This window comes from Capricornis sumatraensis, chromosome 9 (assembly GCF_032405125.1).
Source record: "Capricornis sumatraensis isolate serow.1 chromosome 9, serow.2, whole genome shotgun sequence".
Classification (NCBI taxonomy): Eukaryota; Metazoa; Chordata; class Mammalia; order Artiodactyla; family Bovidae; genus Capricornis; species Capricornis sumatraensis.
The window spans coordinates 97,273,598-97,417,776 of record NC_091077.1 but is presented as its reverse complement, the minus strand read 5'-3'; the positions used below and the strand labels follow the sequence as shown (position 1 = coordinate 97,417,776).

At 38.0% G+C, this 144,179-nt stretch overlaps 1 protein-coding gene across 1 annotated transcript; it reads left to right on the top strand.

Annotated features, from left to right (window-relative positions):
• The first annotated feature begins 54,012 nt into the window (after positions 1 to 54,012).
• On the top strand, positions 54,013 to 124,451 carry CHD1 (chromodomain helicase DNA binding protein 1). The gene is made up of 36 exons (XM_068981129.1): positions 54,013 to 54,065; positions 76,637 to 76,838; positions 77,824 to 77,931; positions 78,923 to 78,987; positions 80,878 to 81,027; positions 81,165 to 81,439; positions 82,348 to 82,573; positions 82,741 to 82,841; positions 83,047 to 83,225; positions 84,095 to 84,222; positions 85,101 to 85,317; positions 85,990 to 86,079; positions 86,956 to 87,146; positions 87,821 to 88,009; positions 89,275 to 89,437; positions 90,296 to 90,448; positions 92,367 to 92,438; positions 93,232 to 93,381; positions 96,084 to 96,232; positions 96,610 to 96,706; positions 96,821 to 96,916; positions 98,388 to 98,564; positions 101,546 to 101,706; positions 102,977 to 103,018; positions 103,691 to 103,821; positions 104,941 to 105,079; positions 105,292 to 105,442; positions 106,722 to 106,844; positions 107,631 to 107,759; positions 108,203 to 108,466; positions 108,820 to 108,960; positions 110,798 to 110,976; positions 118,145 to 118,241; positions 119,407 to 119,458; positions 120,214 to 120,424; positions 121,844 to 124,451. The coding sequence occupies exons 1-36, from the start codon at positions 54,013 to 54,015 to the stop codon at positions 122,187 to 122,189; spliced, it is 5,397 nt and encodes a 1,798-aa protein (XP_068837230.1). The 3' UTR covers positions 122,190 to 124,451.
• The last annotated feature ends 19,728 nt before the right edge of the window (positions 124,452 to 144,179 follow it).

Sequence of the window (144,179 nt, the reverse complement as noted above, 5' to 3'; positions counted from 1 at the left end):
AACTGATCATTGGAAAAGACCCTGATGCTGGGAAAGATTAAAGGAGAGAGGAGAAGGGGACAACAGAGGATGAGATGGTTGGATGGGATCACTGACTCGATGGACAAGAGTTTGAGTGAACTCCGGGAGTTGGTGATGGACAGGGAGGCCTGGCGTGCTGTGGTTCATGGTGTCACAGAGAGTCGGACACAACTGAGCGACTGAACTGACTGAAAATGTGACACAAATGAACCTATCTACAAAACAAACACAGACTCACAGACACAGAGAACAGACTTACGGCTGCCCAGGGGGAGGAGAATAAGAAGGGTAACGGACTGGGAGTGTGGGCTTCAGTTCAGTTCTGTTCAGTCGCTCAGTCGTGTCCGACTCTTTGTGACCCCATGAGTCGCAGCACGCCAGGCCTCCCTGTCCATCACCAACTCCCGGAGCTCACTCAGACTCGTGTCCATTGAGTCAGTGATGCCATCCAGCCATCTCATCCTCTGTCATCCCCTTCTCCTCCTGCCCACAATCCCTCCCAGCATCAGAGTCTTTTCCAATGAGTTAACTCATCGCATGAGGTGGCTAAACTACTGGAGTTTCAGCTTTAGCATCATTCCTTCCAAAGAAATCCCAGGGCTGATCTCCTTCGGAATGGACTGGTTGGATCTCCTTGCAGTCCAAGGGACTCTCAAGAGTCGTCTCCAACACCACAGTTGAAAAGCATCAATTCTTCGGCGCTCAGCTTTCTTCACAGTCCAACTCTCACATCCATACATGACCACAGGAAAAACCATAGCCTTGACTAGATGGACCTTTGTTGGCAAAGGAATGTCTCTGCTTTTCAACATGCTGTCTAGGTTGGTCATAACTTTCCTTCCAAGGAGTAAGCATCTTTTAATTTCATGGCTGCAGTCACCATCTGCAGTGATTTTGGAGCCCCCAAAAATAAAGTCTGACACTGTTTCCACTGTTTTCCCATCTATTTCCCATGAAGTGATGGGACCAGATGCCATGATGCTCGTTTTCTGAGTATGGGGTTACTAGATGCAAATCAGTAACATTTAGAACAGATAAACAAGGTCCTACTGCATAGCACAGGGAACTATAGCCAATCTCCCCTGATAAATGGTAATGGAAAAGAACATTAAAAAATGCATATATGTGTATAACTGAAGTCATTTTGCTGTACAGCAGGAATTAACACATTATAAATCAACTATACTTTAAATTAAGAAAAAAAAGGAAATTTGGTAAAAAGAAGTGGCATGGTTTGACTTAGTCTTTAAAGCATCTCTAGCTACTGTGTTGAGCATAGACTGGGGAGGAAAAGGGATTTGGAGAATGTAGAGGATGAGTTCAGAGGCTCTTGTAGTTATCCACATAAAAGATTTAAAAGTTTTTAAAATAGTGAAAAAGTTTTGGTAATTGGGATATCTTTTGAAGATGAATTCTGAAAGAATTCGTAATGGATTGAATTAATGATTATTCCTAATTATAAATATCTTTTTATAAAACAGTACTCCAAAAAATTAAATTCAGCAGTTAAATAAAAGCATCTTTTAAAATAACAATAACAACAATAATAGTAGCTATTTTAGGAGGATCTAGGCTATGCTACTATAAAAAAAAACTCAGATAAAAGTCAGGTTCCTCTTTTATGCAGTTTGTTGCAGGTTTAGGGACTGTTTCAGCATAGCTGTGTTCCATAGACTTTCCACTGATGTAGATTGCTTCAATGGGTTTTCTCTTTCATCTCAGCTTAAGGCCTCCACCATGACCAGCAGAAAAAGAAAAAAAGAAAAAAAAGGATTTCCCTGGCTCTTCAATGGTTAAGATTCCATGCTTCATATCCATGGGCACAGGTTCAATCACTGGTTAGGAAACTAAGATCTCACATGCCAGGTGGCCAAATTAAAAAAAAGAAAAAGTTTCAACAGGCGTTTCCCTACTTCTGCCTAAAAGTGATATGCATCACTTCTGCTCACATTTCACTCACATATCTAGTGCCACAGCTCTATTCAGCAGCAATGGAGCTGAAGAATGGTCTCCCCTTTCCATGCTAAGGAAGGGGAAAAGAATATATATTACTAAAAGCTATTAATAGCTTTGTCAACTACATTCAGTTCAGTTCAGTTCAGTTCAGTTGCTCAGTCGTGTCCGACTCTTTGCAACCCCATGGACTGCAGCCTTCAGGCCTCCCTGTCTATCACCAATTCCCGGAGTTTACTCAAAAGAATGCATATATGTGTCCATGAGTCACTAATGTCCATGAGTTGGTGATGCCATCCAACCATCTCATCCTCTGTCATCCCCTTCTCCTCCTGCCCTCAATCCTTCTGAGCGTCAGAGGCTTTTCCAATGAGTTAGTACTGCATCAGGTGGCCAAAGTATTGGAGTTTCAGCTTCAGCATCAGTTCTTACAATATATATTCAAGACTGATTTCCTTTAGGATGGACTGGTTGTATCTCCTTGCTGTCCAAGGGACTCTCAAGAGTCTTCTCCAGCATCACAGTTCAAAGGCATCAATTCTTTGATGCTTAGCTTTCTTTATAGTCCAACTGTCATGTATACATGACTACTGGAAAAACCACAGCCTTGACTAGATGGACCTTTGTCGGCAAAGTAATGTCTCTACTTTCCAATATGCTGTCTAGGTTGGTCATAGCTTTTCTTTCAAGGAGCAAGCATCTTTTAATTTCATGGCTGCAGTCACCATCTACCGTGATTTTGGACCCCAAGAAAATAGCGTCTGACACTGTTTCCACTGTCTCCCCATCTATTTGCCATGAGGTGATGGGACCAGATGCCAGGATTTTAGTTTTCTGAATGTTGATTTTTAAGCCAACTTTTTCACTCTCCTAATCTAAGCCCTAAGTGTGGTCCAGTTCAGACATGCTGCTTGATGAATCTGAATTCTACATCCATCCTATCCGAAAGAGATGTGCTAACTTGCTCTATTATGGTAGATGGGCTACTTCAAACAAAGTCTAGGAGATGGCCAGAAACCCCCATATAAATTACCCAATGGGGAACTGCCAGGTTATCTAAATTACGTTAAACATTTGTCTATGCCTAATTAGCAAGAGAATAAAAATGCTGCTTCTGTAGATTCCATATTTATTTCTTAAAAAGTATTTATTGAGCCCTTACTATGTGTCAGGAAAGTTTTTAGTAGCTAGGAATGTTTCTGCAAATGTAGCAGATAAAAATCACTGCCCTCAGAGAAATAGCACAAGTTGGTGAAGGAGGTAGACGTGGAGTACATCTCTCTCCATGGATACATCAGGAATTCACCTTGAGACACAGACATGCTTGCAGAAAACCAGTTGAGAGTGGACAGGAGTATCTAACCTCCAGAAAAGAATATATAGAACTGTCAAAACTCGGTAGGACAAAGGAACTATGGGGGGAAAACAGACGTGTTAGTTGGACTTGACTTGCCCTCGGCAGGTAGGGAAACTGAAGTAAGGGTCCAGTCCCCACATTGGGGCAACTGTCTGGGTCAGAGGAGAAACATTTAAGGCTGAGAGTGAAGCAGCTGATCTGTGACAGCCTAAATGGAATGAGAATCAGACAGCCCTTGCCGCAGCCATATGTACCCTGGACAGGCATGCAGGTTCCAGAGAAGGCACAGCACTGGGAGTTAGAGCGTAAGGATTATGAAGCAATCTCAGGGAGAGGGCTGCTGTTGACTGCAGAGGGACAGACTGAGGGGACCTGAAGGAGGAGATTGTGGTGGGAAATACCTGTGAAGGAAATCCAGGCAGCCATGGAAGCAAGGCAATACTGCTGAGTCTTGTGGAGTGGGTGGAGCCATCACTGTAGCCTCTCTCTCCCTACACACCAGCATCAGCAGCTGAACAATAGAGAGGCTGGGCTACTAAGTGCCTGATGCCCAGAACAACAGAGTAGGACGCCACCCAGGGTGCCCCCTTAGTGCCTGACGTGCTGATACAGAGAAGGACCCCAGCCGGGATGGGGATGGTGGGGAGGGAAGGCCCTCTATGTGCTTGATGTGCCAACAACAGAGAAAGACCCCAGGCAAGGGAGCCCCCTAAGGGCCTAAGCTACGGAGAAAAACTAGTCAAAGAGGCCTACTGATCACCAGCTACCAGACTCTGAGAGGACCGTAACTCCTGCAGCTCAGGCAATCCAGGTCCCTGCACTCTTGGAGCCATCAGGGTCCCCATGACCCAAGCAAAGGTGCCACCTTCACGCTTAACCCTCACTGGGGCAAAGTTGCCATAGGCAAAAAAAAAAGTCTGGCATCTATACACATGGGGGTCACTTCAGTCGTGTCCAGCTCTTTGCGACCTTGTGGTTTGTGGTCTACCAGGCTTCTCTGTCAGTGGGGTTCTCCAGGCAAGAATACTGGAGTGTATTCGCCAATACTGGTTGCCATACCTTTCCAGAGAACTATATTTCCTGCTGCCCTAGCCACCAACTTCCCTGAGTACCTGGTGCAACCAGAGCCTCTGTGACCCAAGCAGCTATTTCACCTCCACACACGGCCTTCACTTAGGCAGACCCAAGTCCTCTGGGGCAGCGTCAGGAGCAAACCCCAGTGGATGACCCACATGCAAAGATGGAAATAAAACCACAATTGAAACCCAGGGGCAGTGTGGCTAAGGAAGAAGACCCTAAACCTTCCCACCAGCTATACAAACTGCAGATTAAATCCACATGATCAAGTAGGCAGACTCTGTGTCTACGGAATATATAAAAGGACATTGAGAGCTCCCACAACAGAAAACACTAGTTCTGATAGTATGGACATTGGAGGCAAGAACACAGAGGAGTAGGACCAGATTAGAATCTGAGCTGCCCCCACAGCAAATCAACAGAACTAGAAATGAAAAAGGAGAGATTACAAGAGATGATGCAGAAATACAAATGATTATGAGACTATTATGAACAACTATATGGCAATAAAATGAATAACCTGGAAGAAATGGACAGATTCTTAGAAAAGTTCAATCCAAAACTGAACCAGGAAAAAATAGAAATTATGAACAACACAATTACAAGCACTGAAATTGAAACTGTGATCAAAAATCTCCCCCCAAACAAAAGACTAGGACCAGATGGCTTCATAGGTGAATTCTATCAAACATTTAGAGAAGAGCTAATGCCTATCCTTCTAAAACTCTTTCAAAAAATTGCAGAGGAAGGAACACTTTCAAACTCATTCTGTGAGGGCACCATCACTCTGATACCAAAACCAGACAAAGACAACACAAAAAAAGGAAAACTACAGGCCAATATCACTGATGAACATAGATGCAAAAATCCTCAACAAAATTCTAGCAAACAGAATGCAACAACACATTAAAAAGCTCATACACCATGATCAAATTGGGTTTATCCCAGGGAAGCAAGAATTCTTCAATATACACAAATCAATCAATGTGATACACCATATTAACAAATTGAAAGATAAAAACCATATGGCAATCTCTATAGATGCAGAAAATTTGACAAAATTCAGCACCCATTTATGATGGAAACTCTTCAAAAATGGGCATAGAAGGAACCTACCTCAACCTAGTAAAGGCCATATATGATAAGCCCACAGCAAACATTATTCTCAGTGGAAAAACTGAAAGCATTCCCCCTAAGATCAGGAACAAGAGAAAGGTGTTCACTCTCACCACTATTATTCAACATAGCTTTGGAAGTCCTAGCTACAGCAACCAGAGAAGAGAAAGAAATAAACGAATCCAAATCAGAAAAGAAGAAAAACTCTCACTGTTTGCAGATAACATGATACTATACGTAGAAAACCCTAAAGATACTATCAGAAAATTACTAGAGCTAATCAGTGAATTTAGCAAAATCGCAGGATACAAAATCAATACACAAAAGTCACTTGCATTTCTATATACCAACAATGAAAAATCAGAAAGAGAAATTAAGAAATCAATCCAATTCTTCATTGAAACAAAAAGAATAAAATATCTAGGAATAAACCAACCTAAGGAGACAAAAGAACTGTATACAGAAGGTTAAAAGACACTGATGAAAGAAATCAAAGTTGACATAAACAGATGGAAAGATATTCCATGTTCCTGGGTAGAACAAACCAATATTGTGAAAATGATTATATTACCAAATGCAGTCTACAGATTCAGTGCAATCCCTATAAGATTACCAATGGCATTTTTCAGAGAACTAGAACAAAAAATTTCACAATTCATATAGAAACACAAAAGACCCTGAATAGCCAAAGCAGTCTTGAGAAAGAAGAGTGGAGCTGGAGGAATCAAGCTTCCTGACTTCAGATTATACTACAAAGCTACACTCATCAATACAGTATGGTAACTGGCACAAAAACAGAAATATAGACCAATGGAACAAGATAGAAAGCCCAGAAACAAACCCATGCAACTATGAGTACCTTATTTTTGACAAAGGAGGCAAGAATATACAATGGGGCAAAGACAGCCTCTTCAAAAAGTGGTGCTGGGAAAACTGGACAGCTACATGTAAAAGAATGAAATTAGAACACTTTCTAACACCATACACAAAGATAAACTCAAAATGGATTAAAGACCTAAATGTAAGACCAGAAACTGTAAAATTCTTAGAGGAAAACAAAGGCAAAACACTTGATGACATAAATCAAAGCAAGATCCTCTATGACCCACCTCCTGGGAAAATGGAAATAAAAACAAAAGTAAACAAGTGGGACCTGATTAAACTTAAAAGCTTTTGCACAGCAAAGTGAAAAGACAACCCTCAGAAGGAGAGAAAATAATAGCAAATGAAACAACTGATAAAGGATTACTTTGCAAAATATACAAGCAGCCCATACAACTTAATACCAGAAAAACAAACAACCCAATCAAAAAGTGGGGAAAAGAGACCTAAACAGACATTTCTCCAAAGAAAACATACAGATGGCTAACAAACACATGAAAAGATACTCAACATCGCTCATTATTAGAGAAAGGCAAGTCAAAGCTACAATGAGATACTGCCTCACACCAGTCAGAATGGCCATCATCAAAAAGTCTACAAACAGTAAATGCTGGAGAGGGTGTGGAGAAAAGGGAACTCTCCTGCCCCATCGGTGGGAAAGTAAATTGATAAAGCTACTATGGAAGACAGTATGGAGATTCCTTAAAAAACTGGAAATAAAACCACCATATGACCTAGCAACCCCACTCCTAGGCATATACCCTGAGGAAGCCGTAAATGAAAAATACACATGCACCCCAAGGTTCAGTGTAGCACTATTTACATTTAATAGCTAGAACATGAAAGCAATCTAGATGTCCATCGACAGATGAATGGATAAAGAAGTTGTGGTACATACACACAATGGAATATTACTCAGCCATAGAAAGGAACCCATTTGAGTCAGTTCTAATGAGGTGGATGAACCTAGAGCCGTGAGGTAAGTCAGAAAGAGAAAGATAAATATCATATACTAACGCATGTATATGGAATCTAGAAAGATGGTATCAAAGAATTTATTTGCAGGGCAGCAATGGAGAAAAAACCATAGAGAACAGATTTACAGACATGGGGGGAGGGGAGGAGAGGGTGAGATGTATGGAGAGAGTAACATGGAAACTTATATTATCATAAGTAAAATAGATAGCGAGTGGGAATTTGTTGTATGTCTCAGGGAACTCAAACAAGGGCTCTGCATCAACCTAGATGGGTGGGATGGGAGGGAGAGGGGAGGGAGGTCCAAGAGGGAGGGGATACATGTATACCTATGGCTGATTCATGTTGAGGTTTGACAGAAAACAACAAAATTCTGTAAAGCAATCATCCTTCAAATAAAAAATAAATAAAATCACTGCCCTCATCTAGTTCACATTCTAGTAAGATAAAACAGACAGTAAACAAAATAAGCAAAACACAGGAAGGAAATGCCAAAATATTTGCGATTTGCTTCAAAATTCAGTAGGAAAAAAAAAGTAGTTGGGTTATTTTTGTTGTTGCTCAGTTATGTTGGACTCTTTGCAACCCCATGGACTGTAGCCCTCCAGGCTCCTCTGTCCATGGGATTCTCCAGGCAAGAATACTGAAGTGGGTTGCCATATCCTCCTCCAGGGGATCTTCCCAACTCAGAGATCAAATCTGTGTCTTCCACATTGGAAGGCGGATCCTTTACTACTGAGCCACCTGGGAAGCCCAGTTGGGGTATAGCTTAAAAAATCTGGTAAAATATTAATACCTATGAAGCTTGGTATTGGGAACATGGGGATTCATTATGTCATGAACACATGTGTGCAGGCACACACACAACTGTTCATTTGTGATAAATGCAATATAAGAAAGTAAAGCAGAATAGGAGAATGAGTAGTCAGAATAGTTATAGAGTGGTCAGGGAAGGCCTGCTGAATGATATTTGAACAAAAGTCATTTGAAACAGGTTATCCATTTGCTCACTATATTCAGATGTATGATAATGAGGTCTTTGCCTCTTCTGTCTGATCCTACTTGTGAAACTCTACTATTTTAGGAAGCAAAGAAGAAGAAAATCTAAATTTAATCCTATCGAGGAAAATCTCAGGCTAATCTTGTTGCCGCAAATGCATTAGATAGGGCACACTCATGAGGCAAAAGAGAGACAAAACTTCTACCGCTATAGTGAATATAACCTTGTCACTTAATTATAATAGGTCTAAGGCACCCAGGTATATTCTAAGTATTCAAGTCTATACATTTTTATGTTTAACCTAGTTTTATAATTTTTGCATTCTCATCTTTCTTACACAGTTTCCTTCCCCCTCAGTCCAAAAATGCTTCCTAGTTTTTCTCTAAGGAGACACTGGCTAGACCACAGTTTTAACAATTAATTTTCTTATTAAAATATCAGCGTCAAGAAGAGGAGGTTGATGGCCCAGACCATCAGGAGTGGGATCTATTCAGCGTAACATCAGTTTCAATTTGCCCTTCTTTGGTCAAACTACAGTTGCGGTTGTAGCTCATCCTGTGCTTATCATCAAGAGAATGTAAACATTTTGCAGTTGCATCATCCTTATCTCTTTCTCACAGTGTCTTGATGACCTTACAATTCTCTCTGAATTCAGGGGCTTCATACATTCTTCCTACAACCTACATCACTTTAATTCCATCCTCCAACATAAGATGTTGTCCCTCTGATCAGTTCTACTCAACACCGGGAATTTAAATGCTCCAGATCCCTAAAGATCCTCTCCTTCAGCCCTGGCCTCCAACCTCTCATCCCCTCCAGAAGCTGACTCTCTCCTTTTCTGTCTTTTTGAATCCTCCCTTTTGAAAAACCCTGGGCAAGTTTTTTATGTATTGTGAATAGTGGATTAAAAGGAAAGGAAATTGATAAATTATATCAAAATACATTGCAAGTAATAAAAGTAAGTTATTTATGTGAGACCTTTTTTTTTCCCTGTGGAAGATATATACACTGAATATTATACACACATGTGAACTGGGTCATGTAAACACAATGTATCCTATTATGGCTAGTGGTGCTTTGAAAGACTGATAGCTATTAGGCCTAGCTTTCGATATACTGCTGCTGCTGCTGCTAAGTCTCTTCAGTTGTGTCCGACTCTGTGCAACCCCATGGACTGCAGCCCACCAGGATCCTCCGTCCATGGGATTTTCCAGGCAAGAGTACTGGAGTGGGGTCCCAATGCTAAATGGCAAGTAAAAGGAGTCTGGGGAAACCTTTTCACCCTTCAGGTTTGCAAGACAATTGTCTTCCTAGAGAGGTCAGGAAAGCCAGCTTTTGAGTTTATGGTGGGCTGCTGTCTGTGGGGTCACACAGAGTTGGACATGACTGAAGCGACTTAGCAGCAGCAGCAACATGTCTTTTTCAGTATAGCTTTCCTTGTGTAATGGCCTTGGACTCCTTTTGTGTAATGACTCAAACCCAGGCTGGAGGAAGGCTGCAATGAGCACTGCATTGTATTAGTATAGTATTATAAAATATCAATATCACCCTATTAAACATGCCAATTATAAGTCTTGGGTTTCCAAATAGATTTGCAATTGCTTAAGTAAGAATCCCATGGACAGAGGAACCCTGCAGGTCCCTGCAGGTCGCAGAGTTGGATACGACTGAAGTGACTTAGAATGCATACACAAGTAAGAAAGACAGTTTTGGGAATTCCCCTGTGGCCCATTGACTAGGACTTCAAGCTGTTGGGGGAACTAAGATCCTGCCAGCTGTGCACTGCAGCCAAAAAAAAAAAAAAAGGAAGGCAGTTTTCCTTAGCGACTCCAAGACATATTTGAATAAATAAAGCAGTGATGGCTTGCAGACCCCTTAGACAACTGTGGGAGGAGATGCTGACACCTGCAGGACAAGCAGTTTCTCTTTTTAAGCCAGGGGGGTTTGTATAACTATGTGGTCAGCATCCCCCTCCCTCATATCTGAACTTCCACAGATGCACTTATCCCACTAGAATGTAAGGATTTTTGCTGACTGCTGTATCATTAGTAACCAGAATAGCAGCTAGCATACAGTGTGTACTCAAAAATACTTGCAGAAAAAGTTGCTGGTTTAAAGTGTATTTTTGCACCTATCTTAATGGCAACCCACTCCAGTACTCTTGCCTGGAAAATCCCATGGACAGAGGAGCCTGGTAGGCTGCAGTCCATGGGGTTGCCAAGAGCCAGACAAGACTGAGCAACTTCACTTTGACTTTTTCACTTTCATGCATTGGAGAAGGAAATGGCAACCCACTCCAGTGTTCTTGCTTAGAGAATCCCAGGGATGGGGGAGCCTGGTGGGCTGCCGTCTATGGGGTTGAACAGAGTCGGACACAACTGAAGCAACTTAGCAGCAGTAGCAGTAAACACACATACACACAAAACTATGTTTCTAGAATCAACACCAGCAAAATATCCAGTGTCTCCACACAGGGACTGGGAGTTAGGCTTGCCTGGGGTGCAGACCACTGGGCATGAGCATGACTATGGTCACTAGATTACCTGTAAAGGTCCAGAATAGAGGAAGCCAACTCGGAGTCCCAGATTCAAACCTTAAGGACCGGGACTTTCACATAAATGCCAAGGTTAGGAAGCAGAAGAGATGGAATGAGGAATTACAGTACATATGAGAAATGGACCAGAACCAGGGAGTAGGGGCCAGAATGGCTTCTGCAAATACCAGTGGATAGTTTCTTTATAAGAGATGCAAGTTTGAATGAGAAAATAGAGGATGATTAAAGAAATAAGATTGGATATGTAGGTGTTGTTTGGGCCATGAAAGAAAAAAAGTGAGGACCTGAATAAACAGGAAAAGTTAGATTTTAGATATTCTTCTGATTAGAATTTTCAAGACTTGGTGCCCTGTACAACACAAGGAATACAGCCAATATATTATAATAACTATACGGAGTATAATCTTTAAAAATTGTGAATCACTGTATTATATACCTGTAACTTACACATTGTATAGCAACTATACTTTAATTAAAAAAAGACTATGACTAATTGTTAGTATGATATGAGGGAAGAATAATAATGATTAAGGTAATTTACTTAGGGAACTGGAAAGATAGTGACTGTATACAAGGAGACAGAGACTGTATGAGGGAGTTTGTTCTGCCATAAATTCAGTACTTTATGAGCTTCATTTTGAACAAAATGAATTTGAAGTGTCTGTAGAAAATTCAAAATTTGAGACGTCAAAAAAATCCTTTCAAAATTTTCATATAGATCTCAGAGAAAAGGTTAGAGTTGACCAAAACAATCTTGAGAAGGAAGAACAGAGCTGGGGGTATCAGGTTCCCTGACTTCAGACTACACTACAAGGCTACAATAGTCAAAACAGTGTTGGCACAAAAATAGACACATAAATCAATGGAGCAGATTAAAGAGACCAGAAGTAAACCCACATACTTATGGTCAATTAATCTATAATAAAGGAGGCAAGAACATACAATGGGGGAAAAGACAGTCTCTTCAATAGAGATGCTGAGAAAACTGGATAGCTACATGTAAAAGAGTGAAATTAGAACATTTTCTCACATCATATATAAAAATAAACTGAAAATGGATTAAAGACCTAAATGTGAGACCAGAAACTATAAAACTCCTAGAAGAGAATATATGTAGAATATACTTTGACATAAATCATAGTAATATTTTTTGGTGTCTGTCTTCTAAGGGAAAGGAAACAAAAGTAAAAATAAACAAATGGCATCTAATTAAACTTAAAAGCTTTTATGTTGCAAAGAAAACCACTGACAAAATGAAAAGTCAACCTACTGAAGTAGATATGGGATAAAATATTTGCAAATGATCTGGCCCATAAAGGGTCAATATCCAAAATATATTAATAGCTCATCCAACTCAATATAAAAAAAATTTAAAAATGGGCAAAAGACTTGAATAGACATTTTTCTGAAGAAGATACACAGATGCCTAATAGGTATATGAAAAAGTGCTCAACACTGCTAACGATCAGAGAAATGCAAATCAAAACCACACCTCCCAGCAGTCAGAATAACCATCATCAAAAAGTCTACAAACAATAAATGCTGAAGAGGATGTGGAGAAAAGGGAACCCTCCTATGGTGTTGGTAAAAATGTAAATTGGTGCAGCCACTATGAAGAATAGTAGGAAGGTTCCTTAGAAAACTAAAAATAGAACTATCATATGACCCAGCAATCCTATTCCTAGGCATATATCTAGAAAAGACAAAATCTCTAATTTGAAAAGATACGTGCATCTCAATGTTCATAGCAGAACTATTTACAATAGGAAGACATGAAAGCAATCTAAGTGCCCATCAGCAGATGAGCAGATGAATGGATAAAGAAGGCATGATATGTATGTACACATATGTAATAGAATACTACAGCCATAAAAAAATGAAATTTTGCCATTAGCAGCAACATGGACAGACCTAGAGACTATCAACCGAGTAAAGTAAGTCAGACAAAGACAAATTTTATATGATATCACTTATATGTATAATCTAAAAAATAATGCAAATTGATTTATTTACCAAACAAACTCACAGACATAGAAAGCAAACTTGTGGTTACCAAAGGCGGAAGTGGTGGAGGGTAGGTGGTGAAGGGAGGGATAAGTTAGGAGTATAAGGTAAACAGATACACACCGCTATATAATATAAACTAGATAACCAACAAGAATCTCCTGTATAGCACAGAGAACTATAGTCAGTTTCTTGTAATAGCCTATGATGGAAAAGAATCTGAAAGTGTGTGTGTGTGTGTGTGTGTGTGTGTGTAATTGAATCGCTTTGCTGTATACCTGAAACTCACATTACTGTAGACCAACTATACTTCAATCTTAAAACAATGAGAATTGGAAAATTACTAAACACCCTTCATGTCGGACACAACTGAGTGGCTGAACTGAACTGAACTTCATGTCTAAGAAATACATTCAAGGTATAAATGGTTGGCAGCAATGAGTTTAGATAGCAAGTAGGACCTGAAGGTCCTTCCTAGCTGAAGGAAGTGTTTTTAAAGCAGAATTACAGGATTTTTCCTCTGAAATATATGTAAGCTGTGGAATTCTTGAAAGCAGTCTATGACTGCCCTCTTCTGTTAATTACATGGTGAAGATAAGAGATAAACCAAACACACAGTGTTTTACTTTAGAACTAACTTAAAAGATTCCTACCACCCCTTATGACAAATACTCATTTACTCAGAAAACAAATATATTAAAATACGACATTCAGGTGAGCTTGATTGTAAAATTTTATAGTTAATGAGAAACTCCATGGCTATTATTATACTAAATTTACCCAAGAAAACAATATGCAACATGTTAGGCATCAGAAATTCATGCCAGTAAATGTAAGTGTAATACTTACAAGGCATAAAAATATTTTTATGCCAGAAAAGGAGCAGAGTTGATCTAGTCACAATTTTGCCTCTGAAAAAGCAGCAAAGAAATTTCTATTATATATATGCTTGCCAAAATCTCAAAATTCAAGGATATATACCAAGTATCTTTACTGTCTCCTGACAACTAATTGTGCTATTTAGAAATCAGACTTAAATTTTCTTTGCTTTAACTTTGTTTTATTTGTGTTTGTTTTGGTCATTGCTGTTGTTTTATTTCAAGAATCAGAAAACAGCATTTTAAAACTGCAATGAATTCTCTTACATATAAATTCAAAATACAACTATTTTATTCATTCAATTACTTTTAAAAAAATGAGGTATAACTCACATACCATAAAATTCACTCTTTAAAAGTGTATACAATTCAGTGGTTTTTAGCCCCAAGGGACAGTAGTTATGTATCAAGCTGAAAGCCTACTATGTATCAAGTTCCTGTTTAATTTGATATTCATGTACTGCTGCTGCTGCTGCTAAGTTGCTTCAGTCCTGTCCGACTCTGTGCGACCCCATAGATAGCAGCCCACCAGGCTCCCCCGTCCCTGGGATTCTCCAGGCAAGAACACTGGAGTGGGTTGCTATTGCCTTCTCCGATTCGTGTACTAGAAGTCAGAATTTTCAAATTATTTCATTTCAAGGCCAAGCCAGATAAACCAAGCAATGGTTTAATAATCATTGGTTCCTGACCAGAATGGAATATGCTTCCAAAATTAAAAACAATACAATGTACAGAGTCAAAAATTGTTTCGCATTTGTATAGCTTCACCAGCTTATAAACATTGATTGAACCTCTGGTATTGGCTGGACAGATAAGAAATGATTTGTTACTAGGGAGAACAGATCATAGAATTTTAGAATAGGGTGATGCCTTAGAGATTATTTATATCTTAAATCTCTGTTGTACAAATCAGGAAAACAAAGACCATAAGAGAGTTAGTGTTCAGCTTAAAGTCACAAACTCAGAGCAAAGCTTTCAGATTCTTAGTTACTGCTTCTTCCTCTACAATAATTTGCAAACTGTATTTCTCCAGGATTTTTGGAGAAACCTACAAGGCTTCTAGGATGATGGAGGGGTAGTTGAGAAGAGCCTCTGTATCTCTCCCTGCTGCTGCTAAGTCGCTTCAGTCATGTCCGACTCTGTGCGACCCCATAGACGGCAGCCCACCAGGGTCCCCTGTCCCTGGGATTCTCCAGGCAAGAACACTGGAGTGGGTTGCCATTCCCTTCTCTGATGCATGAAAGTGAAAAGTGAAAGTGAAGTCGCTCAGTCATGTCTGACTCTTAGCAACCCCATGGACTACAGCCTACCAGGCTCCCCTGTCCATGGGATTTTCCAGGCAAGAGTACTGGAGTGGGGTGCCATTGCTTTCTCCGGTATCTCTCCCTAACTTACTCTAATGTCTTTGACTTTTAAAGATTTTAACCAAGTTTTTGTTTTAAAGCAGTTTCACTGCTAAAAAAAAATGAGTAAATTTATTAATAAAATTTTTGGAATTTGCTAAACTACTCCAGTGTCCAGAGAAGGTGTGTACTTAACACTTCAAATACAGTTTAAACATCCTGCCTTGAAAACTGCTCATCAACACCTAAACAGTTCACTGGTTTCTTAGTTTTAGTCTCTCAGTCATGTCTGACTCTTTGTGACTCCATGAACTGTAGCCCACCAAACTCCTAAGTCCACGGGATTTCCCAGGTAAAAATACTGGAGTGGGTTGCCATTCCCTTCTCCAGGGGATCTTCCTGACTCATGGATCGTACTTGGGTCTCCTGCATTGCAGGCAGATTCTTTACCACCTGAGCCAGCAGGAAAGGCTTAACACATGGTATTACGTTTTAGGAACTGCTCCTTTTTCATGCAAGTAGAATTTTTAAAATATATAGAACATGCTTGAAGTCCCCCAAAAGAAAGTACTTTCTATTTACTGACCTCAAGTTCAGGTACTGAACTGACAGGAAAAAGAAAAACCCCCGTGTATGGGTAGATGACTATTTATTAACTGAATGCAAATCTGTCTACATTCAGAAATGTATTTCTGACTATAGTTTCTGTAATATTGATCTGAATTGAAAATAGAATAGCACTTTCCCTTGAGTACTTCATTCTTAAAAATAAAGTACTTATAAAACATTTGATGTCAAATTATACCTAAAGAAGTAATAAAGATGCTTTGCTAAAGAGGCTATTCAAATACGTATTCTAGCACTATATACTATACTACTACTAGTATAGCAAATATTTTGTCTTATTCCCTAAGGTAACTGACCTTCAAGGAGTATGAAAGTCTGCCTTGGCACTAGAGTACCAACATATTTAAGTGTCACCAAAATGTGTTGGGAGTAAGAAGAGTAGGGTGTAGAGACTCACTAGATCAAAGCTCTTTGAAAGTCATTTCAATAAATTTACTTCTGTAGGTACTTTGATGCTTTCTTGGGTCACTTACCATATTTTAGGGCTGAGTTGACATCAACACTTGGAGATCCAGAGTATCATCTTACTCTCGCAAGAAAGAGTAGACACATTTAGAGGCCAGGTAATAAATGTGCCACAGACTGGGTGGCTTAGACAAAAGAAATTTATTTTCTGAATCCTCTGATGCTAGGAGCTCGAGATCTAGGTGTCAGCAGGTTTGATTTCTTCTGAAGCCTCTCTCCTAGGTGTCTTCGCACTGTCTTGTCTCTGTACCTGTCTGTTTCCAAGTGTCTTCTTATAAGCATACCAGTTATTTCGGAGTAGGGCCTACACTAATGATCTCACTTTAACTGAATTATGTCTTTAAAGATCTTATCTCCAAGTGTAGCCACATTCTGAGGTCCTGGATATGAATTTTGAGAGGACATAATCAAGTCCACAGTACTCACCATGCAGCAATAAATGCTGCTGGTAAATGTTTAACAAGCAGCTCACGCACAAAAAAAGAAAACGCCCTGAATTGTAGCATATATTTATTTCTTTGGTTTAAAAGTCTCCTCTCTCAGCCAAGGTCAAGCTGCCAGTGTGATCCCTATGAGTGAAGAGTTGGAAAGAGATAGGCAGCAACACAGCATTTTATAGTATTTCTACCACAGGAATACACAGATGTAAATAAACTTAAGAATAGAGGTCAGGAGTCAGCAAACTTCTGTGTGTGGCCATGTGGTATATATTTTCAATTTGTTCAACTCTGCCATAGCAAGAAAACAGCCATAAACAATGTGCACACAGATGGGCACGGCTATGTTCCAAGGAAACTTCAGTCTGCTGCTGGCCTTTGCCAGCTGATAAGGAGAGGAGGAGATCTAGCCTTAGTTCATTGCTTCCTTAGCAGCTTTTAAGCAGCCTTCCTGAAGGCCCATTCCCCCGCTCAAGTTCTCCTGCTACAGTTACTGGTACCCCCGAGCCTTCTCAGGCTAGGGCAGCCACGGGCATGCACTACCCAGATCTCCCTTCAAGACGTAACTTCACCATTCTGCTGCAATGAGTGCTAATAAGCTAACTGCCTCCACCTGCAGCACTTTTAACATCTGCCAGAGCCTTCCAGCTGAGGTGATCTCTTGCCTAGCAGGCTCTCAGCCAATGACTGAGCATGGCAGTGGTCCTGGGGCTGAGCCATTTCTGCCCAGTGTAGGATTTCCATGACAGGGAATATTTGCTCCAGAGCCCAATATCCTGTTGACTGAGCTTTTGTCATTTATGTTTCACAATCTGAAGCTTTTCCCCATTCCTGCTCTCTCCCTCTTTTTCTTTTTTTCTCAAGAGAATTCTTGTACTCCTAACTTCATGTCATCTTCTGTTTCTTGGAACACCCAAAGTGACTCTGTGGGTAAAAGGAGTAGTCCAAGAAAATCAAGGAGTAAGATAGGGGTTGGGCTGGACCAGAACCACCCCGCTATCAATGAACCTCATCCCACATGGTATTTGGGGCAGAGATAGTCCCTGGCAGAATGTGGAGGCCTGATTACTAAAACTCTCACCATTTATGACACGGGAGACCACTCTGATACAGAGGAATGCCTTGGGTGGGGAAAAATGCAGGCAATTCAAAAGTTTGTGTATGTGTATGGAACAATGGATAGATGCTATTATTGGCTGGCCATTACTAACTTGCACTGAAGCCTACAGAAAGTTAATGAAAACCCTGAAAGCGCTTAATAAACAAGTGAAAATTCATTGTCAAATGGCTTCTTTAGTAGCTTCCAAAGAAGCTCGTTTCCTTATCTCTGGGAAAACAGAAACAGCTTGAACACCAAACTTAGAATTTAATCATCAAGATGCTTTAAAGGTCATTAAAGCCAAGGACAGATAACTTGTCTGAAAACTTGAGATCCTGACACACGCAACGGGGACAGCTGTGCAGACGTCCTCAAAGATTCTGCTCCTGAGACTCCTCGGAACACTGGAGTCTGCAAAGGTCACCCACAGTCCTTATTAAAAGCTAGCACTCCCCCTAAGCCGTTGCAGTGCTTCTGAGCAAGACAACACAAGACTCCTCAGAAACCTATCTCACCTCCTCTCAGGGGTGCTGACAACTAGTGGCAAGTCACAGCATAAGATACATAGCAATGTGCTAGGTCTGATCTACACTCTGAAGCAGCAGCAAGAATTTGTCAGCTTGTACTAGCAGGAAACAGGGGAGCAATGGGAACTGGATTTTTAGGGTCCTTGATCAAGAGAGCTAGGTAAGACTGGATAAGGGTGAATATATTGACTTGGAGGCATTTTGGGGATACAGGATTTAATACCCTGGCACCAAAAGATAGTGTCAACTTCCTATTAAGATGGTTTCTAGAAGTCTGGAGAAAGTAACTGGGCCGAGATGCTGAAATACCTGAATTGCAGACAACAGAAGGTAGTATTAAAGAGCTTAGGGAAGTGGGCAGGTTGGAGTGCATATATCATGGGAGGCCAGGAGTCCACAGGAAAGGGGCCAGAGGGTACACCATTCACCAAGGTCATCAGGAGTGCCCTCCTAAGAGCGTTACTCCCTCACTAGGAAGCTCAGCGACAGCTCACCTCTGAGGGCCAAGGCTCATAGTAGGAGATGCTATCACAGGCCTGGTGTATTCAGTTGCAATGGGAATAAGGGAGCCTAGAAGCATAGTAGACCAGGAGGCAGAACATAATGCCAAGAATCAGTATAGTCACAATCATCATGTGTTCATGCACGCTAAGTAGCTTCAGTAGTGTCCAACTCTTTGTGACCCCATGGACCATCGCCCGCCCTGTCCATGAGATTCTCCCTGCAAGAAAAAAGATTCTTGACCATTAGCGCCACCTGGGAAGCCCTCCTAGTGACCAGCAAAACTGGAGTGACAGCTAAGGGAGCTTGACCTGGAACTGGTTGAGGTGTTTTATAGAACCCAGTGTTATTAAGAGAAAAACAGATGGGCAGGCAGCAAGATTATGTCTGCCATACATAATCAAAGACAGCAAGAGTGGATGAGGAGAGCGAGGGAGGTCACGACAATAAAAAACGTCACAATCTCTTGCCCAGCTCCCAGATCTGAGCCAACTTTTAGACCCAGAACCTGTTGATTGTGGAGGTGGCAGGTACCGGAGGAAAGCACCCCACACATGATGGCAAGTGTGTGTTATAATGATTCTTCTGGTCCTTCCCTAAAGGCATCCAGGCCCCCCCCCCCCTTTTTTTTTTTTTTTTGGTGATTGTATCCCGAGGAAAAGGGCATATCCAGACAGTTTAGGGAAAATCAGACACAGGGTCTGAGTTGACACGTATACTTAGAGATCCAGAGTATCTTTGGCCTTGGCCTCCTCGTTAAGAAACACTTAGAGGCCAGGTAGCAAATGTAGTCCTGGTCAAATCCTGGCTCACAGTGCATATCTGGGTCCATAGAAACAGCTAATGGTCATTTCCTCAGTCCCTGAAGGTTACAATTGTGATTGACACCCTTGGCAGTTGGCAGAATCCCCACATTGGGTTTTAGCTCCTGAAGTAAGAGCTATTATAGTGGGAGAAGGCCAAGCAGAAGTCTGGGAATCTGATACCCAGCCCACTTAAGACAAAATAAACTGAAAACAACATATCATATTTTAGGTGGGGATGGCTGAGATGAGTCCTACTCTTAAAAATCACAAGGGTTGTCTGTGATGCTTCATTTTATGTGTCAACTTGACTGGGTCACAGGATGCCCAAATATTCAGTTAAATGTTCTGGGTGTGTCTATGAGAGTGTTTCTGAATGAGATTAACACTTGAATTGGTCGACTGAGCAAAATGCCTTCCCAATGTGTGTGTGTGTGTGTGTGTGTGTGTGCGCATGTTGCTTAGTTGTGTCCAACTCTATGTGACGCCATGGACTGTAGCCTGTGAAACTTCTCTGCCCATGGAATTCTCCAGGCAAGAATATTAGAGTGGGTTGCCATTCCCTTCTCCAGGTGGCATTCCTGATCCAGGGGATGAACCCGAATCTCCTGCATCGCAGGCGACCTGTTTACCATCTGAGCCTCCAGGGAAGCCCGCATAATGTGGGTGAGCCTCATCCAATCTGTTGAAGTTTGATGAGCACAAAGCCTGTAGCATGTAGAGCATGTAGGCTGAGTAAGGGAGAATTTGCTCTCTTGGCCAGACTGTCTTTGAGCTGGGACATCAGTCTTCTCCTGCCTTCAGACTCAGACTCGAATTGGAACTTACACCATCAGCATTCCTGGTTCTCAGGTCTTGGGTCATGAACTGGAGCTATACCAAGGGCCACCCTGGGTCTCCAGCTTGCCCACTGCAGGTCTTGGCACACCTCAGTCTTCACAACTGTGCAACCCAATTCCTTATAATAAATCTCTGTGTAGATACGCTACTGGTTGTGTTTCTCTGGAGAATCCTGACTAATATACATGGTCTCTATCAGGCGTGCGTGCTCAGTCATGTCCAACTCTTTTGCAACCTTACACACTGTAACCCACCACGCTCCCCTGTCCATGGGATTCTCTAGACAAGAATACTGGAGTGGGTTGCCCATTTCCTTCTCCACAGGATCTTCTCAACCCAGGGATGGAACCCGTGTCTCCTGCATTGGCAGGCAGAGTCTTGACTCAGATCCACCTGGGAAGTGGTTCCTGTCATAACTCTACTTAATTCACCTGTCTGTCTCCTGCAAAAACTGGATGAATCCTGGAGAATGACCAGCAAGCCCAGCCAAGTAGCCAGCCCTAACTACAGGTACCAGCCTCAAACTGTCTCTTTACTAGAGTATACTAACATGGCTTCAGGTACACAGTATGTGAAAAGGCTAACTGAGCACAGAACCTTCTGAATGCTTATGCTATTTCCATCGTGTTTTTTTTTTTAAAAAAAAAAACAGTTGTTTCATCTATGCCTCACTTATCTGAATATTTTTAGTCAGCAGCCTTCAGTTTTCAAAAAGCATTCCACAAAAATTTCATGGAAAGAATAGTTTGCCTTCTTAGTTCATCAGTTTACACAATTTTTTTCAATTACATAATTGTGATAACTAGTACAAGTGGCATCAACAAGCTCAAGAACAAACACGTAATCTCTAAAACACACAGTTCCACTTATAGGAGCAGAAATGTATGTTGTATTAGAGTAGCTTTACCACCTGTGAGCATTTAGTGATTCAACATGCCAGTGAGAGCAGCATTCTTACAGATGGAAAGGAGAGGGTCTGTTATTCATTCCAAGGAGTTAGAGTGGCTTTAAAGATTAAGTGGAGCTCAGTTATGAGTGTGTTTACATTCAGAAAGGACATGATTCTCATCTCCTTCTCTCTCACCCTGCATGTGGGGGCGGAACATGGAGAATAGTTGGTCGGGAAATGTACTTTTGCTCTTTCAACAACAAACAGATCTGATTTATCATTTGTCTGCTTCCAAACCGCCACAGTCAAAGCTATGGTTTTTCCAGTAGTCAAGTATGGTTGTGAAAGTTGGACTATAAAGAAAGCTGAACACAGAAGAATGGATGCTTTTGAACTGTGGTGTTGGAGAAGACTCTTGAGAGTCCCTCGGACTGCAAGGAGATCCAACCAGTGCATCCTAAAGGTGATTAATCCTCAGTGTTCACTGGAAGGACTGATGTTGAAGCTGAAACTCCAGTACTTTGGCTACCTGATGTGAAGAACTGACTCACTGGAAAAGACCCTGATGCTGGGAAAGATTGAAGGCGGGAGGAGAAGTGGACGGCAGAGGATGAGATGGTTGGATAGCATCAGTGACTCGATGGACATGAGTTTGAGTAAGCTCCGGGAGTTGGTGATGGACAGGGAGGCCTGGTGTGCTTGGGATTGCAAAGAGTTGGACACGACTGAGCAACTGAACTGACTGAAGGCACCATGAGTCCCCACTGCCTTTTAGACACATAAACTCCTTAAAAGTAGTGAATCAGGCCCATCACTGGCTCAGACTCCCTATCGTTTCAGTCATATTTCTACCTCATGCCATTTACGCCCCACCAACTTCCCTGTCATGCCAAACCAGAGAAGATCACACTTTCTCACTTACTCATGACTTTGCCGCTTAGTCTAGAATTCCTTTTTTCCTTCTTTTTAGGTGACTACATAATTTACTGTCCAAATTATTATACACTTGGGAGTGAAAGCAGACACTAATTAGATGGGACAATGAGAAAACAGATATGAACTGCGGCAGCCCTGTGCACACAGGTCTGTAGTTCTACTCATTACGGGCGCACCGATTACTTCATTCCTGTGATCTCAGTGCCTGACCCTCAGTGTGTGCTCCAAAAAGCTTATTTGAAATTGATTAAATATTAATACTCTATAACCTTCTTCTACTGCTGTTTTTATTTCCCTCTCCAACCTTGTCCACCATGAATACATATGGAAAACTTGTGTGAATGACAAAATGTGCCCTTTCTTCTTGGAAGCAAAATCCAGACTACACAGAGAGTGGACACAGGCTGGATTTCAGCCACCATTTTCCCCTCATGTGGACACTTCTCTGTAGTGAAAAAATTAGTCAATATGTATCTAGAATATAAAAAATTAAGTGGTTGTGGAAGGTACTGAAACACTCCCCCAATATATATGTCAGATGACATTTGAAATCTGGATGAGAAAAGACACAGTGAATTTGTAGTAAGAGGAGGAAAGTATCAAACATTATCTGAAATTTTATGTAGAGCAAACACGAAAGCACTGTAAACATCTACTGGGGAGTAAAAAATTGGCTTCAAATAGAAAAAGAAAAGTATTTTACAAGGGGAACGTGGGCCGTTATATTATTTAGAGAAAGTGTACTATCAACATACTCCATCCATAGTTCTTTTGGAACCCTGTCTACCAGATCTAGCACCTTGAATCTATTCATCACCTCCACCATATATTCGTAAGGGATTTGATTAAGGTCATGACTTAGTGGATGACTAAAACCACTGAATGACTTAGTGGTTTTCCCTAATTTCTTCATTTCGAGCCTGAATTTTGCAAGGATCTGAGTCAGCTCCCACTCTTATTTTTGCTGACTATATATAACCTCTCCCTTGTATAGAGAGTCCCTTGGGCTGCAAGGAGATCAAACCAGTCAATCCTGAAGGAAATCAGTCCTGAATATTCATTGGTGGGACTGATGCTGAAGCTGAAGCTCCAATTCTTTGACCACCTGATGCAAAGAATTGACTCATTGGGAAAGACCCTGATGTTGGGAAAGATTGAAGGCAGGAGGAGAAGGGGATGACAGATAATGAGATGGTTGGATGGCAACACCAAATCGATGGATATCAGTTTCAGCAAGCACCAGGAGCTGGTGATGGGCAGGGAAGCCTGGCATGCTGCAACCATGGGGTCAACAAGAGTTGGACACAGCTGAGTGACTGAACTGAACTGATAGAGTCTCTCCATCTTTGGCTGCAAAGAATATAATCAATCTGATTTCAGTACTGACCACCTGATGATGTCCTTGGGTAGAGTCATCTCTTGTGTTTTTGGAAGAGGGTGTTTGCTATGACTGGTGCATTCTCTTGGCAAAACTCTGTTAGCCTTTGCCCTGCTTCATTTTGTACTCCAAGGCCAAACATGCCTGTTGTACTAGGTATCTCTTGACTTCCTACTTTTGCACTGCAGTCCCCTATGATGAAAAGGACATCTTTTTTTGGTGTTAGTTCTGCAGGTCTTAGGGCTTCCCTGGTGGCTCAGAGGTTAAAGCATCTGCCTGCAATGCGGGAGACCTGGGTTTGATCCCTGGGTTGAGAAGATCCCCTGGAGAAGGAAATGGCAACCCACTCCAGTATTCTTGCCTGGAGAATCCCATGGACAGAGGAGCCTAGTGGGCTACACTCCACCGTGTCGCAAAAAGCTGGACACGACTGAGTGACTTCACTTTCTGGAGGTCTTGTAGGTCTTCATAGACTCATTCAGCTTTGACTTCTTCAGCAATAGTTGTTGGGGCATAGATTTGGATTACTCTGTTGTTGCATGGTTTTCCTTGGAAATGAACAGAGATCTTTCTCTCATTTTTGAGATTGCATCCTAGTACTGCATTTTGAACTCTTCTGCTGACTAAGAGTGCTACTCCATTCCTTCTAAATGATCCTTGCCCACAGTTATAGATAAAATGATCATCCGAATTAAATTCTCCTATTCCCATCTATTTTAGTTCACTGATTCCTAAAATGTCTGCGTTCACTCTTGCCATCTCCTGTTTGACCACACCCAGTTTACCTTGATTAATTGACCTAACATTTCAGGTTCCTATGCAGTATTGTTCTTTACATCAGCGGAATTTACTTTCACTACCAAATACAACCACAACTGGGGATCATTTCTGCTTTGAGTCAGCCTCCTCATTCTTTCTGTAGTTATTTCTCTGCTCCACCCCAGTAGAATACTGGGCACCTACTGACCTGAGGGGTTCATCTTCAGTGTCATATCTTTTTGCCTTTTCATACTGTTCATGGGATTCTCAGGGGAAGACTCCTGAAGCTTTTTGCCATTCCCTTCTCCAGCGGACCATGTTTTGTCAGGCTCTAACTAGCAGGGACATGGTCTTCAGCCACTCAGTGTAGGTGGATGACATGCCTGGTGCCCTAGCTATCCCATTGCTGGTCCTCGTTGAGTGTTTACATCTTCACTGACCGTCGGGTTTCGGTCAATGTGTGGCCAGGGGTCAAGGCAAAGACCCTGCTGGAGTGGCTGGGAAGGGGGTCTGGGGAAGGCTGAAGCTGATGATGCCCAGGAATGGAGAGCACCCCAGTCTCATGGCTGCTGTTGGCCACCCTGGAGCCGATCTACTCCCCAGGAGTCTCTATCCACCGTAGAGTGGATCCACCATCGGGGAGCTGCTGTCCACCAGACATCCTGGAATGTCAAGTCAAGTGGGCCTTAGGAAGTATGACTACCAACAAACCTAGTGGAGGTGATGGAATTCCAGCTCAGCTATTTCAAATTTTAAAAGATGATGCTGTTAAGGTGCTGCACTTATTGTGCTAGCAAATTTGGAAAACAGCAGTGGCCACGGGACTAGAAAAGGTCAATTTTCATTCCAAGCCCAAAGAATGTTCAAATTACCATACAACTGCACTCATTTCACATGCCAGCAAGATTATGCTTAAAATCCTTCAAGCTAGTACATGTTTCAGCAGTACATGAACTAAGAACTTCCAGTTGTATAAGCTGGATTTATAAAAGGCAGAGGAACCAGAGATCAAATTGCCAACATACACTGGATCATAGAAAAAGCAAAGGAACTCTAGAAAAACATCTAGTTCTGCTTCATTGACTATGCTAAAGCCTTCGACTGTGTGGATCACAACAAACTGTGGAATATTCTTAAAGAGATGGGAATACCAGATCACCTTACCTGCTTTCTGTCCGGTAAACAGGACAAGAAGCAACAGTTAGAACCAGACATGGAACAACTGACTGGTTCAAATTGGCACAGGAGTCATCAAGGCTGTATTTTGCCACCCAGCTTACTTAACTTATACACAGAGTACATCATGTGAAATGCTGGGCTGGATGAATCACATGCTGGAATCAAGATTGTCAGGAGAAATATCAGCAACCTCAGATATGCAGATGATACCACTTTGATGGCAGAAAGTGAAGAGGAACTAAAGAGCCTCTTGATGAAGGTGAAAGAGGAGAGTGAAAAAGCTGGCTTAAAACTCAACATTCAGAAAACTAAAATCATGGCATCTGGTCCTATCACTTCATGGCAAATAGATTGGGGAAAAGCAGAAACAGTATCAGATTTCATTTTCCTGGGCTCCAAAATCAATGTAGACAGTGACTGCAGCCATGAAATGAAAAGACACTTGCTCCCTAGAAGAATAGTTACGACAAACCTAGACAGTGTATTAAAAAGCATAGACATCACTTTCCCAACAAATGTCTGTATAGTCAAAACTATGGTTTGTCCAGTAGTCATGGATGGATGTGAGAGTTGGACCATAAAGAAGACTGAGTGCCAAAGAATTGACACTTTTGAACTTTGGTGTTGGAGAAGACTCTTGAGTCCCTTGGACAGCAAGGAGACCAAACCAGTCAATCCTAAAGGAAATCAACCCTGAATATTCATTGGAACGACTGATGCTGAAGCTGAAACTCCAATATGCTGGGCACCTGATGTGAAGAGCTGACTGATTGGAAAAGACCATGATGCTGGGAAAGATTGAAGGTGGGAAGAGAAGGGGATGACAGAGCATGAGGTGGTTGGATGGTATCACTGACTCAATGGACCTGACTTTGAGCAAATACAGAGAGAGAGTGACAGACAAGAGAAGCCTGGTGTGCTGCAGTTCATGGGGTTGCAAAGAATCGGACAGGACTTAGCGACTGAACAACAACAAAGAAAAGGAAAAGCTGATATTCTTACTGATTAGAAATAGACTAGGATAACCATATATATAAAATATTCATTTCATTCTAAGAAATCTATCATAACAAACAACCATTCAGTCCTTGTTTGGTTATTCAACACTTTTGCAGCACTGTATATATATTTAAAGTTATTAGTCATTAGTCACTTAAAGATATCTTCAAACTTTTATCCTTCTTACATTTAGAATGTCAAATATTTTAATCTTTAAATTGCCTATATTAAAATAACAATTAAAGGGAATTCTCTGGCAGTCCAATGGTTAGGACGCTGTGCTTTCAAGGCCAAGGGCCCAGGTTCAATCACTGGCCAGGGAACTAAAATCCCAAAAGATACGTGGCATGTCCCCCAAAAAAAGTAATTTAAAGAAATAATTTTATAAATGAATTCAATTAAAAATTCTAAACTTCATTAGGTTCTTTCTAAAAAAAAAAAAAATCTAAATAATCAAAATACATGTTTAAGAAATCAAATCGTTTTGAAAGGCTAACAATGGAAAAGAATAGCCTGGGCCTCATCTCCCTTCTCTCCATCTCTCACCCCTGTTTCCAAGAAGCAAACACTTCAACTATGTAAAGCTATTTCTTCCATTGGCAATGTCCACTTTTCTAAATAATACATATTAATGTGTAGATATATCATTTACATGTTTTAAATATCTCTTGACTGTTGTTAAGAGAGGGTACGATTTTGTCAGTTAGGATGCCTCAACTTCTAGTAATGCCAATCCCACTTGGTTTAAGAATTAAGAAGTACACAGATTTCTGCCGGACGCCAGCGTAAGGAATTCCACCCGTGACAAGGTCATGAGGAAGGAAGCCTGACAAAATGCAAGGACATGATCAGGCTTTAGGGGTTCTCCCTGGAATTTCCTGAGCATGTACCCCAAAAAACCAAAAATCTGCTGGCTTTTGTATTCTGCTCTTTTGATATTTTCTGGGAAAAGTCAAATCAGGGCTTTAGTCTTCTGCATTTGAAAGGGATGTTTCAGTTAAACCCCTCTGATAGCTCTCTAGTTTGCCTAACAGGTTCCCTGGACCTCTTACAGCTTGTGAATTGCTTACAGCCCCCCAACCGCGAGAGGCACAAAGCTTAAAAGCATCTTAAAGATACAGAGCCTTTTCTAGAGAGTTAAAAGTCATATTGGTGACAGGTTTTCACTGTTGATTCAATGATTGCTGCCAGACCTCCATATTCTTTATCTTTTAGGCACCTGGGAGGATGTTGATCAATATAAACGGGATATGAAAAAGGATGTATAGTAGTTTTGATGTTAGCAATGCTAGATTTTTGAGTTAACTTTTTTTTATGTGAATCACTGTACTCCTTTCACTTGTTATAAATTGCTGTATCTTTGCTGTGTAAAAATGTAACTTTATTTAGTGTTTTTCTGAGAGTAGCACCAGACTTTTGGAAGATCAACACAAATAAGCCTTTTGGTTGACAAACCTTATCAGAAAAGGACTGTAAAATGTTAATTGGCCCTGTTGGCCGGAAGATGATGTAAATTACCTAAGATTTGTGTATACAACTAGGTATATAGAGAGAAAAGCCTGGTTTTGATAAAAATCTGGGCTGCTAACGCTGCATAACTTTGTGCCACCCATTGATCTCCATGTATTATCAAAAGTATAAAAAGCCTTCTAAACAATAATGGACCAGTTTCTCAGACTAGTCTCTCGGCCTAGTTTCTTGGGAATCTGGCCCCCTCCTCCCCCGTGTCTCTCTCTCTCTCTTTTTCTCCCTCTCTTTCCTTCTCCTCTTTACGCTAATTTCAGGCTGAATTCCCATCTGGAGCGGAGTGGCTCACCACGTCTACTTACTTGCCCTGGCTTTTAAAAACTGGAGCCGATTATACAGAGTGAAGTAAGCCAGAAAGAAAAACACCAATACAGTATACTAACACATATATATGGAATTTAGAAAGATGGCAATGACGACCCTGTATGCAAGACAGGAAAAAAGACACAGCTGTATATAACAGACTTTTGGACTCAGAGGGAGAGGGAGAGAGTGGGATGATTTGGGATAATGGCATTCTATCATGTATACTATCATGTAAGAATTGAATCGCCAGTCTATGTCTGACGCAGGATACAGCATGCTTGGGGCTGGTGCATGGGGATGACCCACAGAGATGTTATGGGGAGGGAGGTGGGAGGGGGGTTCATGTTTGGGAACGCATGTAAGAATTAAATATTTTAAAATTAAAAAAAATAATAAAGTATATATTCAGTGAAAATAAAAAATAAAAAAAAATAAAACCTATGAGAAAGGGAGCCTAAGGCGGGGCACCCTTCGATATTCAAGTGGGCGCCAGTGGCCTAACGTAGATGGTGCAAGCTTCTTGTCTGGAACTTTATTGGCCTTCCCCGTAAGCCAAGTTATTCAGCCTTCTTTTTCCACTTAATTTTCCTACTACAATATTTCTCCCTAATCTAATCTTATAATCTTATGTTAATAAATAAATTTTTCCCTCGCCAACGCCGTCCCCGCTTCAAATTCCCTGGATCCACCGGGGCTAGACCCCGGCAGATTCCCACAGTTAGAAGTCCAGAGTTTGTAGTCAACCTGAGTCAGCTTTCATTCAGTGGCTCCAGCTCCAGTGCTGCGTGATTCCCTCAGTTCCATTCTCCTCTCGGTGATGTCTCCATCCTTAGACTGCTTCTCTGGTGGTGGCAAAACCCCTGTTAATAGTTTCTGGTTTCACACTGACACACCCAAAATCCAGAGAAAGAGGTTCATTCTCTGATCTTTCACATTGGAACAAGGAAATCTCTCTTTTTTTTTTTTTTTTTTTTTCTGAATTCCTAGACAGTTCTGGGCTTCCCTGGTGGCTCAGATGGTAAAGAATCCACCCACAATGTGGGAGATCTGGGTTGGATCCCTGGGTTGGGAAGATCCCCTGAAGAAGGGCATGGCAACCCACTCCAGTATTCTTGTCTGGAGAATCACATGGACAGAGGAGCATGGCAGGCTACAGTCCATGAAGTCGCAAAGACTGGGACATGACTGAGGGACTAAGTGCCGACAAGACAGTTTCACATTAGTACTGCAAACTGGGTCACAGCTCATTCCCGAATCATCCCCTATGGCCTAGGGAATGTCATGAATGTATTGGCTAACACCTGCCCATCTATAAATTTATTAGAGTGGCAAGGGGAATTAGGTTACATGAGTCAATTAGGATTAACTGGATCCACTTTTAAAGTTGAATTACATGACGACTAGGCAATGGGGGAAAGGTGGAATGGACGTTGAAGGACAACGCTGACTTTCGCTGTAGGCATTTAGTTTTCACATGCCACTCCTACCCCAAAGACACTGAATTACAGCATCATATTTATTTAAAACAGTGTTAACTTTATGATGATTCTGGAAAAGATGGCAATAAGAGTCCTAGGATTTTACATCCTTTCTGTAGAACTTTTAGACTTTAACTGTAACATTTTAGGTGCTTTAAAAAATTGTACAAAACTTACTGTCCACATATCCTCCTACTTTTCCAAATGTTTCACTGTAGCAGAGCAATAGGGAAATTTACCTTCTAGTAGGGGAGAAAGGAAAAGGCAAGTAAGACAAGTAAAATGAAGAAATTGTAAATCATGATCATTGCTATGAAGAAAACAAACAAGATAACTAGAAAAGTCACTGAGGAAGTCTCCTTTAGAGTATGTTGTTTAGAAAACCGCTCTTAAGGAAGTGAGAGACCTGAAGGATAATGCATAGCTTGCATAAGGATAGCTGAAAGAAGGAGAACAGGCCTAGAAACAACCAGACCAAAAGCCTGCGAGTGGAAAAGAATTTGGCAGGCGTTGAGGACAGAAAGGAGGCCAAGTGACTGGAATGTAATGAGTACGGGGGAGAAAAATGGGGGGTCTGGAGACTCTGGAGAGCTAGACTGAAGTGAGATCATGCAAGCTCTTGGAAGACCACGGAAAGGAGGCTGGCCTTTTCTGAAAGGGTGTTAAACAGTAGAGTGATATGGTTTGTTTTGTGTTCTTTTTTTAAATTTTTTTTAATTTTTTTTTAAATTTTATTTTTTTACTTTACAATACTGTATTGGTTTTGCCATACATTGACATGTATCCACCACAGGTGTACATGAGTTCCCAACCCTGAACCCCCCTCCCACCACCCTCCCCATATCAACTCTCTGGGTCATCCCAGTGCAGCAGCCCCAAGCATCCTGTATCCTGTAACAAACCTAGACTAGCGATTCGTTTCTTATATGATAGTATACATGTTTCAATGCCATTCTCCCAAGTCATCCCACCCTCTCCCTCTCCCTCAGAGTCCAAAAGACTGTTCTTTACATCTGTGTCTCTTTTTCTGTCTCACATATAGGGTTATCATTACCATCTTTCTAAATTCCATATATATGTGTTAGTATACTGTATTGGTGTTTTTCTTTCTGGCTTACTTCACTCTGTATAATTGGCTCCAGTTTTATCCACCTCATTAGAATGGATTCAAATGTATTCTTTTTAATGGCTGAGTAATACTCCATTGTGTATATGTACCATAGCTTTCTTATCCATTCGTCTGCTGATGGACCATCTAGGTTGCTTCCATGTCCTGGCTATTATAAACAGTGCTGCGATGAACATTGGGGTACACGTGTCTCTTTCAATTTTGGTTTCCTTGGTGTGTATGCCCAGCAGTGGGATTGCTGGGTCATAAGGTAGTTCTATTTGTAGTTTTTTAAGGAATCTCCACACTGTTCTCCATAGTGGCTGTACTAGTTTGCATTCCCACCAACAGTGTAGGAGGGTTCCCTTTTCTCCACACCCTCTCCAGCATTTATTGCTTGTAGACTTTTGGATCACAGTATGGACACCTTATCTTTGACAAAGGAGGCAAGGATATACAATGGATTAAAGACAATCTCTTTAACAAGTGGTGCTGGGAAAACTGGTCAACCACTTGTAAAAGAATGAAACTAGATCACTTTCTAACACCGTACACAAAAATAAACTCAAAATGGATTAAAGATCTAAATGTAAGACCAGAAACTATAAAACTCCTAGAGGAGAACATAGGCAAAACACTCTCCGACACAAATCACAGCAGGATTCTCTATGATCCACCTCCAGAATACTGGAAATAAAAGCAAAAATAAACAAATGGGATCTAATTAAAACTAAAAGCTTCTGCACAACAAAGGAAACTATAAGCGAGGTGAAAAGACAGCCTTTGGAATGGGAGAAAATAATAGCAAATGAAGCAACTGACAAACAACTAATCTCAAAAATATACAAGCAACTCCTGCAGCTCAATTCCAGAAAAATAAATGACCCAGTCAAAAAATGGGCCAAAGAACTAAATAGACATTTCTCCAAAGAAGACACATGGATGGCTAACAAACACATGAAAAGATGCTCAACATCACTCATTATCAGAGAAATGCAAATTAAGACCACAATGAGGTACCATTTCACACCAGTCAGAATGTTTTATGTTCTTAAAGAACCCTCTGGTTGCTATACTGAGAGTGGATGGAAGGATCGTGGCAGGGTAAGGCAGCAGTGAAAGTAGGGAAAACAAGCAGGATACTGCGGCCACTCTCTTTCTCATAGTGATTCTACTGGAGTGTACTTTTTGTTCTATAAAGACAGTTTTTAAAAAAGAAGTTTGAACAGTTTTGAAAATTTCTATTCAGCTTTAAGTATTAATGTACTGTCATCTAAAATTAAATGTTTATTGAACTATGAAGACCTGTAGGACATCAAACTTGAAGTACTCACACTTATTTTTCCTTCCATTCAAATATATCTATTAGTCTTTGCTAATGATTTCAGACAAATCATGTAGGCTCACTTTTTCTGAAAGTTTTTCTGGTGATACATATGAATTGATAGTTTCATGCAATTTTTATCTACATTTGTTTAATTAAAGGGATATTAACTGCTCAGAGGAAAACAATAGGTGAACGACAGTAACAAGTGATACCAAGAAATCACAGAATCAAATTGATTTCTAAATCTTTTTGAAAAATACCTTTATTATAACTGTTACACCAAGTCTCCAAACACTTCAAATCTCAGGTTGAAAAATTAAAATCTACCGAGAATTTAAAATATGAAAAGAGAGAAGCTTCTAGCTAAATAAAGCACTTTCTCAAATTTATAATTACAAAAATTAGCATAAATGAAAATAAACACTTTTTAAAAGTTAGTGAATGCTCACTCGTACTCCTGAAATCACATCAGATTCCTTGCTGTTCAACAAACAGAATAAGTATACTCTAGCCTTGTGATTTTTTTCCTCATTCTTCTACAAGGTGGAATATCTCTGCCCCTGAAACCTACCTGCAAGTCTCTCTTTACTTCAGATGGTGGCTCACATCTATTACCGTATCAGAGAAGTGCTCTGTGACTCTGTTTAAAGTACCATTTCCATCACCCTCTATCCCCCTCTCTCTCTATATATATATAGTATATATATATTTTTTTCTTCATAGCTTGTACCGCTATTAGGTATACCATATGTTTATTTTCTGGCTCCCCTCACAGGAATATAAGCTCCAAACAATGTGAGGACTATTTTTGGTTGTTGTGGATTGCCATATCTCAAAACACTTAAAACAGAAGGCAAAAAACACAGATGTTCAACACACAGTTGTTGAATAATAGTGTGTCCTTTTCAAACTAAGCCCTGCATTCTTAACATTAATTGAATCTAGGTTGTCTTAAACTCATAATGATTCAGCTGTATCATTTTAAAGTGAAGACTTTCTTTGCTCCTGTATGATGAATTTCAGGGCTGGGGCACCAGGTCCCAGCCCTGTCCTCCTTGCCTCCAAAATATATGCTCCTTAGAAGCTAATGTTATCAGCTCTGCCACAGGTCAGTCCTCTCTAGCTCTTCATGTCAGTTGCTCTCTTATTTATTATCAACTTTAGTTCCTGTTTACCATCATGTTTTCCCTTTTCAAGACAACATTCGGTCATTTTCATTGACTTTAAAAAAAACATGTAGATGATCCATCCAAAAGCATACTCAATTTTGTGTCAGTGGGTTTTTTTGGTTTTGTTTTTGGTTTATCTTTTTGATTCTTTGTTATGATTTCCACTCTCTGCTTCTATTACCCATGTGTTCTTCCATGGTGTCTATTTTACTAGTCAGAGCCCTTAGTATACTAAACCCAGTTGTTTTAAATTCCCATTCTGATAATTCCAACATCTTTCCCATGTCTGGGTTTGATGCTCTTTCTCTTCAAATTATATTTTTTGCCTCTTGACATAACTGGTAATATTCCATTGATAGCTGGATATGTTGTATTAGGTAAAAGAAACTGCAGTAAGTAGATCTTCAGCAATGTGGCAGTGATGTGGGGGAGGCGAGGGGAAGCATTCTACAGTCCCATGCTTAGGTATCAGTCTTTCAGTGAGTCTATGCCTTCAGACTGTACTTCCTAGTGTTTCTCAGGTTCTTCTTTTTCTGCCTTCTTAGGTGGGACAGGACGGCTAGAGTGCACTGGAGTTGGGTCTTTTCCTCACCCTATGTCAGTTAGGCTCTGATAATATCCTAGGAGACTGGGCTCTAGTTAACTAGTTTCCCCAAGGACAGGCATTCTTTAGACCAGAGTGCTCTGAGATATTTCAGAATGGGCCCTTTTCCTCCTGCTGGAAGCTCAGGAAGATTTTTTGTCAGATATTTACTGCGGGGACTCCTGGAGGTAAATTTTACCATTTTGTCTTCCGTACCCTCCATGACTGAGTCCCCTGAAGTTTTTTAACTCTTTAAGAGTTGTCTGCACTGAGCTTCCAGCAATTCACAATTATAGTTCAGATTTTCGTCTCCTGGATGGTTCGCACAGTGGTTTATGCTCATCTCTACCTAGGTAAACTGTAACTACCAAAATTCTCCAATCTGGGGACAGAGATCTGTCCTGAGTCCTCCCTACACTTACAGATCTAAGAAAAGTTGTTGATTTTTAACTCCGTTAAGACAAAGCGAAAACTTGTAAGCTCTTTACGTGTAGAACCAGAAAAAAACGTAATTCTTTAACTTCCTCGCCTCCAAAGACTATTACATAGCTTCAATTCATATCAGACTAACCCTAGACCATGTAAGCCCTGATAACTGCACTACCCGTGAAATGTCAGTTTGGGGCATCTTATTCCGTCCACCGCCTCACTTTATACTGGCAATAAGCCTTTGGCCTCTGAGAGATGTCCAGTCCACTGATGCCCCACCTCCCACCCCAACTCCTTTTTAATTATCTGTGTTTACTCCCATGTTTGCCCAGCTTGGATTTCAAGGCTCATCATTATATTCATTCTTTTTCAAGCACAGTAACTGCCTTGGCTCCCATGTCTCTGTCTGTTGAATTCACTTAACAAAACCCCAAACCTTCTTGAACTCAATTTGGTTCTTTGTGCAGAAAACCAAGCAACTTACAGAAACAGTACAATTAGCTGAATGACTTCTCTTTAAATTCATAAACACAGACTGCAAATTAGCACTCAAGACAAGCTGGCAATCCTACTGTGCTTCCTTAGGAAGTTCATGTTCACATTTTCTAAGGTAAAAATCTCAGTTTCCCCCCTGTTATGTCAAACTCCTTTACTCTGCCTATTTGCAGTTGATGATCCTACTTCATAATTCATTATGAATACAGAAACCATGAGAGGATTTACTTCATATTCATTCCAACAAATACTCTCACTTCTCTGTATCTGTACTCAGCTTCTTAGCCTTTTTTTCCATTCAAAATTGAAAGAGTGCCATTTTTCCTATTATGGGCAATTCTACCTCTTAATACCTATAGTTTCTTTTCTTCTCAATATTTTGCTTCTTCAGTTATTCCATTTGACTACTGCTACTGCTGCTGCTCCTGCTAAGTTGCTTGTCGTGTCCGACTCTGTGCAACCCCATAGATGGCAGCCCATCAGGCTCCTCCATCCATGGGATTCTCCAGGCAAGAGTACTTCAGGAAAGAGTGGCTTGCCATTGCCTTCTCCGAAAGAGCTGATGAGCTTTTACTTAAAACCAACACACTGTATGGTACATTTTTGAAAAAAAAAAAAAAAAGTTCAAAGATGAAAAGATCCATTAAATCAAATTTTCCTTCTCTGCTTATTATTCATGCCAGTCTGCCAATGTATATTAGTATGTCCTACTTAAAAAAAAAATCCTTCTGATTTCCTCCATCCATCACACCTCTCTGACCTTTTCACAACAAAGGTTACACATACACACATTTACACAATTTTTACAACAAAAAATAGCATTCCTCTCTCCCACTTCTCTATGCCCAACTATCTTCAATATTTATAGCAGTTTTATATGTCTCATTTCCAAATGACATGCTTGTATTGCTATTTATCAATGAATGGTAAATGAGGATCTCAAATGTTTTTTTTAACACTCCCAGTTTATCTTGTTTCCATCATGTCTACATCTCCAAAGCTAGTCCTCTAATTTTAACAGCCATTATACTTAGAGTAGGCTTCTAAGTGGACAGCTAGAGTGTGGAGAGTCACTCTTGCTACTACAACTATGCATTTTCTACACAGCAACTAGAACAATCTTGTTGAAAGCAAACCAGATTATGCTATTCTCTGGTGTGAAAAACTTTCAATGGCACTCGGTCATGTTTGGGATTAAAAGTCAAATGCTTTCCATGCCTACAAAGCTCTAGATCAATGGAAGTTCCCTGATTGTCTCTTTAATCTCAGGGTCAACCCAGCTTCAACTATGCTTCAGTTATATTCACCTCCTTCAGTTCTTCACATGTAACAAACTCTTCCTTACCTTAGGGTCTTCGCACTTGTTCTCCTTCCTACTCTTCTCATAGTTCTTGCCACAGTACACCCCACCTTACTCTTTCACTTATAGCTTGAAGAGCCTTCTCTGACCACCCATTGCTCTTTCCATCTAAGCACGTCTTTCTTTACTCTGATATTACACTATTTCTCCTTAATAAAATCCGTCCCAATTTGTGAGCTTGTTTCCTCACTCATCTCTCTCTCTTCTCCCCCTTTCCCAAACTAGAATGTCAATTCCAAGTAAGAAACCCCTTGTTCACCTTGACACTATTTTCCATATAACTAGCCCTAGGATAGATATATAAAGATCATACAAGAAATACTTCAGTTAATTCCGGAGTCTGTAGACTAAATTTAACTAGCTAGCTAAAGTATATATTGTCCCCAGTAGGAATGAGACAGAAAACTGTTGTTTAGTCACTAAGCTGTGTCTGCCTCTTTGTGACCCCATGGACTGTAGTCCTCCAGGTTCCCTGCCCATGGGGTTTCACAAGCAAGGATACTGGAGTGGGTTGCCATTTCCTTCTCCAGAGGATCTTCCTGGCCCAGGGATCTAACCCACGTCTCCTGCATTGACAGATGGGTTCTTTTCTTCTGAGTCATGTAAAGATGTGAGAGTTGGAACATCTAAAGAAGGCTGAGTGCTGAAGAAATGCTTTTGAACTGCGGAGCTGCAGAAGACTTTGAGGGTCCCTTGGACAGCAAGGATATCAAATCAGTCAACACTAAAGGAAATCAACCCTACATGCTCACTGGAAGGTCTAATGCTAAAGCTGAAGCTCCTTACTTTGGCCCCCTGATGTGAACAGCTGACTCATAGGAAAAGATCCTGATGCTGGGAAAGACTGAAGGCAGGAGGAAAAGGGGATGACAGAGGAGATGGTTGGATGGCATCACTCACTCAATGGACCTCACTCAAAGTCCAGGAGATGGTGAAGGACAGGGAAGACTAGTGTGCTGCAGTCCATGGGGTTGCAAAGAGCTGAACACAATTCAGTGGCTGAACACCATCAACAGAAGTCCTTGTAAACAAGAGCCCCTTGAAATCTTATAAGGCATGAGCTAAGTGACCCACTGCCAAGTCAGTCATTTGAAAATCTGTCTGTACCCAATTTGAATTCTGTTGTACTGAGTCCTCCAGGGCCACTCTTGACAAGGGACACTATGAGTCTTCATTTGGTGTAAGGATACCCACTTCTAGCTGGTGCAGAATCTTTTGTACTGGAAAACAGGCGTTTCAGAGTAGTAGTCTTGCAGTTCCCTGGTGGCTCACATAATAAAGAATCCACCTGCAATGTGGGAGACCTGGGTTCAATTCCTGAGTTGGGAAGATCCCCTGGAGGAGGGTATGGCAGCCCATTCCAGCATTCTTGCCTGGAGAGTCCCCATGGACGGAGGAGCCTCGTGGGCTACAATCCCTAAGGCTGCAGAGAGTGGGACATGACCGAGTGACCAAGCACTACACAGTCTGTGGTCTGAGTCTCCTTTGGGATTTTATGGCATGCAACTGCTCTACTGCGGAGGAGTGCCTGCTAATTTTCTTTTATGGAGATTCCTTTCGTATTTAGCTAGTGTGGAAGACTTTAGTGGGTCTAGTTTCTCCTTGTCAATTCTTCTGGACTTCTGTTTCTTAGCAACAGTTGAGAGACTGTCCACCCCACTGTTCTCTGCTTTAGCCTCAAAGCAAACAAGAAAATAGGCAAGGCAGTTTGCACTCTGCCATTCAGTAATATACCCAGACACATACTGCAATCCAATCCTAGCAGCTAATGATAGGCAATGCAAAGGATCACCACACTTTTGTGAGGCCTAACAGGGGATTGGAACTGGAAAATGTTTTGGAGGAAGCTGAGGAACTGGAGTCCTTAATATCACTTATTCTTCCATGACAGTCCTATTCCTAAAACTTCATTTTCTGGTATTCTAGTGTTAGAAACAGGTGGGAAAAATTTATGTTGTAATTCAATGAGCCCCTTCAGTCATTTCTTGATCTGGTTGTATATTCTCAGACCAAAGGCAAACTGACTTCTAACAATTTGCTAAATTTGGCACAAGTCAACTCCAATCTACTTTCATCTAGGAACTTTTTTTTGGAATTCTTTTCAAATATACTTTTCAAAACTCCACACATAGAAAGCAATGCACCAATGTGTTTTATTTTTGGCTACCAAGATCTCTGTGCCCTACAACAGTGACTGTATCAGTCTGAGTTCTAAGACAATACCGGAGAAAGCCTGGCTAAAAGATTCACTGCTGTGTAACAGCATCTTAAGGCAGGAAAGTCTCTATTGCCTGCAGCCCTATCTTGATTCTCTCAGTTTCAGTTTCTCTGAACTTTGCTCTTTGCATTCCCATTCACAGTCAAATTAGAGCGGGATTCTTTCAGTTGCAACTGGCTGACCCACTTGAGCAAACATGAAATTTTATTATAAGAATAAATTATGACAAATATTTCAAAGATAAGGAGCAGATTCCTCTTCACAAGGGACTACGATCAGGAACTGGAAAATTATCAGGAATCAAAGCAGCTATTAGGTCTGACATGTCAGCACTGCTTTATGAAAACACAGACTGGAATCAAACTGCCTGGGTTTTATTTTAGCTTCAAAAGACAGAGAGAAAAGGAAATAAAAATATTTCATTTACTTCTCAGTTTCTTTACCTGTAGAGAACATAACTCTGATTCTCCACATGCTGCTCCCAAAGTAGCCCTGGCCTAATTTTATGTTTCTCAGGAAAAGATCAGCTGTCTGACACTTTCTCAATCCCAATTTTAAATTCTCAGAACAATCTGATTGGTTCAGATAGGGTTCAGCTGTTCACCCTAGCTAAAGCTAGGATAGTGTTACTATGAAACATTTTGAAACCTAAATGATATAAAGGGAAGAAGCAATTACCTTAGGACATAACTTGCTAAAAGATGCACAAAGTTAGTGGAGATAAGGCACAGATGCTCAGAGACACAGTTCAAAGTATGATGACTTGATGCTGAGAGGCTGTGTGTTTTCAAGGAAGGAGTTTAGAAGTGCCACTCTTGCTGCTCAGGGTACATGCCACCTGCTGTAACAGCTCACTGCAAAACAAATGCTGAATGCTATTTTCACTTTTTGTGTTATTTTGTAAAAACAAAAATCCTCCTTGGATTTCTTTTGCTTAATGAAAACAGGTACCAAGGAACGTTTTTCATAAAAGTGAAATGGCATCAAGTGAACTTTCGGAAAGCAGGGGATTCCTGTACATATATATATAGCTGCTGAGGCCCACCCTGAATGTCTGCGGTATTTCTCAGTAGTGGGGGATCATGAACCAAGCCTAAACTTTTTAAGAATTTTTTTTATACTTCTCCCAACTCATCCTCTGTTCTTCCAGTTACAAAAATTCCCAATGTAAGGGCCTTGCCTTAAGTCACATAGTAATAATGAAGCTGTGCTACAAAACTAGGTCTAATTTCAAATCCAAAACTTATTTTCACTAACAGTGCACTAGAGTTGTTTTTACCTATTGAGAACTTGTTAGGTAGCCAACCCTGTGTTTAATTTTTTAAAATTGGGGTACATCACATGTAAAGTTCACAAAATTTAAATATTCAGCTTGATCAACTTCATATGTATGCTATCATTTAACAACCAGTAAGATCAAGATCCAGAACATTTCCATCATTTTATAAGGCTCTCTTGAGCCCCTTCTAGGTCAATACCTATGCCTAGAGAAATAACTACTATCTTGACTTCTATCATCATGAATTAGTTTTCTTTGCCCTTGAGTTTCATATAAATGGAATTATACAATATGAATTGGTTTTTGTCTATTTCTTTTAACAAATACCTATGAGATCCATCCATGTTATGGTGTGTAGCAGTTTATTCTGTTTTATTGCTGGGTAGTATTCCATTGTACAAATATACTTCACTTTGTTCCTGTTTGAGGCCATAATGAATCAAACTACTATGAACATCCCTATATATGTAGAAATCTGCACTCATTTTCATGGATATACACTCAGAAGAGAAATTGCTGAATTATAGTCCTAAATTCAACTGTAACAAAGTTACAGTATTCATAAAATATATCAATTTCCCAAAGTGACTACAACCAATTTATACACCCAACAGCAGTAAGAGTTTCAGCTGGACTTTTTTTAAAAAGCAAAATAATGCTCTCAGTCTATTGTGCCAGTCACACTGCTTAGTTCTACAAATGTATTTCATTTGAGGCTCTTTTGTTGCTGATTATAAGCAAGGCTAAGCTGTTAGGTATAGCTAAGTTGTCAGGTAGATCCTTCTTCATTACCATTCTTACTAAACCACAGGCCCCACCTGTTAAGATTTTACAGTAAGTCTTCTACACAGGAACAAGTTATGAGAGTGTATATTTTAAGTCCAATTTGTTAAATTCAACAAAGTTAGCTGAGGTACCCAACTAACACAACTGGCTATAGAGTACTGTACTAATAGGTTTATAGTAGCTTTCACACACACACACACACATTAAAAAAACAAGCAAAAAATAAAACATTTTGAACCTTACAGCACAGTACCTTGAAAAGTAGTACAGAACACCAGCTGGCATGCAGGGACAGGTGTCAAGTGAAGAGGCAAGAAGAGTTACTGCAGGAGGGAGAAATGGGGTGGGAGACACTAGAGCTGAAGGATCGTCAGCACCAACAGACGGAGGGCGAGCTGCAACTTCACCCACGCCTGATGTTGATGGAGCACACCTTCGCATCTTTGAAGGTTTGCAACTTGGAAGGTTCATATGTAGAGGATTTAATGGCACTAAAAAAATAACTACGTGGCTTGCTATCCTATTTTATAGCAGGGTTTCTCAACAGTGACGCTATAGTCATTTTGGGCCAGTTAATTTTTGATGTGGGGGGTTGTCCGCTGCGTTGCAGTATCTTCAGCAGTATTGCTGGCCTCTACCCACTGTATAGCAGCAGCACCAAATCCCTTCCCCATTCCGTGTGACTACCAAAAATGTTTCCATATTTTGCCAAATGTCCCCAGAGACGCAAAATCTCCCTCCCTATTAATGATCACTGTTTTGAAAATAAGCAACTGGCCTCTCTGCACTTCATCTAAAATAAATGTTGAGTCAATGCAATATCAACAAGATGATGTGTTTTTTAAATGCCAATGACACACTAGATTAACATTTAAAAAAGTAAACTTTTAAAGAATGCATATGCCTAGCCCCCTCCTCAGAACAATGGAATGGGATTGAAGTAGTACTTGAGTAATTTTGTCATGAATCTCCTATGGTGATTCTAAATTTTAGCACAGTTGAGAACCACTTTCTTAACAGATTACTTTCCCCATGAATATATGCTTTAAAATAAATTTCCATCAACTTTTCAAACACTAGTAGAGCATGAGGCATGTATTTGAGGAGTAGAAGGCTCACAGAAACTCTCAAATCCTAGCAATTAGGTGACTACCGACAGCCCATAACCATTAACAGTGGTATCTAATGTTGTTTCTGATTGAAAAAATAAAATCCTTTTCCTGAATCACTTTTAAAATAATGTAATTTCTTTCTGAATGATTATGTGGTAATCCCTCCAGCTAATTCTTGTAGCTAACTCATATATTCAATCTTTCTCTGATGAGGACATTTTCCGTCGTGTCTGAAACACTCTAAATCTCTTACCTAAAAAAAAAAAAAAAATCATGAAAACGAGGAAAAAAAAAAATCATATTCCCTTGCAAGCCAAAGTCAAATCATCTGAAAGAGAAATTGAGGTTCACTTTTGCATTTATCACATTCTACTCCAATCTGGCTTCTAGGCTTATTATGCCAATAAAATGTTAATAGTTCTTGCTAAGGTAACTGATGACTGCCATGGTAACAAATCCAGTGGATACTGTTCTGGTCTTATTTCACATCACGTCTCAACAGCACTGGACACTATTCACCACTCTTTTCTGAAGCACTTAGGCCTTTGTCCTCCACTGCACACCCTTCTGACATCTGCAACTCTTTATCCAGCTAATATTCCTCTACCTAGCCAAAAATTAACTGAAGTTCTTCATTATACACTCCAAGGCTGACTTCCAAGCCGAGTTCACGTACATTAAAGATTTTATCTACCCTCTACATACTTAACAGTTTCTGTTTTCAGTCCAGATCTCCTCCTCAGGTCCAGACTTCTATTGAAAAGCTTCTTGGATGACTTAGAAAGACAGGAGAAACTCAATTCTAAACCAAATCATCTCCACACATACCCATTTCTAAACATCCTGCTATTCAACTCCATTCTACTGTATGTACAGCTTCTTTCCTTCCCCAACACAGAATCCTAAATGCATCAACAAATCCTATGGACACTTTCTCCCAAATCTACTCTCTCTTCTTCCACACTATTACTCTGGTTCATTAAAGTTATTTCTAACCTTTTAGACTCCTAATTCAAGAATATTGTGTCTGCTTTGATCTGTCTTTAATGTTTTTTTTGGAATTTACAGTTAAAATTTTCAATTTGCAAATCCCATCATTACCACCCAGTTTACAATCCTTCAAATGTTTATTCCAGGGAAAGAATTCACTTCTTTCCCCAGCCTTTGGGCACTTAAATGCCCTGGTCCCCATGAGCTTCATCTTCCTCAGTTATCGCTCCAGCAGTACCGTATTTCTTGTAGACCCCTAGAGCAACAAGGTGTCATCCAAATCAGAATACTTCTGAAATTTTTTTAAAAAAGGGTCTATCCTTGGCGATAAGAAATCAGAGCAAGACCCAGTTTCCCCCTCAAATCAGTCTCTCCCATCAGGAAGCTTCCACAAGCCTCTTATTCTTATCCATCAGAGGGAAGACAGAATGAAAACCACAATCACAGAAAACTAATCAAACTGATCACATGGACCACAGCCTTGTCTAACTCAATGAAACTATGTGCCATGCCATGTGGGGCCACCCAAAACGGATGGGTCATGGTGGAGAGTTCTGACAAAACGTAGTTAACTGGAGAAGGGAATGGCAAAACACTTCAGTATTCTTGTCTTGACAACTCCATGAACAGTATGAAAAGGCAAAAAGATAGGACACTGAAAGATGAACCTACCAGCTTGGTAGGTGCCCAATAAGCTACTGGAGATCAGTGGAGAAATAACTCCAGAAAGAATGAAGTGACAGAACCAAAGCAAAAACACCCAGTTGTGGATGTGACTGGTGATGGAAGTAAAGCCTGATGCTGTAAACAACAGCAACATTGCATAGGAACCTGGAATGTTAGGTTCATGAATCAAGGTAAATTGGACATGGTCAAACAGGAGAGGGCAAGAGTGAACATCGACATTTTAGGAAAAAGTGAACTAAACTGGACTGGAACGTGTGAATTTAACTCAGATGACTATTATATCTACTACTGTGGGCAAGAATCCCTTAAAAGAAATGGAGTAGCCATCATAGTCAACAAGAGAGTCTGAAATGCAGTACTTGGATGCAGTCTCAAAAATGACAGAGAGGTCTCTGTTTGTTTCCAAGGCAAACCATTCAACAACACAGTAATCCAAGTCTATGCCCCAACTAGTAATGCTGAAGAAGCTAAAAGTTGAATGGTTCAATGAAGACCTACAAAGACCTTCTAGAACTAACACCGAAAAGAGATGTTCTTTTCATTATTGGGGACTGGAATGAAAAGCAGGAAATAAAAAGATAGATACCTGGAGTAACAGCCAAATTTGGCCTTGGAGTGCAAAATGAAGCATGGCAAAGGCTAAGAGTTTTGCCAATAGGACGCACTGGTCATAGCAAACACCCTCTTCCAACAACACAAGAGAAGACTCTACACATGGACATCACCAGATGGTCAGTACCAAAATCAGAGTGATTGTATTCTTTGCAGCCAAAGATGGAGCTCTGTACAGTCAGCAAAAACAGGACTGGGAGCTGACTGTGGCTCAGATTATGAACTCCTTATTGCCAAATTCAGACTTAAATTGAAGAAAGTAGGGAAAATGATGAGACCATTCAGGTATGACCTAAATCAAATCCCTTACAATTATACAGTGGAAATGACAAACAGATTTAAAGGATTAGATCTGATAGAGTGCCTGAAGAACTACGGGCGGAGGTTCATGACATTGTACAGGAGGCAGTGATCAAGATCATCCCCAAAGTAAAGAAACTCAAAAAGGCAAAATGGTTACCTGAGGAGGCCTTACAAATAGCTGAGAAAAGAAGAGAAGCAAAAGGCAAAGGAGAAAAGGAAAGATATACCCATCTGAATGCAGAGTTCCAAAGAACAGCAGGGAGAGATAAAGCCTTCCTCAGTAATCAATACAAAGAAATAGAGGAGAAGAACAGAATGGGAGACTAGAGATCTCTTCAAGACAATTAGAGATACCAAGGGAACATTTCATGTAAAGATGGACACAATAAAGGACGGAAATGACGTGGACCTAACAGAAGCAAAAGATACTAAGTGGCAAGAATACAAAGAATTGTACAAAACAGATCTTCATGACCCAGATAACCACGATGGTGTGATCACTCACATAGAGCCAGAAATCCTGGAATGAAAAGTCAAATGGGTCTTAGGAAGCATCATTACAAACAAAGCTAGTGGAAGTGATGGAATTCCAGTTGAGCTATTACAAATCCTAAAAGATGGTGCTGTGAAAGTGCTGCATTCGCCAGCAAATTTGGAAAACTCAGCAGTGGCCACAGGACTGGAAAAGGTCAGTTTTAATCCCAATAAAGGCAATGCCAAAGAATGTTCAAACAATCGTACAATTGCACACATCTCACATGCAAGTAACGCTCAAAATTCTCCAATCTAGGCTTCAACAGTACTTGAACAGTGAAGGAAGTTCAAGTTGGATTTAGAAAAGGAAGAGGAACCAGAGAGCAAATTGCCAACATCCGTTGGATCATCGAAAAAGCAAGAGAGTTCCAAAAAAAAGTCTATTTCTGCTTTATTGACTATGCCAAAGCCTTTGACTATGTGGAGCACAACAAACTGTGGAAAATTCTGAGACAGGAATACCTGAGACCCTTACCTGTCTCCTGAGAAATCTGTATGCAGGTCAAGAAGCAAGAGTTAGAACTGGACATGGAACAAGATTGGCTCCACATTGGTAAAGGAGTACATCAAGGCTGTATAGTGTCACTCTCCTTATTTAACCTAAATGCAGAGTACATCACATGAAATGGCAACCTGGATGAAGCACAAGCTGGAATCAAGATTGCTGGGAGAAACATCAATAACCTCAGATATGCAGATGACACCACGCTTATGGCAGAAAGTGAAGAACTGAAGAGCCTCTTGAAGAAAGAAGAGTGAAAAAGTTGTCTTAAAACTCAGAAAGCTAAGACCATGGCATCTGGTCCCACCACTTCATAGCAAATAGATGGGGAAACAATGGAAACAGTGAGACTTAATTTTCTTGGGCTCCAAAATCACTGCAGATGGTGGCCACAGCCATGAAATTAAAAGATGCTTGCTCCTTGGAAGAAAATCTATGACCAAGCTAGACAGCATACTAAAAAGCAGAGACATTACTTTGCCAACAAAGGTCTGTCTCATCAAAGCTACATTTTTTTCCAGGAGTCATGGATGTGTGTTGGACTATAAGGAAAGCTGAGTGCCAAAGAATTGATGCTTTTGAACTGTGTTCCTTGGACTGCATGGATATCCAACCAGTCGATCCTAGGGGAAATCAGTCCTAAATATTTATGGGAAGGATTGATGCTGAAGCTCCAGTACTTTCACTACCTGATGCAAAGAACTAATTGGAAAAGATCCTGATGCTGGCAAAGATTGAAGGCAGAAGGGGATAACAGAGGGTGAGCTGGTTGGATGGCATCACTGACTCAATGGACATGAGTTTGAGTAATCTTTGGGAGTTGGTTATGGACAGGGAAGCCTGGTGTGCTACAGTCCATGGGGTCACAAAAAGTTGGACCCGACTGAGCGGCTGAACTGATCCTTTGCAGACTGGAATAGTATGTAGAAACCATCCCTCTGGCCCCAGAACTTTTTGCCATGTTACCTTTACCTGTTATGAAGCTCTTCACTTCCCTTTTATCTAATTCACATTAAATACATAAGTTCTCAAACCATGTCACTTCCTTTTCAGACTAGGGTTCTGCATTATGAATTCTCACGGCCCTATATGTTTTCTCATACCATTTTTCTGAGTTATGATCTCCAAGCCTGATTGTTTCTTGCACTAGACTTTAACTCTTGAGTGTCTGTTTCTGCTCTATTATAACCCTCCTTCCCTGTTCCCGCTGAATGCCTGGTATGCAACACAGTGAATGAATGTCAATATATTCATTGACAGGAGCTACACACTGTAGTATGGAAGCAACTGTTTATTTCAATATAATGATATGGTATACCTACAGAATACAAAATTTAAATGTCCTAAAAGGGAGGTGAGAGAGTTGCATTACATTTCTCATAGGGTACTGGCACAATTGGACAGGGTACTCAACAGCTACTGTTTTATTTACACCTAAAATAAACTGATTCATAAGATAGAGGAACTACATTCATTTATGAGACTAACACCTTCCCAATAACCTGAAGAAACGTGTGGCTAGAATATTAGTGTCTCCCAGGTATAACAGGATGCAATGCTGGAATCAGACTGTGAAGGAATTAAAATATTATGTATGCAAATACATGTGCTATTAAGTAGTGGGGATTAAGCAGAAAAGCTGAACAACAACATATATGAGGTAAAATGGACAGTATACAAAGGATTTGGCAGAGAGAAAGGAATGATACCTTCAGTTCAGTTCAGTTGCTCAGTTGTGTCCAACTCTTTGAGACCCCATGAATCACAGCACGCCAGGTCTCCCTGTCCATCACCAACTCCCGGAGTTCACTCAGACTCATATCCATTAAGTCAGTGATGCCATCCAGCTATCTCATCCTCTGTCGTCCCCTTCTCCTCCTGCCCCCAATCTCTCCCAGCATCAGAGTCTTTTCCAATGAGTCAGCTCTTCGCATGAGGTGGCCAAAGTACTGGAGTTTCAGCCTTAGCATCATTCCTTCCAAAGAAATTCCAGGGCTGATTTCCTTCAGAATGGACTGGTTGGATCTCCTTGCAGTCCAAGGGACTCTCAAGAGTCTTCTCCAACACCACAGTTCAAAAGCATCAATTCTTTGGCGCTCAGCTTTCTTCACAGTCCAACTCTCACATCCATACATGACCACTGGTAAAACGATAGACTTGACTAGACGGCTTTGTTGGCAAAGTAGTCTCTGCTTTTCAATATGCTATCTAGGTCGGTCATAACTTTCCTTCCAAGGAATAAGCGTCTTTTCATGGCTGCAGTCACCATCTACAGTGATTTTGGAGCCCAAACAAATAAAGTCTGACACTGTTTCCACATCTATTTGCCATGAAGTGATGGGACCAGATGCCATGATCTTTGTTTTCTGAATGTTGAGCTTTAAGCCAACTTTTTCACTCTCCTCTTTCACTTTCATCAAGAGGCTTTTTAGCTCCTCTTCACTTTCTGCCATAAGGGTGGTGTCATCTGCATATCTGAGGTTATTGATATTTCTCCCGGCAATCTTGAGTCCAGCTTGTGCTTCTTCTAGCCCAGCATTTCTCATGATGTACTCTGCTATAAGGAGGGTGACAATATACAACCTTGACGTACTCCTTTTCCTATTTGGAACCAGTCTGTTGTTCCATGTCCAGTTCTGTTGCTTCCTGACCTGCCTATTATCGAGGCACTAATCTGATATTCTGAAGCTAAGCTACTTAACTCCCTCTCATCAGCACCTCTGCACACTTAAATTTTTAAGTAGAATCATTGTATCCACTTCAATACCTATTTTATACAGTTGCTTCTTAGTGTCATCTCCAAGAATTTCACATCTGAAATTTAACTATGATTTTAAAAATTTATTGGCAAAATTTCCAAATACAGTGGCCATCAACAAGGTGGGTGAGCTGCTGGTGATTATCAGAACAATCTAGTTTTTCTAACTACTACTTAGAACCTAGAAATTGTGCATTTAAGAAAGGACAGCTTGACATGTGTAATTAAGAAAAACCTCGCAAGGTGACTGACTCCTGTCCGTGCCCAACACTGGGAACCATGGCTCCTCTCCTCTGATTTTTATGATCAAGCAAACAGAAAATGTTCAATATATTTTCATTATGAGGTGGTTTAGGATTTCATGGGTTCTGTTTATGGAGGACTTTGTAAATGTAAGTATCATATTTGGAGGGCTCTTTCTGTTTGGCAAGAACATGGGGAACAATGTCATAGATTGAGATTCTAGGGTATTTTAATACTGTCCTGATTGTTTTAGCAGCTTCTTGTACACAATCTTCTAAGCAACAAGAACAAATCTGGCATGCAAAACATTAACTGAAAAGCAAGAATGGTCATTGTCTTTATGCTGTGCGTATCATAACTCTGGTAAGTGGCTTTCAATCTATTCCCATCTAAGGATACCCACTGGTAACTAGTCCTAGCAGAGCATAACAGAATTAAGAACCTACAAAGTGCTGTCCTAGATTGTGTAATATTCTTTCCAAAGAATATGCAATTTCCCAAATGGAAGATCAGACAATAACAATGACCTTCTGTTAGTGCTCGTTCCTCAATCGTGTTGTGGACTTTTTGCAACCCCATAGACTGTAGCCCACCAGGCTCCTCTGTCTATGGAATTCTCCAGGCAAGAATACTGGGTAGCGATTCTCTTCTCCAGGGAATCTTCTCAACCCAGGGAATGAACCCGGGTCTCCTGCATTGTAGACAGATTCTTTACTGTCTGAGCCACCAGGGAAGCCAAAGACCTTCTGGTTGATACTATTTTCGGATTTTTGCTAGTCAGGTGCTCAGATTATTTACTGTTGTCTATTGTTTTTAATACCAAAAGGGAGACACACGATTTGCTTAAACAAAGTGAAACTGAGAACTTACTATATAGAAAAAATGTACTTTTGTCTTATTTATCAACTGGCTTTTAAAAAAACTGTTTCAGTTTTCCACTTACCTTGTATTTCTCCACAGTCTCAACAATCATTATAAAATTCTATGGAGTCATAAAGTATATTATGATTTTACCACAAACATAAATCTCCAAGGTTCAGTATTTTATTACAAATTTGGCAAGGTTTTTTTTTTTTTTCCTGCAAAAAAGGTGCCTCGAAATTAATATGAAGCATATCATATTCAAATGGCAACTTAGTAGTTTAAAAAGGTTTGACATGTACTTTCAACAAACATATAAAACTCCATACAGTAATCACTTTTTGTAAGACAACAATAAAATGCAGTATGGTTAAACTTGAAAACTTTATTATCTGAACCACACTCATTACAAAATTCTGCGATGTTTTCTCAGGCTTTTATTTTTTACTTACCACTCTAGTAATCCAATAAAGAAATTAGTTTCAGAAACTGAAAGATCCTATTAAGGCCCCTTTATCAAATTTTTAAAGCATGATATTAAAAATTAGGACTTAGTTCCTATTTCCAGGGAATTCGGAGGTGGAGATTTGCACGATCTTATTCCTCATAACATTACAGCAATTTAACAACTATCAAGCAAAAAAAACAGATCATTTTGCAATCTATAGTGGTGTTTCATTTTGTCACATTATTCATTGACCATACATTTTTTTTCCCCCGAGTAGACTCTATGTACCTGTTTGCCTTCCAATACTCTGCAAGGGTAAATATACCTTTCCACATAATAAATATGCATTTGGTGTTATGTTTGGATATCTTCTTGAAGGTTGTGAACCAAACTGTTTAAATAGCAGACGAAAACTGCAGTACTTCCCATGTATGAAAACAATTATTTTGGGAAGCAGATACTGCCAGTTCACTCATCTGACTTGGAGGGCAGGTCTTTACATCAAATCAAGTAACTGAAGAATGGGATATTAGAAAGTTTAAAAAATTATCATTAACCTGGAATGAGTCAAGACTGATCTGTGGGCGAGAAAAATAATGGAGAGTAAAAGAAGTCCAACTTTAAATGAGCTGGAGCGGAACACTACTACCGGGCTTGAAAAAGTTTCTCTGGGCAGATTTATAAAGGGGTGGGGGCAGGGTAACGGAGGCCCGCAGTTACAGTTACGAAAGAAACCGCCAACTAAATTGCAGTTACGTTAACCTGAGACAGTTGCCAACATCTCTCGTTGCACTTTTTTTTTTAATGTAGCGATTCGGCGGCGCACCCTCCAGTACCCCGCCCTCCAGGGAGCCGACCTGGAAGTTTTTTTCCTGACTAAGGTACATAGGTTATACTACGAATGATTCCGGAAGGATCACCGGGGGTGGACAACTAGGTCTGTTTCCCTCAGCCTCCTCAGGTGCCTGGTTTCCCCTCCACCCCCGCCCCCGAGGGAGCCTTTGTCTCAGGGCAACTAAGCCTAGGGAGCGGCGGGAGGAGACCACAGTTGCCCAACAGTTGGGTTCCCAGGCTGCCTCGTGTGACGCAGCACCCCCACCTCCGCCCCTTAGGGCGCGCGCTCAGAACCGGCGGCCGGCTGAGGCCCGGGCGACCGGAGCCCACTCCTGCCCCCGCCCCCGCGAGTCCGCCAGCCTGCTCCGTCTTCAGCATCTGCCCACCTTCCCCCCTCATCCCCACCACGCTTCCCTAGTTCTTTCTCGGCCTCTTGTTTCCAGACGTCCTCACGCAACAGTCCGGAGTGACCGGAGTGTCCATACCCGCGGGGAGCGAGCCTGCAGCTCCCACTTCCCGGACTTCAACTCCGGGACCGCTGAGGTAGGCAGCCCCAAGCCCGGGATCAGCGGCCCATCGCGGTCGCCAGAGTCCGGCAGCCTCTGCGAGGCCGGCGTGCGCGCTCCCAGCACGGCGCGCGCGCGCGCCCTCCGCTCTCCTCCCCAGTTACAGACCCAATCGGCTTCTGCTTAAGCTCCCCAACCACGGCTCCAGGACGTAGCCCCGCCTACCTCCGCGCGCGCGCACGCGCCAGCCAGCCAGCCGGTAGAGTTCGGCGTGCGCGTGCCCGCCCGCCCTCCCGCCTCGCGCCCGGTGGGGAAGGGGAGTGAGCAGAGTCGCTTACGTCGCGGGGAGGCGGAGGCGACGGCGACCTCGGTGGCGGCGGCGGCGGCGGCTACGACGGAGACGGTTGCGCTCGCTCTCTCGGCGTCATGGCGGCGGCCGGGAGCCGATAAGCGGCAAGAGTGGGCGCGCGCGCGTGGCCGCGGGGAAGACTGTCGCTGCTTACTTGTCGCTTTCGCTGGCCCTCGCAGTTGTTCGGTGCTTCGATAATGAATTGATTGTTGGAGCCGCTCTGCAGGGGGATCGCGGCGCGTCGGAGCCGGCCCGCCGGGGCTTTCCCTTCCCCTCCGCGTCCTTCCCCTTCCCCCTCTTCCCTCCTCGCGGACTGCTGCTTTACCGCCGCACCGCCCCCCCAACAGCCCACACACGCCCCGGAGCCCCGAGGACGCCGACCGCGGGGCCCGGGCGCCGGGGAGGCCGCCTCTCCAGTCGGCTCCTTCCGCCCCGCCAAGCCTGCACGCCCTGCCGGTAAGAAAGGGGCGGCGGGCGGGTCGGGATGTGGCAGGGAGGGAGGGACGGGAGCTGGCCCGGCCGAGGGCCGAGGCTGGGGGGAGGGTGCCCGGGCGGCGGCGGCCCAGCGGGCCGGGACACCGTGGGCATAGGCCCGGGGGTTGCCCGCGAGGGCCGGCGGAGCGGGCCGGGCGCGCAGGGGGGCGTGTGAGCGGCGAGCGCAGGCCGGCGCCGCCGAGCGCGCATCCTCCGGGCCGGCCGGGTGGGCGGACGGGCGGCTGGCGGTCGAGCCCCGGCCTCCGCCGGCGCGGGGCGGGCCGGGCCGCGAGGCTTGAGCGGCGCGGCCGGCCGGGGCGTGGGTCCGGCGGCCACCCCCGGAGCTCCTTCCCGGCACGTGGGGAGCGGGCCCGGCGGGGGGAGGGGACCCGGCCCGAGCGCGCCCGGGAGGACGCGGGCCGGGCGTGTGGGAAGTTTGAGGCGGGAAGGGGGAGACCCCGGGACCAGCATGAGGGGTGAGGGGTTTGGGGGGTGCGCCCCGGGGTCGGGGGTGGCGCAGGCTGAAGGGAGCCGAGCGGCGGCGGACAGCGCAGGGAGGGAGGTTTCCAGGCTCCGCTCGATTGCCGCTTGGAAAACTTAGCCGGAGGAAAGTGGCCGTGGAGAGGCCGGGGCGGAGGACGGGCGCCGCGGCGAGGGCGACGGGGTGAGGGGAAGCGGCGGCGTCGCGCCGTGTGGAGGGCCGGCGGGGGCCGCGGGCGCCCGGGAGCCTCAGGGAGCGTGCAGGGTCTCGGCGTGAGGACTCGACCGCGCAAAAAGGAAGACGAGGAGGAAAAAGGAAGTTAGAAAGTACTAGAGAAAAGCCATTTTGAGGGGGGCAAACCTGAAAGGTGAAAAGGAAAAAAGAAAAAGTGAACTTTTGTTTTTCCTCAGCGAAGAGAGACTTTCGGGAAAGAGAGACAGTTTGCTAGAGTGCCCAGATTTTTTTTTTTTTTTTTTAAAGACCTGATCGTTTTAATAGGGAAGCTCACTGGCCCGGTGGCCTTCATCTTTAACGTGAGGAACGAGTGTTGCGTGAAATAATTTTTTTTAGGGGGAGGGGTGGTTAACAGTTTGCTGCCAAGTCGACGGGACTGTAGTCCCTGGGGAATGAAAAAAAACCGAGATCTCAATGCAGAGTTTGCGGTGATCGAGTTGGCAGCAGCCTGTTTCCCCTTCTTTTTTTTTTTTTTTCTTGCGGAATGGAAATAATCGTAGGAGTCAGTTCTGTGTGCTGATGTCGGAGGGACAGCTCTGCTCGCAGTCGCCCGTCTCGGTCGGTACTTTCTGGCTGGGGAAGGATCTGACGTCTCCTTCCCCCCCGCTTCTTCCTCTCCCTCCCCTGCCGGAGATCTCCTTTGTTTATTCGTGGTTGGCTTGTAGGTGACTCTCCAGTGTTGTGCTGGTATTTTGAAAGGTGGAAATGTTGGCTCTTTAGTCTGCGATTTCTGCCCCGTACCCTTTTACTTAAAAAACAAACAAAAAAAATCATAGTGTTTATCCTATACCTTTTTTTTCCCTCCAGTAGAATCTCTGCACGTCCGAACTGGATACAGTAACCTCCGCCCGCCCCCCCCCGCCCCCCCCCCCCGCCCCTCCTTTATTTGTTTGACCAAGTATCTATTAAGACTCCGTTTTTCTGTTTTTGGAACTTAGGTAGATGTTACCTACTGCCACTCTGCTTTAGTTATTTGGCCATAATGTGTGGTGTATACTGTACACACACAGTTGCAGTTGGGCTGAAAGTTCTGTCACTCCCCAAGCATTTTCATTTCTTCTGTCAAAAACAAGCAGGGGTGTGCTCAATTCTAATAAGTAGTCAAGAATGTAGTTAATAGAAGCCTAGGTAGTTTGAGAAAAAGATCCCTACCCCTTCCTTGCCACATCTAATCTAATTGGCCTCAGTATATTAGTATAAATTCTAAATATACTTCTTCAGTGTTTTTCTCTACAGGCATTTTTCTTCTCACTGATTTTTTTTTTTTTTTTAGGTGAGTCAAAAAGGGTCCTAGGAAACCTGTGAATGTTGAAGAAAATTCATCTGTGAATTTTTAATATTCAAAGAGGAGTCAGTATTTATACTCATCTTTTAAACTGGGAAGATTTATATTTTATTTTAAAACTTCTTGATATTTACAATGAATGGACACAGTGATGAAGAAAGTGTTAGAAACAGTAGTGGAGAATCAAGGTAAGCATGTTATTACTAAGTATTTATTATGACAATTTAAAATTTATGTGACTGTAATTTTTAGCTCTTCTAATAGGTGGCAGAGTTTTCAGATCAGATTCACTCTTAACTTTCCACACAGTAAAAAAGTTTCTAATCAATGATGCTTTGTTGAAAATACAGATTTTAACTTTTTTCCATTGAGATACACAAAGGAAAATTTAGGTGTAGAAAGATTGGGATACTTAAATCTCTTTGAAGGTTTATATTATTTGGTTTAATAACTGAAACTAGAGCAAGTAAAAGAAGACATTTAAATTGATTTGACTATTATCTGCACTTTCCAAATAAAAGCAATAAGAATTTCTTTACTTATTTTTTTCTGGCTTTTTGTCTTCTATATGTGTGCTGTCCAATGTAATAGTCAGTACCCATATGTGGCTATTTAAATTTAAAAATTACAAAATGTTTAAAAATTCAGTACTCAGTCACATTAAACACACTTCAAGTGCCGAATAGTCACACATGGCTAGTGGCTACTGAGATGGAGAGACCAGAATAGAAGACATTCCTATCACTGCAAAGGTTGTTTTGAACATTTCTGACCTGTATATTTGTTAAAGTGTTGCTGGAGCCCTCCCCCCCCCCCCATTATTTTTTCAAACTTGAGTTTTGATTATAAATGAATGAGTTAAGAATGCTTATTTGGGCCATGTCTTTGCAAAGAAGATAGGATTTATCAGAGTAAGCTACCTTAAGCTATTTTAATGTGTAAGAAACCTCTTCAAATGCAAAAGTATTTAAAATTCTTCTGTAGTGCCCAAATTTTAAGTTACTGGCTATGTTTATAATGCAATCCATGTAGTTATATAGACTTATCATATAGGGAGATCAAGAATATGGACATTGGGGTCAGATTGCCTGATTATTTACCCAGTTGTACTTATTAGATTTGTGAATTATGACAGATTTTTTAACCTCTCTGAAGCTTTGGGTTTTGTACTTAATAGGCATTATAGTATTATTTATCTTATTTAAAGTTGACAATTAAGTGAGATGCTGTATTTAAAGGTCTTAAAAATACTTCCTGATATAAACAGCACTCTATATTAGCATAACTTTTTTATAACATAGAGTAGTACATAACTGAAACATTAATTAATGGAGAAACGTGAAGGACAAGGAACAGGAAAGCCTTGGCAGTTAAGAGGGCTTCAGAAAAATGTTGGATAGAAAATAAAGCAGTGGTATATGTATTTGACCTGAGGCTTGGGGTTTTCTGGTTATGCTGGGTGTACTTTATCAGTTTGAAAGGCAGATTGTTTGAATAACAGGAACATCATAGAAAAAAAAGGAGCAGTTATGGAAAGCAGAATTATTTAGTAGGACAAGTATTGGTCTTAGGAGTTAACACACCTTGAGCTGACACTGCCTTTGTGCTAACTTAAGTTCTCTGAATGATTTCTGAACTGCAAAATAAGGAGAGTTGAATGGAATACTTCAACATTTTGAAGTATCATTCTGCTACTTAATATACAAAGTATTTAACAATGTAGTGTAACTGGAAGCACCAGAGTTGAGGGGTTAAAGTAGAAAACCTTTGAATTTCAGCTTTGATTCAAATCTCTACAGGTGAATTCACTGTAGTAAGTGAATAGGAGAGTCGAATTGTCCACATTCTCTTATTCATTAGTGAACAATGAAATGGTTAATAGGTAGAAGTATCTAGAGGAAACACAGGAGCCTAACTACCCATGAAATAGGAAATAAGACTCTTGAGAATAAATTTTCTAGTTGAGTATGTAGAGAGATCACATACTTAACACATACTGAACCCTTGCCTCTTCCAATAATTTTCCGTGTATTTTGCTGCTGCATGTAAAGCAAAGGGGGAGTAGTAAATAAAATTTGATATTGTAGAGATGAAAAAAGTTAAACCCTGTAAAGTCAAATTTACTTTAAGGAATTTTTGCAGTGCATACTCGTTTTAAATAATCGCTAAGTATATTCTCTAATTATCCCGAGTCATTATTTCTACCATATAAGTTTTATGTACTTCTGAGAATTGTGGCTGTCAAGTTATCTAGTTGTTGCAGCTAACTGCTGTGGTGTTTCTCAGCAGAAGGGAGGCCTGCCTGTTTTCCTTTCATTTTCCTCCTTACTGCTGTTATGTCACTTTGCTTTGCTTTACTGTTGCTACTAAGCCTCAGCGCCCCCACACCAAAAGTTTTCATAACAAGGCAGTACAGAGGAGGGAGATTGTGCCTAGTTAAGAGTGATGAGGTGAACTTTATAGATACAGGGAGTTTCTTGCAAAAAACAAAAGTTACCGTAACTATGAATATTAATATAAAGTGATGAAAGGAGAAATATTTTTGCTTGTAAAGTCAATATATGTTACACAATTTGATTGTTATTGGCTGGAAGTTTTCACATGTATTTTTGCTTCAGAGTTCCTCTTTTCCTTTGTGGAAATTTATGAAATGAAGTAGAATTAAGTAAGAAGTTGTTTGGCATTTTTAGTTGGTATAATTAACTTTCTACTCAGAAGTGTTTGCCTCTTTTCATGTGAAAACCTTTCTGTAACCATTGACAGAAAGGAAGAAGAATACACAGGAGAATGTCTGTTTGGCTATGTTATAACTGACAGTTTTGAAACTTATTTACAAAGAAATGTGGGTCAGGATGCACCTGCACCTCAGTTTCAAGTTAGGGCAAAGTTTGTTGTATAACTGAAGTTAAGCTTTCTGAAGATAACTATTGAAAGATTTCAAAGCATCAGTTCTCAGCTGTGTGGATTTGTTGTTATTTGGAATGAAATTTTTCAAATCCTGGTTAGACATTTTTGTCTTAAGGTTATCTATAATGGTGATTTGCTCCACAGATAGATTTGTGGGTAAAGACTAGAAATATATAGTTACATTTTGCTGATTTTTGGATGATTGATAAATGTTTAATACTCAGAAGAATTTCTCTGCTTGCCTACAGATTAGGTTTTCAATAATGTAAAGCTGTTCATGTAAATTTGAGGATTTATTTTAATTACTTTATATAATATGCTCATGTAAAATTGTTACAGAGTGAAGGAAATTTTGGTGTTATGTTATGATGGTCTTAACTACTTAGAATTGATCCAGAGCTGATGACCTGATTCTAAAATAATTCTTTTTTTTTTAAATTGTATTTATTTGTTATTTTCGGCTGCACTGGGTCTTTGCTGCTGTGTGCAGTCCTTCTCTAGTTGTGGTGAGTGGAGGCTACTCTCATGCTGTGTGCAGGCTTCTCGTTGTGTTGGCATCTCTTGTTGTGGAGTATGGGCTCCAGGATGTGCAGGCTTCAGCAGCTGTGGCGCGTGGGCTTGGTAGCTGTGGTGCACAGGTTTAGTTGCCCCTCAGCACTTGGAATCTTCCTGACCAGGGATGGAACCCACGTGCCCTGTATTTGCAGGTGGATTCTTAACCATTGGACCATCAGGGAACTCCAAGAATTCTTTTCCTTGATATAGTGTACCTTTTTATAGCATTCACAGTGTTTGACTTAATAAACTTAATAAATATGTTTTAAATGTATATGTGTGTACACTTTACATTAGAGGAACTCTGTTACAATTAAATTTCCTTGGCTTATTCAAAATATTTTCATTGTTTTATGCTTCAAGAATCTTTGGATCTCAACTTTTAAAAGTGTTTCCTCAGTAGGAAATATGATCAATGGAAATATTTTAAGTGAAAATCTCAGTTTTAGAAATTCAGAGTCTCTCAAAGACTTTTTAGAGGCTTTGAGAAAAAAGACAGGTTAGTCTAAATGACCTGTTAAATTTAAAGAACACCAAGTCAAAGTTAATTTGAACACAAGGCCACCTATATCACCAAGTATCTGTTAGTGTCTTAATAAAGACACCTATGGGATGCCATTTTTGTAAGCATTGCTTTTATGTATACACATAACAGAAAGATTTCTTGCCATTAAAATAAGTTTTTGTAAATGAATTTGAATAATTTTTAAAAAGGCAATAAAATGGTGTTTCCTAAGCTTACTTTGAAGTTATCTCAGTGTTTTTTAAAAGGATCAGTTTATTCTTAAATTTCAAAAGTTTGTGCAAAGAAGCATTTTCAGGAAGACAGGAAAATGTGCAAACACAAACTCAAAATGGTTTGCAATCATTGCGTTAAACTGGTTTTTGACATTAACTATGATGTCATTAATTGGGCTTCTCTAGTGGGTCGGTGGTAAAGACTCCACCTGCCAATGCAGGAGACACTGGTTCAACCCTTAGGTCAGGAAGATCCCCTGGAGAAGGAAGTGGCAACCCACTCCAGATTTCTTGCCTGGGAAATCGCATGGACAGAGGAGCCTGGCCGGGCTGCAGTCCATGGAGTCACAAAAGAATTGGACATGACTTAGCACTAAACAGCAACATTAATTATAGGAAAGTATGACTGTTTTATGTCTCTCTCTCTTTTTTTGCTAATCCCTATTTCTTGATTCAGTATGTATATTTTTTCCCCCATCTTTTCCTATTAGTTTTTTTTTCCCCCTCATGTGTCTGGTATGAGGGAAATCTAGGGTACCATGTAGCATTAGTTAATACATGCTGTTGAATCTCAGATCACCTCAGGTCATTTCGTAGGCTTTGAAAATTCAAACTGTTAGGAGCTTTGGTAACGTGTTTCTCTCTCCTCAAACAGAATTGACAGAATTTCCAAGGTTGTGGTTAATCTATATTACTTTAATGTATTTAGACTAATTTTTAATTGGCAAAGATAAGAGAATTGTATGTGATTTGATTTTCAGTGATGTTACTTTTATTCTCATTGGTGTGAGATAATGTAGGAGCAAATACTGATGTGTAGTTGTCCCTTTTTTATGCTCCTTAAGTCATTGCTTGTTAAAGATATTGGTGACTTGTGGGTTATAGTTGGTACAGTTCTTTGTTGAAAAATATGAGTATTTGTGGTGACGATATAAAGAGTTGTTGGAGAAAACTTTTTTTACATTTTTTATGAAAAAGCTTAAAACATTACAGAAGTAGAAAAGTTACAGTTCCAGTTGTGGTTCTTGGTCTAGCAGCATTGACATCACCTGGGAGCTTGTTTTTAATGTTCAACCTTGGGCCCCATCCCAGACCTACTGAATCAGAATTTCTTTTTAACAAGATTCCCTGGTGATTTGTATTTATATTAAGTTTGTATGTATTATATATGAAGCTGTTTGCATGGAGTCATTTACCACCTTGTTACTTGTTAGTGTTGATGTTATTACACATCCTTCTTGTTTTCTCAGAACCCCCAGATAGCTGTGTTATAAGCCATGCAAGCAAGAAGCAGGGTACATTTCATTTCTCTAGAATCAACAATAATGGCAGCTGATAATTGTTGAGCTGTGCTCTGACTGAGCCATGGTGATGTACATAGTGTGTCACATGAGTCTATCCTGCCTCATCCTTCACTTTAAAGTCTTAAAACAAAACCCAGCAACTATTAACTGAATTCCGGACTTTAGTTGGATTTTATTGGTTTTTCAATTAATGCCTTCTTTTTATTCCAGGATACCATGTTGCATTTAGTTGTTAACTTTCCCCAATGTTCTCTCATCTGTGAAGGTTTCTAAGTCTTTCCTTAATTTTTTCTATCAGTCTTGAGAACTACTGGCCAGGTATCCTGTAGAATGTCCCCCTATTTAAATTTCCCTGATTTTTTTGTTAGGTTAAAGGGTTAAAATAGGGTTATCAGTTACCAGTTTTTAGAGAGAGTGTCAGTGGAGATGAGATGCTCTGCTTGTCACATTACATGGGGAGCATAATACCCACTTATTATTACTGATTATATCACTTGGCCAAGATAGTGTTTGCCAGGTTTCTTCACTATAAAGTTACTGTTTTTCCCTTTCCATTCTATATTCTTTGGAAGTAAGTCACTATGTCTAGCCCACTCAAGGGATGTGATGATTGGTTGAGTGGGTAAGAATTAAGTTCTGCCTCCTCCTGGAAGGGAGTGTCTGCTGTGCTTAGTTTCGTCTGACTCTGTGCGACCCCATAGGAGTAGCTTACCAGGCTCCTGTGTCCCTGGGATTCTCCTGGCAAGAATACTGCAGTGGGTTGCCATGCCCTCATCACGGGATCTTCCCAACCCAGGGATCGAACCCAGGTCTCCCACATTGCAGGCAGATTCTTTACCGTCTAGGCCACCAAGGAGGGAGTATCTACTATCTGCCTAATATTAAATGGAATTCTTCTATAAAGAAGTAATTTCTCTCTCATTAATTCCGTTATCCACTTATATAACCATGGACGTGTATAGTTTATACTTTGAATTATAATCCAGTAAGTATCTTACTGCTCAAATTGTTTTAGCCTTGCCTTTTGGAAATGCTTTCAAGTTGTCTTCTGTATTCATTTTATACCCTCCCATTCTTTTATCCTAGAATCAGCCATTTCCCCAAAGAGCCCTGATTCCTTTTTATTGGAGAAGAGGATCTTAGAAACCATGATTTGGGTGCTGAGTTGCTTCTCAGGTGTCACTGCTTCCAGGCCCTCTCAGTAGACAGAGCAGACAGAGCTAGGTTATATCAATCCATGTATGTTTATGTATGTTAAACCATGTGTGTTTATAGTTGCTTCTATATCTGTCCATCTGTGTGCATAGTAAGATAAACATGAATTAGGACTGTTGTCTCCAACTCTGATCCTATACACAGGAGTCATCCTAACCCTCCTTTCCTTGTACCTTTGTAACTTCCATCTGTAGTCAAAACCTTGCTCCCACTGTCTACCATCCACTATGCATACACTCCAACCTTAGTATACGAATGAAGTACTGAATAGTATTTTTAGGCCATACCCCAGAAAAAGCAAATTTACCAGGCAAAATGCAATATCTTGTGTACGGTTCCTATTGTATGTAGCCTTACGGTTTCAAGTCAAAGCACTGTTTTCCAAACTTATTATTCAAGTTAGCTTTGTTCTTGTTTATCCCCTTCAGTGGGCTCTCCATGTGGCTCAGCTGGTAGAGAATTCAGTTGCAATGCAGGAGACCTGGATTCGATCCCTGGGTTGGGAAGATCCCCTGGAGAAGGGAAAGGCTACCCACTCCAGGATTCTGGCCTGGAGAATTCTGTGGACTGTATAGTCCATGGGATCACAGAGTCCGACACAACTGTGCAACCTTCACTTTCATCCCCTTCAGTGTGGTTATGTCATAAATTTGTAATAAAGTTAGAGTTATCAGTTTACATTTCATCCTCAATTACATGGGTTTCTGTTTTAAACTTGTATGTGTTACATTTACTCTGTGATGTATAGTTTTATGGGTTTTGACAAATGCACAGAATCATTTATCCTCCACTCCAGTACTGTACAGAATGATACCTTCAACCCTAAAAGTTGCCTTGTGTGTCTGAGGTCTACTGAATCAGAAATTTCGATTAAATTCCCAAGGAGATGTATGGGCATATCAAATTTATACGCAAAGATATGAAACTGTTTAGAGTCATTTAGTATCTTGCCATGCTTTGAAATTATAAATTAAGTTGAAAGATTATTTTATTCCATTAAGTAACAATGGAATGAAGTGAAGTGAAGTGAAAGTCACTCAGTCGTGGCCACTCTTGGTGACCCTATGCATCGACTGTGCAGTCCATGGAATTCTCCAGGCCAGAATACTGGAGTGGGCAGCCTTTCCCTTCTACAGGGGATTTCCTCAACCCAGGGATCGAACCCAGGTCTCCTGCATTGCAGGTGGATTCTTTACCAGCTGAGCCACCAGGGAAGCCCAGTAGCCAAGTTTAAATACACAATCAAGACTCAGCCTGATGGTGTGGTATAGGCTTGCAAGTGAGATAAAAGAAAAAGAAATTGGGCAAATTACTGGAGTGAGGAGATGGGCTGTATGGGAAGTTTTTATGAAGTTTTGAAACTTCTGTAATCTTAACAGTGACAAGAAATGCTGTGATTTGAAAAGGAAAGAAGAACAAATGGTGTATATTAAGTAAGGTGGAGAGGAATGTTTTCACAAGGATCAGGGTCCCCCCAATAAAGAAGTGCAAGTTCCCTAGAATAGAGAATGTGTTGGATATCTTAGCTTTCAGTTCTTTACCCTGAGGTTTGTTTATTGTCACACTGAATTTTTTGTATAGTTTAGTCCCGAGTGGAAGGAGGATAAAAGGAAGCCTAGTTGAATAAACACTACATGTATTAAGAGATATTCATGAGGAGGGACTGTATTTTCCAGGTGGATGAACTGGTTAGACCTACTGGTTTCAGAGAGACTCTAGATATCTCTTGTAGCAGAGTTAAGTTCTTACGTTTTAATGACTTAGAAAATAGCTGTTTATAATTACGAATACATTATCTATCATTGTGATATGAGGTGACTGCTTGGAAGCCAACTTTAAATAAATGTTTAACTGAATTTGAACGTTTCTTTGCTTTGGATAGGTTGAGATCTCGGTGATTGAGATTAAAATGCAGAGACACATAGTTCTGGCTAAGCAGTACTGGCTTATGGGATCCACTGTTGACAGTGCCAGAGCTGTGGCATAAAGCGCAAATGCGGTGGAGAGTTCTTTCCTTAATGAAAACCATTCTCATTAGCTATTTCACATCTCTCCTGTTACTGCTTTTAGAAATACAGTTCTCTACTCAGATAGTTATTTAGTTTGGATTATTGAGCAACTATGTGATGGATACCAAAAGATGCTAAAATTTGAGATTTTTTTTCCAAAGCTTAAAGTTGAGAAAGAGACAGAACGTTTGAGTGGGGTATGGTAAATACAAGGAGAGTTTGCAGCTCTTCAAAGGTAGGAGACAGGGAAGTTTGATCGTAAAACAAATGGTTAATCTGTATATCATCAAGCCCAATATCAGAATGAAGTTTTGTGGGTTTTGTTTTTGAGTTCTCATATAAAACCCTGGTAGACTTAAATTTTATGCATGTTAAAAGTCTTTGTAATGTGACTTTTATGGTGGTAAAGATGTTTTGACAGGCTCTGGCGGAAAGCAAAGAGTAATTTTTTATACCCAGGAAATAACAGTGTTACAAGGCAATACATTATGCTGAAGAACTTTTATGTAAAGAAATGGGGCTGATGAAAAACAGTGGGATTGGTCTAAATTCCCGCAGAGAAGATGGTTCTTGTTTCTGTGCTCTGTGTGTGCTCAGTCGTTCTTTGACTCTTTGTGACTCCCATGGACTGTAGCCCACCAGGCTCCTCTGTTGCTGGGATTTCCCAAGAGAGAATACTGGAATGTGTTGCCGTTTCCTTCTCCAATAAATATCATTAAGTTTTGTCTACTGGTTATAATTATAAATAATAGGAGGGTTTTATCATATCATTAATATTATAACACATTTCATATGTGTTTTGTGAAACTATTGTTTAGTAACCTTGATATCTATGTATACATAGTCTTATTTCTCATCTGATTTCTGAGTGCTTACTAGAGAAACTTTTTGAGTTTACTGTCTTTATCTCAGATTTAGCATAACTAAACTTGGTCATCTTTGAAATTAGTCTTGCTAAATGTTATCTTTCTTAGCATCTGTTTCTAGCAGTTTTATCCTCATTTATTCAGTTAGAGACTTTAAGAATAATACTGTACTTTTAGTTTACTTTCTGATAGAATTTTTTGGGGGTTGGTAATGTAGAATGCTAAAAGGAGCTGTTGTGTTTGTCCTTTAGTCCCTAATAAAGGCGTTACCTGGTTTTCAGACCCGTGGGGATGAATGCTTCATAGATTTTCTCAAATTTTAATAATTATTTTATGGCCTGTCATAAAGGATATGGAGGATAACATTTTAATACAATGTAATTTTATAGAATTTAAAGGTGGTCTGATCTTAGCATCTAGGTGAACCTTTCTCATTTTTAAGTGACTTATTCTAGGCTAATATATTATAAATAGTGAGTTGAAACACAGAGTATCATAATTGGATTTTTAAATGAAAGAATAATGTAAGCTAATAGTGTTCTTTCTTAGAATATTATTTCATCAAACTTTTGTTATGCTACATGTGTGCACTGCATCATTATATAAAATGTATTAGGTAAGTCATGCCCCCAAAAGTTTGAAAGCCTTTGACCTCTAATTTTTTTAAAAAAGAATTTTTTAAGTACTCAGTATCTGCTAATTTCCATATTGTTTCTCTAGGCCTGTTGAAGTGGATAGTGGTCTATTAAAATAACTACAGGCCCCAACTTGATGAATTCCAGGATATAGTTAGAAGAGAGATACACGTATAAGCATAATTGTGATATTGTGAAGGAATTATTAGTAACATATGAGCAAAATATTGTGAACACATGGGCTGGAGCAATGACCTATCCCTGGAGATATTGGAGAGGGTTACATGAAGGATAGGATATTTTTGAGTAATCTTAAAGAGTGAGAAATTTTATCGGTTGCTTCAGAGAGGAAGTGTTTTCTAGGGGGAAAGGGTGAGAATACACCAATAGCCAGCTCTAAAGTTGCTCCCTCCCTGAAGCCTTGCCCCTAGTCTCATTTGCCCTACCTCCAGTTCCCCGATCAGGAACTGATACATCCTTGTATCTTGCGCCCCTACTCCAACTTTGTCCTTATATCTCTGATTCTCAAGTTTTACTTTTCCCATGGCATTTTGTCCTTACTAGAAACTCTTGCTCAATACTTGTTAGTTGAAGAGATGAACAAATGAATTCAAATTATCTGTGTACAGATCTTATATCAAAAAAGTTTTTTGCAAAAACATCATTATAGCAAATCAGAACCAATTAAACTGATATATACTAGAATCTTCAGAGCCCAGGGTCTCAAAAAGAGTTACCTTTTTTTTCAATAATTAAACTATTATCAAGTGACTAAGCTCTACCCCTTGACATTATTCAGGTGCTCTGGCTAGTGGGACAGCTTTGTTAATATGTAACATACAGCTTATCTTGACCCAATGATTGCCAGCAAGAAGATAGATGGGAGTGGGGAGGATATAAAGCAAGCCAGTTAATGCTTAAGGCTAAGGTGTAGAAATTTCACATCACTTCTAGCTGTAATAATCCCTTGGCCAAAACCTGTTCACATGGCCACACCTAGCTGAAAGACATAATGGGAAATCTTTAGCTGGATGGACATGTGCCATTTTACACTGCAGTGCAAGTTATGTAATACCAAAGGGCGAGCACAGTGGATGCTAGGTAAGTGAGAGGGGCAAGCAGACAGCATACATATGGCACACAAAGGATTTTTATTTTAAAACAATTTGTATCCTAAGAATTTAGTGGCTCTCATTTTTCTGAATTTTCTTTCAATTCTTCATAATATTAGTATTTATTTCTTCAGTTAGCCTTCTCTGAACCTCAGCTTTGTTATTTGACAAGGAAAGGATGAGACAAGAACCCAGTGTTTGGTACATAGCACCAGTTAGTAATGACCATGTCTCCCCCCCCTTTTTTTTGTTAAAAAAAAACTGTTTGTTTTGAAAATGTTAATATTTCATTCATAGACAGTTTATATGTTTATACCTATAATTATGACAATCCAGAGAATACTTGAAACAAATTTTGAAGTAATGATTCTGACCTTGAACTCCAAAAAAAATCATTTTTTAAATTCTAAAATAGCTATTAATATTGAGCTTCTGGAGAAGGCAATGGCAGCCCAGTCAGGTACTCTTGCCTGGGAAATCCCATGGACAGAGGAGCCTGGTAGGCTGCAGTCCATGGGATCAGTAAGAGTCAGACACGACTGAGTTCACTTTCACTTTTCACTTTCATGCATTGGAGAAGGAAATGGCAACCCACTCCAGTGTTCTTGCCTGGAGAATCCCAGTAATGAGGGAGCCTGGTGGGCTGCTGTCTATGGGGTCGCACAGAGTCCCACACGACTGAAGCGACTTAGCAGCAGCAGCAGCATTGAGCTCCTAGTATAGGTCAGATATTATGCTTTACATTTTTTAAAGATCTTCACAGTAATCCTTAAGTATGTTTATTATTTCTGTGTGGTAGAAACTTAAGGCTTATCTAATGGGTGGTGTTGTTCAGTCGCTAAGTAGTGTCTCATTCTTTGCACCCCATGAACTGTGGCACGCCAGGCCTCCGTATCCTTCACTGTCTCCCTAAGTTTGCTCAAACTCATGTCCATTGAGTCAGTGATGCCATCCAACCATCTCATCCTCTATCGCCCCCTTCTCCTCCTGCCCTCAGTTTTTCCCAGCAGAAAAATACGGGTGTACATATATAAATATAATGAGACAGAAGGGCTAGGAGGCCAGAAGAAAATAAGTCGAATTTCAGAATACTGTCAAGTTAGTCTTGAATTTCCTCACAAATGTCTGTCAAAAAATTCTTTCAAAAACTCTCTCAAAGATGTCCTTTTGAATGTTTTTGATGTTAAGCAGTAGTTAGGGTGGGCGGCAGAAAGGCATAAAGTGAAAATTTAGTGCAGGATGCTTGTTCTTTGGAATAGTAAATACAGTTTTTTGATTGTAAATACAGTTCTTTTTATTGTAATTTAATACATAAATTATTACTGTAAATGTCAGGCACACAATCCTCTATTACAAGACGTAAATAAATGGATGCATTCTTAAACTGAAACCGTTGATCCTAAGACTTTGATACAGGTAGTCTAACTTACATAGGATGTTTAAATACAGTCTTTTTTCTTCTTCATTAGTGCTACTGTTTTTGTTTGTTATGAACGTTTATTTGTTTGATCTTTCCTTGCGGTACAGGGCCTCTTACCGTGGGGCGTGGGCTCTGGAGCACACAGGCCCAGTGATAGTGGGGTGTGGGCTTAGTCATTCTGCAGCACGTGGGGTCTTCGTTCCCTGACCAGGGGTTGATCCCGTGCCCCCTGCATTGATGGCATTGAGTCTTAACCACTGGACCACCAGGGAAGTTCCAGCTTTACTTTTGATTTTTCTATCTTTTCCAGGATTTAACAGGGCTATTTCTTCTGTTGGTGATCTGGTGATAGGAAAGCAGCTGTCTACTGCTGCCCCTTTCTTAGAAGGTCATTATTTTACTCATTCTTCCGTTATGTTCCATTACAGGCCAGTTTCCAATATCTGTGATAAAAAAGCTTATTTTTCTTCGTAACACAAAAGAATCTTTGTTTATTCACTTGAGAATACATCATTCTTAAGTACCCAGTATAGGTGTTAGTGTTTTCTTTAGTTCACAGGAGTGATTAATAAGAGTATAAAGTTGAATATAAAGAAAAGGAGGTATTGCTATTCTGCACAGGCGGGGCCGAGCTAACATGGACTTGCACTTCAAAGCACTTCTACCCACACATGAAAATGCTAAATAATACAGGGCAAAGAGGGGAAAAGTATATGTGCTGCTGAACTTTAGAGAAAGCTTTGATATGCCAGGCACAGAAGGGGACTCAGCAGTGAATTCTGAGCAGATGTGGCAACACAGGATATTTGGAAGGATACAGACTCTCCAGACAGAATGCTGGGGTTGGGATCAGAACTTAGTATTTGACTACAGAATTAAGTCTCCTTATTGCTGGGTCCTTAGAAGGGTTGTCTCCTCTAAAGATGGTCTATAAAAACTGTGTGCCTTCAAGGACATTTTGTTCTTGTGAGGATAAAATGGATTTCAGTACCAAAATATTTTGAAAGCTATAAAAAGGTGTTAAAAATTTTGTCTTAATTGGAGCATAAATGAGAAACAGCCAAAGGGCCAACAGATAACATAAATGTATGAAGCTGTCCAGGTATAAGACATTCGTTTAGGGGAGGCAGCTGGCCAAATTGGAGGTGAAATCCTTCATCAAAAGGAACCAGTGCTACTTAGATATAGACGATTGTGACCATGTGGGAAGTGGACCGAGTGTTTTCAGATCATCTGATTCTTAAAAAAAAGCTGCTTCTTAAAATTATTTTCCCCCAAACACTTCCAATTAGATGACTTGGAGGAAGAAAAAACCCAAAAGAGATAAGTAGAGACAGAGAAATCAGAAGTAAGAACAAGAAAGTTTCTATGGAAGACTTAGACTTATGCTATTTTTGAAGAAGAAATAATGAGAAGGTGGTATTAACCATTTATTAATTCACAAATATATTTTCAGAGTACATGTCAGGTAGAGTGCCAGAAGGTAGGGATACAGTTGTTAGTATAAATCGCGGTGCTCATACTAGCTTATGTTCAGCGTGCTCTCAGTGCCAGGTACCATGCTGGGTGTCTAATGCAGTCCTGCGGGGAGAGGTCTCGAACTAGGGACGAAAGTGGGATGGGGATTAACAAGTTTCCCAGGTAGGGAGAACTGCTTTATACCAGGCCTATGAGGTGAGAAGGCGTGGCACAGTCAAAGACTGAAGGAAATTAGTGAGCCTAGGTTGCAGAATGAAGTGAAGTGAAGTGAAATCACTCAGTCCTGTCTGACTCTTTACGACCCCATGGACTGTAGCCTACCAGGCTCCTCCATCCATGGGATTGATTCTCCAGGCAAGAGTACTGGAGTGGGTTGCCATTTCCTTCTCCAGGGGATCTTCCCAACCGAGGGATCGAACCCAGGTCTCCCACATTCCAGGCAGACGCTTTAACCTCTGAGCCACCAGAGAGATGTTTAAGATAAATTGGAAAGGTAGGCAGAGGTCAGATTTTAATCATTTTATCCCAAGAACAAAGGTGAGCCATTAAAACCTCTTAAGGTGTGACCAAAGCCTCTGAGATGGGACCAAAGCATGCCTAATTGTAAAGTCAGAGAGGGATGTTCATTTTGATGTTTGTTAGTTTGAAAAACATTTCTTAAAGCTAATCTATAGATACAGAATCATAACATTTGAGTTATGTGGAACTCATGAGTAAGTACACTGTAGATGGTAGTGCTATAAAGCTCCTAAAAATTTAACTTGAAAAAACAATTTAAAAATGGATTTAATGTCTTACTGAACAGAGTACTAATTTTTTGTGGTCACTCAAGTCATTAAAAACACTGATTTTCCACAACCTTGGGAATATTGGAAAAGAATGTTGGCTTTTATACTAAAAGAATCTGTGCAGATGTGAATTTTGAGCACTTTCCCTCCTGTCAGACAGCTGGAAGTGTTGGAGGCAAAAAAGGGCCAAGGAAAGGGAGCATCTTCTAGCTGAGTCAGCCTGCTTGAGTAGCCTTCTGGGAAGTACAACCCAGCATTTCTGCTTATATCTCATTTGTTGAAACTTTTAGCTAATAGCCATACTGTGCTGCAAGGAGCTTGTGCTATACACTTTTTATACTGGGTGGACCTTAACCTTGAGATTTCTGTTACTAAGGAAAAGAAGACATGCTGAGTTAGGCAGTTAGCAGTTTCTGAGGCAGCTGTTGTAGGCAGTTGGTTTTTAATCTCCCCTCCTTGGTATTTTTACCTTTTTGTATCTGTTAAGGAAAAGCTTTAGGTAGTTTTTATATTTTTACCTGTACAGCTTAGCCGCTTTATTGACTGAATTTTTGATACTTTTATTTTCCATGCCACTGAATGTTTACTTGCTTGCCTGTTTCATATGCATTTGACTTCTGCAGCTCTTTTATATATATAAAAGAGCCAAGGAATTCCCTTATATAAACCCCATATAGTAATTAAATCCAGGAAAATTTATGTTAATATACTTTAATGATTAATCTGTATTCCAGTTTTGTCAATCATCCCAATCATCTTTCAGTACAGGGTTCTGTCTAAAATTGGATTTGGTTGTTATGTCTCTTTAATCTCCTTTAATCTGAAACAGTTCTTTGTCTTTCTTGACATAAGCATTTTGAAGGCTACATATAAGGCTAGTTATTTTATAGAATATATTTCACAATTTAGATTTTACTTATTTACTTATGATTTGATCCAAGTTACGCATTCCCTACACTTGGATCCCCTACCTTGAGCCTCCCTACACTTGCATCCCCTGGCTGGAGGGCTGTGTGAGTGACAATACATCTTTCACAAGGTATCAAATCTGGAGGCTCATGATGTCTGTCTGTCCCTATTGATAATACTAGTGTTGATCACCAGGAAAGGGTAGTATCTTTTTTTTTCCCCTCTGTAGTTTCTAATTTATCCATTAATATATCTAATAAGCAATTTGTAAGAAGATACTTTGAAACTGTGTAAATATCTCATCAAAGCCTCCTCCTCTCCTCCCCCAACATTTAGCATCTTCGCTGGTTTTTGCCCAATCAGTATTTGCTATGATAATTGCAACATCGTAACTTTCCAGCACTACAGCCCTGTCCACATTACCAGCTGGCATTCAGAATTCTATCAGCCCTCCCCTGCCATCTGTCTTTCTCCCTGACTACCTGTCCTCAGCAGGGACTTGAGGATTCTTTTTTTATTTACTAGGTAATTATCTTTTACTATTTGTTTTGATGCCCAAATCAGATTTAGCCGGTGGAAGCCCTTCAGGTTGGCTCCTATATCCTGTTTTTTTTGTTCTGTTTGTATTTAGTATTTTGCTTTTTGGCACAGCAAGCTATTTAGTTTCATCTGGTACCTTCCCTGTCCCAGCCTTAGAATCTGCCATTTCCTAAAGGGCACCTAGTTTACTAAAGTGGATTTGTATTTTGGAATCAAGATCTGGGTGCTAGCTGATTATAAATTTAAAACTTCAAAGTGGTATGTTTACATTGGGTGATAAGTAGCAAATAAAGTACACTCATAAAGGCAAAATGATACATAGGGGTTTTTTAAATATCATTGTGGTATCAAAGATTGGTTCATCTTTGAGGGACAGGTTGAAACTGTGCTGTTATCTACAAAACTTCAAAGTGGTATGTTTACATTGGGTGATAAGTAGCGAATAAGGTACACTCATTAAGGCAAAATGATACATAGGGGTTTTTAAAATATTGTGGTATCAAAGATTGGTTCATCTTTGAGGGACAGGTTGAAACTGTGCTGTTATCTACAAAATGGAGAATATGCAGTTGCATAACGGAGAACGGACTATATCTACTGTACACTGTTGTGCAGTGATCTCCAGGATACAATGTATATACAATATGGCATCAATTATTTAAGATTATAAATATGTTCATAATCATTTATGAAAGGGGAATTTAAAAATACTCTTTATAATTTACTTATATTGAGAAAGGAAAAATAAAAAATAATTACTGTAGTGGGAGGAAGGTCATGATGTAGAGAAGACAAAAGATAAAAGCTAGATTTTGGATTTTAACTTTTGTACCTTTCAAAAGGTACAAAATGTATGTAAGTAAGTAAGCAATGTAAGTAAAAAAGCAATAAATAAAGAAATAAATAAAGAATGTAAGTAAATAAATAAATCAAAGTGAGTAAAAGTATTTCCTAAAAATGAAGTAAAAGCAAATAACCCTAATTAAACAAAATTAGTGACCATACAGAAAAAAACAATTTTAGTTGTCTTCAAAGCAATAGTTTGATAGTAAGGGTGAGTATTCTTGAAGGCCAAGAATTGTGAAGAAATGTTAACTTTTAGTAATCATATAAGAATATTACTGTTTTGAAACTGTTATGTGTATTCTAAGATAAAGCAAATAAATGATCTTACTAGTGTCATTTGGAATGAAGAAACTCAACCCAAGTGATAGTATAAATAGAAAAATCAAAGAAAAAACCTACAAATTTAAATTGAAAATATTGGTATTAATCCTTAATACATTGTCTCTAAAGAAGGCTTCCCTGGTGGCTCAGAGGTTAAAGCGTCTGCTTCCAATGCGGGAGACCTGGGTTCGATCCCTGGGTCGGGAAGATCCCCTGGAGAAGGAAATGGCAATCCACTCCAGTATTCTTGCCTGGAGAATCCCATGGACGGAGAAGCCTAGTAGGTTACAGTCCATGGGGTCGCAAAGAGTCGGATACGACTGAGCGACTTCACCTTACCTTAACTCATCTTATTTAAAAAAATCTTAAAAGCAATAACCAATCCACTCAGGTTGGAATTTAATTTCCAACATAAACAGAAGCAAGGCTTTTTGATGAAATGCCTGAGTTACAATTTGAGGCAAGAAATACACAAGATGAGCCTGGTTCATCTTGTCAGACCAGAAAGAGAGGAAGCTGTCAAAGACAACTTGAGGTCTTGTGAAAAGGATTCAGGAAGTAATAAAGGGTTTCCTGTTTGCTAAAGAGGGGACAGTTTGAGTATTAATGATGATAATGGATTGCTAAAACTCATCAAATAATTTCAATCCTTGAGTTCATAGTGAGATTTAGAACATTACTGGTCTTCTTATCTTGAAAGGATGCTAGCAATTTAGCTTATTTTGAAAGCTGAAAAAGAAGGAAAATAAATGAAAATGCCTTTCCTGTATGAACTGTACCTGAAAGTTAACAAATATAATGAGGGAAAATTTCTCATTATAGAAGTATTCCACCTGTTAGTGGAGAAATGATATAATGGGTAAGTAAAGAATGACAGTATCACCATTTTACTGCCTTTAAATAAATAGTGGATGAGGTTGTGTAGGGCTTATGAGGAACTATGTAATGAAGGGATAAGGCTGAAAATAACATGAGCACACACATCAAACAACCTCACACAAAAAGAGACAACCAAACATTGTTTTTTTCTACTAGAGGTCCACAGCAACTTTTCAAACATGTTCTTGCCAAGGAAAACTGAATTAAGTCTGAGCCTCTAGGTCTGACAATTTATAAGAAACACAAGGGACAGAAAAATATGTCACATAATACCACAGAAGTGCAGTTAGTAAAATCTGGAAAGCAGGAAGTGTCTGCAGGAAAAACTGCCTAATTTATTCCACAAAATAAACTGCAGGGGAAAAAATAATAATTTCATACTTAACATTAAGAAAATAAGTGATTTTTAAAAAAATATGGTACTAGTTTTGTAGAGGTTTAAAAATAGTGGAGTTTTTGTTTGTTTTTACGTATAAGTTAAAGTATTTATGGATGAAATTTCAATATGTTTGACATTGTGGAAAGCTGGATTATTTGAAACAAAATTGTTATGAGTTGATAATTGTGAAGCTGGTTGATAGATAAATGGTTATTTGATTGTTCTTGTTTATATTTGAAATTGAGCATAAAAACAATCTTGAAAAGAAACTTTAATTTGAATTGCTGTTTTATCTTTTAAATGTATTTTTTAATTTAATTTACCCCAAGAAAACTCTTTTATCCAAGTACCCATATAATGAGTTTTCTTTTGTAAATTGAGAACAATAAGGGAAAGAATTAAGTATTTTTAATAATATGCCTTATACTATTGGGCTATTAAGATTTAATATAATTCATAAGGATAACTTGCAAGTGGTATACAGATACTTGTATTATATTTAAAAATCACTGGTATAGGTTACTACCTAAATAAATTGGAGCTGAGAAATATTTTTATAGTCCAACTCTATTTGTGAATTTTATATAAGATACTATATCCGTAAGCATCTTTGATTTGTTTGCTTATGTATATATCCATCCACTCACCAAACATATATTGAGTCCTTCATTTAGTGCTCAGCATACAAAGAACAAGTAAAACTTCCAGCACTCTAGGAACATACAGTAGAATACCAAGAAATAAAACAGAAACTACAGCAAATATTACATTATATGCTTATAGCTAACATAGTAATAGGTACAGGATATTGTGGGAATACTGAAGTAAGTATTCCTGCTTTAATGTTTTTGTGTGTGTGTGTGTGTGTGTGCGCACGCACTAGTTGCTCAGTCATGTTCAACTTGGTCACCCCATGGACTGTAGCCCACCAGGCTCCTCTGTCCATGGGATTCTCCAGGCCAAGAATACTGGAGGGGGTTGCCATTTCCTTCTCCAAGGCATCTTCCTGACTCAGGGACCGAACCCTGGTCTCCTCCATTGCAGGCAGATGCTTTACCATCTGAGCTACTAGGGAAGCCTTCTAGGGAAGCTGTAATGTTGGGTTGATTTAATCTTGGAGTCAGGAGAGATTTGTCAGAGAAGTAGCCATAAAGTGAGGCTCAAGTAGAAATTATATAGTGAAAAAATTTTTAAAAAGGAAGTAATTGTGCAAAAGCAGAAAGTGGAAAGAGAAACTCACGTTCTGAGAATTACAAGTAGTATGCCATCACTAAAACTAAGGGTTTAGATGGGAAACTGGCTGGAGATAGGTTGGTGGAGACAGATTCCTGCACCTCATAGATGTTTGACTTTTGTTACAGAACCACTGAAGACCTACCCAGTTAGCCAGGTTTGATTTTTATTTTGGAAAGAGCATATGCAACAGTGGGTTGAAATAGAACTACTTCATTACGGAGAGGCTTTTTACCTGTTTTTCCTCAGAATTTTACGTCCCACTGTTCCCCCATCCCCCAAACCTGTATCTATTTATCTCTCAAGTATTAGAATTTCCTTTTAAAATGTGTAAAACATTTGCATGGTTCAGAAATTGACAATTCATTTCAATCCTTGTTCCTTCTGCTTTGTTTTTTCCCCTCTCTTTGTAGGTAACCATTTTTGACTTAATTGCCTTATACACCATTATTGCTTTTGAAAAAAGCAGAAGCAAATATGTGTAAACATTTCTCCCTTCATACCCAAAGGAAGCATACTATAAATGCAGTTTTGCTATCTTGCCTTTTTTTTTTTACATAACTATCTCATTCTACGGAAGTATATAAGGCATTCCTTACTAATTCTGTGTGTATTCTTAGTCCTGCTATGAACAATTTAAGTGAAAAAAATACTTCATGCTTTTAATATCTAAGGTGAAGACATTCTGATAATAAGCCTATATGCCTTTAGAGTAGTGTAGGCTTAGGCTGTTTGCTTTTTTCATCAGCCAGAACTGCTTTCACCTAAGGAGTATGAAAGGAAGATTCCTGCATTCGCTTAAGAATATTGGTATATTAACAAGGGATCTTGATACATTTAGAAGGAATTTTGACCAGCTATTTTCTCAAGATATACTTAAGAATATAGGCCCATGATAGCTCCCAGATTCAATTATCTATCCATTTACTTTTCAGGTATTTACTGAGCGTCCACCTGTGTAAGATACTCTGGGGGAAAAAAACAGAACCTTCAAGAAGCTTATAAGCAATTAAAATGATACCCCTTCTACTTAATTCTTCTTTCTAAAGGATTAGTTCATCTTCACTTTCTTCTAAATGTTCTCCAATTACTATGCCTGACTTGTTTATGTTCTTCATACCCCCTGGTTGAATTATTTTAAATATAGCCCAGAGAGGTATTTATTGGTTGACATGACTGTCTCTCCATACTAGGTTAGAAGTTATTATAATGGTAAGGGCGTTTTGTCTTATCTCAGTCTTCCCAGTGCCTAACAAATGATAGTTTTTGCTAAAGTAATACATGAAAAGTGTTGCTTAACTAGTGGGTTAAAGGAAAAATGAAATTGTGTGTCAGGAAAAATATCTTCTCTGATATTCTTACTGAAATTTCAAGGGCCCAAATAGAAGGCAGAATGGTCACTTTTGTTTTTTAACTAAAAGGCACTATGCTATTCTTGAACCATGTGTCTGGAGGTTAGAAACTGGCAGAAACGCTCTTGATAGAGCCTTTAAGATGTAACTTTTTATTTACGCTATGAAGAAAGACATATTCCAGTAGATTCCCAAATTTTAAAAGTAGGTGTTTGTTTGTTCACATTGTAAGCAAAACTTTTAGAATCAAATGTCTTCTTGAAAATTTTATGTCTGTTTCCATGTAGAAACTATTAACGCCTTGCTCTCAAAAATTACTTTTAGGAAGGGGTCTGTTCGATCTTGTAGTTTTTGTAGAGTAATACCTCCATCTAGTGGTGTTTGTGAAAACTACAGCAAGAGAATAAGAAGCTTGAGTTTTGCTCTGTGTGTGTGACATTACCTGTTGTTTATCATAAAGTCAGTTAAAATTACATCAAAGCTGAGTCTGCCACGTATTTAAAAAATTTAATGCCCTGGTTTTGAGCAATTCAGATGTAAACACCAGTTAACAAATGGCCTTTCGGATAATATTGATTGACACAATCAATTACGTATAGACTATTTCTAGACTCCTTTGGACTGGAAATAAGTACTGGAAAGTGTGTGTGTGTGTGTATGTATACAGAGGCTAGGAAAGATTGTGAGAATTTACTATTTCAGACATATGAGTGAACCATAAAAAATTGAACAATTTTCTCAGAGAAGAAATTAGTAATCTTATTTTTTAGTAAATTGTACTTTATCATAGCTTAGTTGTAATAAGTTACATTCCTCTGAGATGTTAGAACATAGATGTGGACTTGAAAACAAGTTGAAACTCAATTTAATTCATTTTCTGCCTTTTACTAAATGAGAATTTTTATCACATTTTTCTTCACACAATTTCTTCTTTATGTTTACTATATCAGATAACCTTTTAAGAATAGGGACTGTGTCTTAAACATTTTGTTATTCTAAGTTTCTAGCTCAGGATTCTGTACTTGGTAGGTTTTGTTCATTACCCTTAGAGGAAGATTGCGATATAATTGCTTATGTTTTAGCCCAGGCTACTAAATTTATCAAGTCAGTTATTGTTGTAGGTTAACATTAATTCGTTTTTCTGTTTGTTTGGCTATACAAGGTTGACATACTAAACAAACAAGGCTTAATGATGTGGAGCTTTTTGCTGAGTTAAGAAAAGCTAAATTTTGAATTAATTTTGTTTGAAATCTATTTATTTTTAAATTGTAGCCAGTCGGATGATGATTCTGGGTCAGCTTCCGGCTCTGGATCTGGTTCGAGTTCTGGAAGCAGTAGTGACGGAAGCAGTAGCCAGTCAGGTAGCAGCGACTCAGACTCTGGATCCGAATCGGGCAGTCAGTCGGAGTCTGAGTCAGACAATTCCCAAGAAAATAAAGTTCAAGCAAAACCACCGAAAGTTGATGGAGCTGAGGTAATGAATAACGTATTCAATGACAGGTAGATTTCCTGTATTATTTTCGGAAAATGTATAGCATTGGTTTAGAGCATTCTTGATCTAGCTTTTAGGAAATGTTGTTTTTAAGTATTAAAATGCACTTTAAATTGTTCTTGAACTTGGTGTCACTTGTGGACTAAGTCTATAACTATTGATGTATAAGATAAGTATAAAAGGAACACACATGAAACTTTCTCTTTTTGAAGCAGAAATTGTTGCATAAATACTCAGTGTCTCATGGATAAAAATGTAAGGCTTTTGAGGTCTTTTTGTTAATTTTACAGTGTTATCTCTACTTTCAAGATGTTCAAAGGATATAATGTATTGCCAATAGGAGTATTTAATAGAATTCTGCTTCCTTGAAGATACGTGGTAGAATATGCCAAGGGCCATTCTTTTTAAAGAAAGCAATTATAAAATTTAGTAAAACTTGTCTATACATCAGAATGGTGTACAGAGTGTTACTTAGAGTACCAGTCAAGATAAGATGCTTGGGCCAGAATATACACATAGTTTCCTTCATGCAGGAAGTTTTGCTACCAGAAACAAAAAAGTCTGTTGAACTAAAACTGTGCTTAGTTAATTTGCATTCTGACTCATGCTCCTCGTCTTCACCTCACACCAATTAAAAAGATAGGTAGCCACACTTGGAATAGCACTGGTGGCATATATTATCCTGTTGTTTTTGACAATAGTCCTAACACCAAAGAATATATTGATTAAGGCTGTCTTATCTGTGAAACTCAACACACCATAAATTATTTATATACATCTAAAGCTCAGCATTTATCTTAATTATATTGCAGCAATATTGTTTTACATCTGTGTGAGTAAGGAAAATAGTCTTACTATTATTTATTATTTGGAGGCAGTGAAAATGTTGATACTGGTTTTCAATAGATTATCCTTTTTCTAGTTTTCTCAAAACTTTGTTCTTCACTTGTGTATATCTCTATTACAGTTCTGGAAATCTAGCCCTAGTATTTTGGCCGTTCAGAGATCTGCAATGCTTAAGAAGCAGCAGCAGCAGCAGCAACGTCAAGCTTCATCTAATAGTGGATCAGAGGAGGTGACTCTTCATTGTGAAAGCTATTATTTGAAAAGTAGACTTGATGTCTAATTATTTAACTGGGGGCTATTTATGAAATTATGAGAAACAGTAAGGGTATTAGAAGGATAGGAAAATAGCTACATTTAAATGTGCATCAGTAGTCTTGAAATGTAGACATACTTTTATTGTAAGCAGTGTAGTTCCTGTGTGTACACATGAGCAGGCATGTGTGTATGTTTGCGCAAAAACATTCAGGAAGAACTATAGGTTTCCCCACCTATCCGAAAATGGAGTATCCTTTTTCCTGAGCCAAGTGGTATAGAAAAGCAAAGAGGCTATTCCCTTAGGCCACATCTTGGTGTAATTGTCATGGGAAAAGTGAGGAAAGCACAGATGCTCACAGGCACAGTTCAGAATCCTGGCAGCTCAGTGCTGAGGATGGTCCCAGGGGAGGAGCTTGAAGGTGCCGCTCCGCATGCTTGCCACCTCAGTAACAGCTTGCTGCGTAACAAATGCTGAGTGCTCAGAGCTGGGTTTTGTAAAAGTGAAAATTCTCTTCAGATTTGTTTTAGTTAGTGAAAAAAGTTACTGGTGTAGGTTCTTTTGTAAAAGTTTAGTGATATAAATTGAACTTTCAAAGATTGGGGGGGTATCTGTATATCAAAAACTGCCTATTGAAGAAAAGTACTAAATGAGAATTTGACATACCAACAGTTAGGATTCCTTTTTGGGGTCTTACTAGGCAACAGTAGTAGTATCCAGAAATGGTAGATTATAAGATTTTATACAAAATGCTGACATTGTAATGTTTACTTAATTGCACTGGCTGTTACATATTTACAGTAAAAATGTTGTTACTTTATATGCTAATTTATGGTATAAATGTAACATGGAAAAACTTTACAGTTTTATTAGTAAAGTGAATGTTTAATAGTATGACAAGGAAAAATGTTACTATAGTTGAATTCTGATCATTAACAGCCTTAACTTTTTATATTTTTCTGTACAGGATTCCTCTAGCAGTGAAGATTCTGATGACTCATCCAGTGAGGTCAAAAGGAAAAAGCATAAAGAGTATGTGCCATTTTGTTCAACTGATTACTTTTATATCAAGAAAATCCTAATGATTTATATTTCTTCATTTATGACCAATTGTTGCCAGAAGTGAACTTCCTGGTTCATGGCATTTTATTAGGTTAATTTAAACCGTTAATTCTTTCATGTTTCTGTGACATCATGGGTTTTTTTCTTGTGCCACTTATCTCCTATAACACCTCTCCCATATATTTTTTAAACTTCAAAGATCTTCTTAGTCATAATATCAGATCTTAATAACTTGAAAAACTTTGTTGGGACCAAAGATGATGGATTTCAGATAGTTCTGATGTTAATAGCTATCCTTAATTTGTCTGCACATGAAATTTACTTCCTCTTTAGAACTCATTTAGCAACTCACTGTAATTTCCCAAAGATCTTGACCCAGGAAGTGTTAAAAAATACTTCAGGTCTCAGTTCTGATATTTTAGATGGTCTGAGTTGTTTTTTCTCTCATTTCTTCAAAAACATTGTTCCATTGTCTTGTCTCTCTGTCTTGGATATTCTGCACTTTCACACTGGTACATCCAGCTTTGGATTTGTTATTTATTTATCCCACTTTATGCACTTTATTTTATGCATCTTTAATGTGAAGATTCATGAGTTTTACTAATTTCTAAAAATCCAATCATTGCATCTCTTGGCATTTTCTCTTTTTCATTCTATCAGTTTCTGTTACTATAGTTAACAGATATATATTTTATCTGTCTTGGATCATACCTGTTATATATCTGTTGGATCATCCTTCCGGTCCTCCATGAGTCTTACTTTACCATGTGTTTTATCCTTTTATTGCTGTGCTATATTCTGGTTGATTTCTTTAGATCTGTCTTTTGTTATACTAAGTGTGTTTTCAGCTACTGTGTCTTATCAGCTGTTCAACTTTTCCACTGAAATAGTAATTTCTAAACTTAAGCAAAGAATATTTTTAAAATATGAGTAATTTAGGATGATGGATAGATTTTGTTGGATATAAAAATCATTATAATACTTACTATAAAAATATAAAATGGAGATTTTTTTCATGGATCCTGACTATTGCTATGTCTAACGTACAAACTCTGGAAAAAAATCTCAAGATAAAAAATTAGCTTCTCCCATTATGTTTTTTTTTAATACCATAAACCAGATTTTATCATGTGGCTTGCTTATGCAACGCTTAACATGACATAGTTGTAATTGGTATAAGCTGTGCAGAGCACTGGAGTAGAAATAGTGCCTTTGATACAGAACGTAGTGTATATGTAAGAACTTAATGTATATCTTTCATTTAAAGTTAATACTATAGTAGAATATTAACAGTGAATCCAACATTTTTTTATTTCCATGTTATTTGAAATTAATTAGACTAAAAATAGTAATAAGAGTTAAGGTAGTTATTGAATGTTGGTTAAGATGGAATGTTATTATTTTTTCTTCAATTTTTTGATACCTTATTTAAGTTTCTTAATGTATAATATTTTAAAAACCATTTTTTAAAGGGTATGTTTTTAAAAATCACAATCTCCACAAAACTACAATGAAAGGAATTACTATAGAATCTATTTTGAAATGGCAAGTATAATTAGACAGAATTTTCAAAATTAAGCACTGTGACTCTAAATTAGCATACTGTGTTTTCACCTAAACTCCACTTACTTACGTTACATTTTGAGGTATGATTAAATGATTAACAAAATCTTCTGGAGCTGGAGAAATCTATGAAGAACATTTTCCAGCATTTTCTTATTCTACAGATATTTGAGTATTTTTATGAATGAAAATGATATTTTTTATATTAGCTGAAATGTAATTTAGCTTGATTATTTTTATATTTTGTCAGACAAAATTTGCTATATATCTATAAGTAAATATATATTTTATATACAGTGAAGATTGGCAGATGTCTGGATCGGGGTCACCCTCTCAGTCTGGTTCGGATTCGGAATCTGAAGAAGAAAGAGATAAAAGCAGTTGTGATGAAACAGAATCAGATTATGAGCCAAAAAATAAAGTTAAAAGTAGAAAACCTCAAAATCGGTATGTATAGTATGTTCTTGGTTTGATTCTGAAAATTGTTGGTTACAGAAGGTATTCGTTCTTTTTCTTAGAGTTTCTCAAGGCTTGTTTTATGCCAGTATTTCTGTAAAATACCTCTTTCCTTTACTTTTCCCTAGATCTAAGTCAAAAAATGGAAAAAAGATTATTGGACAAAAAAAGAGACAGATTGATTCATCTGAGGAGGAGGAGGAGGATGAAGAAGAATATGATAATGATAAAAGAAGCTCTCGTCGCCAAGCAACTGTCAATGTTAGCTATAAGGAAGATGAAGAAATGAAAACAGATTCTGATGACCTCCTGGAAGTCTGTGGAGAGGATGTACCTCAACCTGAGGAAGAGGAATTTGAAACAATAGAACGGTTTATGGATTGTCGGATTGGAAGAAAAGGAGGTATTTAAAGAAAAAGAAACCTTCATTTTTGGTTTTGTTTTTCAGTAATTTTACTAGAGTGACTTTTTTCCTGAAGACACTTTTCAACTTTGAAAGCTGAGGGTGGAGTTTTTACTTTTATACTTATTTGCTGTAAAATAGACCTTGCTTCTGGAGAAGGGAATGGCAACCCATTCCAGTATTCTTGCCTGGAGAATCCCATGGGCAGAGGTCCCTAGCAGGCTACAGTTCATGGGGTTGCACAGTCACACACGACTGAGCGACCAACACATAAGACACACACATACACACACACACACTCCCTGCTTGGGGTTTCCCTGGTGGCTCAGTGGTAAAGAATCTATTTTGAACACTTCATCATACTTGTCCTACCTCTGGTAAGTTTGAATCTGATCTCTCAGTCAGTGAATTCCCCCCTCCCTCTTTCCTTTTTCCATATATGTGTGAACATACAGTTTATCTTTCTCTTGACTTATTTTACTTAATATGATGCTACTGAGGTCCATCCATGTTGTTACAGATAGCAGCTTTCCTCCTTTTTATGGCCAAATAGTATTCCATTGTATATGTACATACAGTGTTTTTTTAATCCAGTCATCTGTTGGTGGACGATTAGGGTCTTTCCATGTATTATCTGTTATAAGTGATGTACCGGTGAACATGGGAGTGTGAAATCGCTTCTACATAGTGATTTCAAGCATGTAGTTTTTAAAGATGATTTTTAGTTAATCTTTGTATTCTAGAATTCAGTTTCTTCAATGAATGTGTAATATAGTTTCCTATAAACTCATACCCTGTTTGTTACATATTTAAAAGAGCATATATTTTTCTGTGTATATTCTTGAAATTTTGAATTGAAATACTTCAATAATAGAATCACATGGAAGTATTGTACTTTTTTTTTTCAGCTACTGGTGCTACTACAACCATCTATGCAGTTGAAGCAGATGGTGACCCGAATGCAGGATTTGAAAAAAACAAGGAACCAGGAGAGATCCAGTATTTAATTAAATGGAAAGGATGGTCACATATCCACAATACTTGGGAGACAGAGGAAACCCTTAAGCAGCAAAATGTTAGAGGAATGAAAAAATTAGATAATTATAAGAAAAAAGATCAGGAAACAAAAAGATGGTATGTTTTATGTTGGAGTTAAAAATTAGTGATGCTTAAATTCATTTGTTTCAGCTTCTTCATTATTCAAACTGATTCACATTTGAGTGACAAAATGGGAGATTTTGTGCTACAGATGGGATTTAGGGGAGATTTTTAACTTTGTTCTTGGGTTAATAATCTTTCAGGTTGAAAAATGCTTCTCCAGAAGATGTGGAATATTATAATTGCCAGCAAGAACTTACAGATGATCTCCATAAGCAGTATCAAATAGTGGAACGAATAATTGGTTAGTAATAAATGATTCTAATTAAACATTTATTTTTCCATGCTTGAAGTCATCTGAAAACTTAAAAGTTTTGCTTGCATATCAAATACAGTAGCTTGCTCTTATAATAGTGAAACCAGATGGCTTATTTTTACTTGTATAGTTTTTACCAAGAATTATTCCTTGGATAAAATTCAGTGTAAAATATATCTGATTTATCTCACAGCTCATTCCAATCAGAAGTCAGCTGCTGGCTATCCTGATTATTATTGCAAATGGCAGGGTCTTCCATACTCAGAGTGCAGCTGGGAAGATGGCGCTCTAATTTCCAAAAAGTTTCAAGCATGCATAGATGAGTATTTCAGCAGGAATCAATCAAAAACCACTCCTTTTAAAGACTGCAAAGTGAGTATTGTTTGCCATTTTAAATTATTGAAACTGTATTTATGCATCATAAATATTACAAGCCCACATAGAGAGTTGGATCCTGATTTCATACAGGCTACAGGAGAGAACTATTTGGATGGTAGGTCCTACAGGAAATGATATTCCTGTAATTGCTGTGCCATTTTAGATGTGGCACTGTCTTCTAGCCTTGGTGACTGAAACTTGTGTCAGAAAGATAATAAATTGGTTGGTGGCAGTTGTGGGGACTCGGTCAGGGAGGTCAAAAAGGGAAAATTTCTTGGAAATTAGATGTATATGCTTGATTTAAAAGGTAGTGAATATTATCATTGATGATAGGAAAGGAAGAGAGGGATGTCCCCATAAGAAAGTGTCAAGGACTGCCTTGCCTAATACTTAAAAGTTACTACTGGTGATAGTTTGGGGTCTGTGTACTACTAGAATTTGTTTTCTTATTATAAGATTTAATTAAATTCATAAGGGTAATTTAGAAATGAGAAATCAAATGAAAAGTTAAACCAGTTTTATGTTTTATTTCTAGGTCAGGGCTGGAACTGTGGTTAAAGGAATGAATTTAACATAGCTTTTACTTGTGAAACATGTGAGATCCAAGTATTTCAGCAAGAACTCACTTTCATTTCAGCAATGACCTCTGTCATTTTTTGTTCTGAAAAGAGACCAGAATATTTCACTGTACATTGTTATAGAAAACAGACTTCTTTCAGTCCTCATGTATATTTTGTCACGGAATTTCTGAGCATGATGATTTGAGATGAAATTTTAAAATTTATGGTAAAAGCTGAGATCTTCATCTTTTAATATGATTTCTTATGTTTAATAATTCATGTTAATATTTTTTTCTACAAAAGGTATTAAAACAAAGGCCAAGATTTGTAGCCCTAAAGAAGCAGCCATCCTATATTGGAGGACATGAAGGATTAGAATTAAGAGATTATCAACTGAATGGTTTAAATTGGCTTGCTCACTCTTGGTGCAAGTATGTATATTTTGAATTGTTTATTTAAAAGAATAAAATTTTTACAAATGTGGGGTTTGGAAAAGATTCCCACCAGCATAAAGGATAAGACAAGACCCTCTGGTATTTATATATAGGTCTTTGAATTTCCTATTATATAAACAGTTGTTTAGTTGCTCAGTCGTGTCTAATTCTTTGACCCCATGGACTATATAGCCTGCCAGGCTCCTCTGTCCATGAGATATCCCAGGCAAGAACACTGGGGTGGGTTGCCATTTGCTTCTCCAGGGGATCGTCTCTGCCCAGGGATCAAACCTGTCTCTACTACTGTCTTGGCAAGTGGGTTCTTTAGCATTGAGCCACCAGGGAAGCCCTATATAGACAGTACTTCTTATATTAAGAAGAAAAAGAACTTTTTGATTGTTGCAATATTTAAATATGTTTTAATTGAAATCAGAATATGTATACATTGTTTCACAGTGTCCTGGACTGTCTCTCTTCCAGTTATTTCTAATAGCCAGTTTGGCTTCTGTTTTTTTCTTCCTCTCTCCTGTGTCTCCTACTCTCTTTTTGGCAGTGTTGGTGACTAGGGTGCAGTTTTTTTGTTTTTTAAACTTTAACATAGCTGTAGTTTTATCTGGACTCTACCACTTGTAGATGGATTGTATCCTTATCTCCATAACTGACTGTAAATCTGATAATTTTTAAGCTGCTTTTATGTTCTAAAATCATAAACTCTCTCTTATACTATTATAGTTAATAAAAATGCATATTGTAAATAATACCTATCAGATTAATCTGATTTAACTTCATATAAATTTTTACATGGATTATATATAAAGGTTACTTATAAATTTGAGTCTTTATTGCATACATGATTTTTGTTTTTCATTTTGCAGAGGTAATAGTTGCATACTTGCTGATGAAATGGGCCTTGGAAAAACAATACAGACGATCTCATTTCTGAACTATTTGTTTCATGAACACCAATTATATGGACCTTTTCTGTTAGTAGTACCACTGTCCACTCTCACTTCCTGGCAAAGGGAGATTCAGACATGGGCTTCTCAAATGAATGCTGTGGTTTATTTAGGTGACATCAACAGCAGAAACATGGTAAGTGGTTTCACCACAAATTTAGAAATTTAGACAAACTCATCTTTGAGGACAAGTCTTTGATTGGTCTTTATAAAGTCTTAGTTTCCAGCATTAAACTTGCTACACAGTAAGATTCATCACATGTTTGATTGGCTTAATAAAAATTAATTTTTGTTTTAGTGTTGTTATATATATTTTTCCTGCCTTATTATAAGTTTCAAATAAACATGAAAGCCTACAAAAGAATGTAATAAAATCTCTGTCCTATGTCCAACTGCACAGTTTTAACTCTTACCTGTTTTGTTTCATCTGTCCCTCTACATGATACTTTCCTCCCAATTATTATTGTCAAGCAAACCCCAGACATATTTTATCTAGAAAAAAGAAATCACTTTTGTTTGGTCAAATGAGAAGTTCCTTCAGTGAAAAGCATATATTAAAAATTTGGCTGTTAAAAAAATGTGGCTATTTTTTTTTTTACAGAAGATTTTGATATGCTGGAGTATTTATGTTTTACTTATAAGTAAGATCAGTGTAGCTTATACTGTATAAAGAGTTGTTAAAGTTTTTATGCATAAACATATAGACACATTTTTTGTATTTTGAATGGATTTTACTTCAGATACTCAAGTAAAATTATACTTCTGAAAAAATGTTTGTTTTAAAATTGTCTTTGAAATTTCTTGATAGATAAGAACTCATGAATGGATGCATCCCCAGACCAAACGGTTAAAATTTAATATACTGTTAACAACTTATGAAATCTTGCTGAAGGATAAGGTATGTATTAATCTGTTTTTCTGTTTGGTGTATATCAGTTTTTCCTTTATATTGTGGATAGGATGAAAAGATAAACGTAAATCAGTGGTCACCAGATTCAAAGTCTGTGGGTCAAGTCTGGCTTCTCTTGTTTGTTTATTTTTTTATGATCCTTGAAGTAAGGTTGATTTTTACATTTTTAAGTGTTGTAAATACAAACCAAAGGATATGAAACCAGCTTGGTATAGTGTCTGTTGATTTGTAAGGTCTCTAACGAGGAGGACGGATCACACTACCACTGAGTAAATGCTTTATAGCTATTATCTTCTTTAATTCTTCATAATTACTTTATAATACACTTCTGTCCCTTTTGTGAAGAAAAGTCAGGTCTCAAAGAGGTTGATGAACTTGCCTCAAGTCATGCAACTTTTAAGTAGCAGAATCAGGCCTGTCTCCATAAGTCAGAGACCTTTGTGTATATATTGTAAATAAATAATTCATAAAAATCATAGCAGTAAATTGTAACTACACTTGGAGTTAGACACTATTCCAAATTTATTTTCTCCAAATTAACATTAATGAGGTTTCTACTGGACTTAGTCTGTAAACATTGTGAAATTTTTTAATGACACTGTAGTTTTTATATTCAGTATGTAAGCTAGTAAAAACTTTCACTTGATGATTATACTGTTTTTCTAATGGCTGAGTTAGTCATGGAAGGAAGTTTGTTTTTCATTCTGAGTTACTTGATATGAAGATTCCAATAAGTTTTAGAATAGTACATAATTTTTATTTGAAATACTGGACATAGGTTTATTTTTAAATTTGCCTTATTTTAATGATTTGAATTCCATTTTTCTCTTGAAATATTAACTACATTCTTCTGTTCATTTTAAGGCATTCCTTGGAGGTCTGAATTGGGCATTTATAGGTGTGGACGAAGCACATCGATTAAAGAATGATGACTCTCTTCTGTATAAAACTTTAATAGATTTTAAGTCCAATCACCGTCTCCTTATCACTGGAACTCCTCTGCAAAACTCCCTCAAAGAGCTCTGGTCTTTGCTACATTTCATTATGCCAGAAAAGTAAGATAAATTAAGATACAATTTTAATGTTGGTTTCATTTGCTAAGTTTAGCAGGAAAGTAATTAGTGTAGATAATAAGGTCAGAAGGAGGTTTTATTGTCTCAAACATTAGATCAGAGATTATTAAGAAAAAGAAATGGGTTGAAATAATGTTTTTATTTAATTTTGTAAATAAATAAGCTTGAGCCATGGAGAATAAATTATAACAGTTGCTTTTGCCTGTTGTTCAGAATATCCATTTCTTAAAAATGGAAATAGTATCATTCTTAAGCAGTAGTAATAACAATAACAAGGTATTGTTAGAAAATTCCATTTTCTAATAATTTTAGGAAAAGCAGACTAAAATAAGTTGTCCAAGGTCATATACATATTTTCTTTCAATAGATGTATAACTTTCTTTGAGAAATAGTTTAGTGATAATTACTCCCATACTTGAAAATATTTCATCTTTATTTAACTCAAGGAAAGTAAACAATTTTTCATAAAATAGCTTATATTTTACATATGTAGATATATAATAGATTTCTTGGAAGGATAGTTATTAGAAGTGATTAATTTTAACTAATTTTTCCCCCCTAAAAATCTGTATTTTGTTTATATCTGATTATCCTGTAAAATATCAAATGCAGTTTGACTTCTTTTACTGATTATTCCATTTGCTTAACTTTTTAAGGTTTTCTTCCTGGGAAGATTTTGAAGAAGAACATGGCAAAGGCAGAGAATATGGTTATGCAAGCCTCCACAAGGAGCTTGAGCCATTTCTGTTGCGGAGGGTTAAGAAAGATGTGGAAAAATCTCTTCCTGCCAAGGTTGAACAGATTTTAAGAATGGAAATGAGTGCTTTACAGAAACAATATTACAAGTAAGCTGTAAACAGAGCACATGTTCTGAGGTGCCCCCTAGCCCCGATTGAGTCTTAGAGAGCAGTTATAATTCTTGAATTTTAAAATAGGTTTATTGTATGGCATAGTGAGGCAGAGAGAGATTCAATGGCATGTCTAAGATCACGGGTGATATAAGACTAATTCATCTTATAGCACATCATTAATTGTGTTTCTTTATTTTGTACTATGTTACATTATAGAAGGTTTCTTTTTAAGTTTTAGGATTGCCATGATACCAAGGTATTATGTAATTCTGATAATTATGTTATTGACAGGTGGAAGTGGAACCAGAGAAACAAACTTAGAACAAAATTTTAGGCCCCTCTGCTCTTTGAAAAATGTTAGTAAATCATATTTTGTATAATTTATGTATGTTGGATCTGTATGGTAACACTTAAAAGAATTAAAAAGAAGTATCCAGCCTAGTTTCTGTTTAGACATTTAGTTGCATAAAGCTCTGCTTCATGCATTTGAACTCTCAGAAACATATTTTATGATAAATGTATAATGCCATTCACTTAAAAAATACATTTACTACATAAATTTTACATTTTTCTTATGGAAAACTTCAGACCATATACAAAATAGGATAATATAATAAACTCCATCACTTACGCTTGGTCTTCAGCTCATAACCAGCTGCCTTCACTTCCCCTATCCTGTCGTTTTGAGACAAATCAGATAAAATTGTTTCAAGTTCCTTCGAAAACTAACCTTGTAAAAAGGAAGAAAATAAAAGATGTTAGACAAGGTAAATCATGGTGAGAGGAAATGTTATGCATAATTTGCAGTAATAGCCACTTATGATTTATCTCTTAAGTTGCATGTGTATTGTGTAACTATTTTAGAGAAGGCAGTTTGGCTAAACCAGGTATCCTCATGAGATGTGAGGTATCTGCATTAGTTGTCCAGCATAGCAAAATTTGTTGGAAAGTTAACATAGATTATAAAGTTGACCATTTTAAAAATAAATTTTGGGGTAAAGGATTAATGCACTGTGCACTGTTAATTCACTATGTTATGCTAAGCCTTTACTGTGTATAGTTAATGGTTCAAAATAACTATGTGTTGTCATGGTCTTATGAATGAGGTTCATTTAATTTTGTGAACAGTTTAGTCCTTTGTCTTTGGAGTTGAACTTCATAATGGTGCAGTTTTACTTCGGTACTTAATTTTTTTAGTGATTTTAGAATTCATCCTGGTAATTCTGCTACATCATTTTCATAATCTTTTTTTTAAACAGGTGGATATTAACTAGGAATTACAAAGCCCTCAGCAAAGGTTCCAAGGGCAGTACCTCAGGCTTTTTGAATATTATGATGGAGCTAAAGAAATGTTGTAACCATTGCTACCTCATTAAACCACCAGATAATAATGAATTCTATAATAAACAGGAGGCCTTACAAGTAAGAATTTTAAAATTTTATTACTTCATGGTAAAGCAAAATTCTAAAAATGTTTATTTCAGCTTTAAGTGAAAATGCCACAGTGCTTTAATATATTGCTTAGATGTTCCTTTTGGTTAAAGGTGTATTTAAATAATGGTGCTGCTTATTTTTTAGTGTTTTTTATTTTAAAGTTATAATTTATCCATTTAGTCATTTTGATAATTTTTTTAAAAAGCTGATCTAACCATGGTCTGTCACACTTTTATCCAGCAAAATCCCGTTAGTGTATTTTTTGTGGTGAAAAAAATTTCACTAATAGTGATTGTGCTGAATTTGTGACATGGCAAATGGTAGTCTTAAGGGCATCTGCACCTTAGATCTTCCTCTTCCTATCACTTCTGGAAGACAAGTGAAGAGTGTGAAGAAGGCGCAGCTGTCATCCAGCTATAGTATTGCTTTGAAGTGCTGCCAGTGACATACAAATTAGAAGACATTTCTCAGTCTTTCAAAACCTTTGATTACTTAGTTGTTTCTTCTTTCAGTGTATTAGTTGTCACTTAGTTGTTTTAGCTAAGATTTTTTGGAGAAATGGTGTGATATCTAACAAAGAGAGTAAAACGGTGCTTTTTTTTTTTCTCTGGTCTCCAGAAAATGCAGCAAAACCTAGGTGCTAAATGGCAAGGAAAATTTAGCTTAAGTCGTCGAACTAATTGATCAAGGTTCTGAAAAATTTTGAAAACATAAACTATTTCAACATTATGAAAATTAAAAATTTTAATTTAAAATGAAAACACTGAAGTGTTGTGAGACATTTGTTTCATTCGATACAGTTCTTTTAACATGTTACAACAATTAAAATTTATTGTTTTCTTATAGCACTTAATCCGTAGTAGCGGAAAACTGATTCTTCTTGACAAACTGTTAATTCGCCTAAGAGAGCGAGGCAATAGAGTTCTTATTTTTTCTCAAATGGTGCGGATGTTAGATATACTTGCAGAATATTTGAAGTATCGTCAGTTCCCCTTTCAAGTAAGCATTTCATTTTGTCTTTTTTGTTGATTTAAATTTTGTCTAATCCCTGGGCATGTTTGAAATTCTTCTGTACATGAAGAGTAGATTTTATATAACCTGTAGTCTTTTTAAGAAAATAGATCTGTTCAAAAATTTTTGTCATTATTCCTTTTCTTTTTCTTCTTGAGTTTACATTTAACAGCAAAACAGTTTTTCTTTGTGTTTCTCTTTTATGTTCAAATTAAAGGGGCAGCCTTATGTATTAGGCTTTAGTCTGAGGAAGGATAGGAGAGAGCAGTACTTCTGGTGTTACCTGAACTGTTGCAGATTCTGAAGATTGTATGCTCATAGTTATTCTAGTGCATAGTTTGCTGAATAAAAATACATGACTTTAGAGAATATACCAAAGAGCAAAAAAGGCTTATATTCCATCTATTCAATATTTTGAAATTCACTCAATATAATTACAGCTAATAAGAATGTTTGAGCTTCCCTGGTGGCTCAGTGGTAAAGAATCCTCCTGTCAGTGCAGGAGATGCTGATTCAATCCCTGGGTTGGGAAGATCCCCTAGAGAAGGAGATGGCAAGTCACTTCAGTATTCTTGCCAGGGAAATCCATGGACAGAGGAACCTGGCAGGCTGCAGTCCATGGGGTCGCAAAGACTTGCACATGACGGACTAAACAACAGCAAATATGATGAATGTTTAATAGAGTCAGTCTTAGTAGTTTACATCTAATTTATTTAATCCTTAGAGCAATTTTATGAATAATACCTGAAACATAGCAGCTAGCATATGCAGCTAATAAATGATGTGTATTTAGTGCAGACAGTAAAGTAGAAGTAGAATTACAATGATGAACCTCATCACACATAATCCCTGCTCTGTTGGAGCTTACAGTCCCATGTGGGAGACAGACATTAAGCAGGTAATGAGAAATAAATGTAATGTTATGACTCTGGTAAGTGCTATGAAGAACAGATGTTGGGTGATATCAACATGATTGAGATACATCTAGTCATTTAGGGGGAAAAGTAAAAAGAATGAAAGGTTTTACTAGTTGTAATTTTTCATGAAAAACAAACTTGGTACTTTAAAAAAGCTTTTGATTTTGGACTTCTATTGCTTAGCTAATGTTTAGTAAACACTCAACATAGAATATGTCAGACACTGTGCAAAGTGTTTTACTCTGTTCTGTTGCTGTCTGAAGGAAGTAGTACTTCCTGTGTTCATTTACTGTGGAGGAAACTGACAAGGGAAAAAGGCAAATCACTTGCTCAAGGCACTGGTGAGCAGTAGAGATGCTCAGACGTGGGCTGTTCAGCTAGAGCCCGTGGGGCCCTGAATCAGTGATTCTCATTAAAACAGAGGGCTTTTGCTGAGTTCCTCTTACAGTTTCTGACTCAGTAAGTCTGAAATGGGTCTCAGTAATTTGCATTTCTAAGTTCTTAGGTGGCAGTGATGTGTGGGTCCATAACCACACTGGACTTGAATCAATCAGTGCTTTTTTTTTTTTTTTTTTTTTAAACTGTGGGCTCTAACCCATTAATGGATCTGAGGATCAGTTTAATGGGTTGTTCAAATATTGTACTAACTTTTTTTTAATGAAACATAATAAAATAATGAGGGTATTTCACAGTACACTGTGTCATGAAACTTGCTTTGAGTGTATACTGTGTACTCATTCACATGTAAAACATACTCTTATAGTGGGTCTCAGGTAAAATGACGGCCAGTGCTGTTATTTACTATTAGCAAAAGTAGTTCCGGTGGTTAGGAACACAGACTTTGGAGACAGATTGCTTAGGCATTGCTTTCCTACCTATAAGTACCTTCTGGTCTTATCAAAAGCAGTACTGCTTTTTCCTACTTGGTTTTAATTGCTTTTTAAAGTTTTGATTCTGTTACAATGTAGTATTTTAATGTTCTATTCCAGAGATTAGATGGATCAATCAAAGGGGAGCTGAGGAAACAAGCTCTAGATCATTTTAATGCTGAAGGATCAGAGGTATGAATGCTTTCAAAATTGTAAATAAATTGTTTCAGTCATTAGTTATAGTTTTTTAAGAAAAGTGTTATTGGTGGTAGCCAGTTTTGATTTACAAGTGAGGTTTTAAAATCCATATTATCTGTTAAATATGAGGAATTTTACCCTTTTGTATCAATACTATTTCAATATAGGACAGTTAATTTGCTTCTAAATAAACTAGCCCGTTTTGATTTAGAATTCTTTATGAATTGTTGTTTATTATTCCCATATATATTTATATTGGGGAGTCTTGTTTACTGGCTTTGCTAGATACATTTTGTTAGTAATTTTAAAACTATGTTTCACTTTTATTGGTAAAACACCTTTTAAAGAACTGTGTTAATCTACTGCAGTGCTGGGCCTTCCTTGTTCCATACGGGCTTTCTTCAATTGCAGGAAGCACGGGCTGCTCTGAGCAGCCCGCAGGCTTCTCCTTGCAGTGGTTTCTCTTGTGGAACTGGGGCTCTAGGTGCACAGGGTTCAGTAGCTGCAGCACAAGAGCTCAGGGGTTGTGGCTCACAGGCTCTCGAGCACCGGCTCAGTGGTTGCGGCACACAGGATTAGTGGTTCACGGCATGAGGGATCTTCCCTCTCCAGGGATCAAACCCATCTCTCCTGCATTGGCAGGTGGATTTTTTTTTTAACTACTGAGTCAACAGGGGAGCCTGGTAAAATACTTTTAAATTCAGAAATTCAGTTATAAAATTCTCACATTGATTATTCACAGTCACAGTTAAGAATTTAAAATTGTGCCTTTTATATTTCCTTATAGGATTTCTGCTTTTTGCTTTCCACAAGAGCTGGAGGTTTAGGAATTAACTTAGCTTCAGCTGACACTGTTGTTATATTTGATTCTGATTGGAATCCACAAAATGATCTTCAGGCACAGGCTAGAGCTCATCGAATTGGGCAAAAGAAACAGGTATTTTTTATCCTTCTTATTTTACTGTTTCAGAGTCTTTTTTATCATCAGTATTTAGAATTTATTTTGGTTTATCCTTGTTGAAACATGCATATTGTTATTGAACAGAGTGCTGAGGAGCTTGAATTTATCAAAATCACCTGGAAATTGACAGAACTGAGAAAACTATGCCTGAATAGGATCATGTACTCTTTTTTAGATCATAATTCTGTTCACAGCTGTAGAATATAATGTGTTTCATTCAGTATATAAATATATATATTTAAAAATATCTTCATATACTTAACTATTGAAAGGGATTTTGCTTCGTACATCGTTCCTTTTTTGTTAGCCGTGTACCCATAGGACTCTCCTTGAAAAATAGCCATTCTCATAATTTTTGTATAACTCTCTGGAACAGTTGTAATAGCCCTTGAAAAAAACCATCTGTCATCTTTTTGATATCTTGATCCTTGTATTTTAATTACATTTACCTCCATCTGGGATAGTGCCTGAAACTTCTTCAAAGCAGGAGGTGATGAACAAGTAGCACAAAAAGGCTTAGTACATTTTATTTACTTTGTAAACATTCATATTTTCTACTGAGAAATAAATCCATAATATAAAACGAAAAAAATGTTTTACACAAATAATTCTCATAAAAGAGAGGGAAACTTGAAACAGGGATGACAACAAGCCAAGACAAATTATAGACTGTTAAAAACGAGAAACTGAAGAGACAGGATATTCTTACAGGTGAACTGGGCCTAATGTATTTGTGAAGAGACAACATTTCTGTGTTATGAATGAAATGGGGAAAAGTGATTAATTGCACTGGTAGATATCTCCTACGTTGAAATCCTCAACACATGGCTAGACAAAACATTCCACTTATTCTACTTAAAGACTTTGGCCACCACATCCTCTAATACAGGGTAGAAGAAAGAGGAAATATTAGGAAAAAAACCACTAAGACAAAATACTATAGAAAGCTGTGTGGTAGACCTCTGGGATGAATACCTGAATACAATCACAAAATAATGAAATCAACTTTCTTTTCATTGTGTTAAAATTCTTTTTTTAATGTAAGTATATGTGTGAAGTATGTTTCATTATTAATGAGATAGATTATTATTTCATTATTGATGATGTATAAGATTCCTATGGCTCATGTACTTGCTATTTTAATAGTTCAGTCGCTCAGTCATGTCTGACTCTTTGTGACCCCATGAATTGCAGCACACCAGGCCTCCCTGTCTATCACCAACTCCCAGAGTTCACTCAAATTCATGTCCATGAAGTCGGTGATGCCATCCAGCCATCTCATCCTTGGTCATCCCCTTTTCCTTTTCCTCCTGCCCCCAATCCCTCCCAGCATCAGAGTCTTCCAGTGAGTCAACTCTTTGCATGAGGTGGCCAAAGTCCTGGAGTTTCAGCTTCAGCATCAGTCCTTCCAATGAACACCCAGGGCTGATTTCCCTTGGACTGGTTGGATCTCCTTGCAGTCCAAGGGACTCTCCAACACCACAGTTGAAAAGCATCAATTCTTTGGTGCTCAGCTTTCTTCACAGTCCCAACTCTCACAACCATACATGACCACTAGAAAAACCATAGACTTGACTAGATGGACCTTTGTTGGCAAAGTAGTGTCTCTGCTTTTCAATATGCTATCTAGGTCGGTCATAACTTTCCTTCCAAGGAATAAGCATCTTTTCATGGCTGCAGTCACCATCTGCAGTTGATTTTGGAGCCCCAAAAAATAAAGTCTGACACTTTCCACTGTTTGCCCATCTATTTCCCATGAAGTGATGGGACCAGATGCCATGATCTTAGTTTTCTGAGTGTTGAACTTTAAGCCAACTTTTTCACTCTCCTCTTTTACTTTCATCAGGAGGCTTTTTAGTTCCTCTTCACTTTCTGCCATAAGGGTGGTGTCATCTGCATATCTGAGGTTATTGATATTTCTCCCGGCAATCTTGATTCCAGCTTGTGCTTACTCCAGCCCAGCGTTTCTCAGGATGTACTCTGCATAGAAGTTAAATAAGCAGGGTGGCAATACCTTTTCCTATTTGGAACTATTTAGACTCAGGATAATTTAAAACAGTTTTAAAAAGTCATTTGGAAGGCTTAAAGGGCACAGGATAATTTGTCATTGTGCCAAAATGTCCAGTTTAATGAAGAATGCCTGATATTCCAGGTCCCAGTGCTCTACATGCTGGTGAGCCCAATCACTGTGAAAACTAACAGTGGTCCCTGAATGGGGGTATTGTGTGATACAGAACCACTGACTTTGAGAAGCAGGGCAAAATCACCACACATTGAGTTTTGTCTTTTGCAAAGCTTTTTTTTGTTGTTAATGGCAGAGCTTCATCATTAACTTAAAAAATAATTTGTGGGGTTTTAGATTGTATGGAACGATGAAACAATCAAAATTAAAGGAACAGGTATAAGCTTGTCACAAGTTTACCAACCACCCCCTTTCCCAGCTGAAATATAATTTAAAAAATTACTGTCATTCCTTTAAAAAAAGAAAAAGCAAACTGACCAAAGTGTAAGGAAGGACATAGTCTCAAATAATCTCTAAATTGAGGAAGCTTTTTTGCTTTTGACCAGTGAAAATTTCACGTTGGATGAATTTCAGGCTGTAACCAGTATTTGGGCATTTAACATTAGCAGAATGAATCATTACTGTGCTTTAAATTCCATTGTGTGTATCTTAACAGGTGAATATTTATCGTCTGGTTACAAAGGGATCAGTTGAAGAGGATATTCTTGAAAGGGCCAAAAAGAAGATGGTTTTAGATCATCTTGTGATTCAAAGAATGGACACAACTGGGAAGACAGTACTACACACAGGTTCTGCCCCTTCAAGGTAGTTACTTTTCTCTAAAAAAAAAAGTTGTTACATAATCATACTATGTTCATTTTTCCAAAATGTTACCTAGTGTAAGCAGGCCACTGAAGCACTGTATTTAGTGTTGTTGTTTTATGTTTCAAAGCACTGAGCTAATTCCTGGTCAGTGGCATACATTCAGTGAGTGCATGGTTTTGCCATTCTAATTTAGTAATCTTGGGGGAAAGCCCTAGGCTTCGAGTTCTTTAGTATGTATACTAGTAATCTTTCACTTTTCTAACTGTGTCATATTAACTGTTATAAAGGTGACTATGCCAATAATTCATTAAAGTGCTATGTAAATGTTAAATTTGTGACTGTTAGTATTAAGTAATTTTTGTTTTTTCTAATTTTAGTTCTACTCCTTTCAATAAAGAAGAGTTATCAGCCATTTTAAAGTTTGGTGCTGAGGAACTTTTTAAGGAGCCTGAAGGAGAAGAACAAGAGCCCCAGGTTAAAAAAAAAAAAGCTTGTCTCAAAATGTGTCATTTTTAAAACTATAAATATAAAATGTATATATCTTAAAACATAATAAAGCATATTTAAAGTAAAGATTTCTTTTTCTAGGAAATGGATATAGATGAAATCTTGAAGAGGGCTGAAACTCATGAAAATGAAGCAGGACCTTTAACTGTAGGAGATGAATTACTTTCTCAGTTCAAGGTAGATTTTCTTTTTGAATTTTTCTTCATAATTATATAAATGGAGAAGGTGGGATTTGTCTTTTGTCATTTAGTATTTTATTCATCTTTTTTTAGGCAGGATCAGCAGGGTAATCTTAAAAAATGCTAAAAACATCTTTGTCTTAAAATTTGCAATGATGTATAAAAATTTTTCTTTCTTCTTCTGACAAACCAGCAGTGAGTGACATGATTTGAAAGGTACCAAATCATTTTCATAACTGAAGAGTTTTAGCTGATTTTTATTGCAGCAGTTTTTGACATTAGATTAATTTAAATATTATCCCAACTAAGAAAACGCAAGTAAATCAGACAGAGTAAGCAGTAATACTGATAGATACCCCTGGGTTAGGTGGTTTAGTTGCTAACTCATATCTGACTGTTGGCAACCGCATGGACTATAGCCTGGCAGGCTCCTCTGTCTATGGATTATACTGGCAAGACGACTAGAGTGTGTATTCATTCCATTCCGTTCATCAGGAGATCTTCCCAACCCCAGGATTGAATGTGGGTCTCCTGCATTGCAGGCAGCTTCTTTACCAACTGAGTCACCAGTGAAGCCCACACCAGGTTAGGTGCAGCCTAAAAGATTGCAGGGAGCCCTAAAGCAACATAAGTCAACCAGCCCCAGAGTAAGGTGTGTGCCAGTTGTTTAGCGTAAAAAAAGCAGATTTCTCTGCATCCTAGCCATTTTCCACAAGCTGAGGTTTTTAAGGATCAATTTAATGTCATTCCTTCATTCAGCAAATACTTACTGAGTACCTGCAATGTGCCACACACACAGAGCATAGTTTTCTTGTCTTTCCAATTACCTGTAAGCTTTAATGTCCCAGTATTGGCAGTTAACCTTAAAGAGTGCTTTCTGTATATCAAACTCTGCACACTTCTTTAAATGTATTGTTATTTAATCCTCACAAAAGTTAGTATGCTGTTACTAGCTTTTCTTTTTTAGAAATGAAGAAACTACCGCTTAGGGAACCTAAATAAATTTATCTATGGTCTCTGAGCTCCTTGTGTCTTGTCATCAACTCTTCAAGTACTTTATTAATCATAAAAATAAGAATATTGGGTTGTTTTACAACACTTTGTGTTTAATGGACTGGTGTGGTAATTACTACGGAAGGTGATTTAGTGTGATACTCTATAAATTTGTTGTTACTCTGTTAACTTCCTCTGGTTCACTTATAGTAATAATTTTGTTGATCAGCAGAGCAAAAGAGAATCATTCCTGGAAGATAATTCTTAGAAGTCATATGGTTTGATCTACTTTGACCTCATAAAGAAATAAACTTAGCTTAGCAATCATATTTGGTTTAACCCATAGTCATATTCATTATCCTAGGGCTATTTGTTATTCTTATTCTGATATGTTTTGTCCTTCCTGCTAAGAAAGAAAAAATGTAAGGATGAATAGTTCTTTAATTTTATTCTGCTAAAATTCTGGAATTTATCAGGTTGCCAACTTTTCAAATATGGATGAGGATGATATTGAGTTGGAGCCTGAAAGAAATTCAAAGAACTGGGAAGAAATCATTCCTGAAGATCAAAGACGACGATTAGAAGAAGAGGAAAGACAAAAGGAACTTGAAGAAATTTATATGCTCCCCAGAATGAGAAACTGTGCAAAACAGGTGACTTTTTAATTTAAAAGCTGTTTCTGTATTATAAAGAGTATTTACTCTTGGACTATCTTTTTAATGAGAAATATTGGTGCTTTTATTGTAATGACTTCATCGGATTTAGTAATGCTTGTCTCATAAAATTAGTTGGAAAGTATTCGATCTTAACTATAACCTAAATTTTATAAATATACAAATATCAATATATTTTTCGAATGAATGTGGTTGATTGTTTCTAGAAATTTGTTCATTTTATCCAAATTGTTGAGTTTATGAGCATAAAGTTATTCATAATAATACCCCCTTACTATCCATTTAGTGTTTATAGGGTATTTAGTGATTTCCCTTTTTTTCGTTCTGTTAATGAAATTAAAAGACACTTACTCCTTGGAAGAAAAGTTATGAGCAACCTAGACAGCATATTAAAAAGCAGAGACATTACTTTGCCAACAAAGGTCTGTCTAGTCAAGGCTATGGTTTTTCCAGTAATCATGTATGGATGTGAGAGTTGGGCTGTGAAGAAACCTGAGTGCTGAAGAATTGATGGTTTTGAACTGTGGTGTTGGAGAAGACTCTTGAAAGTCCCTTGGACTGCAAGGAGATCCAACCAGTCCATCCTAAAGAAGATTAGTTCTGAGTGTTCATTGGAAGGACTGATGTTGAAGCTGAAACTCCAGTACTTTGGCCACCTGATGCAAAGAGCTAACTCATTTGAAAAGACTCCAGTGCTGGGAAAGATTGAAGGCGGGAGGAGAAGGGGATGACAGAGGATGAGATGGCTGGATGGCATCACCGACTCAATGGGCATGAGTTTGAGTGAACTCCAGGAGTTGGTGATGGACAGGGAGGCCTGGTGTGCTGTGGTCCATGTGTTGCAAAGAGTCGGACACAACTGAGCAAATGAACTGAACTGATTGGCATTTTTTTCTTGATCATTCTAGCTAAAGGTTAATTTTATTCATCTTTCCAAAGAGCCACCTTTTGGTTTTATTTTTTATTTTTCTGTTTTAAGTTCATTGATTTCTGTGTTTGTTTTTTTTCCTTTCTTCCTTCTTTTGCTCTCCTTTTAAGTGTCTAAAGATAAAAGCTTAGATCATTAAGACTTTGCTTTTCTAATAGCTTTTTTTTTTAAGGTCCTGCTTTTTCTGTACCTCGTGAGTTTATGTATATATTTATGGCTCCGCTGGGTCTTTGTTGCTGCTCGGGCTTCTTTTCCCCCTTTGTTGCAGTGCACGGGCTTCTCATTGTGGTGGCTTCTCTTGTTGTGGACCACAGGCTCTAGGGTGCTTGGGCTTCAGGAGTTGTGCCACTTGGCCCATTGCACGTGAACTCTTCTTGGACCAGGAATTGAACCTGTGCCCCCTGCATTGGTAGACATAAACTCTGGAGCACCAAAAGTCCCAACATTAGCATTTGATGCTGCAAACTTCCGTTGACCACTGCCTTTTCTGAATTTCCTAAATTTTGAATTTGTTGTGATCTCATTTTCATTTATTTCAAAGTACTTTCTAATATCTTTTGTGACTTCCTCTGTAACCCATAGGTTTTTTAAGAAGTGTGCTGTTTAGATATTTGGGGGATTTTTCCAGGTATCTTCATTGTTGATTTCTAGTTTAATTCTGTTATTGTCAGAGAACATACCCTGTATGATATGAATTTTTAGAAATTTGTTGGTGTTTGTTTTATGGCTCAAATGAACAGAATGTTAGATTTTTAAATAATGGTAGCAGTGCCATGCCAAGCTATATTGGGTCCTGTGGCAAGAGGAAAATCTTTAGAGTCTTTGCATTAGCTTCCGATTTTTTAGAATACTGTTGTATTTCAAGATTATGTCTTGATTGTTGAATTTTTTGTTATCTCCTTAAATTTTGAGTCTGAGGCAAATGAACACACCCCAGACTGTGCCCTGCCAGGTTTGGTTTTTCTTTTCCTACAAGCATATTAGGTCTTGTGTGTCCTCAGGTCTGTAGGTGAGAAAGATCTGGCCAGGCTTCCTGACTGTCCCCTCAAAGGTGACTGTCTTTCTCCAGGCCTTCACCATGAAGGAAAGTTTTCTCTAATCTCCAGCCCCATTTCCAGTCTTTCTCTCGAGCACCTGGTGTAAGTTGGTGGAGGTTTGTGAAGTGCCTGCGAGTGGGTGGGTGCAGGTTCTCCCTGTGTCTTTTGTCCCCAGGAATCCTCTCTTCTCATGGCAGCTCAGTCGTTAGCAAATGTTAGCTGACTTTTCTCTTATCTTCTTGTATGGTACTTGATGTCTACCATTCATCCTCTTCACAAGTAAGCCAGTGTTCGAGTTCCACCTCTTATAATCTGTATTTCCTTACTTTTATCCTATTAGATTGCCTTGTGATTTGATGTGTGTAATAGAAGTTAATGTTTTGTAGATTAGATTTTTTTACTTTTATGATAAAAATGACTTTATTGGCAAGTGTTCCTTTTCATTTCTGCTATCAGGAAAAATATCTAGGAATGATATTGCTGGGTTAGCAGAATGATCATTTTTAAGACATTTGGTGCAGTATCAAATTGCTCTCTGTTGTATAAATACCCATCAGAGGTGTTTGACTATCTGGTTTTCATTACCAGTACCAGTATTGGCTAGTATTAGTTAGTTAGTATTGGTCAAGTTGATGGAGTAACTTTAATTACACTGCATTGTTACTTTAATTCAAGTTGTTAAAAATATACCAGGAAGTTGTATAATTCTGTTTGTTATATGATTAATCACTGTTAATAACCTTTCACATATTTTTACAAAAGGACGGTGGATATTTTCCTGCTGGTTTACAAGAATATTTTAAGCATTAAGACTATTAATATAACTCTTTGACGTTAACCTGCTGTATTTTTTGGAGTTTTTTGCTTTTTAATTTTGTTTATAGACTATTTTTTATATGTACATGTTAATTTTGTCAATCATAATGCTTTCATCGCTCTTAAAACAGAAGCTTGCTTTACCTAAACGTGGGCAAAATTTTGTTTTCAAATTCCAGATTAGTTTCAATGGAAGTGAAGGGAGGCGCAGTAGAAGTAGGAGATACTCTGGATCTGATAGTGATTCAATATCAGAAAGAAAAAGGCCAAAGAAACGTGGAAGACCACGAACTATCCCTCGGGAAAATATTAAAGGATTTAGTGATGCAGAAATTCGGCGGTAAGATGACATAAGACCATTTTTACTTCAGTTTGGTTTTAGTAGGGGGTGAAATTAAAACAGAAATTCCACAAAATACAGAGTTTTAGAAGAGGCAAATATAATTGTGTGGGGATTGGGTGGTTCTGATTTTGGTTGGTCTTTATGAGTAAAAGATGAGTTTGGCATCTACGCTGTGTTATTATTACTCTGTTTGGACTGCTAAATTATTTTGGTTTTATTAATGTGGTTCAGAATAGTGGTCCTTTTGAGTGATGAATGTGTACTTCAATACATTATTTATTAAAAATTCTCACTGTATATGACTCCCAACATTACTCTTTATGTGGGAGTAATTTAGTTCCATATTTTTTTAATTTTTTTACGGTGGGGTGATTGGTTTTTTGAAAATAACCATGTTAAAAGTGTTTGATATGTCCAAATAGGAACTGAGGTAAGATTGGCCTTACAGATAAATTGTAGTTTTCTTTCAAAATATATTTATTTATATATATATATATATATACACACACACAGGGATGGGATAACAGCTTATTTTGTTTACTATGTAATATTTTTGTGTATGAAATTTGTGAAAGGTTGTTCATTATTGTATTTTCAGAGTTTGTTGTTTCTTTCAAACTATTGTTAACTTATTTCTTTTAAATCATAGACCTGTCTGATAAAGTTCTTCCTCATTTTTTTTCTACCAGAAAACTAAATATATTGTTAGATTTTATTTAGGGTACTTTTATGGCCACCTGATTTGCTGGACTTTCTGTCTTTAGTTGAAGAGACAATGCAGCTTCTACTTTTCCTGGATATTTTCCCTCATCCATCAACCACTTGGGTAGCTTTGTTCCTAAGTAATACTTATTTTTCCATTGTTGGTATAATGCCATATATCTGATTTAAAACTATATTCAGTAAATTTTTATCAACACTTGAAATGTGAGGTGGTGTAATATGATTGAGAATTCTGGAGACACTTCCTCTAATAGCCTTGAACCTTTTTTGTCTTGTGAAAATAATAAAGTAATTTCTAAAATAAAATTTAGCTTCTATTGTTTTATTTATATTGGTTTCTAAATATCATCCTGGGTATTAAAATATGTCTTATGTTTATTGATATCTAACCTTTTAACATTTTGATTCTAGCATAGCTTATTCATTTTTGTTAGTAATAGTGCCTTGAATTATTGATAATATTTACACTAACAAGTATTATTTGTGTATATCTATTTTGTAACAAATAGTGAAGCCCACATTTAAACCAATTATTTTCTGTTAGGTTTATCAAGAGTTACAAGAAATTTGGTGGCCCTCTGGAAAGGTAAGTACATTTGTCATTCTAAATAGAATTACAGAATGTGTCACTTGCTGTCAGTTTTATTTATACTATTCTTAAATTTCCTGCAACAGGTTTTTACAAAATTAGCCTGTAGAAAGCAAATTTCAAATAGATTTTTTAAAGTGTTTTAGTACTATCCTTGATTCTTTCTAGTATCTAAAATTTTATCTACAAATGTTTTCTATAAAATACATGGATTATAAAACATTTGCATTTTTATAATTGTACTTTTCAAATGCTTTTTCTTACCTTTTCCTTACAATCTTATAAAAATAGCAGATTCATCCATAGAGAGGCTAAGTTGTAGCCTCTGACTTCAGAGACCAGATTTATCAGTTATTCTCTAACTGCTGTAACTACTATCTCAAGTATAGAGTGGAAGAGACTCAAATTGGTTGAATTCTATTTTTCTTCCCCAAACTCCACCTTAAAATAGGGATATTTTCTATTTTATTTTGGGAGGATCTGTATGAGGTTACAATGGAATACTTACATAACTATTTTAGATGAAAAAAATGTTTTGAACATTTACCATTATTTGTATTATCTGCTTAGTGTCTAGTAATAAAAAAATTATAGAACTTTACTTTTATGTATGTTAAATGGCTTCATTTTTTTCTGCATTTACCTGAAAATTGTATTATTTTATTACAGATTAGATGCAATTGCTCGAGATGCTGAATTAGTTGATAAGTCAGAGACAGACCTCAGACGACTAGGAGAATTGGTACATAATGGTTGCATTAAAGCTTTAAAGGACAACTCTTCAGGAACAGAACGAACAGGTGATATTAAAATGAAAGTGATTTAGAGAAAGAGAAATGGAATTGTTGAAATCTGCTTTTATTGAGCTTGGTTGATAGTATGTCTTAAGTTACCTATATATTAGTCTTAAAAGATGCTTTATTAAACAAAGTAAGGCCATTTCCGGTTAATAGAAAATGGGGAACAGAACTGTATTATTGAAGGCAATAGAAACTATCTGCCTGGTATATTTTCTTGATGGGAGGTAACATCAGAAATCGTTAGTTCTACTATATTTTTAGTATATATGCAAAGTCACTTCAGTTGTTTCCGACTCTTTGCAACGCTGTGGACTGTAGCCCGCCAGGCTTCTCTGTCCATGGGATTCTGCAGGCAATACTGGAGTGGGTTGCCATGCCCTCCTCAGGGGATCTTCTTGACCCAGAAGTCAAACTGATGTCTCTTATGTCTCCTGCATTGGCAGGTGGATTCTTTACTGTATTTTTACTATAGTATAGATGAGATATTATAAGTATACACATGTGATACTGGTTTTAACATAGTTACTTCATTATGCTTTGTAATTCATCTTTGTAAATAAAAATAATTAGATTCAATAATTAGATGTACTGAAAAAAAATCATACTGGAACTCTTATTTAGAATGACTGACATATTAATCCCAGGTGGTGCAGTGGTAAAGAACCCGCCTGCCAATGCAGAAGACTGAGGAGGTGCAGGTTTGATTCCTGGGTCAGAAAGATCCACTGGAAGAGGAAGTGGCAACCCACTCCAGTGTTCTTGCCTGAAAAATCTCATGCACAAAGGAGCCTGCCGGGCTACAGTCCATGGAGGCTACAGTCCAAGAGTTGGGCATGACTGATCAACTGAGCACAGCACAGTACATGTGTTTGCTGTAGTACATGAAATGCTTTTTGTGAATCCTCTTGTGCTATATTATAATCACTAGTATTTAGTGAAACGACTTGGAGGGAAATTTAAGGTTTGCCAGCAAGCATCTCCTCTTAATGCAAATGAGTAATACTAAAAAATATAGGTAAATAAATACTACTACTTTTTTATATAAGTAATAACATACGTTGCTTTGTATTTTGTAGAATTATATATTTTATACTTTTTAATATTCTTTTCCAAATATAGGTGGTAGACTTGGAAAAGTAAAGGGCCCAACATTCCGAATATCAGGTGTACAGGTGAATGCCAAGCTGGTCATCTCCCATGAAGAAGAATTAATACCGCTGCACAAATCCATTCCTTCAGATCCAGAAGAAAGAAAGCAGTGAGTTATTTTTTTCTGTTGTAAAATACTTGTTACTCAATAATTTGGACATGAGTGTATGTTAGAAGTGGTTTTTATTTTATGGCCAGTTTGAATGAAATGTTTTTAAAAATAAAGCACAGTATTTTGAAGTTCTAATGATCAAACATGGTTTTCAAAATTTTTAATGAGGCAATTATAAACTTGACAGTGTTTGTTAACTTTAATGATAGGTATATCATCCCATGCCACACGAAGGCAGCTCATTTTGATATAGACTGGGGCAAAGAAGATGATTCCAATTTGTTAATTGGTATCTACGAATATGGATATGGAAGCTGGGAAATGATTAAAATGGATCCTGACCTCAGTCTGACACACAAGGTACTGCAGTACTTGATTCTGTTGACCATTCTTGTTAAATTGAATTTTTGCTTTTAAATTTTGTTAGAAATAAAGTCAACTCAGGGTCAGGAAAGTTAGCTTTGTGATCTTGGCTTCTTTGGAATCTGGTTTTCATGAAAGGATTAAATTTAAATGATGTCTAGATTCTGCTTTACCTCTGAAATTTCTTTTCTGTTATCTTCACAGTATCAGCTTAAAAAGTAAGCCTCTCATTTAATCATTAGCCATCTATATTAATCAAGAGCAGAAAAGGATTGTTTTGTGAGTGTGTGTGTGTGTGTATTTAAATACCAGTGTTTAGGATTTTTGGTGATTTGATGCTACCACACTTGTTATGGGCTTCCCTGGTAGCTCAGCTAGTAAAGAATCCAACCGGAGGAGACTCCAGTTCAATTCTTCAGTTGGGAAGTTCCCCTAGAAGAGATACTCTACAAACTCCAATATTCTTGGGCTTTCTTGGTGGCTCAGGTGGTAAAGAATCTGCCTGCAATACGGGAGACCCGGGTTCAATCCCTGGGTTGGGAAGATCCCTGGAGGAGGGCATGGTAACCCACTCTAGTATTCTCGCCTGGAGAATCCCCATGGACAGAGGAGCCTGGCGGGCTACAGTCCATGGGGTCACAAAGAGTCGGACACGACTCAGCACAGCACAGCACACGCTCATTAGAATCCTTTCTTTGCCTGGAAACACTGGAGGCTTGCCCAATTCTTATAGTTTATCTTTTTATATTTTACTTCTTCATGGACAAGTGGGAACCTTCAGCTATTTGTCATTTGCTACTATGAAGCAAAATTAGTTTATATTTTCATTGTAAAAGGTTTCTCACAGTGCCTGCTTTGGATCCTCTTCTAGATGGACAATACTTTATATTCTAGGGATTTTTGTATACTTCATAGTTAAATACACTGTTTAGAAGGAAGGAAATCTAAATACTATGATTTTAATGACACTGACTGCTAATATACCAGTATGTATTTGAAAGAAATTTCTAACCTCATACTGTGTAGTCTCTTTATGAATAGAGGGATAGTTTTCTTGTGTATTTGGAATTCATTTCCAGAGAAAGAAATCTTTGTGGCATAGGTATAAAAAATGTATTTTGCATTCAATTTTGTTTATTCTTTTAAGAAGATTTGTAACTTGCCAGGACATTATACATGTTTTTTTGTTTGTTTGTTTTGAGAAGGCATTTTTAAGTGATTATTATTTCTCATGTTATTTATTAAAGACAGGATGAAAAAATTAATTGCTTTTCAGATTCTTCCAGATGATCCTGATAAAAAACCACAAGCAAAACAATTACAGACACGTGCGGACTACCTCATCAAATTACTTAGTAGAGATCTTGCAAAAAAAGAAGCTCAGAGGCTTTCTGGTGCAGTAAGTTAAAATATGATGCTTAAGAGCACTTTACTTTTGGATAAGATAAACCTAGTTTACCCCATCACCCTGTGGTTAACATGGACTCATCAGTGTGTTCATCTGTAATTTAGTAGCTTTGTTTGAATATGGTGGTATTTTGCCTTAACTATCTCAGCATTCATGTTCAAACTCTAGTAAGTCATGTCTTTCAGAAGAAGAAGCTCTTTTCCTAGTATTTAGTATGGGAGCAACTTTTGGAGTGAAATGGGGTGTTTTTTGAGAGGTCAAGCCTCCATTACTGGAGACAGGGCAGTAATTGGATTTGGAGACATTGGGCAGCGTAAGGAATAGGAAGTATTGAAGATCACCAAGCTTATTTATTGATTGTGTTCCACAAAAGAAGGAAAAAGGCAGTAAAAGAGAGGTGATTGGAAACTAAAGCAACCTTTGAAAGTTTACCTGTGACCACAGTGTCAATAACTACCTCTGTACTATTTAAAATAATTTCTAATGCTATCTCTGGTGGCATTTTTTCTGAAGATAATAATCTAGGATTGTGAACAGCCCTCCTACTTCTCTCTACTTTTTTTTTTTTTAAGGAATAGTTACAGTTGGTTAGAATTTATTCAGATTAATTTGCATTTGATTAAGCTATATCACTTTTGTTGATAATTTCTAAGATTGTTGTACCAACAGACTAAGGATTGGGTATGAGTGTCTATTCTTTTAGCTTCATAGATTTAGTATTTAAGATTTTTTAATGGAATCTTTGGGGTTGGTGAGAATAAAAATAATTATTTTTAGGGAGGTTCAAAAAGGCGAAAAGCAAGAGCTAAGAAGAATAAAGCAATGAAGTCTATAAAAGTGAAAGAGGAAATAAAGAGTGATTCTTCTCCCTTGCCCTCAGAGAAGTCTGATGAAGATGATGATAAGGTAAGAATGTGTTTTAGAAAAGCAACCTGTTAGATATAGAAAAGGGCACATGGCATGTTTTCATTGGGCTTTACATTTGAAATTTGAACTTAGGCTTAAAATTTTACTTTTAAATACTGAAGTCCTTTTTTATAGTTTGTTGTGTAGTCTCATTTATAGAATAGAATTCTGCCATCCAGTAGAATATCATATGTCACTAAAGGGAGAGAGCAAAGGTCCTTCCTTTTCAAACATTTGCCATTTAAAGACATTGTCTCATTTTGTTATGAATTTTGAAAGGGATTGGCTTATCTTAGTTTTTCTTGCATGTATCATTACTAACGGGATTCTGGATTATTTCTCTCAGAATCCACATACATGCAATCAGTAGTCATGCAAAGAAAAGAAATTAGTCTTTGTCAAGATTTGGTTAGTAATACATTGGCCATACTTGCACTTTTCAGGATGAAATCACTTCTGTGAAACATCCAAACAAAAAAATTAAAACAGAAAGAGACAGTGAAGAAAAAACTGAGCCAGATGTTTGTATAAAGAAGGAACCAGAAGAAAAGAGGGAAGCAAAAGAAAAGGAAAATAAAAGAGAACTTAAAAGGGAGATAAAAGAAAAAGAGGATAAGAAAGATATAAAGGAAAAAGATTTTAAAGAGAAAAGAGAAAACAAAGTAAAAGAAGCTATACAGAAAGAAAAAGACATAAAAGAAGAAAAGGTATGCAAATCATAATATAAAATTTAGAAAGTGACACAATCAACATATTTACATTTTAGGAGAATAAACTGCCTTTTAGCCTAGTTAATCTCAATAACTGAGTTCTTTAAAAATACACATGCATATCTAGTAGAGTAGAAAACAGGTTTAAATCCTTTTTTAGATGCCTTACCGAATAAGTGACATCATAGGATAGCTTTTACTTTTGGTTTTCCCAAGTGGGGAAAAGATAAAATACCTAAGAATGTTAAATGTGAATAAACTTTACAGACTACAATGAGAGTAAATTGTCTTCTGGAGATGTTAATCATTTTTGCCTTTGTTGTTGTGTTTTTGTTTTCTCCTTTCACTAGCTGAGTGAATCCAAGTCTGAAAGCAAGGAAAGACCTAAGAAATCTTCAGTGTTGGATGCTCCAGTTCACATCACCGCAAGTGGTGAACCAGTGCCCATAGCGGAAGAATCTGAAGAGCTGGATCAGAAGACATTCAGCATTGTAAGTAGTAAAGTTTCTGGTTATTGGAAAAATACCTATAACATTTGAGTTTATATTCATTTTTTAAAACTTTAAATTTAGAGATGCATTTGAATTTGATAGTACTGCAGTTCATAGTACTGGGAGTTCTTACTGTTCCCTTGAACATGTCAGACAAGTTACAGGACGATTTTACTTGCTCTTCCCTTTGCTTGAAATGGCTTACTCCTTCGTTTTCTTCAAATATCTGCTCAAGCATTACCCTTGTCTGAAATCTTATATAAGGTAGAAAGCTCCCTGCTGTGTCTTACTTTTTTTTTTTTTATCATAGCTGTCACCATTTTAAACACTGTCTTGTTTATTTGTTGGCTCTATTCTCCTACTGGAGTACAAGCTCCATAAAAGCAGGGTCTTCATTTTATTTACTGCTCTATTTTCTGGGTCTAGAACAATGCCTAGAATATAGTATGTGTTCAACCTACAAGGGGCTTCCCAGATGGTGCAGTGGTAAAGAATCTGCCTGCCAATGCAGGAGACACAAGAGATGCAGGTTCAGTCCTTGAGTTGGGAAGATCCCCTGAAGAAGGAAATGGCAACCCACTCCAGTATTCTTACCTGGATCCCAGGGACAGAGGAGCCTGCCTGGCTACAGTCTGCAGCATTGCAGAATTGGATGCAACTGAGCATGCACCCAACTGAGTCTGAGCAGCAGAATATAAACTACCAAAATTGAACAAGAAATAGAAAATGTAGAGAACAAATATGAATAACATAAAAATTAGAAAACAAATGTTTTCCCTTTTTAAAAAAGTCAGGCTTGGCTGAGTTCTAATTTTAACTAAAGAATACACAATTCCCAGTGTTTCCAGTGTTATTTAAATTATGCCTGACAAAAGATGGAAAGTTTCCCAACTGATGTGAAGAAATAGGTCAATAAAACAATAAAGTACTCAGAAACAGATTTTCACATATAAGGTAGACACCTGATTATAAGAAAGGCCCTTCACAGCAGGGATGTGAGGATTTCTGATTTTCAAATAAATGGTGGCATTAAGTCAACCAAATATACCGTCTGTAGTTGACCCATCCTTGCATACCCAGAAGTAACCCTACTTGCTACTCATGGATATAATTACTGTAAAATTTAAAGTTGGTTTTGCATTTATATACAATAAAATTTATCTGTAGTTTGATTTTCTAGCAATATTTTTAGTCTGGTGTTGGTATAAGGTCGATAGTTTTTATTACATCAGTTGGACTTCATTGAATGGTACAGTTTGGGGTATGTTGTCCCTTTACTAGCATTCTAGTGATATGTAGGCCAAGGAAAAGATGGGCTTCTGTCAAACACCCTTACATCCCTGACTGCCTGCAGTAGGATAGCAGCAAAATTCATCATTAGCTACTTTGTTTTGTCCTAAGGAATTAGAAGAACAGTTTATACTTGTAGCTAGGTTGAAGCTATAGCTTTGCCAGTTTATTATATAAAGTTTCTTTTACATTTTATTCTGTATTAGAGCCAATATAGAATATTAAGTTATACTCTGAAATATTTTATCTTTTAACATTAAAACTGTTTAGAATGGTGTGCTACAGTGTAGAAAGTAACTGTTTTTGTAAAAAGTAAGTAAAATCCAAGGCTTTTACTTACACAAAGATTGATTTTTAAATGACAATGGGAAACCTTGCTTTTTGAATAAAGTCTGAGGGGAAAAACTCTTGACATTTAAGAGCTGTGAGGTGAGGTTTAATGCTCATTTCATGGTACATTTACTCATGTAAGTATCACTGGAAGAAGTAGCTCTGTGTTGAATTCATGCCTTTAATATGTAGTTCTGGTCTTCTTTTCCTATTTAAGTGTAAAGAGAGGATGAGGCCTGTCAAAGCAGCATTGAAGCAGCTTGATAGGCCTGAGAGAGGCCTTTCGGAAAGAGAACAACTGGAACATACTAGACAGTGCTTGATAAAAATCGGAGACCATATCACAGAATGTCTGAAAGAGTATACAAATCCTGAACAAATCAAGCAGTGGAGAAAGTAAGTGATGTATTTTTGAGGATGTGTTAAATTTGTAATTGTGTAACTGTCTGTTTGTCTCTTACTTGTGTCTAGGGCTTCCCTGATAGCTCAGCTGGTAAGGAATCCGCCTGCAGTGCAGGAGACCCTGGTTCAATTCCTGGGTCAGGAAGATCTGCTAGGATAGGCTACCCACTTCAGTATTCTTGGGCTTCCCTTGTGACTCAGCTGGTTAAGAGTCCTCCTGTAATGTGGGAGGCCTGGGTTCGATCCCTGGGTCGGGAAGACACCCTAGAGAAGGGAAAGGCTGCCCACTCCAGTATTTTGGACTGGAGAATTCCAAAGAGTCAGACGTGACTGAGCAGCTTCACTTCACTGTTTGTCTCTTGTATTTCAGTTTCTTTTTCACCTCCTGAAGTTTAGGTCACAGAATGTTTACAGAGTGAGGCTGGTTGTTTTCATTTTTTTCCTTTAAAATGTTTTATAAATAAGTGACTCCTTAATTATGCATAATGAAAAAACCACAGGTGGCATCTCTGCCTTTAAATAAATAGTGAAAGGTGTTTCGTTAACATTCAGATTGCACTTTATTCTTAAAAATTTTCCCAGTTTACCAAATTATTCTCAGTAATACCTCAAACTGTAAAGCCTTGTAAAAATAAATGTCCTCAAGCAGTGTAAAATGCAGACTGTATTTTCCCCTTCATTTTAGAACTAGCAGCAACACATTTGATCTTAAAATTGTAAACCTGAACTATGATATGATGTGATAAGTGATATTATAATGTGATAAGTGATATTAATCACTTAATGATTTACCAAATCCAGGTCACTGTTAAGCCGGACTACTAGACAGGCTAGGAAAACAATAAAGTGAGCATAAGCTAGTTATTGACAACTATTTATTAACCTACTGATTTTTTTTGCTACATGCAGTGCATTTGCATATCAAAAAAAAACATTTTCATGACACATTTCTGCAGGAGACATGATTTCACTAAATTTAAAAAAAAAAGAAAACTATCCTTATCCCCTTCTTAAACTCAACCAGGACTCATTTTAGAAAGAGGAGATAGGAAGTTGATCGTGATCACTAGGCTTTTGTAAACAAGTGAAGCTGAGCTTATGTCTAAAAAACTGAAGCCTTGCGTGGACGTAAGAAGAGTCTAAAGTCATGTGCCTGTAATGACGTGCAGTGGCCACTGAGGTTGGATCACAAGACATGCATACTTAGTTGCAACTTGCCTAATTTTTGACTTTATGACCTTGAACAGTTACCACTATGTATGAGCCCCCCAGTATTATCACCTGTAAAATGCTAAGACTGCATATTTTTCAGTTACTGAAGAATAATGAAAGATTTTATGAAGAGTGTGTGTGTGTTAGTCACTCAGTCATGTCTGACTCTTGGCGACCCCATGGACTGTGTCCTTCCAGGCTCCTCTGCCTACAGGTCTTCCCAACCCAGGTATTGAACCTAGGTCTTCTGCATTTCAGGCAGATTCTTTACCACGTGAGCTACCAGGGAAGCCCTTTTATGAGGAATGAGAGGCAGTAATTCTCAAGTACTATATTCATAGTGTCTAGTTTAATATTTTATTTATGGTTGAAGTATATATACTGGAGCTTAATACTTTCCTAAATACCATAAAAGATTATTCCATTTTTCTCAAACTCTTATCTACTCATACAGTGACCTCTAAAGTACAGAACTACAGGATAGGAATACAGTAGTTCAACTATATATACCAGGATTAAGTGAGAATATAGCCACATTCTCTGTCTTTTCATATTTGAGCCAAAGTTAAATTTTCTGTGTCATTGACTCCTGAACATATTGATATCTTGATTGTTGTTTGTCTGAGATAAAATTGGAAAATAAATGCAGTGAATTATCTTTAAAGCTAAATTTAGTTAAAGGATTATATTAAAATTATTTCCTGCCTTTAGTGTAACAGGAGTTTAGTTTCTCTCTGAAAATACTTGTGTACTACATACCAGTTTTTAAACTTTCATGTAATTAGAGTTTAGATTTTTGAGTTTATGAAGAAGGCAGAGTATCGATTTTACTGGCTTTTTAGATTAGAAATGAGCAGCATCTTGTTGAAATTACGTGTTGACTAATAAAAGTAGTTACTTCAGATTTAGTTAGTAGGAAAGGGGGAGGAAAAAACCTCTAAAAGAAGAGAGACCAAGTAGCCAAGAGACTTTTGTGTTCACCCTTAACTTCCAAGGCTTTATTCCTCTTTCTGCACAGCTGGGCAACTTACCTTTTGTTTTTCCTCCCACTCTCATCTACCTTGATTTCATATTCCTTGGTACTTATTCCTGCTGCCACTGTGTCTGATTATACCAGATTCCCTTAAATGGTAAAGGAGAACAGAAAGACCCTAACTGAGAAATATTTCAAGAGCAAATTAGTTTTTATTCTGCTGTCTTGGAGAAAAAGGGGGGGAAAATGTAGAAGCAAGGGAAAGAGTCCCTTGTATTAAAGGTTGAACTTCTGATCACCTGACCCTGCCCTGACTCCACCCCACAGAACACAGCTACGGTTACTGATTCTACAAAAGGAAGAACTATCAAGACCTTACCTGCAATTGTAAAGATAGAGACTTGATCCATGATTATACTTTAAGCAAATTTTTATAATAACCATAATTTTATAACCTGCTTTATTTCTTATGGATGTTTATATACAAATATTTTGGCTTGTATATAAACATGAATAGTTGACGAGGAAATGCGACACTAGTTTTTTATTTAAAAATCACTTGTAATCTAGTGATAACCATAATAATGCATATTTGTGTTTCACTTTTACTTTCCTATGCTTTGTTCTAAGATCCCTTTAAAAATCCTCTGTTTAGGAAGTCTTAACAGTTACTAGTTCAATTTTACACAAGGAAAAAAATGGACTCAGGTAAACCTTGAAGGGCTAGGACCTGGGGTATGGCAAAGGAGGCGTGTAACACGTGAACTTTAACAAGGCACTCACTCTTGGACTAGTTCCAGGTCTGGAGTTTTGCCCAAGATCACACAGTTTAGCAGGTGATATAATTAGGATCAGAATCTAATTTCAACTAGATTGTTTTCTACAGGAAAAGTATTTTTAAAGAGAAATTACTAACAAAAACACAGTTTATTAATTCCCTATCTCTTTACTCTTTTAACTCTAGAATGGCGATAGTTGATAAATTCATTTCAGGGCTAGTTGAATTTTCTCAGCTGCTGTGGATTTCACTTCACTTCAAGTTTGTCCCTGTGGTGGACAGGGAAGGCTGGTGTGCTGCAGTCTATGGGGTTGCAAAGAGTCAGAAACTACTGAGCGACCAAACTGAACTGAACTGAAGTTTGCTTATAAATTTTATTTCAAGGTTAATGTCATACTTATAGTGAACATTTTAACATTTTCTGATGACCATTTCCCTAACACAATATTCTTAAAAACTTAAAGACATGCTGTGGGGAGGGGGGACATAAAGACATGCTGATTCTTTTTAGCCTTTTGTTGTAATAAACAACAAAATGAAAACTAGAATGTGCACATTATCTTTAACGAATAACTCAAGTACATTATACATTAATAGAACCCAATAACATTAGTCACAATTTTAATTTCATTTATTTTTAAACAAGACAAAACTTGCATTTTACTTTATTAAAGTGTAGTTAACTTCCACTGTTAGTTTCAGGTATACAACATCACAATTCGATAGTTTTATAGATTAGGTACCATACAGTTTCATGCTGTTGACTCTCTTGCTTGTGCTGCATGTCACCTCCCCGAGACGCATTTATTTCGTAACTGGCCGTTTGTGCTCTTAATGCCCTTCACCCGTCTCACTCACGCGCTTGCACATGTGCCCTCTGGCAGCCACCCGTTCGTCCTCTGTGAGTCTATCTCTGTTGTAGGTTCTCCCCAGCTGGAGTCCATCCATGTTGTCCCGAATGTCAAGGTTGTATTCCTTTTTATGTCTGCGTAATATTTCTTTGTTTGCGTGTGTGTGTGTGTGTGTGTGTGTGTGTGTGTAAGAGAATTCTACTTCTTTATCTAGTCATCCATCTATGGATGGACACTTAGGTTGCTTCTTTGTCTTGGCTTTTGTAAAATAATGCCACAGTGAACTTGGGGGTGCATATATCTTTCTGAATTAGTGTTTTCATTTCCTTCAAAGAAGTACAGAGGAGTGGAATTGTTGGATCATATAGTAGTTTTATTTTTAATTTTTTGAGGAACCTACATGCTGTTTTCCATAGTGACCATACCAGTTTATATTCCCAGCAACAGTGCATGAGGAGCCCATTTCCTCCACATTTTGGCCAACACTTGTTTTTCCTTTTTCACAATAGCTGTTAGGTGTGAAGTGATATATCTCGTTTTGGCTCTGATTTGCTTTTCCCTGAAGATTAGTGATATTGAGCATCTTTTCATGTACCTATCAGCCATCTGTATGTCTTCTTTAGAAAAATACTCGGGTTCTTCACCCATTTTTTTCTCAGTTGCTTTTTTTAAAATTTTAATTTCAAAATAAGCTGCTTTAGTTTAATGTCAAACAATGGATAATAATAGGATTTGGCTAATTAGTATGTAAATTAGAAAAATTTTAATATATTTAATATTGAAGTTGTTGAATGATTTGATTTCCCCAACCGCTATCTGATATTTTTCATGACTTGATATTAGCTCTTTTTTCTTTCTTTCATTTCATTGATAATTGATTACAGAGAATAGTATTGTCTAAAGAATGTTTCAAATAAAAAAGCTAAGTAATATTGACTCTACTTAATACTATGCATGAAGTGTTTAGGGGGAGATACACTGATACCTATACTTTTTCTTTGAAATGCAAACAGAAATTAGAGCGATTGAGAGGGATGGCTATATGGAATGATATGTGATGAAGCAGGCACAGTAAAATGCTAATAAGAGAATCTAGGTGTTAAGTATATGGGTGATCACTGTAAAGTTCTTTTGTATCTTTGATGTATGAAAATTTTCATGTTGAAAAATTAACAAAATAGTTATGCATGTGTATTATGAAAATGTTCCATTAGTTTAAATAAGCCTGCTAATATTAGTCTTGATAACTTGATAAGCCTTGTTAATATGCTGCATGTTTTACTTAAGTAGCCAAAATTTACAGGCTATATGAAGTATTACTAGAGAAACAAATTTTGAGAATATTATACATATATATGCACATTAAATACAGGGTTTGAATGACTGCTCTTTAAATTGCAATACATTTTATAGTTTTTGTAAAATTATAGACCCAAATATTGATGAAGAAGCAGTATCATCTTTTAGTGCAGTTAAGCAAACAGCTGTCCCAAACTAAATTAAAAAAAGAAAAGAAAGCACTTGAGAAAGCCACATCTGACTTAACAACACTGCTAAGAATTCTTTTAGAAATCACCAGTTATCCATCTCTGTATGTACATATGCTGGGATAATTTTGCAGTTATTGTATGACACAGATTTCTGATTTCCAGAATTTATTAACGCTTTGTGATTTAGTAGTTTACAAGCAAGCAGCTCTTCACACATATCTGTGTTCAAAATCAAAAGGCTGGGAATGTTTGATCTTAGTGGAAAAAGAATTAGGAACCCTGTCTTTTGGCCTTACCTAGTCACTTAGTCTTATTACCCCATTTGTTTATTTTAAAAATTCTCTGCTACATCTGACTGTCCCTACGTGAAGGATGGTACAGGTTAGGTACTTTACACAGTTATCTCATTCAGGACTTCCTGACAGTGTATATTTTGTTGTCCTGGGCAACTGATGCTTGGTAGTTGAGAGAAATACGTCTTGGCTATTAAGAAATCCCCAAATTAAGTGCTGTTGTTATATAATTTTATTTCTCCCATAGAAAGGAATGAGAAAAGTTATTTTCTAGCTCAGGATTTTTGCTTGTTTAGACTTTCTTACTTCTGTTACTATCACTGAGAGATGACTTTCTTTGGGAAAGTCATTATTCACAAATACAGGGTTTTATTATTTTTTTAAAAATCACATAAGTGTGGACTTGTGCCTCAGTGGTAAAGAATCCACCGCCAGTGCAGGAGACATGAGTTCAATCCCTGATCCAGGAAGATCCAACATGCCTTGGCACAGCTAAGCCCATGCACCTCAGCTGTTGAGCCCATGCTCTAGAGCCTGAGAACTGCATCTGCCGAGCCCGTGTGCCACAACTGCTGAAGCCTGCACACCTAGGGCCCGTGGCTCTGCAACAAGAGAACCCACTGCAGTGGGAAGTCCACACGTCACAACTAAAGACTAGTCCCATTCACCGTAACTAGAGAATAGCCCACTTAGCAACGAAGACCCAGCATGGCCAAAAATAAATTAAAAAAAAAAAAATCACTTAAAATCTGTTGCTTGAGCTCAGTAAAGATATTGATGTTAGGTAGTCCACTGAACCTCCATCATTGGCTCTTTAGTAATTTCTTTACTCTGTTTATGTAAGCAAGATTCAAAATCTTTAACATACCTACTGGAAAGCTAGAGGGTCGAGAAAAATTGTAAATATATGAAATTATTACTATTATAGTGATGGCAGACAGACTTCAACTCACATGTCACTGATTTGTAGTGGCTCTGAAGAAGCTGTGTTGAGACTAATCCAAACACTGCATCTGAATTTATGAAGGAATACCATGGTCAATTACTAATCCTAATCCCAGCATTGGGATGGGAAGAGAGGCGTAAACATGGAATACTGTCCTGGGCTTACAGTGTCTGATCATGTTACTCTTCTGACCATTACATCACAATTATAAAATGACAGTACCTTTTAATGCATTATTCAGGACTTCTCTTTCACAAGCTTAATCCATGTTTTCTGATGATATTTTACTTCTAGTTCATTCCTTTTATATCTAATCTGAACCATAATATGAATCCCTTCCTGATTTGTAAGTTTACTTCTCTTTAGTTTCAAATCTTCAAAGACTATAAAATGAAGGAATTTGGAAGAGAAGTAAAAGTTAACACTGTCTAGGTTTTTTTGGGAATTTTACCCACTTACGAAGGTTTTTTTGTTGGTTTCTTTTTTTTAATGCTAGAAATAACATCCTGAGACTTTTTTCCAGAGAGGGCTAAGATGTGTGTGTTTCTGTGTATACTAAAGGGATTTCATTAAAAACTAAGTATTTTTGATCAGACTAATTTGCCTTTTATTCTTCTAGAAACCTGTGGATTTTTGTATCTAAGTTTACTGAGTTTGATGCAAGAAAATTACATAAATTATATAAGCATGCTATTAAAAAACGGCAGGAATCCCAGGTAAGTAAATGCATCATTTTTCTTTATGTAATTAAAACAGATATTCTTCCTTATACAAGAATTCAGCTAATAAATGTAAAAGGAATAAGGGAAATAGAAAATCTCTATTAGTATTAATACCACAGTAAAAATTGTTGCAGGTGAGAGCTTCCAAAGAAAGCTAAAATTAGTGGGCAAGAAAACGAGACACTAGCATAGTCTGAAAGTATCTTCTCCAAGATCTTTATTGATAACAAAGAGAAAAATCATAGCTTTGTAGAGGAGAACTCTGCCTTAGCTGCCTTAAACAAGCAGTTAAGATTAATGTCACCAGTGATAAGACATATTGACATCATGAACCCCCTGTATTGTGTAATGAAAAAGGTACATCACTTTGTGGAATTCTTGGCGAAAAGGAATCTCATGAGTCAAATCATGAGAAAATATCAAATAAACCCCAGTTGAGAAATACTCTGTAATTGTCTAGTACTCATCAAGTGTCAAGGTCTTAGAAGACAAGAAAAACTGTCCCAGATTGGAGGAAACAAAGAGGACCTGAGTCCCAGATTGAGTTCTGGAGAAAAAGAACTTTAGTGGAAAAATGTGAAATCTGAATAAAGTCTGTAGTTCAGTTAAGAGTATTGTACTAAAGTATAAATTTTTTAGGTTTGATTATTATACTATGGTTATATAAGAAACATTAAAATTAGGAGAAACTGGTGAAAAGCATATGGGAACTCTCAGTACTATTTCTGTGGCTTTTCTCTAAGTAAAATTATTTCAGTTTTTTTTTTTTTTTAAGTCATAAGACCCATAGTTTCTGCTTTTAAAAAATATAAGATCCCATGGATGGAGGAGTCTGGTAGACTGCGGTCCATGAGGTTGCTAAGAGTCGGACACGACTGAGAGACTTCACTTTCGCTTTTCACTTTCATGCATTGGAGAAGGCAGTGGCAACCCACTCCAGTGTTCTTGCCTGGAGAATCCAGGGGAGCCTGGTGGGCTGCCGTCTATGGGGTCACACAGAGTCCCACACGACTGAAGCGACTTAGCAGCAGCAGCAGCAGTGTTACATTTATACATTCTAATAGAGGAAAACTTCTTTTAGCATCAGAATTTTCTTTTTCATGTTTTACAATGTTGTTTGACGCCACTTAAAAGACTTACATATGTGTGTTTATTTTAGCAAAATAATGACCAGAACAGCAGCTTGAATACGCAAGTGATTAGAAATCCAGGTAAGTCAGTCTTGTTAATTGTTTTGGAAAGTCAGTTTAAAAACTGGCTTTTTTTTTTTTTTCGCTGAGAGGGTGAGGTGTTTTAGATGATACATGCCCATGTTAAATCTAGTATCTTAATAATCCTTTTTAGCTTATTAACTTTTCATAAATCACTATTACCAGTTTCTAGAAAATATAGAATTGTTGAACATATTTTCAAAAAATTATTTGGAATATTAACAGATTAGTTAATATTAATAGACTAATTATATTAATCTAATTAATTAAGTGATTAATTGCTTTATGCAAGAGTCATAAAAGTATAGTCTGAGAAGAAAATAGACCTTAAATTTTTCGTTGTAATTCTTCACATTTCAGATTAAAGTAAACCTGTTCATAAGCCTTAGTATGACTTTTTATAAACTATTTTCTAAATGCTTTAATTGCTTGTATTTGGGAACTGGACAGTCAAGAATCCACCTGCATTACAGGAGACTCAGGTTCAGTCTCTGTGTTGCGACAATCCCCTGGAGAAGGGAATGGCTACCCACTCCAGTATTCTGGCCTGGAGAATCCCATGGATAGAGGATCCTGGTTGGCTGCAGTCCATGGGGTCTCAAAGAGTCAGATAGGAGTGAGTGACTAACACTTTGACTTTCTCACTTTTGTTGGTTGGAGCTGGAACAGGAGTTCTTATAATCTAGCAGTTAAATTATTTTGTTTACCTTTTTTTATTTAAGTCATTAACAGAAGTTGGACACTTATCTTAACAGATGTGGAAAGATTAAAAGAGAATACAAATCATGATGACAGTAGCAGGGACAGTTATTCATCTGACAGACACTTATCTCAATATCATGATCATCATAAAGACCGACATCAGGGAGATTCATACAAGAAGAATGACTCTAGGAAGAGACCTTATTCTTCTTTTAGTAATGGTAAAGATCATCGTGATTGGGATCACTACAAGCAAGACAGCAGGTAAACTTGGCAATTTTAAAATTTTGCATATTGATGTCTTTATTTGTTGTGTTTGACTTCATTGACCAATTCAGTTTTCAGGTAATCAAAACTCATCTTATGTAAAATAAAGGTTAAATAAGAAAAAATAAATTTCTCTATAAAAGTGGGTTTTTAATTATAAATTTAAGGTCAGAGTATACAATAAAAAATATTTAGTGTAGGGAGTTCTATAATTAGTCATGGGATTCGTTGTTGGTTTGGAGAATATGGGCTAAAATACTTATCACAATATAGTGAGGTAAAATAAAACATTGATGGACTGTGGCTGAGGTGTGATGGTGAATTCTGCGTTCCATTGCATTAAAAAAACCTAATTTTTGTTTGAATAATTAATTTATGTGAAAACAACTCATTGAGGTTAAATTTAAAGCAATCTGAAGATAGTCTTGAAATCACGAAGTTTTCTCCACTTATTATTTTTTTTAAGTCTAAGTAGTAACAACTGGAATATAATAACAGAATACATTTTACTCCTGTTGACAAGGGGATATTTTCATTTAATAAGCCAAATAAAAATACCGAGAAGAGTAAAAGATCAGAAATTAAGAAATTAATAGGTTTCTTTGTATTTTAGTTGTGCTCACTGAAATTTCTTCCGAGATGCACAGCCACATTATAAACTTAGGAAAGCACACAGTGAGAAAGAAAAGCCATATTTGTAGTGATAAATGTTTATAATTTCACAGACTTGCATAACAGTTTAGATTGCTTATAATAAGGACCTTTTGTGAACAAAAAAACATTAAATTATGTTTGATGTATTTTTGAAAAGGCAAACATCTTAGAAATTACTTTTCATTAAACTCCCATAAATTTTTAGCAGACTGCCACACACTTATGTGTGGATTAAATTTCACAATGATTTGTATATCAAATCTTCCTATATAAATAATCAGATTAAAGAAGCTTTCAATAGGCATCACTAACCAATAAAAGTTCTCATTTCATAGACTGTTCTAGATATTTTTATTTATTTTTCCTGCTGCAGACTCAAAAGGCTCTGATTTCAAGGGTATTTTAGATGGATATAGTTGTCTTAATTCTAATTAATTAATTCCAGTAAAGAGGCATTAATACAAATGATGCATGGAAGAGAAAGTAGCAACCAATCTTAAATGGCCTTGTGAAGTTAGATGCCATCTCAAGTGCTTGGTATGGTTTCACTTTAGTTTTATGAATGGAATAGTTTTTCCAGAGACATGCAGAGATAATTTTTCAGTGATTTTTAATGAACTCACTTATGAAATTTTGTGTTGAAACACTGAATTTGTATAGAATTAGAAGTATGCATTATTTTTGTTTTATTTTTAATAAGATTTATTTGGAAACATTTAATTGGCATTGCTAATTTAAAATTCCTAATTTCTCTTTTATTAGATATTATAATGATAGAGAGAAACACAGAAAACTGGATGATCACAGGAGTAGAGACCACAGATCAAATCTGGAAGGAAGTTTAAAAGACAGAACTCATTCTGATCATCGTTCTCATTCAGATCATCGGTTACATTCAGACCATCGATCAAGTTCTGAATATGCACACCATAAATCTTCCAGGGATTATAGGTATCACTCAGATTGGCAGATGGACCATAGAGCTTCCAGTAGTGGTCCCAGATCTCCACTAGACCAGAGGTCTCCTTATGGCTCCAGATCTCCATTTGAACACTCAATTGAACACAAAAGTACACCTGAGCATACCTGGAGTAGTCGGAAAACATAACAAAAACTGATACTGTCTTTCTGGACTTTTCTTTTAGCCATATATCATAAACCAACACAGTAATTGCCTTACATGACTTGAAAGATATAAACAGATCTTCTGTCAGTAACAGTATTGTTACTTCTTTCCAGGATGCAAGGTCTATTATCCCAACAGAAGAGAAAATATTTTTATATTTAAGGATTATGCTGCACTGTACTACAAATATTGTAGTACTATTTTTTTTTCTTTTTTAAAGAAATGGAAAATGTTTACTATTACAGGGACCTCAACACTGCCCTTCCATGTAGGCTGGATAAAACTGTTTTTAAGTCAGTGATTTTAGACTGACGTCCATTTAAATTATGTTTGTATATGAACTTTACTCTTACCTGTGATCATGTTTCAGGAAGGAATGAAAGAGAGTTCTTTTCTTAATAAAGAAAACACACTCAAGGACTTTATTCACTTTCCAAAGCTACTTGTTTACATTGTACACTGCGACCACCTTGCCGCTTTTCATCACAAGCTTGAATATTTAAATTCTGTACCTATATCTGTAAAATAGCCAGGAATTTCCTGTTTGTGATCTATTATTATGCCTTTTTACACACACACAAACAATGGCTGTAAATTATTGTAAATGAATTAAATGAGCTTTCCTTACTTCCTTCCCCTTCTCAGGCTTTTTTTGACTGTTCCTTTCCCTACCAACTCAGGCCTTCTTATTGTTTAAATATATATATATATATCAGTGTAATAACACTTTTTAATGATTTGTCTTGATGGAATCATTGTTTAGAATGTAAAAAAATGGGGAAAGGGGCCACTTAATTCCATTATAGTCCTTTTTATATTGACTATTTTATTAGATACATGTTATTTCTTTCCTTTTCCCTTTTTTAGTCAGTATTGTGTAACAGAATGGTGAGATGATCTGTAAAATCTAAACTGCATGCTCTGGAAACATTTTTTTCAGATGCATTTGGTTTAAAAGGGTAGGTCTGTGAACACTTCCAGGATCCAAAAGGCCAAAAGTTATTGTAAATCCATTTGTTTTCCTTTTCATGTGGGCAATAATGTCAAACGTGCTATGCAGCCAGGTAACATTTTAGATAAACTTGATTGACTTTTAATAAAAACTGTTAAAATGCACACTGACTGTATATAAAAACCTTATATATGACAAATTAAATTTAAGAAAAAGGATATGTGGGCTCCTGTAATTTTCTGCTGCATTCTTATTCCCTCAAGCACCTAACTTTTTTTTTTTAATAGTAACATTTAGTTTCCAGAAAAGAGTATTTTGGTAAGCAGTTGAACATTGTTAATTTGTGGCACTACAATTAAATCTATTTTGAAGAATATATGAAGTAAAATTTAGATAATAGAAATCTTTGCTGGACTCTTGATTTTCTGCAGATATTATTTTAGAATGCCTTATATTTATTTACAGATTTTTTTTTATTTTGTTATATTCAGTGGGAATTTTTTAATCTTGTGGCATACACTCTTGGATGTGTGCTGTGATATAACACATTTGAACCTTAACTTTGACAAATATAAGTATATTGATATATTCCTGTAATATTCTTAAATGTGTCTATAGATTAGCTGTGGGAGTGATGTACAGATATTTGTCTATAGATATATTTTTAATATTTTCCTTTTATCCAGTTAGGTCTAAAATTTACACTATGTGTACTAAACAGAGCTTCTATATCCCCCCAACCCTTTTTTAACAGCAGTGATTTCTGTTTAGATAGTTATCTTGAATGTCATTTCCTGGTATGTCAGATAACTTGTGGAATAACTCAATTTTTATAAAAGTGATAAAACAATTTAATGCTGGTATACGTTTTTGTAAGAGTTATTTTTTCCACTATTAGTATAAATGATTACTTTATTCCACAGTATAACATTTAATAAAAAATTTGTAATGCTTATTAAAATCATAATACAGCTAACAGATCAGGGTTGACATTTTCCATTCATCACTTTGTAGCTGGGACATTCGCATTATATCCTATTGTGAAAATTTAATAACTCAGTACTACATTTTTGAGATAAATGGAATGGACTCTTAACTTTCTTAACAGTGCTATGTTGAGTATTTCAGGCAACTAATCAGCTGAGTTGAATGAAAAATCTACAACTGTATGTAACATTTATTAGTTGATGGCAAATATGTTCATTTTTTGTAAGAATCAGCAGTTATGTAGAAAAGGAACAAGTCATACATTTTTAAAGACAAAATGGAGAAAAACATCAGTACATAGGTATGACAGGAAACATGCTCTATAAAAATATGCCTAATTTTTGTCTTTTTACATGCTCATTCTGATTTGCCATTTTTATCCATTTGTGTTTAATTTTTTAAGAATGAGGTTATGCATAGTACTGTACTAATTAACCCTCCACCTTAAAAATATACAATAAATGATTCTTATTAAAAGCAATGGTCTGTTTTCGTATAAAGAAAATATTCTTTGTTTAGGGTATGTTAGAAAATAATTTTCAGACTGGAAAGCTGTGAAAAACGAGTGAGAATGCTTCGTTTGTTAATTTCAGAGTGAGTGGGTTAATAAAATGAGAACCTTTGAAGTTGCATAAAATGTAGACTACACATGTAATTTCTCTTGAGCTCTGTCTTTGAAGTTAACTAATGGAAGGTTTGTGTAGATTATATGTTGGTTTACCCAGATTTCATTTCCTTGAGCTTTATCCAGAATATACACAAAAGGTAGATGGCATAATACTATGCACCACATACTGTTTCCGACTAGAAAATGATCATTGGACTATCAATAACTTTGAGCGTTTTTAAGGTGGGATTTGAAAAAAAAACTAATTCTAAAAAGGGTTTTTTTTCCCTAGACTTTCCCAGCCTCATCTGAAACACTATGAATTGGTAAATGTGACTGTACTGTTAAAAGTTTCTGAACTAATATGTTTAAGCATATTAACATAGATACTTCTATTAAACAGATTATTTACATTCAAGGCTCAATTTAAAAATGCAAACTATTACATATTATTGTAGCACTTTATGCAAGCCTGATGGATGGGACACATTTAAAAGGAAGCAGCTAGGTAGTAGTTCACCAACAAAATATCTGGAGAAAATGGCAAAGCTTCTGTGTTAAAATTCTTAAGACATTTACTTTTAGACATATTTAAAGTTCAATTAAAATTCTATTTTATCCTGGAAAAGACTCTATGTTGATAGTGATTTTGCAGGATGCTTTATGCTAATTTTTTACTTATTTTAGCACCTACCTAATAGGGGCAGTGGCACCCCACTCCAGTACTCTTGCCTGGAGAATCCCATGGATTGAGGAGCCTGGTAGGCTGCAGTCCATGGGGTCGCTAAGAGTCGGACATAACTGAGGGACTTCACTTTCACTTTTCACTTTCATGCATTGGAGAAGGAAATGGCAACCCACTCCAGTGTTCTTGCCCGGAGAATCCCAAGGATGAGGGAACCTGGTGGGCTGCCGTCTATGGGGTCGCACAGTGTTGGACACGACTGAAGTGACTTAGCAGCAACAGGTTGATTTTATTACAGATAATCTTTGGATTCCTTATAAAGAAAGACCTAGATTTAGGAAGTAGTACTTATGTTAAATAATGAAAGATGAGATTACTTGGTAAAGTAGAATTTAAAAAATAGTTTTCAGATTGTTTTCAAGTCACTATACAAGGTCTCCAGGGGGGCTTCATGTGCCAGATTTTCTATTGTTAAAGACCCATCAGCCACCCTGTCCTTCAGTTAAAAATATTTACCCAACCTTTACTTGAAATGGGATTGGTAAGTCAAACTCCCAAATGAATGAAATGTTTAATTTTAATTTCATGTTCTTCTCTACATTTGAGTTTTGATCTAAATATTAAATTGAAGAGGTATAAACAGTCTCAAGGAATTCCCTAGCTTATAATGATTCTATTAAATGATCATTGCCTGCATTGATGACATACATATTAACACTTCACATGCAGAAATGTGCATTGCCTTGTGATTTCCAGTCTGTAGAATGAGCTGTGGAGTTGAACTTTGCCTCTGGTGGTGTAGTTTCACTGCTAAGTCTAGGTGTGGTTTTCTTTAAATTTATTTGCTCAGGTCTTGCCTCTGCCCAGTTAGTTTTACTTTCTGGAATTCCTATAGTATTCTAGCCTGTGACTTTTGAACTTCAGTTCCCTGTCTCAACAGCTTTACTGTTTTTCCTTCTCTTTCCATTTCTGTGCTAAGTATCTTCAACTTAACCACTCCCCATAAAGTCATCTCCACTTAGATATCTAACGTGTGTGTGCTCAGTCATATCCAACTTTTTGCAACCTTATGGACTGAAACCTACCAGGTGCCCCTGTCGATGGAATTTTCCAGGCAAGAATACTAGAGTGGATTGCCATTTCCCCTTCAAGAGGATGTTCCCAACTCTGGGATAGAACCTGTGTCTCCTGCATTGGCAGGTGAATTCCAAAGATATCTAATAGATACCTAATTTTAAAATAGTAAAACTTGATTCAATTCTATACCAATGACAGTTTAAAAAACTTCCAAATGTTCTATAATTTTTGATGAATATACTCAGCATTCACAGTTCTCTAATCTATGACACTTTCCCTCTAGCTACTTCTGTTCATTTTGCCTCACTCATGTTACTTCCATTGTTTTTCCGAATAGACCCAAGAATAATCTTGGGTCTTTGGATCAAGAGTGTTTTCATCCCTCCCTAATTTGCAAGAAACATATTCCTTCACCTAATTGAAGTCTCAGCTTAAGTATCATCTCAGGTCTCAATATAAGTTCCTTGCCCTTATTTTTACATTCCTTATCTTGCTTTCTCTTCTAATGCTGAACTATTATTTGACTTTTTTTTTTTTTGGTTATTGGCTGTCCCTTCACTAAAATGTAGTTTTACTTTATTTTGTTCACTGCTGTATCCACAGCACCTGAAACAGTGCCTCACATATCAGTTCTACTTTTTCTTCATTATTTTATGTCTCCCAGAAAGGCTGTTCCATAAATGCCAGCCTTATCAAACTTTTCTTTCTTGCCACTGTTACCCGATAGGTTAGTATTAATGGAAACTTGTGTGTTACCAGCATCTCTCTTACTAGTCTGTTTACTATGTTTCAGTTTTTAAATCTAATAAAAAGCATCTGAGACACTTGAGAAATATAGAAACAACTAAGTCTCATTTTCTATGAATTAAAGTTGGTAGTGAAGGGCCCAAGTAATATTTATAGGGATTTTAATATTTATTTTATTGATGTGAATAACAGGTTAATCCCACTGTTACAAATAAATGTGCATATATATGCTTACAAATAAATGAAAAATTGGTTTCTGTAACTTATGGCTCCTTAGGAAATCTAATGATACTTTGTGAAGAAATGTTTAGAGATGTGGTATGTAATAGGAAAATATAAGACATTTTAATGTATATTTCTGAAAGGAAATGTGTTTATATGGCATGCCACCATCTTTTCCTACTGACAAGTAAAGAACAACTTGTAAAGACACTATAATGCAAGAGAAATAGGTTGCATTTGCATTATTTTTAAAGTGAAATACAAAAATCCCCTTTTTATCACTGTGTAACATTTCTTGGATGTACTACAGTTTATTTCTATCCATTCACCAACTGGGTTTTCAGTCTTTGGGTTATTATGAATTACGGTGCTATAAACATTTCATGTAAGGGTTTCTGGTAGACATATTCTTTTCTTTCTTTGGTAAATACCTTGGAGTGGGATTGCTCAGTGGTATGGTAAAACATATGTTTTGCTTTATAAAAAACTGCCAAATCATTTTTCAAAGTGGATATACCGTTGTATATTCCCACCAGATGAGAGTTCTTATTACTCTATTCATGTTAGTATTTTGTAGTGTAGGTTTTTTTTTTTCTTCATTTTAGCCATTCTGACAAGTGTGCAGTGATAATTTGCATTTCCCTAATGATGAGTGGTAACAGCTTTTAGTGTCTTTATTTGCCATCCTTATCTCTTCGGTAAAGTATCTGTTCATGTTTTTGTTCCAATTTTATAAAACAACTGTTGATACAAGTCATCTATAGAATAAGTTGCAAAGGTTTTCTCCAGGTGTATGACTTGTGTTTTCATTTCTTAATGATCTCTTTTGAAATGCAGACTTTAAAAAAAAATTCTCATAAAGTCCAGTTTATCCACTTTTTTTCTTTTATGGTTCATTAATTGTGTATAGAAATCTTTGCCTAACTGGAGGTCACAAAGATTTTTCTATGTTTTCTTCTAGGAGGATTATACTTTTAAGTCCATGATTCATTTCAAGTTGATTTTTATATGTATTATGAGTATGGATCAAAATTGTGTGTAGGGGTAAGTTTTCTCATTCTTTGTTTTTGGAATATGTATATCCCATTTTTCTAATACCACCTGTTAGAAAGACTGCCCTCTACGTGTGGGTCTGTTTCTGGGTTCCCTGTACTGGCCTGTTAGTTCATATATCTGTGCTAACACCATACTACCTTGATGACTTTATAGCAAATCATGGAATCAAGTAGTGTGAACTTTAAATTTTGTTCTGTTTCAAAATCATTTTGACATTCTAAATTCCTTTGCTTTTTTATGTATATTTTAGGATTGACTTGTCAATTTCTACCAGGAAGCCTGCTAGGGTCTTTATGGAGATTATATTGAATCTATAATCAATTTGGAGAATACTGACCATTTAACAATAATCGAGACTTCTAACTTATTTACACTTGATGTATTTCCTTTGTCAGGTTTTAATTTCATCAGGTGCTGTGATTTTTCAGTGGAGAAATATATGGTTAAATTTACCCCTTAGCAACTCATATTTTTCTGCAATTATGTTTTATTTTAATTTCAGTTTTTAAGTGTTCATTGTTTTGGGGATTTAACCTTTACTCTGTGACCTTGCTCTCCTTCATGAATCACAGCCTAGTCACGGGGAAGGGGTTTGCATAACTCACTGAAGCAATGTAGCCGTGCCTTGCAGGGCCACCCAAGACAGACAAGTCATAGTGAAGAGTTCTGACAAAATGTAGTCCACTGGAGGAGGGAACAGCAAAGCCGTCCAGTATTCTTGCCACAACAACCCCATGAACAGCATGAAAAGGCAGAAAGATAGGACACTGGAAGATGAGCCCCAGAGGTTGGAAGATGTCCAGTATGCTACTGAGGGGGCTTCCCTGGTAGCTCAGACAGTACAGAGTCTGGCTGCAGTGTGAGACCTGAGTTCAATCTCTGGGTCAGGAAGATCCCCTGGAGAAGGAAATGGCAACCCACTCTAGTATTCTTGCCTGGAAAATCCCATGGACAGAGGAGCCTGGTGGGCTACAGTCCGGGGGGCGGGGGGGTGGGGGGGTGGTCACAAAGAGTTGGACCCAACTGAGCGACTTCAATTTCACTTTCACGTGCTACTGAGAAAGAGCAGGGGGCAATTACTAATAGCTCCAGAAAAAATGAAGTGGCTGAGCCAAAGCAGAAACAATGCTCAGTTGTGATGTGTCTGGTGGTGAAAGTAAAGTCCGATGCTGTAAAGAACAATATTGCATAGGAACCTGGAATGTTGGGTCCATGAATTAAGGTAAATTGGAAGTGGTCAAGCAAGAGATGGTAAGATTGAACATTGACATTTGAGAAATCAGTGAACTAAAATGGATGGGAATAGGAGAATTTAATTCAGATGACCATTGCATCTACCACTATAGGCAATAATCTCTTAAAAGAAATGGAGTAGCCTTCATCGGAGAAGGTGATGGCACCCCACTCCAGTACTCTTGCCTGGAAAATCCCATGGATGGAGGAGTCTGGTAGGTAGGCTGCAGTCCATGGGGTCACGAAGAGTCAGACATGACTGAGTGACTTTGCTTTCACTTTTCACTTTCATGCATTGGAGAAGGAAATGGCAACCCACTCCAGTGTTCTTGTCCCAGGGACGGGGGAGCCTCATGGGCTGCCGTCTCTGGGGTCGCACAGAGTCAGACACGACTGAAGCGACTTAGCTGCAGCAGCAGCAGCAGCAGCCTTCATAGTCAACAAGAAAGTCTGAAATGCAGTACTTGGGTGCAACCTCAAAAACAACAGAATGATCTTGGTTCATTTCCAGGGCAAATTATTCAGCATCACAGTAATCCAAGTCTATGCTCTAGCCACTGACACTGAAGAAGCTGAAGCTGACTAGTTCTAGGAAGACCTACAACACCTAGAACTAACACCAAAAAAGAGAAGTCCTTTTCATCATAGAGGATTGGAATGCAGAAGTAGGAAGTCAGGAGATACCTGGAATAACAGGAAAGTTTGGCCTACGAATACAAATAGAACAGGGCAAAGGCTAAGAGTTTAGTCAAGTGAACACGCTAATCAGAGCAAACCCCTTTTCCAACAACCCATGAGACGACTCCACACATGGACATCACCTGATGGCCAATTCCAAATCAGACTGATTATGTTCTTTGCAGTCTGAGATGGATAAGTTCTATACAGTCAGCAAAATGATGACCAGGAACCGACTGTGGCTCAGATCATAAGCTCCATATTGCAAAATTCAGACTTAAATTGAAGAAAGCAGGGAAAGCCATGAAGCCATTCAGGTATGACCTAATCAAACCCCTGTGATTATACAGTGGAGGTTACAAACAGATTCAAGGGATTAGATAGAGTGCCTGAAGAATTATGAGCAGAGGTGTGTAACATTGTACAGGAGGAAGGATCAAAACTGTCACAAAGAAAAAGAAATGCAAGAAGGCAAAGTGGTTATCTGAGGTGGCTTTACAAACAGCTAAGGAAAGAAGAGAAGTGAAAGGCAAGGGAGAAAGGAAAAGATGTATCCAAGTGAGGGCTTCCCAGGAGGTGCTACTGGTAAAGACCTGCCTGCCTATTCAGGAGACCTAAGAGATGGTGGTTTGATCCCTGGGTCGGGAAGATCCCCTGAAGGAGGAAATGGCAACCCACTCAGGTATTCTTGTCTGAAGGACCCTGTGAACAGAGGAGCCTGATGGACTACAGCCCATAGGGTTGCAGAGTCAGACACGACTAAAGGAGCTTAGCACACATGCAAGCATACCCACCCGGATGCAGAGTTCCAGAGAACAGCAAGGAGAGCTAAAAAGGCCTTCTTAAATGGACAATACAAATAAATAGAGGAAAACAATAGAATGGGAAAGACTCGAGATCACTTCAAGAAAATTGGAGATACCAAGGGAATATTTCATCCAATGATGGGCATGATTAAGGAGAGAAATGATAAGGATCTAACAGAAGCAGATTAAGAAGAGACGGCAAGAATACACAGAACTATACAAAAAAAAATCCTCATGACCCAGAAAACCAGGATATATAGTCACTCATCTACAGCAAGACATCCTAGAATGTGAGGTCAAGTGGACCTTAGGAAGTATTACTATGAACAAAGCTAGTGGAGCTGATGGAATTCCAGATGAGCTATTTCAAATACTAAAAGACGATGCTGCACTCAATATGTCAACAAATTTGGAAAACTCAGCATCAGCCAAAGGATTGGAAAAGGTCAGTTTTCATTCCAACCCCAAAGAAGGACAATGCCCAAAGAATGCTTAAACTACTGTACAACTGTGCTCATTTCACATGCTAGGAAGGTTATGCTGAAAATCCTTTAAGCGAGGCTTCAACAGTATGTGAACTGAGAACTCCAGATGTGCAAGATGGGTTTAGAAAAGGCAGAGGAACCAGAGATCAAATTTCCAACATTATCTGGATAATGGAGAAAGCAAGGGAATGCCAGAAAAACATCTGCTTCTGCATCTTTGACTGTGGGGATCACAGCAAACTGTGGAAAATTCTTAAAGAGATGGGACTACCAGACCACCTTACCTGCCCTCTGAGAAACCTGTAAGTTGGTCAAGAAGCAACAGCCAGATCCCAACATGGAACAACTGACTGGTTCAAAATTGGGAAAGGTATATGACAAGGTTGTATATTGTCACACTGCTTATTTAACTTATATGCAGAGTGAGTGAGTGAAGTCGCTCAGTCGTGTCTGACTCTTTGCAACCCCGTGGACTGTAGCCTACCAGGCTTCTCCGTCCATGGGGTTCTCCAGGCAAGAATACTGGAGTGGGTTGCCTGCCCTCTGCCAGGGGATCCTCCTGGCCTAGGTATTGAACCCACGTCTCTCATGTCTCCTGAATTGGCAGACAGGTTCTTTACCACTTGCACCACCTGGGAAGCCCTCTATATGCAAAGTACCTCATATGAAATGCCGGGCTGGATTAATCACAAGCTGGAATCAAGATTGCCAGGAGAAATATCAACAACCTTAGATATGTAGATGATACCACTCTAGTGGCAGAAAGTGAAGAGGAACTAAAGAACCTCTTAATGGCGGTGAAAGAGGAGACTGAAAAAGCTAGCTTGAAACTCTACATTCAAAAAACTAAGATTAACCAAAAAAAGCAAAAAGCTAAGATCATGGTATCTGCTCCCATCACTTCACTGAAAATAGATTGGAAAAAGTGGGAGCGGTGATAGATTTTATTTTCTTGAGCTCCAAAATCATTGTGGAGGGTGACTGCAGCCGTGAAATTAAAAGTTGCTTGCTCCTTGGAAGGAAAGCTATGACAAAACTAGACAGCATATCAGAAAGCAGAGACATCACTTTGCTGACAAAGGTCTCTATAGTCAAAGCTATGGTTTTTCCAGTGGTCATGTACAGATGTGAGAGTTGGGCCATAAAGGCTGAGAGCCAAAGAATTGATCCTTTCAAACTGTGATGCTGGAGAAGACTTGAGAATCCCCTGGACAGCAAGGAGATCCAACCAGTCCATCCTAAAGGAAATAGACTGTGGATATTCATTGGAAGGACTGATGCTGAAACTCCAATACTTTGGCCAGCTGATGTGAAGAGCTGACTCAATGGAAAAGATGCTGATGCTGCGAAAGATTGAAGGCAGAAGGAGAAGTGGGTGACAGAGGATGAGATGGCTGGATGGCAGCACTGATGCAATGGACATGAGTTTGAGCAAACTCAGAGAGATGATGGAGGAGAGAGAAGCCTAGCATGCTGAAGTCCATGGGGTTACAAAGAGCTGGACACAAGTTAGAGACTAAGAAACAGCTAGAGATTAATACTTAAAATGAATAAAATCATGCAGTGATGATTATATTTTTATTTATTTACCCACTCTTTTTTGTCTGACTTTTGTCTCTTTTGTCTGTTCCACATAGTGTTTTTGAGATTAACTCATGTTGTATGTATCTGCGGTTCCTTCTCACTGCTTTGTAAAATTCTGCTGTATGGCTGTATTGATCAGCTCACAAACGAGTTTCCAGTGTTTGGCTAATACATGGAACACAGACTGGTTCCAAATAGGAAAAGGAGCCCGTCAAGGCTGTATATTGCCACCCTGCTTATTTAACTTATATGCAGAGCGCATCATGAGACACGTTGGGCTGGAGGAAGCACAAGCTGGAATCAAGATTGCCGGGAGAAATATCAATAACCTCAGCTATGCAGATGACACCACCCTTATGGCAGAAAGTGAAGAGGAACTAAAAAGCCGCTTGATGAAAGTGAAAGACGAGAGTGAAAAGATTGGCTTAAAGCTCAACATTCAGAAAATGAAGATCATGGCATCTGGTCCCATCACTTCATGGCAAATAGATGGAGAAACAGTGGAAACAGTGGCTGACTTTAATTTTCTGGGCTCCAAAATCACTGCAGATGGTAACTGCAGCCATGAAATTAAAAGACACTTACTCCTTGGAAGGAAAGTTGTGACCAACCTAGACAGCATATTAAAAAGCAGAGACATTACTTTGTCAACAAAGGGTCCATCTGGTCAAGGCTATGGTTTTTCCAATAGTCAGGTATGGATGTGAGAGTTGGATAAAAAAAGCTGAGCGCTGAAGAATTGATGCTTTTGAACTATGGTGTTGGATAAGACTCTTGAAAGTCCCTTGGACTGCAAGGAGATCCAACCAGTCCATCCTAGAGGAGATCACTTCTGAGTGTTCATTGAAAGGACTAATGTTGAAGCTGAAACTCCAATACTTTGGCCCCCTGATGGGAAGAACTGACTCACTGGAAAAGACCCTGATGCTGGGAAAGATTGAAGGCAGGAGGAGAAGGGGACAACAGAGGATCAGATGGTTGGATGGCATCACCGACTCAATGGACATGAGTTTGAGTAAACTCCGGGAGTTGGTGAAGGACAGGAAGGCGTGGCGTGCTGCAGTCCATGAGGTCACAAAGATTCAGACACGACTGAGCGACTGGACTGAACTGAGCAGTTGTCATCTAGCACCCTGGACTCTGTTTAATTTAACAACCTGAGTTCCTTCCTCGCACTGTTTCTCCACACCTCAGCTCCTGGATAACTTATTTTCTGGTCAGTAGAACTCTAGTTAACAAAAATTTTACTCTAATTGTAAATGATGTGAAAATAAGACAGACAAAAACAAAACACCACCTCACCTATATTTTTTCAGCCATTTTAGCTTCTGTATAAGTATTTTACATTTAGTATGTAATTCAAGATAGTCTTTTCCCATTCTGGAAGGAAGAGGGCAAGGAAATGGTTTACTAGTGACTAGTTGCTGTCAGAAAGTTAGGTCGGATTCCTTCCTATTCCTTTCATTGAGTTCTCACCTCTTTGCTCCATTACAATGAACTTTTCTTACACATAGAATATCTTTTGAAACCGTCCCTTCTTCCCTGCTCCAAGAATGCAGAGGGTTCTGAAGTATTTTTCCCATTTTATTTCTAGCTATAACATGTCATGGGTTCACAAAGAGTTGGACACTACTGAGCGACTGAACTGAACTGAACTGATAACATGTCAACACTGATAGGCAAATTCTTTAGAGATTGAAATTAAATTATGTAACTAATAATTGTATTTATTTGAGTTGATGACACAATAAATAGTAAAGAACACATACTAGTATTTAACATTGCTGCTGTTGCTGCTTAGTTGCTCAGTCATGTCTGACTCCTTGACCCCATGGACTGTAGCCCACCAGGCTCCTCTGTCCATGGAATTCTCCAGGCAAGAATACTGGAGTGGGTTGCAACGCCCTCCTCCAGGGATCTTCCCAACCCAGGGATCAAGCCCAGGTCTCCCACATTGCAGGTGGATTCTTTACCAGATGAGCTACCAAGGAAGCCCCATTTTAACATTATTGTTGGTCAGTTTCTACTTGAGCAAACATAACTGGTTACAAATAAATCTGAGATGATATGGTAATCCTAAACATTATACAGCTGGGTTACTCTGCCTTTATCTTGTGTTCTAAACCTGCTCTCCAACCATAGCAGAGACTCCTATGGTCAAGTTTGTACTTTGTGATTGTTAGGGTTCTCCAAAGGAAAAAAAGATATATCTTCTCTGTCTCTCTTCCTCTCTCTCAGAGATTGGTTTATTTTAAGGCATTGGTTTACATGATTGTGGGGCTGGCAAGTCTAAAATCCCTATGGCAGGCCCACAGCCCGGAAATGAGTTTGGGTTTCTCTGTTGCAGTCTGGAGGTGAAATTCTTTCTTATTTTTGAAGCCTCAGTCTTTGCTCTTAAGGCCTACAGCAGACTGAAGAGGCCCACCCACATTATGGGGTTGGTGGAGGGAGGGTCATCGGCTCTCCTCAAAGTCTCTTGATTCAAATGTTAATCGCATCTAAAAGTATGGCTTCCCTGATGGCTCAGTTGGTAAAGAAGCTGCCTGTAATGCAGGAGATGTAGGTTTAATCCCTGGGTCAGGAAGATCCCCTGGAGAAGGAAATGGTAACCCCACTCCAGTATTCTTGCCTGGAAAATCCCATGGACAGAGGAGCCTGGCGGGCTACAGTCCATGGGATTGCACGAGTCATACATGACTTAGCGACTAAACCACCATCACCACCACATCTAAAAAATACCTTCACAGCAACATCTAGACTGGTGTTTGACCAAACAACTGAGTATGGTAGCCTAGCACAGCTGACACATAAAATTAACCATCGCCATGATCCTGCCACTCCTTGGCCATAGCTAACTGAGAAAAGATGCAGGACATTTTAAGCAGGACTGATCAAGTTTCTCTCTTGGGAATTCATTATGAGGGACTTAGGGACTCTTGTGGGTCTTTGTTGATCCCTTGACCTAGAAAGGTATACACTGGTTGCCTTCAAAGGAGCAAAAGAAATGAATCGCCAGTCTAGGTTTGATATAGGATACAGGATGCCTGGGGCTGGTGCACTGGGATGACCCAGAGCGATGATATGGGGTGGGAGGTGGGAGCGGGGTTCAGGATTGGGAACTCATGTACACCCGTGGCAGATTCATGTAAATGTATGGCAAAACCAATACAGTATTGTAAAGTTAAAAAAAAAAAAATTTTTTTTTTTTAAAGAATGAAACAGACATGCAGAGAGCAGCAAAGATGGGACACTAGAGCAGCCTAGTGTGTTATCTTATGGGGCTTCGGCTGTATTTATTGCTCTTATTTTGTAAGACATTGTTAGGTCTTTTTCCAAACAAATCTATTTTTATTAAATTTGACTGAGTTTACATTTTTTACCACAAAGTCATCCCTAAGGGAAGTCGCTCAGTCGTGTCCCACTCTTTGCGACCCCGTGGACTGTAGCCTACCAGGCTCCTCCGTCCATGGGATTCTCCAGGCAAGAGTACTGGAGTGGAGTGCCATTTCCTTCTGCAGGGGGTCTTCCCGACCCAGGGATCGAACCCGGGTCTCCCGCATTGGAGGCAGATGCTTCAACCTCTGAGCCACCAGGGAAGATTTCATCCCTAAGATACCATTTTTACATACCATGTTTTTTCTCATTTCTGTGGTCAACTGTCAATAGCTGTTAAGTTTAGAGAAGTTTTTATTTGATTTGGTAATAGAGAATTAAATTGCTGACGCTGACAAATCTCAGCCAAGTGGAAGGATATTAATGCAGATGGAGAAGGATGTTAATGCAAATGAAGAAAGCATGTGAGGTGTGGAAACAGAAACTGTGGTGCACAGATATTTTCAAGAAATTCAATGGTGAAGGGGAACAGAGAAATAGGCCACTATTTACAGGGTTATATGAAATGTGAGCAAGATTTTTTTCCTAGGAGCAGAGGTTGCTTAAAAGGGAGGCAGATACTTAAGGATATTTTTCATTTATGGAAATGACCCAGTAGAAAGAAAAAATATGACGCAGAGGAGAGGGGATAACTGCAAAGATCATGGCTTTATAGAGGTGAGAGTTCATAGCACAGGGGAAGGAGGTGGTCCCTAAGAGTTACTTTCCACAGCAAAAGAAGCCATGTGTGGCTGGGCTTGCTCACAGGCTGGTAATTCTGGAGGATGCATTTATTTTCTCACTACTACAAACCAAGTTCAGTCACCTAAGAAATGGAGAAGGGAGAAGTTTAGTAACGATGAAAAATGGTGAAATGTTTCTCTTAAAGGGAAAGAAAACAGGTAGGAAGATACATGTAATGGCACTGCTGTTAACTAACTAAAAATGACCAAGATACCCCAACAAGTGACTCCCTGTGACTATATTTTTTATCCCTGAAATGGACAGACCTGCTTATCTTTCAAATGTATAAAACAGGAATAAGAACAGTTGATCGCTCTTATTGAGAACTTTACATATATGCTTTTAGTTTTTCATGGCACCTATGAGGCCAGTAGTTTAACCATTTTTTTGTTGTAGAAACTGACCGAGAGAAGTTAATTCTCTCAAGATCACGGCTAGGGATGGCGGGGGATAAAATCCAGATACAGTTCTTTCAAATTTCACTGTGCCCTGCTCTTTCCACGATGCCACACTTTCTCGATAATGTGCCTGTCATCTACTGACAGCCTCAGGGTATGGAGTCTCCCGGGGCACAGACTGTCAAGCAGAGAGGATGCCCCAGGGAGACTTAAAGGTAAAACTCCCCATTTGCATTGAATCAGTTAAACAATATTTCTTTTTTAACCCCAAACTTACGGGCTGATTTTACATTCAGCTGATAGAGTGTCTGTATTACATCTAGGGACCCTTGAATATTATCTGGATGTCTCTGGAAAGCAAAATATCTTGCTTGGTGGGTAAGCTGATTTTTTTTGATTCACTGGGTTGTCAAATCCTAATTTTCAGAATCCTGTCACGAGAGCCACATTTCATTAAAAAAAATTGTGAGAATATGTGAGACGTAGTCATCTCTACAACGAATGGCTATTCGTTCAGCAAAGAGTAAATGGAATTCTGTTTCTAAAATGCCATATGTCCAAATATGTACTTCATGTGTTCCAACCATTAGTCACCAGAGGGCAGTATGAATCCACCCAATAAACGGAACCAAAGGGAACCAAAGACTTGACAGGCGTTCTGAAAAATTTTGCTTGGAGATTTAAAAAAAATTTTTTTTTAATTAAGAGTCTCTTCAAAAAGTTTAAGTTATATTTAATAAATTTCAAAATAAGGACATAATTTTTGTATGTTATAATACAGGATATAATTTCAGGTATATTTGAAATATCGATAACAATTTATATCACCTTTTGCATATATCCAAAGGCAATAAAATACCATGGCAATTTGATACACATCATCATCCATTTAAAAATAGTGAGTGGAGGGGAGGGAAGACTCCAGGTGGTTCTCCTCTACCCCGGCCCAACCTGGTCTTATTCTTGTATTTAATTAATTAAACAATTTCTTTTTAACCCCTAAAAAGTTTACATGGAAAATGCTTTCTTAAGCAATTAGAAAATATGTATTTTTCTATTTTCTTCTTAACTTGTATATAAATTCCACTTCCATCAGAATATATATTTACTTGTAGGATTTTCATCATCCTCACACTCCTCTGCAACAAAAATCATAAATAATTGAAATATAGTTTTTAAAAAATTTAAGTGACCATAATTATAGTTATTACTAACATACAATTGATCACAATAGTGTATGTATATTATAAATGTTGACAACTATTAAAACTAAAAAGTAAAAATGTATTTTAAATGTAAATATTAATGAGAAGGATGAGGATATATCCATTTTAGAATAAAATGAATTCAGCATCAGTTTTATTTTTATTATGCTGACAAACTCGATCACATCATTAAGTAGTAGATGGAAAAGGAAGGATTTTTGCTTTGGTAATGCCACAAAGTTATTTGAATCCCCCCAGGTAATGTGAGGAAAGTCACATAGTTACTGATCATCAGAAATGTTTTAATGATCTAATAGTTGATGACTGATTTAGATCTTCCTAATTTGTGGTAAGAAAGAATTGAAAATTATTTTATTTGCTTTTTGCAAATGATGCAACTAACAAGGGATTAATCTCCAAAATGTACAAATAGCTGGTGCAGCTCTATGTCAAAAAAGCAAACAACTCAATCACCAGATGGACAGAAGATCTAAAGAGACAGTTCTTCACGGAAGACATACAGATGGTCAAAAAGTACATGAAAAGAGGCTCAGCCTAATTATTCAGTTCAGTTCAGTTGCTCAGTTGTGTCTGACTCTTTGCAACCCCATGAATTGCAGCACGCCAGGCCTCCCTGTCCATCACCAACTCCCAGAGTTTACTCAAACTCACGTCCATCGAGTTGGTGATGCCATCCAGCCATCTCATCCTCTGTTGTCCCTTTCTCCTCCTGTCCCCAATCCCTCCCAGCATCAGGGTCTTTTCCAATGAGTCAACTCTTCGCATCAGGTGGCCAAAGTATTGGAGTTTCAAATTCAACATCAGTCCTTCCAATGAACACCCAGGAATGATCTTTAGGATGGACTGGGTGGACCTCCTTGCAGTCCAAGGGACTCTCAAGAGTCTTCTCCAACACCACAGTTCAAATGCAAATCAAAACTACAATACGGTATTACCTCACACCAGTCAGAATGGTTACAAAAAGTCCTACGCATAATAAATATTGGAGAAGGTGTGGAGAAAAGAGAACATTCCTACACTGTTGGTGGAGATGTAAATTGATATAGCCGCTGTTAAGAACAGTATGGCAGTTCCTTAAAAACCTTAAAATATAACTACCAGATGATGCAGTGACCCCACTCCTGGGCCATACCTAGGGAAAACCATAATCTAAAAGGATACGTGCACCCTGATGGTGAATGCAGCAGCACTAACTGCAAGGGCCGAGACAGGGAAGCAGTCCAACGACAGAGGAATAGACAAGGAAGATGAGGTAGGTATGTATGTAGTGGACTAATAGCCATAGAAAAGGATGAAATCACGCCATTTGCAGCCACATGGGTGGACCCAGAGATTATTAGACTAGGTAAAGTAAGTCAGACGCATGGCGTATACACTCATATGTGGACTCTAATTTAAATGAAAAGATACAAATGAACTTATTTACAAAACAGAAGCAGACTTATAAATACCCAAAACAAAACTCATGGTTACCAAAGGGGAAAGGTGGTGAGAGGAGTAAATCAGGAGCGTGGGATGAACACACATACACTCCATATGTAAGACAGAGACCAACAAGGACCCACTGAAGAGCACACAGTAATCTATCCAGGTTCTGCGGTAACCTATACACGAAAAGAATCAAAAAAAAAAGAATGAGTATAAGTGTAACTGAATCACTTTGTTGTATACCTGGAACTAATATAACGTAAATCAACTATACTCCAATCAGATTAAACTATTAAACTAAGTTCCATAACAAAAATAAACTATTTGATTTGCAAAATGACTGTTACCTATTCATTAGAGTCATTCACTTGCTTAAGTAATATTTTGAATTATGCCCGGGCTTGACGCTCCAGAGTTTTTCAAATCAGGGCATTGTTCCATGGTAAGAGAGAATAGTTGAGGGATATGCATTTCACATGTTAATTGGGAGAAGGCTGATTACAAAGAGGCAGTGGGCAGGAAAAACCAACATGATCTCCAGCTTAAGGGAGGGTTTCAGCCAGAACAGTTCCAAGAAATATTACCTATGAAACAAGAGGGCCTGGAAATCATGTGTGTGTATGTCTTAGAAAGTCTGCACATACATTAGCTGGAAGATTATTACCCTTACTAACTTAAGGCAAAATAAAAACAACTTTTCTCACCTCTGGATATTTGCAATCAGTTGAGAGAATGTGATGAAAACTGAGAAGCACACACAAAATCTGATTTTTATCCAAGTAAACATATTCTTTTAAAGCCCAATGAAGAAACTTTTTTCTCCAAATCAAAGTGTTTTATTAGTCTATACCTTCTTCTAACTCTTGTTCCTGTCATCATAGATATGACTTTGCATTCTGCATTTTAACTGCTTGAAAGATAGTTTTTTATTAAAATAAAAAACTCAGGCTATAAACACAGAGACACCTCCACAAAGCTTTTATGAAGAACAGTATGGGTCTTACCCACTTCCCTCCAGCATCGTTTAGCACTGTTTAAACTCTTGGTCCATTTTACGATTGAAACTGACATATACTGAAATACACCATGGGTATTGCTACTGCTCAATCTTACAGTTGTAGGCATTAACTATCATAATTTTCCATTATGAAAGATGAGAATTCAGTTCGATTTTGCTTCCATCTGTGCCCCGCAGAGTTCCCGACCGTTCCTGAGTAGATACAGCTTTAAAGGGAAACGTGTTCACTTCCCATGTTATGAGAATCACGTGAACAGTCTGAGTCACATCGGCAGTATGCTATGATGACTCTGGCCTGCACATTTTATTTTCCTCAGAATTTTTAATAGCTTTCTACCCACTCAATTCAGTTCCAAACTCCCTGAATTATATAAATCCTCAGTTAATATGTTCGGACGTGTTAGGTTTGAAACAATTTCATCGTCTTGAAGAAGTCTCTTCCAAAGCCTTCTCACCTTTCCTGTTTGGGGTGGGGCTGCCTCTAGCCTGCTGCACGGCCGTGGCCTCATTTATGAATCCTGCTGGCTTCTTTCCTGCGATAGATCCCCTGGCTCCTGGAACCCCGAGTTCCTCCTGGATCAATCCCCTTATTCGGGTGGAGCATTTTCTCCAGTAGCATTCTGAGAAAAAAAAATAAGAAGAAGAATTAAGTTTTTGAGAATGTATTTCTAAAAAAATTTTTATTCTTTTTCCAAATCTGCAATGTAATTGATACTAGAGAAGGCTTTCAAAATTTAGGTTACAACTTATTTTTTCTTTTTTCAAACCAGCGGTTTAGTAAACATGTTGCTTTCCAATCCTTATCCATATCTGGAACATCTTTTTCTTGTGCCAGACACTTACAATCTGACCTGGAAATTCTTTAAGGTCATATATGCTTCTACCTTTGGAATGAGAAAAAGCTCAAAAACTTCAAAAATAAATGGAATTTTCTAAGTCATCACTGAGAAGACAAAGAATTTCCCTGTGAATCACCTTTGCAGTCATTTTCCATCTCCTGTATACTAATTTTTCATTCTCAGAAACTGGTCTACTCACCACCCCCAAACTTACATCATTTTCCATACCTTTGCATGTATATTTTCTGGGCCTTGAAATATATTTATTAGCAGTCTTACTTGTCCTTCAGTTCTCACTTTATTTCTGATTTTCTTTGTGACATTTTCACCATTTACTTCTTAAAAAAAATAATACTTTTTCCATTTCAAACATTTTATGCAACCTAACAGTGGCGGTGGGCCACTTTATATGCAAAGTTTAGCCACTAATTTTCAGGCAGATCAAAGGACAAGAATTTGTCACCCTTTATAAAAGGGGAACAATACTGAAAACATTAATTATCGTTGCTTCAAACCGTGGAGGACAATGACAGTATGTGCCGTCTTCACAAAGTAGCACAATGAGGCTCCATATCCAGGGTGTTTCTTCTCTTGATCTCTATTTTAATCGAATTAGAAAACCACCTTCACGTATCATTAAGAATGGGAGAAACTGTTTGATAATAATCAGGTTTCCATGTTTGCGTTTGTATGTAACACTGAAGTTAGAGAGATTGCTCACTGAAAATGACTTTCGCCACTTTGCTGGACACTGTGAGTTATTACACAGAAAACAACAGCAACAATGAAAACCTCTAAAGTTGACTGCTTCAACATAAGAAGGTGAACTCATAGGTTTCATTTAGCTCTGGGACATTTCTTCAAGCTCTGTCTTGGCATTTAGGTGGAGACAAGGTTTACATTATAATAGCTCATTAATTTCATTCTCTGAAGGATGAAAAAAAATCAAGTGCTTGCAAAGAGTCAAATTTAGCAAAGCAGTGATTTCAACAAAAATTTTGTCTTAGGAAAATTTATCTTCAACATTATTTTCATTCAAATGCTTATTTCAACTTTAAAACTTGTGCAATTTTGGTCTTGATTTATTAAATTCTGGCTATTCACTAGAGTAAAAATACAACATGAAAATAAAAATACTACCGTTATTGGTATTTTCATGGTCACAATGAAGTGTCTTACTTCATCTCTTCTTTAAAAAAAACTCATGAGAGCAACTTTTCTTTCAAAAGCCAGTTTACTGTGATATGTAAAAGCTGAGTCATCTACTTATTATTTCGTCACATAACACTAGGAAAGCAGTTATACTCATTGCTGCTGCTACTAAGTCGCTTCAGTCGTGCGACCCCATAGACAGCAGCCCACCAGGCTCCCCCGTCCCTGGGATTCTCCAGGCAAGAACACTGGAGTGGGTTGCCATTGTCTTCTCCAGTGCATGAAAGTGAAAAGTGAAAGTGAAGTCGCTCAGTCATGTCCAACTCTCAGCGATCCCATGGACTGCAGCCCACCAGGTTCCTCCATCCATGGGATTTTCCAGGCAAGAGTACTGGAGTGGGGTGCCATTGCCTTCTCTGAGTTATACTCATCACAATTTAATTACATTAACAATTTTCACAACTTCATTTAGTGCTGAATCATGACTGCATGTCGTATTTTCTACATAACTGCTTTCTATAAATAAAGTGGCGTGTAAATTGGCATTAATGTATAAATTATTTGTGATTTATGTGTCTTCCCTCCTGCATATCAGTTAGAGTGTTCTGAGATACATTTATAGTCAATGTATGGCAACCTTTTCCTATAAATGTCCAGAGGGAAAATATTCTGGGTT

Coding starts and splice junctions, on each gene's coding strand:
- CHD1 (XM_068981129.1), top strand. CDS start 54,013: ATGAATGGACACAGTGATGAAGAAAGTGTTAGAAACAGTAGTGGAGAA. Junction 84,223..85,100: donor CTTGCTCACTCTTGGTGCAA/GTATGTATATTT, acceptor TTCATTTTGCAG/AGGTAATAGTTGCATACTTG. Junction 87,147..87,820: donor CATTTCATTATGCCAGAAAA/GTAAGATAAATT, acceptor TAACTTTTTAAG/GTTTTCTTCCTGGGAAGATT.